This window comes from Nasonia vitripennis, chromosome 4, assembly GCF_009193385.2.
Source record: "Nasonia vitripennis strain AsymCx chromosome 4, Nvit_psr_1.1, whole genome shotgun sequence".
Taxonomy (NCBI): domain Eukaryota; kingdom Metazoa; phylum Arthropoda; class Insecta; order Hymenoptera; family Pteromalidae; genus Nasonia; species Nasonia vitripennis.
Genome location: NC_045760.1, coordinates 24966588 through 25083084, shown reverse-complemented (window position 1 = coordinate 25083084; position 116497 = coordinate 24966588). Strand labels below are relative to the sequence as shown.

Sequence of the window (116497 nt, the reverse complement as noted above, 5' to 3'; positions counted from 1 at the left end):
CTCCCATTCTCGCTACGTGCCCTGCCCATCCCAATCTGCGCGATTTTATTATTCTGTTAATATTTGGTGACGCGTACAAATTGTGTAACTCATCATTGTGTAGTCTCCTCCATTCCCCGGTTTCCTCATCTTTCTTCGGCCCGTATATTTTTTGCAAGACTTTATTTTCAAATACCCTAAAACGGTTGTCCGCCTGCTTAGTGAGAGCCCACGTTTCGCACCCGTACAGAACCACCGGCAGTATTATTGTCCGGTATATTCTTATTTTAACGTTTTTAGACAACAGCCTCGACTTAAGTAAATTACTCACGGCGTAGAAGCAATCATTACCCGAATGGAGTCTCTTATTTATTTAGACATTAATCTCGTTTTTATCATTTATGGTCGTACCCAGATACCTGAATTCGCTAACCTTTTCAAAAGTAAAATTCCCAACTCTGAGATCTTCCTCCCCTCTGCAGATGCCTAGCTTATCCACAATCATGTACTTTGTTTTTGATTCACTCACTTCTAACCCTGTATACTCCACCGCTTTTATGAGGATTTCGGCGTTTCTTGCTACCGTTTCCCTACAATCCCCCAGTATATCCAAATCATCTGCGTAGCCTAGTATCTGCGTTGTTCCATTAAGCGTTGCGCCCAGCTGGCTAACCTGCATTCTTCTAACGGCATACTCTAACGTTAAGTTGAACAGCACCGTAGAGAGCCCATCCCCTTGTTTTAAACCATCGCGTATCATGAAGGGTTCTGATACATTACCGCCTACTCGGACATTTCCCGTACTTCCGTTCAGACATATTTGAATTAATCTCACGAGTTTTTTCGGTACCCCGAGAAGTACTAGAATTTGATACATTTTGCTTCGCTTAATAGAGTCGTACGCTTTTTTAAAATCTATAAATAGTTGGTGTATGGTTTCACAAAATTCCCACTTTTTCTCTAACAACTGTCTTATGGTAAACATTTGATCGCTCGTCGATCTGTTGCGCCGAAATCCGCACTGATAATCTCCTACTATATCTTCCGCGAATGGAGTGACTCTAGCTTGTATTACGTTTGACAGAACTTTGTAGCACGTTGCTAAAAGTGAAATACCCCTATAGTTATTGCAGTCTGTAAAAAGGCTACTAGACAACTAAAATATGACACTGCCACTTCCTATGTTACCAAGAAATATTTAACCTAGATGATTCTGATTTAACTGTTTTCGTTCATATTTTCACATCCAGGCTCATGCGAATTTTTTAATTGAGCAGGTCAAATTTTACTTATAGCCAGTTACGCAGAAACAACTATCTCTAACATTGTATTTATGGTTTCTAGCATATTTTTACATGGAGAAAGTGATAAATGTTTTGGCTTTTTTGTCAAGGTTTTAGGTAATTAGAATTTTGACTTTTAATAGTTGTGAGAAATTTTGAGACCGATACCTGTTTCTCCATTTTTGCATTTTTTCTCATTCGAAAACTAACAGGTCTAGGGAGCTCATATTTTGCATATAGATTTACTACTACTAATACTTCTGATTTCGACTCCGACACTGATGTGAATGCAACATACGACTAAATAATTATCATGGGTGTTGTAGTCGAACACAAAAGTATTTCAGTTAACGTTGATTCAACTTTAAATATCTTTCCACAATTACAAAAGAAATCTATATGCAAAATATGAGCTTTCTAGACCTGTTAGTTTTCGAATGAGAAAAAATGCAAAAATGGAGAAATAGGTATCGGTCTCAAAATCTCTCACAACTGTTAAAAGTCAAAATTCGAATTAATGCCTTAACAAAAAAGCTAAAATACTTATCACTTTCTTCATGTAAAAATACACTGGAAATCAGAAATACAATGTGCTAGAGATGGTAGTTTCTGTGTAACTGTCTACAAGCAAAATTTGATACGCTAAATTAAAAAACTCATATGGACCTCGATGTGAAAATATGAATGACAACAGTTAAATCATAATCATGTAGGTTACATGTTTTCTAGGTAGCATAGTAAGTATCTGTGTACAATTTCAGTTATATAGCTTTTTTATAATGCAAATAAATGACATTTTAATGATAGACAAACCCACTGACTCTTATACTGAACTTTTCTTCAAATTCACTATTCAAACCAATGATGACGACATTGAGCATTATTAATATACTTATTAAAAAATAGTTTTGAAGGATTTAGTAACATGTTACATGCTTATAAAATACTAGCAGACGTTAGTGTCCCGCCCAACACTTATGGTAGATTTTCTACCAGTGTATTAGACAGAGATAGAATCAAGAGCGCGCGAAGCGCGCCTTCATTCCTAGTCATAATAAAATTTGACATGCATATATGTTTTCTGATTCTGAATTCGGGAATATTTTTTTTCGTATAATTCTGACCATTTTATGGCCATATTATAGCTATTTTTCGATTTACAAAATTTTTTTTTTTTATTAAATAATTTATACAATATATTCAACAATAGTTTATCTAAAAGAGCATAAATTGAATTGCTTTTTTCCGCAAGATTTTCCAGTTTGACCGTTCCGTTCAATTTTTATGATAAAAAAGGTCATTTAAAAAAAAAATTTATTATTTCCAAAACTAAATTGTCAAACGTTTTGAAAAAATGTATGACAATAAAAAGCGATAATATCTATTTGCTGTGAAATTTTAAACCATTTCAATGACTAGTTTTCGAGCTAAAAGTCAAAAACTAAAAAGATGGGGTTTCTATGTCGTACGATTACGGGAGTAAAAAGGCTTCAATTAAGTTGAAATTTTGGGAAAATATCGATCTTTTGATTACCTCGTCTAAGTTCTTTATGCAGCTTACAAGACCATTTAGTTTAAAGGATATTAGGATTTAAATTCTTTGTCTCTCACCCTGTATACCCTGTACAACTGAAAATTACTATTTTTGTTGAACCTTATAACTCGCTAACTAAAGCTCAGAATGTTTTGAGAAAATTCATGATTTTATGAGCTTATGAGAACCCTATAGTATTTAAAATATTAAGGTTTGAATTTTTTCATGAAAATTATATGATTTGATATTGTGACCGGTGCTCCTTCGGTAAAATAATTAAAGTTGAAATTATTTTAAAAATCATGAATATACTACATTTGAACTATATTTTATCTACTGGAACTATAAATTTTGTTGGAAGAAGCTACGTGCCAAAGAATTAGCGGCGGCTTTTATTCTTACTTCAACATTTATGTATACAGTTTAACTATTAAAAAAAAAATCATAAACTTTTTATGATATAAGATAAACCATCCAATTATACTAAGCTAACTATTGCTGATCTTACATTTCCATTTCCAACTTTCATTTTGACAAGATAAAGATGAAATGGATAGATTTCGTCCAATTTTTCCTTTCATTTTTGTTTAGTCACGTTCTAAACCTTCATTGGAAAACCACAAGTTTCTAGCCTATTATTAATCAAATTATTGCTATTCCAAAACTTTGATTAATATGCGAAACATATTAGATTTAAGTTAAGCAAAAAGGCATTTTTTCGCCTACAAAACATCAACACATCCATCATACCAACCACACCATCATTGTCGTCCCTTGCTCTCCGAAAAACTAATAAACGCAGCGATAAATCAGCCGAATTAATTACACCACAATAAATCGTGACCGGACATTCAAACAAAGATCTCAAACCCCCAATACGCGCGCAACCAATTTTCCCCCACTTAAGACTTGATCAGCTCGCTGGTCTGACGACACATCGACCGAAAGGATTACGAAAAAGTCGCCTCATCGACTCGCGGCCATTATTAAATGCATAAATAACTCATCTCTTAACCCCGAGGGCGCATTACTTGAAAAGGGCCTTTACACCCCATTCGCCATTATACGTAGTGCTAACGTTTGGATGCGACTACTACTACTGCGGGCGAGTTTACAGTCGCCATAAATTTTGCCCCCAGGCTGCACGCGGAAGCGAGACTAAACTCTCGATTCCCGAAATTATAGCGGCCGCAGAGGGCTGCACGATTGCATTTTTCGAATTGCGCGACGCTCGGTAAACAGCGATTTGTGGTCCAGGATGCGTGATAAAAACGAGATTATATGGCTGGGGATAAATTTTGCGGATCGTTTACGCGCAATGTATGCACTGCTACATCTTGAAGAAAAAATCGAACGAGATTATCGATTCTATTGAAAAGCCTCGATCTATATTTACGACTGCAGGAGCCGGTCGATGAAGCCTAAAAAAGAGTGTTACACACCTGCATCCCCATATGCTTCCGTCAGTCTTTACACGCAGAGAAAACCCGAAACCATCAATTTTTCGACGAGCCCCTGCACAGCCGCAAAAAGTGCGTTCGGTCACGTGCCCCGCGTAAGTACGTGCTCCCGACAATGAGCGCCTTCTGCGCCACTTTGACGCTGCGCAGCTCGGACTATATATGAGTAGAATATGAGACAGACGCTCTGCGGTGGAGTGTATACGTGTATACAATACACACACGCGAGGAGAAGCATACTGTACTTGTACAAGTCGCACGCGTCTGGTGTCGGCTTTCTGCGGATGGTGGAATTTTCTGCATACGCGGTCGGAGTAACGGTTGATATTCCGAACGAATTTTAAAATTGAACAAACAACTTGCCGTCTGAAATACCTTCGTTTATAAGGACATCACATCTCGTGCATTCGCATCAAAACAAACGCAGACTAGCCGCTGTATAAGCCCCAGTTGGCATTCGTAGGTTACACCTCTCGAGTGCTTGTACGTACACAAGAGCGGGCTATTGCCGTAATCCCGGAGTGAGCGCACGCGCGCGTAATGCGCATGTTAATGCAGAGGTGCACAATCCGAGACGCGGTGCGTGTGCAGCTGTGCTCGAGAAATCTTGTCGTCGCTGCGCCGAGGTATACGGCGTAGTAGGCTGGAAATGGATGGAGAGACATTTTGCGGCTGCGATGTCGCGCGAAATTTTAATGGCTCCTCACCGAGCGAGTAGTGTATACGGAATTTCGGATTTAGGGGGTTCCCCCCTTCCAAGGGGAGTGTGCTTCTGGCGGTTTGCTGATCTCTGGTATAGTCGAGATTGATGGGTTTGGATTTAAGGAAGAGAATGAATTTTAGTTAACGTGAGTAGAAATGCTGGGATTGAATGTTGTGTCGAAATTTTATCAAAATTTGATGTTGATACATACCAAGACCAACGCATTTCAGAAAGACCTTATCCAAAAGACAAAATTCGATGCTGTCACATTCACATTTAATCTTAATATATCCAAATTTGATACAATTGATACATCACACCATACAATCTACTCACAACATAAAAATTCTATCGTATCACCAAACGTCAGAATTCGTCGCTAAAATGTCAAAATGTCACACAAGCCCAACCATATTATTCCACCAAACCGAGCGATCTAACTAATTAACTCACCGCAACCCCAAATCCCGCATTCCAAACGCATCAAGCTGCCGAAATCATAGGCTGCAGAGAGCAACAAACCCGTAGCTCTCTCTCTCTCTCTCTCTCTCTCTCTCTCTCTCTCTCTCTCTCTCTCTCTCTCTCTCTCTCTCTCTCCGCTAGATTATAACAACATCCCGAGAGCCATTCCACACATACGTTACGCAGAGCAGCATTATCATCTCGTTCTATACTCTCACCTGCACATATCCGCCCACGCACACAAATCAAATCCTCGCTAACGCCTACACTTACACGCACACACACGTGTATCTATACCACATACCCACTCCGGCGTTGCTGCAGCATCAATCGTCTATTTGCAAACGCGTTATCCCGCCTCCGGTAAATTCTCTTCGCGCCAACGTGGGCACATACGTATATAAGGTGTGTGTGTGTGTGCGCGTAATATACTGCCGTCGCGTGCACCCCTGCGAGCTTGAGTTCATGTACGCACACCTGTGCCACTGTATAATGCTCATGTTTTTCGGGAAGGTGTCTTAGAAAAGTGTCTTGATTCTTGGAACAATGTTATGATGTGCTGAGTATTTATTGCGCTGGTGATTATTTCTGGGAAGGATTGTAAATTGTAATAATGTTTAAAATGCGTAGTGTAAACGAGTTGTTATTATAAATGCTGTTAATGCGATCGACACGTCATGCTGTATACGCAAGTGTTCTAGTCATCGTGTTATAAATAAGTATTCGAATGTAAATTGCCTTGCATTAATGCATTTTACATAATGCTCGTATGCTTTCATTAGAGACGTCTGCAATCGATACTTTATGATTCGTTTTGTAGAATAAACTAATATGCTTAAGCACATTAGGTAAAAGCTCTAATATGTAAAAATTAAAAATTCGTCCCAAAAAATGAAACCACTCGTTAAATAGTCAAATTAAAGCGTTATGACTGTGAAATAGTTTCAATTTTTTTCTCTCTCTCTATATTCCCACCTGAATACCCATAAATAATTACACACCTGAACCCACGCTCCACTTTGAATCCCATTATTCTAATCATCGTGCACGTGAGGTACACCATCGGAAACGAACGTTCAGCTCTCCGCTTCATCAAATTCATTCACCGAATTGTGAGCTTCAATTCACTCCGCTGTTCCCCTCACTCGTATATAACACGGTACACGCACACACACATACGCGTCGGCTCAAAAAATAATCGATTCCACCGAAAACTGAAACGTGCACGCGTACAACACACGCGAGCCAGGAAAAGAGACAGAGAGAAAAAGAGAATTGAGTCACCAGGCCGTAAGTCCGACAGACGTATAACACGGGTCCTGCGTGTGTCGTTTTGAATGCCCGTGCACTCGGGTTATTGAGATTTTACATAAAAAATTATATTCTATAATTAACAGCGAATAACTATCAATGGCTCTTGTCAAATGATAGAAAAAGTGTTGTTTATGGCTGAGACAAGTATGTAAATATTACACCTAATGAGACGTCGCCAATCAATAATTCTATTAATTGGCAACGTCTTCTATATTATATTAATTCTATCAACAGTTTTTAAAACGCCACATTAACGTTTCATGAAAGGCTTAATTGATTATTATAAATCGAAAAGCGGACATTTCCAACGTTTTTAAAACTTTAGAAAAACGTTTTTTAAACCAAAAGTCACAAACGTATCAACGTTTGCGAACTACATGTTTTTAAAACGTTTAAATAAGTTTTGTGCTATCAGGGATATTTCATCGGCCTCAAATCGTCACTATTTCAAAATAAATAATTATTTTCTCTCGCATATTCGCATCTCCAGAACACAAAGATCTCATCCAAAAAAAACACTCATCGCTCCTCCAAGAAAGCCCAGCCTCCAAACAACAGAAAACCCCATAGACATAACAGAGTCCATAACACGACACACAATACAAAGTCCACTCCAAATTCTATACTCTCTCTTACAAGCATACACCTCCATGCACGTATACAGCTTACCCACACGGTATAAAATCTCCGGCGTTCGTTCCGCGCATGCGCGCCCCACTGCGCGCGGCTCGATTCAAACGGCTCGCGTGGGTGCGATAGAGACGGAGATACTCTCTCGCGACTTTCAGCCGGGTCGAGCCGCTCCGCCTCAGTATTCTCGCGAGCGTCGCCGCGGCGCCGTCGCGAGTTTTTTTTGCTCTTCCTCTGATCGACTATACACTCGCTTATATACACACGGCGTATATAGTATATGTATAGACAGACAAGCCGGTACGTGCAATACCAATGTGAATGAATAATCCGCTGTGTCGTACATTGCAGTATCCTGTGCGACTGTTCTCTTGGTGATATATAGATACGATTCTCTCAGGATTGTAACAATTATACTGTGTGCGTCAATTTGAGTTTTGATTTTTTTTATTGTTGAACAACACACACACACACACACGCACACGCACATCGTCGAGGGACGAGTGTGTATACGATTACCCCCGTGCGCTGCCGCTCCATGGCAACGCGGAGGAGCTGCCTCTACGCTGGAATACGACGGTATGAGGGCCACCTCTCTCTCTCTTTTGACTTTGTTGCTCGCGAGGATGCTGCTGCTCGCTCTCTGAGTCACTTTATAGATATACGTCCGGGGCATGATTCTCTCTTCGACAGGAAACGACTGTGGTTAGTTGTAACTTTAAGCGGAATCACACACGACTCATACGACTATGTGCGTTACGTGAAACGCACACGCGGCGAATGAAATTTTCGTAATCGCGACGTTCCACTTGGCTCTTTTTTCTTACGTTATAGCCGTGAACTAGACTCGCTGGCGTTGCGCTTTTACGGAGCGAAACCTCATCCCGAGGAATTCCCGCCGCGCAGACTCTGCATTGTTTTTGCGTATAAGAACGTCGCGTGCGTGCGTGGAAAGTAAAGCTGGAATATTTGTTTATAAACTTTTTTTTTCTAACGGAGAGCAATTAAAAGTCGCGCGAGAGAAAAACTGCAGCCGGAACACGCGTACTCGTGTAAGCAAACAGGCCGAGTTTATTTGAGCGTATAACAGCAGGTGCCAGGCGCGCCGCTGCAGTGGTCCGTTTTTAACTCTTTGACGACTTTTCTCCTGCGCAGCTCTGTGTGTGTGTGTGTGTGTGTGTGTGTGTGTGTGTGTGTGTGTGTGTGTGTGTGTGTGTGTGTGAGTGTCGATGCACCCGAGAAATTCTGGCTTTTCGTCTCTCGAATCAAAATAATGCTTTCCGCGCTGACGGCGATTTTTTCCCTCCGCTTATGTAAGCCAATCGCCGGGGCTGAATTTTAATGACGACGATCGCATTGTCTCTCTTTCTCGTCGAGGTTGGTGGTGTAGCATGTCGTGTAAACACGAGACTTATCGCCGAGAAAACCGTCTTCGCTGCACATTAGTCCGTATTATACATATGCGTGAATTGTAATATTGACATAACTATGCACACATCGAAATATTTCGCAAAGCATAATAGAAAAATCAGCATAAGCGCGGCGATCCGTCTAATCAATAGATATATCCCTCACGGGCACGTGTACTTGTGATTCGTCTCCGACAACAGCAATTTCGCGCGTCATCCTTTGCACGTATTATTCTTTGGGCGAGAGCTGCGAGAGAGAGAGAAAACTTCTCGAGAAAAGAAAGCGGCTGATTTAAAGTTCGGGAACGGAGGAACGCGAACTGGCTGCACATAAATCGCTGCAAAAAAGAAGGGCTGTTCTACGGCGATAGATAGCGGCTTATGCATTCGAAATTGTGCCGCTTCGATCGTGAAATGCCTCCGCGCGGAGTGTGATAAGTGAGCTTGTTACTTCAATCATAGAGCGAAGCTCCGTCACGAGTTTGTTGTTTGTCGAAATTTGAATTGTGTAACGCGTAAGACACGTTTCATTAGTTTAAGAGCCTGCGGCGTGTCTCCAGTCGATTTCACTTCAAATCGAATCGATAATATTTTCGTTTGCTGCAAATGACTCGTATATACAAGCGTAATTGAATCAATGCCGCGCGGCGCTGCAGCGCATGACCATATGCGTAACGAAAGCGTGAAATATCACTTTTCACGAGTTTGGCCATACGTGCCGACGAATCCTATATACACCAGCTCGCACGCGCGAATGCGTTACAACGCGCCATTAAGGAAATTGAAGACACCCGCGCGCGTCGATAAATTCTTGTTTTTTTTTTAATTGAAAATTTTTCAATGTTATATCGTTACTTTATACGGTTTCGTGTAATTATCATTTATCGGCGAGAGCGAGAGATTCGAAAGCAAGGCTGATCAACAAAGTAATCCTCCGTTTGATTACGCGTTTTATATATCATCGCGTGTGACAGTACCGTAAAAGCGCAAAAAACTCCATTTGCGGATTCGCGAATAAGGTTATAACGCGAATAAATAATCTTTATGTGTCCATAATCTGCGCGCCCGCATCGAAAATACATTTCGCGTGTTCGGTGGAATAATAAAATCAGTTTAAGCCGATGATGCGAGTATAAACTTCAATCCGAAAATTTCGACTCAAACATTCGCTCCGCACATGTGTCGCTTGGAAAAAAGGGTTTTAAAAAAATCGTCCTCGACGAGTCCGTGCACGCGCGAATCCCGTTCCAGACCCTCGACCGAAAAAAGCTAAGAAGAAGAGCAGAAGCGCGTTATGTAAAAAATACATACCATTGAAATTCATACCCACGCGCGCGTCGCTGGTTTAACTGTAAAACTGTTCGAGAGTAACAATTATACGCCCGTTGCGCAACGATAATTTTCAGCGTTTTCCTCTTCGGCTTTTATTTTCGCGCGAGATTCTAGCCGCCTCGTGTACTTTCACTGGACTATTTTCCGGAGGTGTACACACACTGACGCCAATTTATGTATAGCGCCTAAACTACCAGTCGCCGATCTGCTGCGAACTTTTAAAAATCGCGCGTTTTACGCGTTCCAGCCGCGCGTCCTTTGATCTAGCGAAGCAAATTAACTGGCTAGTCGCTGGAAATACATCGAGACGTGTGGCGCTTCTGTATAAACGAGTACACAGCGTCAGCAGATTTTCAGCTTCGTCATATTATCCAGAGACAAAAATCGTGCGACGCTGACGTATAGGCGCTAAAAATAGACACCTGCAGTCGGTTAAGTTTATACATTGGTATATATATGCGTTTGGACACTCGACGTTTCTTATCGAGAGAAAGTTTCTCGAGATAGGCTTCGATCACTGTATATTTACACGCAAAAATGTGGGCAGCACAATTTTTTTCACCAAACGTTGCGTGATGCAATGCGTATTTCTATAATTATAATCACGAGAGTCCAATCGAAGCCGACCTTGAGTCTCCGACACCGAAAGTAAATTTAGACGAAATAGATCAGAAAACATCAGTCGCAGAGTTTATTCACCCTTTTACTTTCTCTCTAAAATTCGCCGCGACGTTTGTATAATACTCCGGAGATAAAAAAAAATAACGAGAGGAACGCTCTCGGCTGTTTATCGGTTTCCCTCTACTTGCGCGCCATATGACGTCATATTTTCGAGCCGACTATACATATAGATATACACGCAGAGCGGCCGAGACTGGCGCATTAGTCAGCGGCTTCCGCGTTTCCGCCGCGTATAGAGTCCTCTCCTTCTCTCGATATCGACGACAAAGCCATCGAAATGTGCGTCTCGTCGGTATAATCCAATTTAATTAACTGAATTCGCGAGCGCCGGGCAGTAAGAGATTGCAGCCGTACGACGACTGCACGGATAGAGTTGAGATTTTTCTCTCAGCTACACGCGAGTTTTTTTTTTTTTTTTTGGTCGGATGCGACGATAGCGATTTATTTTATCGTCGAAGCGAGTTTGCGGAGAAATTTAAGTCCTCGCGGGAGAGAAACAATAGAATCAAAGCGTTATCGGTCTGTTTTTCGAGGCTAACTCTGCGCGTAACGCGGTCGAAAACGGAGATTGTATTTCGTCGACCTTTTGGCTTTTTGTTCGCTATCGCCACTAACTGCAGCATGCGAAAGACACTCTCGCGAATATTTCTGTTACTCGTGCTTCTCCTATTGTGCTATTTTTAAAATTTTAAATTCAGATTGCGCAACTCGCCACACGTGCGTGCGCACAATCAAGACATTCACCTATTGCAACAGAAACAATATAACTCTGTTTTTTTAACAATAACGAACAATACGATATTCCCGTATGACAGCGGGCATTTATCATCATTTTCCCGTAACTGCATTCACACTCGAAGAATGACACACGGACAGCAGCGTCGCGCATGTATATAAGACGACATTCAATAAAGCCAGGCCTTAATAAAAGGAAAGTCCCTGCTGCAGCTCCGCACGGAAAAAAGCTCTTGCTCCGAGAATTTATGACTCAGGAGAGCTGCTAGACGCACGACGGTTTTCGTCGTAGCTGCTCTTGATGGAATATTTATCTCCGCGACGCGAAAAATCTGGCGGAAGTGTAGCGGCATTCTTCTTTTTTTCGCTCGACAGCTTCCGGTCAGCCGTTTTTGCGCCGAGAGGTGATGTAATCGCGTTTGGTGAATTAATGCGAGGAGAAAGAGAGAAGCTTCTGCTTGTACGGAGAGGCGGGACGATGATGATGTGGAGCGATTTAACGCTTCCTTCGAGGATCGGTTTTTGTGCTATTTTATTTTTCGAAGGTCGGATTTCGATCGCTCGTTTTCCGCACGTGATTTTCAATGCTTCGATTTGGAGTTACGATGTATTACAGTTCGATTGAAACTCCAGATGAATCTATTGGATATGCCAGAAGCGGCCGTTCGAAAAGCAAGAAAACCGAAGAATTTCACTGCAGCCATCGGCTAAACTTGAAAACGCCTTCCTCGAAGAGCTTTCGCAACTCCTCGCAAAAAGCACTAGCTCGACGCTCGTTAAACGACTCTCCGAATTCGTGGAATGGAATCCCATCGACTGGCAAGTCTCTCTTGCTTGCGTTAAAGGTGAAATACGCGGCTCATTCGCGCAAAGTGTCTCGCGCGCCGCCGCGGGAGGAATCGTAAAAATTGAACGATGCGACGTTTACGGCCCGTATATACACTTACACGTGTGCTGCGACTCTGTCTACAGATATATATATATATATATATATATATATATATATATATTCCCGGCGTGTATGTAGGAGAAGGTAATTGCTGGGCTTCGAAGACCGTTAGAGCGGATTTTACCGAGTTTAGTTGTAAATCGGTTATATTGGGGTTTATGTATCGCGGGAGATTCAGGACAGAACGATGCTAATCTTGGCTTATTGATGATGCGTCTATGTATAATCTGCCGCTGAGTTGTGGATCGCGATTCAAGCTTTATTTTTCTGTTAACGACTGCTGCAGGTGTCGAATTGCCGTCGTGTGCGAATGCGATGGTTATAGAATTCGGATTTTACGAGATGCTCCTGATCAAGTTTTACGGAAATCCGATCTCTCATAGCTTCCAGAATATAACTTTCAATTGTTGTGAAAAAATATCCGACCTTGAAACACGTGTCCAACATCTGATTCCTTATCTAAAATCCGAACCTTCGAGCTTGAAGAATCTCATCTCTCACAGCAACTCGCAGCAATCGCCGAGAAAAAAAGAGAAAACGTGTTCGCGTCCTTCGGCGTCGGAAGAAAGGAACGTTTGCTCGCGCCTCATCGTCCGAGGAAACCATGCATAGAGCGGAGAATACACACACTCAGACACGTGAGTATCTAGTCACGCGATTACAAAAGATCGCGGAAGAGGAAAACGCGGCATTGGACTGCAATCGCGCTGTGTCGTCGTCGATCCATTGACTGAATCATTAGTGAATGGTCGCATAGCAGTTTGCCGTTATGATTATTATTGTGGACACAGTACGGATATCCACGGGTCACGCTTTTGTTGACGGTGGAGAATGTGATTTAGACGATGAATTTTGTGCATGCGATGCTCGTTATTGGGAATTTCGAGGAAACGTGGGCAGAGTTAAGTACGTAACGTCGTTAGCGTAGTTGGTTGGATGAAAATATGCAAATTTAGCTTGTTACATGCAAACGTAACCTCGAATTTTACACTTTCTAATGTTCGGGTAATTTTGCTTTATAATTTTTAACCTATACGCCGTGCCGATTAGGATTAATTTGTATTACATAAAGACTTGACCTCAAAATCGATATAGTCATTACATTCGCTCTCTGATTGGAGTTCGTTTACGCTCTATGTTGAGGTAGAAGGTGCGTAACATAAAAAACATAAATCAATAATATAGTAGATTAGACCAACCAATCACATTTCATAGTTGTATAGCGCGCGAAATTCAAACCTGAAACAAATCCACAACAAGTGTAAGCCCAGCGCAAACAGCGATAATTCCATTCCTTCTACCACATCTCCTCCTCCTTCTCCTCCTCCAAAAAAAGAAGCCTTCCCAAAGTCACAAGAAGACGCGCTAGCGGAGCGCGATCGGCGCGTGTGCGAGAATAGACGCGGAATTCGAGAAATCTAATTTCGCGTCGCATCGCGCAGCTCGCGCGCGGTTCTGAAATAAAACGACGAGCAAGACCGCGTGTTACGCGAACCTTCTCTCTCTCTCCCTTCTATACTTTCTTTTTGCCGGCGCGTACGCTCGCTCGTGCGAAAAGCGCGAGTCGTCCTTTGTTCGCGTTCTCTCAAGAGAGAGAAAGGGACGGCGAGACTTTTTCCTCCTTTTTAATGCACGCGCGCGCGACCTTTTCATGCATAAATTATTTCGGAGAGCAAAGTCGAGGGGAAGGGAAATGCGTGTATCCTCCGAGGAGATTAAATTTTTTGAACGACGTTTCGTAATTCTCCGTTGCGCAATGCTTTGCTTCTTTTTCGTTGTTTCTAATGCCGTCGTGTGTATCATAAGCACGGGAGTAGGAAAAAGGGAGGGATCTCGTTCTCTCTAACAAAAGTAATGCATACTAATGCGTGAAAGTGCGAACGTTGTTTATACGCGCTGCGGCGCGGCTTTCTAAAGCAATATTTTTAATAGTTCGCGTTGTTTTTCCAGCGGACTTTCTCGATCAATTGCGAGGCGTATGTTTCACACTACATGGGCGAATCGAAGCGGTAAACTCGACGGACAATAAAAGTGGAATCGCACTTAATGACGGTAATGACTTAATGACACAAGCTGCTGTGCGTCGGAACGTTACGTGGCACAGGCCAGCAGTTTGGCGCCCAACGAAACGAAAAACACGATAATAGCGCGCTAATTAGGCTCGATTCAAAAGTTTTGACAACCCGAACTCGAGTCGCTTATTAAATAAAAATCACCCTCTTCCCGAAGAAAGCTCCTTTAATTCAATCCTTCCTCTCCACCGCGAAATGCTTGAAGATTCTCTTGAATTAATTCGCGAGACCCTTTTCCTTATATACATATCGAATTTCCCTCTAGTCGTGTATACGGGGTGGATAAAGGCAAATTTGGTTTATCGATTCAATGACCACCCCCTCGAGGCTCACGCACGACTGGAATGAAGTTGATCGCAGAGAGAGCAGCCCTCGTTCATTTCGCGACGCGAGTATGGGGGAGGTGTTTAGGAGGAAATTGACGTGCGGTAGGCTTCGGAACGATAATTTTAAACGCAGATGTTTTTTTTTATTGTTAACTCGAGGACAGAAGCAGATGTATATTTAGAACATATTTGAGTAACCATGTCACGGAAAAGGGAGAGAGAAAAAGCTCGAAAACGAACGGATGAATAAATTATCACGGTCTCGAGTTCGATTTACTCGCCACTTCAAACTTTGTATTTCTGGCGTTCGACGTCCATAAATCACGAGATTTAAAAATGGCAAAGCGATTCATCAGCTAAGAGGTAATCGGTCAACATTAAACCACGACTGTCGTACAAACTCCCACAACCATCGCTTCCAACCTCAATCTTCGCAAGTGACCTTCGCACCGAATTGAAACTAAAAATAAAAAAGAATTGAAAAGCATCCCTCGCTGGGAAAGAGCAGAGAGACGCGCGACACAATTGATTTAGATCGTCGCGCGGTGGCCTTGATCCCAAACTCTCTCGGCGCGAGTCGTCGCTCTGGTCATTAATCCGCGCTGGCTCGCGTTTTGCCGAAAACCACAGCCCGCTAGAGAGAGAGAGAGAGAGAGAGAGAGAGAGAGAGAGAGACAGATAGATAGAGACCGGCCTAGTTGTGGCTTTGTACTATAACACACACGGGCAAGGCGTCGCGCGCCTATTAAGATCGCGAGCGAGTGTTGTTGCGACACGCTGGGCTGAACCGCTTGAGGTTTTTTCGTGTTTCTTGGATTGTTGAATGGTGCCGCGGTGTGTAGTGTGACGGTTCGCTGGCGATGAAGGAAGCGTCGTTGGCTTTTTGTGAGACGAAGTTCGTTGACACTGAAATATTAGGATGAGTTTGCACTGGGTTGTTAATTGTGCGACTAAAATATTGTGTTAATTGAGCTCGATTGGAATTCGAGCGGTGTTAAGTAATTGGTTGTGTATACCTTGTAGTCTTTTGTTGCTTAAACCGCGAGTTACATCTCACAACCATTGTTCATATCGGTTTTGAAGCCAAAATTTTTTTTTCAAGCTGTATCCAAGTTTGATAAAATAACATATACTGAAACTGTGTACGATTATATTTGAATATAAATATTCATTCAATAGAAAGCCATAAAAGATTTTCACAAGCCGCACAATAACGCATCGCGATTCACAATAAAACAATAAAATATGGTACAGAATAAAACTTATTCGACATCTCGGCATTACCCTAACGAAGCTGGGAAATCCGGGTCTCCGCCAATTAAGCCCGCGAACTCAAGCTCTTCACAACTATCTATTCACAATATTTAAAAATATGCAGAGTCGTTCTAACGCATACACATCGCGGTCAGAAAGACGAGGCTTTCAAATGCAAACGTATGCACGCCGAGCGAGCTTGTGAGAAAGATTCCCTCTGCGCAATGTCGCGTCGTCGTCGCGACTGAATTAGGATGACATCGACCCGTTAAAAGCGTCAACAGGCGAAACGATTAATGACTTCGCGAAGTCCCCAATGAAGTCGCTTGAATGAAAGCTTAATGATCGCGCTGACGGAGAGTTTGCATCTGCGATGTCGGAGCCGCGTTCGTCGGCCTCTACGTGGTTTACATGTTGTTTTGAAAAATTACGATGTATATAGTTTTTTGCGAAGGGATATTTTGGTGCAGTGTGTTCGGTGTCTTTTCAAAAAATATTCTCGAACACACTCATCAGATGAAAAAAATGTCATATCACATGCTCTCACCACAATTCTCTCCGCAACTACACATACACATACGAGTCTTATTGATTCTCGCCACATCACACAGCGCGATAAAAACGTGCGCCGTCGTCGTTTCCTTTCTCTCCCTCGTCACTTTCGCGTAATTCCCAGCGGAAGCTACTCCTATTCCAAAATCGTCGCTAAAGCGTCGCTTGAAAAAAGACACTTGCCTCGTGCAAACAAGCAGGGTATAACCACAGAGTAGCTGCACAGCCTAAGCGCTTGGCACGACAATCTCAAATCTGCAAGGCCGAACAATGCACGTACTCTACAGTCTCGCGAAGCTAATTAACTTCGAGGGGAAAGAAGGTCTCGATTATCACGGAAAAAAGTGAGAACATTGCAATTTACATCGAGGATTACGATGATTTCAAGCGAGCTGCCGATCAGACCGAAAATAAAAAAACACGAGATATACAACGTAAAATATGCAATCAAGCCGCGAGCGCAAACAAGCGGCCGACGCTTTTTCCATAATCATTTAGCGGCGCTTTGAGGCGCGAGCGTAAACTTGAATTTCCTGCGAAAAAGAGAACAAAAGAGCAGCAGCAGCAGCTTCGTTGTGCAAAGTGCGTGTGTATCTTGCGACTGATTCGACGCTTCCTCTGTTTCTTTTTCCCCCGTGCAGAGCCGGCCATAGGCGCGGAAAGTAGACGGAGAAGAAGCTGCTGCCGGTAACCGGAGAAGAGGCGAGCCGCGGAGTTGCGGAAGTAAGCAGACAATGTGATAGAATAAAGAGACTGAATCCATTGAAAATTAGCAAGATGCTGGTTTTGAATGAGAGTGAGATTGCGATGAGTTTGTGTTATGTTAAAATCGACGTTATAAAATTATTGATAAAATCCGGCGCGTCTGCGTTTCAATTTCCGAGAGCCATAAAAAAGTGTCCTCCAATCGGCTTATACTTATACACGTCTATATAGATCTGAAGAATTCATCGCAGTCGTGCTTTTACATTCCGCCCCAGCGCCGGCAATCTTTAATGGATTCTTTCTCCCTCTGTATATCTCCAGCAGTCCTCTATACACTTTGCAAAAAAAAACCCGTAGCAGACGACGAAGTGGCTGCCATACTTCTCTTCCCCTCGAGGAACTGCGGAAAATGAGTCTGGCTCGAGTTTCCTCGCGGCAAAGTGCAAAGTGAAGGAATAGAAGATGCTGCCGCCGATGATCAGCAACATAAACAGCGAGATCCTCACGCTGTACACGAGTCCGAACGGGAACGACGCCGGGGCTGGAAATGTGACGAGTAGAGCCAGGGGTAGATACGCCGAGATCGGAGTCAGAAGGTGAGCGTTTGTCTTTCGGATTAATTAATTATATAGTGCACTGTACGTGTTTGCCCGATTGAAAGTGTAAAATATATCCACTGCAGGGCGTAATGTGATTGCATAATCTTCGGTGTATACACACAAAGCTACACTCGAGCCAAGTTATAATCCTCGACGTAAATATTATTCTCTCGATGCTATAGTCGCCCATACTCGGGGCGATCTGTGTGTTTTGTATCGTGTACGATCGGAAAAGTTTTCGTCTACACTGCCCACATAAATAGGCGGCTTTTTAAACTATCCTCCGTGAATCACACGTTTATCTATACCATAAGCGGCTATATTTACGTAATACACTAATGCAACTCCCATCCCGAATAGATAAACTCCATTGTCCCTTATACATTTCCAGCGAAGAGTCGAGGGACGCGATAAGAGCCGTCTCTCCGATAACGATAACTGCGCGTATAATACACACGTCGCTGCACCTGGTCACAAGTGCCCCGCCGGACTGAACCTCTCGGAGTAATGAGAGATAATTGATTTGTTTGCATTCCGCTCGGGGCTGCAACACTTCGGGAGACTCCGCAGCGCTGTGTATCGGCTGGAGATTACTCGACTCGATGGCTGGGAAATTTATAGCGGCGGGAATTTCGGACGCGCTTTGATTGAAACGCGCGAGAGCGTGATGCGAGCCGAATGCGCTATACGTTCTCGCCCCTGGTGGTCGAGGGGAGGAGACGCAAATGTGTTTTTGCTTTTGGGTTTCACGATTTTTTTATGATTTATACGAAGCGTACAATATTCTCGCGGTAAATAATCGATGTTTGAAAAAAAAAGTATAAATAAAAGCACACGGGATGATGGGTTATCTGCATGCTTATAGCGGCCTCGTCTGCACCGCTACACGGCGATAAACCCAGAAAGTAGTCGATAAAAAATGCTATTATAGAACGGAGATAGCCGACGGATCTATTTTTACGACGTCCGAGCTTTTTTCGATAATCATTGCAATGTACATTTAATCGCATACAGGGAGAAAATTCAGAACCACCCGGTGAATAAAATCGAATAAACGAGCTTTAATCATCTTCGCTCAGCTAACGCACACATGGATGTGTACGATAAGAAAGCGGAGACTGACAACACGGAGAGAGAGAGAGAGAGAGAGAGAGAGAGAGAGAGAGAGTGACGCGTTTCGAAGGGGAAGAAGACGCGCGAAGCCACTCAGTCCGATGTGCGGTTATATATATATATATATATATATATATATATATATATATATATATATATATATATTCATCGGAGAGGGCAAAGCCGCTTAGCGCCTACTGCTCTAAGCCTCTTAGCCCACGAATAGAATGAGGATGAAATTCGGCGTTTCCTTTTTCCCTTTTCCGGGCGCTCCTTTTCGCGAGACTTTCTCCCGGCTTTCTTCTGCTGATTTTCTGGGTTTATTAATATTTGAATTATTTTTTTTTTCGTACACTTATATCGAAATGTTCTCATTCGAGTTCGTCCGAGCTAAATTTACACTCCCACGCGAAAAAAAACACAAACCGTATAGTGTTTCCCTCATCTGCGAATGTATTCCAATAGTTTCGCGTTTCATCTCGCGTTAAAAAAAAAAATTCAGTCACAATAAAGTGGGTCGCCAGAGGCGTCTCGAATTGCGCAACGACCACGTGTTTTCCTCTCGAATGATACTACATACGCCTCTCCCTCTCTCTCTCTCTGTCTCTTGATATTCTCGAGCCTCTCCCTTGACCTTTAAGACAGCGTTATATGCGCTCGTGATATGAGAAATCGGACGGTTACAGGCGATTGACGCTTGGCTTAGCGCTCGATAAAACTCGTACGAGAGAATGTGAATTACGGACGTATGGAGGTAGGCTTTTTTTCTTATGGAAGAGATTTCGGGATCTATTGGGTATTCATGAGTATTTCCCGGGAATATGTGTGACGTTCTTTGCACGACGGTCGGGATATGAGGTGGATTTGAATGTTATTGAATTGGTTATTAGATATTGTGTGATGTGTGTGTGATTGAATTTTAGGCCGAGACTTGTTGCCTGTCTCTTTATGCGGGAATTCGAGTATTTTTGTTTTGATCGCTGGTGTTGGCGAGGCTATTATTTATAGGTGATTGCTGATAAGTATATGACCATAGTATTCAATTTTGTAGTTTTAAACGAATTATACTTTCTTGTACAACCTTCTTGCATCACAAATGTGTAGATAGTTTTGTAGATTCTAGATTAGAATGTTTTCATGGATTATTTCATACGTTTACAATTACGTTATAACTATAATTTCAAACATTGCAATCACTTTCTCAATATTCTAAGAATAATAGAATTTCATATCATTATCTATTTGTTCCATCAACGAATATTCTTATTCCATAAAAAACCTCTGCCAATTCTTTGGCACGTAGCTTCCTGCAACATTATACATTGTATAATTGCATAAATTCTTTGTCCATTTTCGTTTGGCAGATAAAATTATTTCTAATCAATTACATATAAACAATCAATTATAATTCTCTCTCTTTCTTCGGGTCTGCTCCATAAAATGACTAAAAATTAAAGTCATTTTATGATGGAGTAATAATGAAACGATAATCGACTTTTTCAACAACTAGTTTAGAATAAACTTTATATATTTATAAAGAAGTATATTATGATTGTCAAAAGAACTTCTAAGGCAAACAATAATTTGAGGTAATTATGTAAACGTTATTGCATAAATGTGCCTATTTATTTTCGATTTGGCTATTGAAGTAAAAGTATACTTTGTCCAGACTTTTATTATATAGTCTATGTTCACTAAACATATTTTGTTTCATTCTATTATTAAATTTATAATAAATTATTTAAGATAAGTTATTTGAAATTCTATTATCAAATATAAATTTATTTAAAATAAAGTCATTATTTTTACAATTTTAAAAATAATAATTACAATTTTAACAATTCCATGCAAATGCATAGGTCCATAATGTCGGTTTCGGGTAGGACTGCTAAATAATTTTGCGAATTAGTTATTTTGAATACGCGTGAGCGGCGTTCTGGCAGGCTAATTCTTTTGTAGCCTCGATGTTGCAATAGTTCTGAGGTCGGAGTTGTAGTGTCTAATGCTATCGTGACACTGTTATTGCTAGTGTCTGGATGAACTTGTTTGGGATTATTGGAAGTTGGAGCAGGTTTTGGGTGCTGTATTTTTTTTACCTTTTTCTTGCGGTTTTTCGAAGATTCTGGTAGCTGTATGTTGCTAAATAAGCAGTCGCTGAGAAAAAGTTTTTGTCCAACCATATTGAAGCAGTTATCAAACGCTATTGCTGATGTTGCTACCTTGTAGACTGCAATCACATTGAGTATACCGTCGCTTTACGGCACCTTTTATATGATAGTTTCATGGGTGGGGTGTCGCTAGACTGCTGGGGTGTCACAAGGACGGATGGGGTGTCATTCGACCAATCAGAGATTAGATGTAGTTTAGTTGGAGGGGTGTTATGCGACCAATCAGATATTAGATGGGAGATGATGTCCATCTTCACTTAATCATTGTTTATCAAAATTAATATTAATAAATTAAATTATTACATGAGACACTGCTGAAATAAATCTTTAATTAAAATATATAGCGGAAATAAATATATAGGTTCAGAATCTATAACTCACTTTTAAAAAAAAAATAAATAAATAAATAACGCATCCAATTCCAAAAATTACTATTACAAGACTTACTTATGAAAAGGAAGCAAAATTAAAATCCCCTACTCTATTGAGTACCAGCAAAACCCTTGAATTTCACAACAACAAAATTCATCGAAAAACCTCAGCGCTAAAGCCTCTCTCTAACCCACTTTTAGCATGCCAATGCCTCGGCATAAACCCATCAAACGTTCCTCCAAGAAAAGCAGTCTCCGCAAAAAAGGATCTCTCTCTCTCTCTCTCTCTCTCTCTCTCTCTCTCTCTCTCTCTCTCCCGGCTTTCTAGGTTAGAGAATCTCCTCTACGCATTTCAATCGGGTGCATCACGCATGTACGCACGCACTCGATGCTCAGCGGCTTTGAGGCGTAGCTCGAGCGAGCGAGTTTTATTAGATTTGCCGCGCGTCGCTTCGAGCCCAGCCCCATCTCGTTCTCTTATTTTCTGCTTCATTCGGAAGCTCGCGAGGGTATGTACCTTGTACCGCACACGCTTCGTATATTTTTTCGAGTGTGAGTGCGGTTTTTTCCTTTGTTTGAACTTTTTCTCTCCTTCTCTCTCTCTCTCTCTCTCTCTCTCTCTCTCTCTCTCTCTCTCTCTCTCTCTCTCTCTCTCTTCGTCGCTGAGAAAAAGGAATAAGTATGTCGTGCGGGGTTGCTGCTCTGGAGCGGAAAATTAGAGGTTGTGAATTTGAATTTACAACTCGCGTGCAGTGTGTAAGGTCTTTTGAAAACTTTTGTGATCGTGTGTGTGAGAAGCACTTAGCGACGCATTGAATTCCGAAAAACGGCTGTCTCACTCCGGCAGAATAGCCCGTCATTTATATTATGAATCTCGAAGTGACTTGCTACACTCGCGTTATTATGAAGTGTGTAAAAATAATAGCTCTTATTCCTACCGGAATCGTAGACTGATTTTACGCATCTTTTATACGCTTCGATTGATTTTGATTCATCGACAATCATTTATTGCGTTGGCAAAGTAACGAGGCGTGATGCATAGCGACGCGTGAACCGATTAACGGGTTTATAATAATCCTCATTCTCCGGTTTGAAATGGGATTTTACAATAACTCCGTGACTGTCGAGCGGTTCCGTTTGATACCTCTCTCGAAGCGTGTTTTATGAATATACAAAATCCCGAGGAATTTTCAATTACTCATTTCTACAGCGTCGAAAGTAGTCCGACAATCTATTTTACTGCTTATTGCTCAAGACTCTATAGTTGCACGCAAATTTTATGCTTCTCTGCATTTCTTAGCAAATGCCATTCAGAATATTCTGAAAACTCAACGAAAAAAACGCCACTCACCGGAAGAAAAAAAATATCCATCTTCCTCCGATTTTCACGCGTTACAATTTTTCTCCCCCTCGGCTTTTTTCTCGCGCGATTCGCTCGAATTACGTGCACTTAGCGCCGAGGCGAACTCTTTCTCGCGGCTCCATTCAAGGGGAATGGGAGAAAGGAGTGCTGCTAAGTGGAAGGACACTTTGTACGTGTACGTGTGTTGGTGTGTGTTTGTGGGATGTAGGCGTACGGGCTGTTTGGTCGCGTGCTGAGTGATTGTGTTGCTTTTGTGCGACACGCCTGCGGTGCAGTTCTTTGAAATGCGCGCGTGTGTCGCGCTTTTGCTGGGACTCGAATGCTCATTATGCTGTCAAGTGATTTGCATGATTTTTTGCGAATCGGTCTCTTTGGAAGAGTAAAACACCGACATCAATCTTGTTTTTTTAATAATTTTTATTCTGAACAATTTTTAATTTGGCTTTTATTATCAGATTAAAAATTCAAAGCCTCTGCAAACACAACCCTAGGCGAGCGTATATATTCCCCGACAAACAAACCATAACCGCAGGAGTCTCAACTCAAACGCAAAACTCTCTCTCTCTCTCTCTCTCTCTCTCTCTCTCTCTCTCTCTCCGCATCGCATACAATCAGCCACCCACACATCAAAGCCGCAAAAAGCTCACACGAGTGTACAGTTCCCAGCGACCTTATATGCATATCTGCGGGCGACGCAAACTTCTCACACACATGCACACGGCCTAATTGACCACTTCATGCAAATGCGTGTATAATCAGAGCCTGACTACGACACGTGTCGAGATTCTCGCTATATTAGTCGTTCCTCTTTCTGCAGAGGCTTTTCGTCGCTTGGAAATTTGACGCGTCAACTCGACGGACCTACGCGTGTGCGTGTAGAGTTTGTGGCGGATCGATGGCACTGACGCTGGAGGCACTTTGTGATGATGACGCTGGGCAGACCAGGTTCGCATGCGACGGATTTTTGAGTGGACCATAGGCTGTGTGTGCAGGGGGTGATTAAAGTGGCTTTGCCTTGTCGAACGCTGATACGATTTATGAGCGGGGAGGCGAAATTGTTATTTTTTCGCCTCTGATTTGGGGAGGATTTATCGTTTGGGAGGCGATTGAAAATTTTCCAGGCACTAAATTCGAATGAAATATTCAAAAATGTACATATTTAATCCAAAGGTCGGAGCGAACCCAAAAGGATACAGTTTGGGCTTCTGCAAAACTCGATACGAGCAAGACCCTCTTTGAATATTAAATTTTCAGGCGGGAATTTTTTCAATTTCCAAAGCACCAAGATGTATACACACACACAACCCATCGAAGCTTTTCTATACGACGAAGAGTAATCGAGTCCAAGTGCATAAAATATCTCAGAGCGACGATGAGTCATGCTGAATTATGGACGAGTGACTTGCGCGTTCTAGCTCACGTTCGTATATGTAACTAATTGATCGCTGCTGGAAAATCTAGAGTACACTCTCCACTTAGCTATCATTTTTCCAGCGAGAAATCCCCTCGTTTTTTCCGAGCATTATTTACAGTGATGCGGTAGTCTCTTTATTACAAAACTTCTCACCTTATCTACTTTTATTATCCCAATTAGTATCAACAAAGCTTCTCGACTCATCATCGAGCAAAAATAACACGACCGCCCGATCGAAACACCAAATTAAAATTCCCATCCATCGATATATAAATCGTTTCATCCTCGATTTATTCGCCTCCACGTACGAGCATCGTGATAATAATAACTCAGGAAGAGAGTAGCCACCCGCGCGACAGACAGAAAAAAGCCTCTCGAGTCCTTTGCTCAGCCATCGGCTGCAAAATTATGCAAAGCCGATGGAAAGCAACTATCGAATCCGGTCGGAATATTTCCCCGGGCGATCCATCAAAAAAAAAGCCGGCCCCGGCGCGAGAAGACGCAAATCGCCGCGGAAATAAAATGCAGACACTGAGAGAGAGCAGAAAATCCGTCGGGAATCTCCCTCGGTCGAAATCAATGCGAGAACTCGAGGATGAGAAGGCGGTGCGGATGGTGAAACAGAGGATAATACAATTATTATTATTATTGCTATCATTCCGTTATTATTGGGGCGAGAGGATTACGCGGCTCTTCCGCGTAACGGCGATGCAAATTGAGCTAATGGCTCTATGATATGGAATTGAATCGCTGCTGAGGAATCCGAGACGGCTGTGGAAATGGAAATACTTATGCTGCAAATTCGAGGATTGATTTTAAATAAAAAAATTCAAGTAGACAAAATAAGGAAAAAACAGACGTATTAGCAGTCAAGCCTCGAACGTGTCTCGACTGCAGATCAGCTCGTGAAAAGTGTCGAAAGACGAGGAGTCTTATTTTACGCCGGTGTGATTCTTACCTCTTGGCACCGGCTGCCTTCGATTTCTATGCCATATACCAGCCAGGGGTTATGACGCCTCGGATTTCGTCCCGGGACGAGACTACTTCTAGTCCTCCGAATTCTCTCCCCCGAGAACGAATCGAGATCTTATTTATCTCCTACTCTTCCTTCGGATGTATAGAGCCTCTGTGCTTTTGTCTTGATGTTTTCGACCAGACACTCTCTCTCGGATTTCGTTGAGTGAATCGCTCCATTCTTTTTTTTTCTGTATGTATCGGAGCTCGAATTTCTTTCGGTAAATTCAAAGGAATTGCGAAATCGAATCAGATACTTACTCTGTGAGGCAAAAGTTTGCCGTGTACAGTCAAACTTTGCCCAGTTCCTGTATAGCTCTGATGATAAAGTCGAGGCTTTTGAAATAATTTCAGTTGACGTTTCCATAGAGCAGCCCGATGGAAAGAGATAAGTCGATCCGCTTTTGCTCCGAGAGAAGTTGCTGCTCGCTGTACGTATAGCGCGCACGGAGCAGGTGATGGAGTGCATTGGAAAATTGATTTTTGCTCCTTTCTGCTCTATACTTTATGCGCACTGGCGTCTTCCGCGCCTCGTGTATGTGGTTCAAGTATATTGGATATTCGGTGATTTTCGTGGCATATTGAATTTTTTTGCTAATTGGAGTTTCACGTTACTTTATTAATTCTTATATTTTTTATAATTCTACTTACTATTAACGTACGATGTTCTAGTTTATCGTACTTTAGTTTTCATTACAAATAGCAAAACAATGCGTATCATTGCGCAAAATTAAAAATTTTTAATTAACTTTTGAGTCCCTTGAGAAAGGCAATTAGGAATTGCCTAGAATTTAATGTATCGATGCAATAAAGTTAAGGAGAAAGAGATTGTCAAGCGATAAATATAAAATTTTTCAGAAAACCCCGCGAGACAGTAAAATAAAAGTCTCCCTAACAACACTTCGGAACAAGAGCACACCAATTCACTCCTTTCCAACCGCCAAATCATAAAAAGACCGTTCCTCGAACGGTCCCTGGGCAGCCATCGAAACGAGGCGGACGATGAGTAAAAAAAGGCAGCAGCCGAGACACAGAAACATATCCGCCTAAAACAAAGAGTAGAAAAGTCTAGCCTCTCGCCACCGTATACGCTCCCGACTGTTTCTACTTATTTCCTACTCTCTCTCTCTCTCTCTCTCTCTCTCTCTCTCTCTCTCTCTCTCTCTCTCTCTCTTTCTCCTTCTCTCTTTTTGCTTCTACACACTCTTCGAAGGACGCCTCGATTGTGTTCGTCGCTCTCGAGCTTCTGTATATGTATAACTATACATCGGAGATCGGAGGAAGAAGCAGAGAGAAGAGGCATTCGATGTAACGGGTGACACCGAGAGAAACGAGTCGGCGAGAGAGCTGATAATGAAAAGATGTAGAGGAAAATGAGGGAGTGGAGTCGACAAAGGCGAGAGGAGCGGAATTAAAAAGTACAGGAGGGAGTGGGACGTGTCGAGTCAGCTCGGCAGAGCTGCTTTGATAGAGGAAGGAATGATGACCTTTTTCTAATTTTCGAGCTGTGCTCGATTTTACCCTGACTGGGGATTTTCACACTTGCGAGGATTTTAATTTCTTTTCTGCGAGGTGCAAAGGCCTTTTGTGTTTTTTTTTTATATTTACTCTTTTTTGTTAGCGCCAGATTATACAGTGCAACAAACATCAATTCATTGACTATTAACCTAACTCTAACTCCTCTCTTCTTGATAATATTGTTTTTCCAAAACTATTAGTAGATTTCTTATTAAAATATAGTTAAGAAATTTAAAGTCAAACATACCAGCATTTTCGCCACTTTCTCACAATATAGGTTAAGAATTTGGGCGCCAAATTCAAACCTAAAACATTGTTGATTTTGAGGTTAAGTCATGCAAAAACTTCCGCAATTCTAAACGAAATTTCAAGAATCCCCAGCACTTACTCCAATTTTTTCTCACCTCCTCTCGAAAGCTCCTTTTAAGTGCGCTCTCGCCAGCGAAACGCGCCATAACTCCATTGGCGCTTACGTCACTCTAAACGCATCTATTAGCGTCTTTTTGCCATCTCTCAGAGCGGCAACGTTGCAGTAACAGCAGTATAGAGAACAGAAGGTAGGCAGAAAGGAAAGCCTGCCTCCGATGTAGCAGCGGCGTCGGGAACAGACCGTGAAGCTACTCAGTGCGTGAAGTGTCGCGTGTTGGTAACCTTAGCCTCAACCGAAACCCAAGACGAGAGCGAAACCTCTCCTACCTGGAGAGCGAGAGTATACGAAGAGGAAACCGGATAAGCGATTCGGCCCAAAAGTCACCCACGCACTTGCCAGAATTTCTCCTCTTCGCCGGCCGGTTCTTTTTGTACTGCATACACATACGTACACATGATGCATATTCATGAAGAGAAAGAGAAACCCGCGCAAGGAGGCTTGTGCGCTCAGTAACGTTAAATACACCGGCATTTTTTCGCGCAACACTTTGCAAGATTCAATTCCTCGGTAAAAACATTGCGAAGCGCGAAAAATAACAAGAGTCGTCTCTCGGTAACAGCTCGCAGTAGTACACAAAGCAGAAGGTCCATAAATCTGCGCTCGGGCGCAAACGATAAATTTCAGCGGTTTCATCCGTCAAAAAGCCCATTATTTTTATTAACCTCCAAGCAGAGAGAGCCCGGCAACACTGTGTGCAAAACTCGAAAAGGAAACCTATTTACCTACGCACTCTCTCCCTGGCCGACCGGCGCTGAATTATTTCGTGTACCTCCTTATACACAAGCCTGTATACCTATGTACATCGCAGACGGGTACAAGAGCAAGGTCCCTCTCTTATTCCATCCATTCACTCGCGCACACGTGCTGCTGCTGCTGCTCTCGAGAGTCGACTGCAGCAGGGCTACAAATGAACTTGTGAACTTTTTCATACTCTATTACCCAGAGGACTATTATCCCGCTGCTTTTTCTGCTTCTTCTTCTTTTCTCGAAGCTTTCTTCCAAGTCGCGGGAAACGAAGAAGAGAGTCGGGCTAATTACGCACGGTGGCTGAAGCTATATGAAAAAGACGCGTTTGAAGCCTGGCGAGATTAATTAGCGTTGGAGAAACTCGAGCTTTGTCTCGAAGAGTTCAGAAACGTTGCCAGTGGATACAGCCAAGGTGGTGGGACGAACTTAACTTGTGTTCCCATGCTGGTAGATAATACGTGCGCTCGAAGAAGAGCTTCCATGTACTTATGCTCTTGGTAACATAAGACTCGACGCAACTCGTCCTCTGCTGATTGCCCGAGATTGGCTGTAATTGATTGCGTCGCGATCGGACACAAAGCGAGAACGTCAAGAGTCGCATCGGCCGAGCGATGCAAAAACCAAAGTGACCGGGACAACAAAGACTTGCTGCGCGTGTACTTATGTTGCTCTCTGCGATGCTTTCTCATGCAAGGAGAGAGAGAGAGAGAGAGAGAGAGAGAGAGAGAGAGAGGATGTGGTCGTTGTGCTCTTTTTTTTAAATTGGCTCTTGTGGATCATGGGAGTTTTATGATTGTAATTAGTTTTCGTAGAAGCTGACCTTGATATATTGTTGAGATCGTGTTTATTAATTCGGGGTTTATCTTTTCTGTTGCAGGTAAGAAGCATAAGCTGGCATGTTGATTTTGAGAAACGCACTTGTACGTGAGTACGAACGATTTTCGATCTGATGGAAATCAGTGACATCAGTGTTAAAAATAGCTTCCAATAGTTGTTTTGCTCGCTCTCGAGTTCAGCCCGTACTATGTGCACACTTTAAGTCTGAAGGAAAACAAAATTAAACCATACTTTAAATTTATCGCGAAAATACTCTGGTTGAAGCTTTAGTTTATTGATACTGGAAACATTTTCCTATTCTTTTTCTTCTATACTAGGTGCATTTAAGCAGACTCTGCGCGCTATATTTAAAGGTTAGGATTTTCAAAATATTTAGCGCTATTAAAACAAACACTCATTGTAATAGTTTTTGGATATTAGCTACAGCGCTGCTATTATAACCAATCACATTTCGTTTGCTGTGACATAACCTATAAAAATTGTAAAACAAAAAGGCTTGCTTACAATAAATTTAAAAAAATTGCCAATAGATTCTTAACTGATATTTAAAGGTATAGTTTACAAAGAGATTAGATTTGCTTTTTGAATCCACGCTGCATAATATAACTCAAAAAAGAATATCGATCGAGTAATTTCAAAAGTAATAGCAAGAAATTGAACCGACTAACCGTTGTATATTTATAATAGCTCTAAATTTGCAAATTCTAACTTTAAAAAATAGAACGCGTGGAGCACGCATAAAATAAATAAATATACAATTCAACTCGCACATCTATTTTCCTCCGTTCAAAGTCCTCAGTATCCTGAACGATTTTCGAATGTTTCAAATGATTTCTGCCAAGAAACGCATAAAAAACTCGCGCACAAAAGCGTCTCTCGGCACATGCAAACTACAAAAAGCTCGTAAACCTTCAAGGCCCTTGAAGCAGCGTCCGTCAGTCGCAAGAGAGAACGAGAGAGAACCTCTCGACATGTGCTGCAGTAGCCTCGAGTAAATTAGATCTCTCAACTCTGCCGTCCACATAATACTCCCGACGTCCATTAACAGTGAGCGCGAGAGAGTTCCCCCTTATCAACGCGCCGAGGAGAAGTCAGTCTCCTCGCGCGCTTTCTGAAAACCAGTTTCTGCGTTGCAAGTATACGGGAAGCGCAAGAGCGTCCGCACACGTACTCAGAGGTTTTCAAACGAATTCACATCAAATCCAGAGCCAAAACACACAGCAAAAGGTCAAACTATAACCCCCATATTCAGTCAACACCATCAACTCTTTCCAAACTTCCTCCATACATCTCCCCCCTATACAAACATCTTGTTGGTTATTCAGATCGCAGTATAGCTCTCTGCGCACAATGGCCGAAAGTCAAAATCCAATTCCGGGAGGAAAACGATTAAGGGACGACGCGACGCGATGCGAGCATACGCGTTCGAATAAATCTCGGCGCAAGTATAACAAGCAAACTTGCCGGAGAAGTTCGAAGGGACGAGAACTTATTAGCCGAGCAGCGGCAGCAGCAGTTACGATAATGGAGACGACGTCGTCACGTCTTGATGGAGCTGGCCCGCATTGACGAACTATCCCGAAGCCCAAGTATTTCAATTTGCTGGGAAGCCTCGCATAGCTGCTTCATCGAGTACTGCCAGTGTAGAGGGGCTTTGCGCATGGAAATTAAATTTCCTGCTGAATGATGAATCGAAGCAACGTTATATTCATACAGCCCCCCACGGCGGAGCAATTGATTTTTCGGATGACGGCGAATTAAATAATTGTGAAGAGATATTTTGAAAAATGGAATCAGTTCCCGGCGAATAATCGCATTCATGACAACTCGCCGGAAAAGCGATTTTGCTCAGTCAAAGGCCGGCTAATTTAACGGGCGATTTACTTGCGTCTGTGCGTACGCGATAGGAACTACTACCCCTTTGTGCACGCGAAACTTGAAATGCCCCGACGATTGCCAATCTCGAATGGGGAATCCTATCAAATATTGACTGATAGTAATATTCGAATATTTGAATTTGGCGCGAAATTCAAAATGTGAATCATATTCTACTACAAAAAAGGATTCCATTCGCGAAAATACACTTTGATCTTCCGATGATCCAAATACTATCATAGTCTATTATACTCCTATAATAGTAGACCCCAGCCATTGTACGAAAAATTAGATTTGCCCGTCGTAACACGATATAAAATAACCGTAAAGATATCCTCGATCCCCAGGGCAGATCCTTATCCCGCGCAGGAAAGATTATTAAAAATAATCCCGCGCGAAAGGAGCCAAGCCTGGGAGAGTAACTTCAGAGATGCGGGCAAGAAAATCGAAGTACAAGGGGTGAGCATCTCGCTCGCTGGGGGCAAGTAGATTGCGTCGGCCGGAAACGCCGCGCTCGACGACTATAAGCGACAAGGAGGAAACCGGATATTGGAAGCCATTTATCCGAGAGGATCGGACGATTAATTAAACCCGAGCGACTCGATCCTGTTTATTCCTCCGGCGAGTTTTGGGCCTTTGTCGCGCGAGTCGAGTCTCGGTAGAAAAGTAATCAAGTGTACGCATACGGAAATGGTAACCGAAGTAGATTGTCGAGATGAAGCAATAAAAGGGAAGGATTACATCGATCGCTTAATTTTCTCGATTGCGAGAATCCAGCCTAGCGTAACGATGCCTATGCTAATCTTCGCTGCTAATTTCAGTCGCCTGTGGACTTTGACCTATTTTCGATATTTTTGAAAATTATTGCCTTATACCTTGTATTCAACGTAAACAATCTCGCGAGAGAGTATATGAAGCCTATCTAAAAGTCTCGGTATAGTCGCTGTCGCGCAAACGGCATTCCATTTGCAAATTAAGTCTGCGCTCTCGTCACGACGACGGGTCCATTTGACTCGGCTTCTAAGTAATAAGCCCGGGAAGCCGTCAATTGCCGGGCCTGATGCTCGTTCCTTTTAAGGAGCTTCGATCCCCGTCGTATAACTTTCGACGATGCCATGGAGGCTTCTCGACTCGTGTCACCTATACACGACGTTATATAGCTTCGTGAAAAACTGCCTACTGCGACAAACGACTTTTCCAAGTGCGTTGCTGCTTTTATTACTTTCTTATTTAACTTTCGGCTCGGTTTAACTGGCTGTTGACGGGGAATTTTTTTACGGCACGGGCTGAAGGAAGAGTGATTATTTTACGGCTTCGCGTTTCATATTAAAAGATTTTTTTATGGAGGCGGCGTATGTATAGTGACTGGTAGTTTGTGGCGCCAAATTCAAATTCACATTCAAATAAGACATTGTACAGGTTTCACTTACACTCGTATTAAATTCAGAACACAAAGCACCGCATCATCATCAAATTAGCGTTCCATGCGTGCATAAGCCGATAATCCAGGCATTTCGCAACGACTTTGCATAATACGCAACTCGTTAGGCTCATACACACAACACAGGCGGTCGCGCACGCCTCCATCCGAGAAAAAAGAGAAGCCGGCGTCGTTCCTTTTTTCCGCCATTGTCTCGTGCGGCTGAATCATCGTCGGCAACGCACAGTCAATTACCTCGCGTGATGCTCGCCCACGCTCCGCTAATTGTTCTACTCGAGACGCGGACACTCGAATAAATTTGCACAAGAGAGACCCCGATGCTCGCTCACGCATCGGTTGCAGCTCCTGCAACGCAAGTTTCTAGGTGAAAATTTCTGGACTCACGCACACACTGCTCGAGCGATTCAAGTGGGTTAGTGTGACGATGAAGCGCGCGTTTTTTGAATTGGAATTACATGCACGGCTATAGCGGACACTGTACGGTTGTTGCAGGATAAGGCGATGATTTTACGAGCAGATAGGTTTATGGACTTCCCGCGGATATCGTATGTATGGAGGCTGCTGAAGTTCTCGAATATTTATTATTCAAAGAACTGGCGCTAGATCCGGATAGCTCCGTATAACGATTCTAGAACAGAATCAAACAAGTAAATAATCATCTTGTTAGCGGGTGCGACAACTTTGAAACGAGGACTATAAATAAATCCCGCCCTCAGCGCTCTCGACTATACTGAAAATTCGCGAAACGCCAAAACAGGAAGGGCGACGGAGAGAGAGAGAGAGAGAGAGAGAGAGAGAGAGAGAGAGAGAGAGAGAGACAAATAACTCTAGACTCTCTCTCTCTCTCTCTCTCTCTCTCTCCCAACTAAAACCAAAGTCCAACTTGGATATTCAATTTCCGCGTCCGACGCTCGAGGGAGAAAGAAGAAGGCCGAAGGCGACGCCGGCGCGCGAGAGAGAAAAAGTGCGAAAGTTGCCGAGAGAAATGGGCAAAGTCGCGTCGATGTTCTCACACTCTCCGCGGGATCGATCGCAGCCGTCCTAATTGTAATCGTGTCATCGCTCTACCCGAGATGGAGAGACGAGCAACACATGTGCTTGTTTCCTTTTTCGGCTGATGGTGATTTTTGTCGAGCGAGAGACGTTTGTTGAAATTGCTTCGCTGCGAGGTGATTTGTTAAACGCGTGTAATACGAGGCTTGTAAATACCGAAAGACATGTTTTGGCACGAAATTCAATTTTTTTCAAGCCGAAGCTATCCGTAGACAGTCTATTTTTACACCACAGCTTTGTCCTCGAGCCAATCGACCGTTCGCTGCATCTCAATAACCCAATCACTATACACATCCAGCCCTGTCCATGACTTCCACTCACGGTCAAACCAGCCATGCCCGATCCTCCGGTTCACCTGACTCAATACATTCAATATTTCATATTCCAGCCGTCGAGAGCATAGACAGTGCACACACACGGCCCCCCATCCCCTCTATGGAAATCACTACACAGCGCTTCTTTGAAGCTCACGGCTTTTTTCCCCCTCCGATCGAAACTCCCGCGCGCACTCGCGAGCTCACACGTATACACACACAAACAACCCTTGCCTTCCGATTCTTCGTCGAGGCCCGGAGGGCTCGTTAATACGTAAAACGCCCCAGCGCTAGTTCACGGTTCACGGGTATCAATCCGTTGCCGCTACCGGGCTCTCTATACTGCACGTATACATCAGGGGTGTCTTCTTCTTCCGCCTTGTTCTCCCGTGAAGCTCCAGGCGCACCCTGATGTGATTCTCTTTTTTAGCGTCTTTGAGCGAGCCGGGACTATTTTTAATTCGGGCAGTGTGTGAAAAATGCTGTAGCTTTATAAAATGATTCTATTAATTAAAAGGACAACTGGTATATAGTCTGTTGATACACCGTGGGAGTGAACATGTGCACCTCAAGCATGACCAGTCGGATAAGAATGTGAATAGTCACCGCGAAGTACAGCGTAATTAAGGGAGCTCGTAAGCAGAGCAGCCCTTGAGACGGCAAATACGCGCCTAATTAAAACACTTTCGAGCGGCATGATTAACGCGTCTATCTTGATCTCGACATTTTTGCAAGGAATAATTACTTCGAAGCTTTCTATTTAAAAAAAAAAGCCAATGTTTATACGTCCCCCTTTTGACGCTGCGGATCTCGTTTGCTCCTTTCATCATATTATTTGCTCTCGTCCTTTCGGCCGCTTGGAAAAGCCTTTCAGCGTTTACTCCCGGCGTTTTTCAGGCTTGATTTGCTCGCTTTGATACTCACTCCTCCTGTTCGGAAAAATCGATCACAAAGCGTCGTCGCACTTAATTACCCGCGAGTCTCTGTATCTCTATGGAAGTGGACACACGAATGTCGCTTTAATTAAGATAATCGAGTAACGACGTATACAGCTGTATACAATTTTCAAAATGGAAGGTATACACCCACTGCAGAACGTTTGGCCTTTGATGCGCGCGTGCATCCAAAGTGCAGACGAGCGACGAGCGTTTCACATATGGGCAGCACGTTTGGCTAATTTATGCGAACTCGCATATCTCTATGTATTCGAGTCTGATGCCACTGCGCGTATTCCCATATAAATTAATGGCTACGTGTCGCTCATATAAAACACGTTTTCAGGCAGAGAGATGCTAATTCCTTTTTTTCTGCAGGCCGTTGCTCGTTATGCTAAATCTGCAGAGAAAGCCGGTTGTCGAATATAAATGCACCGGTGCGAATAGGCTCGTATTTGGTGTATAGTGATTACGAAAACAAATAAGCTCGTTAATCAGGAGAAGAAAAAAAAACAACTGATATCGGAAAATCAATGTAATAAAGAACCCACTTCCGTACACGCGTGTGTCGAGCTCGGGGATAAGGATATTTCATGTAAAAAATGGAAGAAAGAAAGACGTGCACTCTGGGCGAGTGAGAAAAAAAGCTGGATATTCTCTCTCGGTCTATAATCATATTTCTGTCAAGCCAGCGATATTTCCGAGCGAATAAATCCCGGGGAGATTTACAAGTGACACGGCTAAGCTGACACATGGAGAAAGTGAAAAAACTAAGGAACAAGGGATGCGCAAGCGCGAGAGGGAAAAGAGACCAGTATTCGTGGCGCCTTTTGGATCACCTACTGCTTTATCCGTTATAAGTCCTAGTGAATTTCTGGTGAATTATCGTTTTCACCAAATTTCCTCGATACTCGCTCCATCTGCAGTATATAGGAGAATTTGAAATTCTTCTCCGCAGGCTGACCGCAGCTCTCTCTGAATAATTCCACCTCTCTCCGAGGCACATCCAATTTTACAGTCCACCACAAAAGAGCCTCTCTGCAATTCAGCCCGGACAAAAACCCCTTTCGCCCGTTGCATACACCTCGGCACGTGCAGCGCACAGCTCCTTATACCCGCACAGTCCATGCAAATTTAAACGCGCAGTGCAGGTCCAATCGGTCCAAGAATCCCCGGCCAGTGGAAAACCGGCGGCGTCGTCGTCGTCCTGCGAGCGCAGACAGACATATAGCTCGTGCGCGGGGGACGATAGGAACAAGAGAGACGGGAAGATAACCGCTGCTACTGCACAGCCCACCACGTGTTGAGAGAATGAACGCCGGAGGCCCGACTATACCGGTTGCCATGGCAACACCCGCGACGTGAAACGCGGAAACGAACGACTACACCGAGAGATGAGAGGAGGATGGGATATGCTCGGAGAGAGTGAGAGAGGAGAGAGGAGAGAGAGAGAGAGTGTGCTGGGATGGATTATGGATGGGTGTGCTTTTTTGATGGGCCAAGGTGCTGATTTTTGCCGGGCAGTTTTGATTGCTGATACGCCGACGGTCATTAGGGGATTTAACGGTGCGAGTAGCGTCAAGTTGGTATAGGACGATGTAGGACATTTTGATGTACACATACATTAGTAGACATAGCGGGCCAAGCAAATGAACTTCCAGCTCCCAGTGGGAAAAGAACTTTCTGTGCCTCGGCTTCTCTTCAAATAGAATGCAAAAAAGCCCCAGAGAGACGAGAGCTACAAACTGTTGTATCAAACTTGTAATCTTCTTTTGGCCCTGTGTATAATACATAATATAGTATTTTCGCTTCGAACACAAAAACGGTTTGGAGAAAAATCGGTAATTAAGACATACATCAAGCTGCTGCTGCGCGCAATGTATACACGTCGGTGCGCAATGAATTACGCGACAATGAATCTTACTCCGATGTGGCGATAGCTATATAACTGCACAGCGACGCGGAAACTCGTGTTCTAACGTATAGCGGCTATTGGTCAACTCGGACGTCTTGGATTGGTGATACTCGTGATTAATAACCGATCTGTTGTAATTTTCACTCTCTAATAAAAATCGATACTTCCCTCGCCGCTAAACTGTCTTCCGCACGACCTCCCGTCAACAATCGCGTCCCGCACCTGTTCTCCCTAAAAAGGCACCAGACAGCAAGAAAAGGCCGCCTATATACACGCCGTCGCCGGTGTCCGCGACAGCCCCCCTAGCTCGCCTACACCCTCACACAGACATATATCTATGGCGTCGGCTGTTCACGTCGTTATCGGCTATAAACGGCTCGGAATGTCAACTGTCAAACGCACGTAGGACAATGCTTCTTGTGCGGAGGTGGTCGCGAGTCACACTGGTGTTAATTTATTGGCCAGACAGACTGAATTTTACATGCTCTCCGCTCGATGCACCACACGCGGATCGAACCATTATTGGCTGTATTATATAGCTCTCTCGGTGTTTGGTTTATGGTAATTCGAGTTTCGCGTCGTGTTCGGCAAGGCGTTATTACCGTCGTCGTCGTCGAGAGTCAAAGTGTTTCGGTGAAATGTCACGACCGTCCCTTTTTTTAGGCAGATTGATGTGATACCCGCTTTTACGCGGCTGAAACGTTAAGCCGAACGTCGGCGGTGTGTATACGATGTTTTACGACGATATTCTCGCGTAAACGGGAATCTTCTCTCCGAAAAGTCGTTATCAGCAGAGTTTCAATTTTTTTCAAGGACCCTGGATACGAGCTTTCCTTTTACACGCTATACTTTGTGGATTCTCGTAAAGATGTTATTCCGCTGAAAATAGCCCGATGTCGTTCGGCTATTTACCAGCTCGTTATATCCTATATATAGGCTGCAGCGTTTATCGATCACCTCTCGATACAATGTGCCCCCGACGAGTATACTAATTAGCATAAATTCGATGCAGCTCACGGTTTCCATGACACCCATACCAAGAGGCCTCTGATCCAAAATTTCACGTAGATATCGACAGTCAAACTGAAAAAAATAGCCTCCGCAAATTCATCAGCGGGAATCATAAATCCACCCCTCGAACAACCACCACCCGCTCGGCTAGACGGATTCCCGCGAGACAGCCAAGAAATTGCTATCGCGCGTCGAATTAATTCCGCGAGGCACTTGTTCCCTCTCGTCCTCGGCTTTTTTCTCTCTCTCTCTCTCTCTCTCTCTCTCTCTCTCTCTCTCTCTCTCTCTCTCTCTCTCTCTCTCTCTCTCTCTCTCTCTCTCTCTCTCTCTCTCTCTCTCTCTCTCTCTCTCTCTCTCTCTCTCTCTCTCTCGACTCGTGCGTTTAAGAGGGCTTTTATGCAAATCGCGTAGGCAACGCGCCGGTTCTTCTTTCATCGGGACACGAATGAAATAGCGATGCTGCGTATACGTGCTTTATGCGTATTGTATAACGCGGAGAGATGGCCCGAGGCGTGCATAACGCGGGTGATGATGCGCCGGCAAATATTGTTGTTTTACTCGGTGTGTATTTTTCGGAGGTTCGCGTGGTTTTACGTGCTTTGATTACTTTTTTATTTATGTTATGGAACGACTGCATCCCCATGGTAGAAAGTTACCGGTAAAAATTTGCTATCACGTTGAAGTGCTTTTGCTAATTCTCAGCTGATTCTCAGATGAAACTAAGATGAAATTCAGCTGAGAATCTGCTTTAAAGCAGTTAATACTCACATAAGAGTGGCAACCTAACCTCGCATAATCCTGCACATATAATTTTACGTAATAAAACAAGTATTTTGATCAACGATTATGAGTCTTATAATAATAAACTGTATAATATGTAACCATAATGTTGGATAGTGCCTATATGTTTGACTCGAATACTGACTTGAAGATAGCTATCAAGATTATCACATCCTGACTTCATTGTTGGTAATATTTGTTGAAGATTTTTTCTCATGTTTTACTACCCATATATAATAGAATATTTATTCCAGAATAGTTTGTCAGTGAGTGTTGAAAGTGGTCATGTACAGATTTATACAATTATGCAGGATTATGACAATTTCTAACCATCAACAAAATTATTAGCTAATTTTAGCTGAAACGTCATGCATAATAAGCCCTTATTAAGGTAAACGGCATTTCAGCTAAATTGTGAAAAGTAAACCAGGTGACTTGTTTAAATAAGCCGATATTCGGCTGAAATACCGTTCACATTTCTACCAGGGAATATCAAAATTTGACACTTTCACACCCAACCTCCTTGAAAATAATATTCAGACACCCCTCCCCCACAACGCAAAAAAGTCATTCCACCTCCGCCCAATACACAAAAGCCTTTACCCTCTATCTCTCTTACGGTGCCCAGCGAAGTACATTAAAAAAAGCGCTTTCGTTAAAACGCACCTCCCGGTGCATTAGCGCCACCCTCTCCTGGTAATAGCTCTCGGGACGGGCTATAGAGCTCGCGTGCACGCAAAGTATTGCGCAACAATCGCTCGTTGTCGTTATTATATACCGGCGCGAGCGACGTCGTACTCACCGGAAATCCAATCCGCGCCGCGGGCGAGCTGCGAAAAGGCGAGCTGTGCGCGGAAGAGAGATGCGTATACGGTTCTGTCTAGTTCCTCGTTATTTTTCCTCTTTGCGATGTGTGGATTTTTTTCTTTACTTGGTATATATCTGCGGAGACTGGACGAGATTTAGATGAGTTTTGCATTTTTTTTATAGAAGCTTTGTAATAGTAAAATTTTTAGTTTTGATAAAACTTCATAATAACGTTTTTGAAGGTGTTAAAAGTTCGAATCATGCGTTTTTAGAAAATGTCCGTGCGGATGGCTGAGTGTGCGTGTGTAATACAGTCGTAATTCTAGAACTACGCGACCGATCGTAATCACTTTATGGCCATTTTTCGATTTTTGAAAAAACATTTTTCCTTTTTTTATAATTTAACCGCCTGATTTAATCACATTTTGACAATTTTTTTTACTTCTAATATACGCGATGGTGAGAGATTATAGAAATGGAAATATGTTTATCCGACTTTTTAGTGGTATAAAAGTGCTCTTTACGACTCTGTTGGAGTCGATGAACGAATAACATGCGCGCAGACCTTTGTCTAAATAATGTGCGTCGAGATAAAGAATAACGCCGTTGATTGAAGCTACCGCGATAAGCCGGTGCGGTATACTGTTTTTATCAGTACAGCCTACTGCAATAAGCTTGCATTTTGTAAGCCTCCGAGAGCGGAAATACATAACCATACTAAAGTTTATCGCAATTTGGCTTAAGAGATAAAGTTTGCGGAGTGTATACGATCGTCGTGCGCTTCATCGAAAAATCGAAAAGCGGTGCATCTTCAGGCTCGAAAAGTCCCTTGAAAGGGAGAACAGCGAAGCGGATGAAAAAAAGTATGTAGGCTTTCGGGGCGATTGTCGAAAGGGTAGGGATGCCGGTATTTCTTGCACGGGCCGTTTAACGCCGAGCGAGCGACTCCCGGATAGGTGGATTTAGCGTCTACGTTTAAGCTGTCGCGGCTCGACTCCGACTCTTCCGCGTCTCTCTCGTTCGCTCTGTGTTCATTCGGCTCGGCGGAGATAAGGGAAAATGAACTGGTGCGCGTACGTTGCAACGCGTTTTAGGATTTACGAGGGTGGGAATCTGCTGAGTTTGAGCCTTGGGGACGGTTTTTTATGCAGCTGTTGGTTGGGGCTGACGTTGAATTTTTTGTGTGGACGTCGTGGTTTACCGGATTTTAATATGACGTTGAGTTTAAAAATGATGACAAGTGCAAGCAAATCAAGTTTATAGTAGTTTATTTGTCTTTGTCAAATTTTGATAAAACTTAAACTTGTCGATTAATAAAAGTTCCGTCAATAGCAATAAACTTCATTCTAATTTAAACAAAACTTCTCAATTGTTACTGTGTTAATAACACACACATGATCAAAAACGGACAATACACTTGCCACGATCAAATAAACTCCGACTAAATTCAGTCGCAAAGGCCGAGCTGAAATTCTCCCTATTCAAACACTGCACCGACACAATACCCCCATCCACCGAACTTTCCAACTTTTATCGCGATTTCACTCGTGAACTCATGCAGAGAACACTCGACTCGGCGGCCGATGGTCCGCTCGCGGGTATACCTATACCTATATATACATGTATATACGATATTATACACAATATAATACAAGACTCGCCCGCCTCTGAGCATAAGCGGAAACGCCGCTGATAGAACCAGATTTCAGAGACTGTGGGTGTGCGCTCACTGATTTATATGTGTGTTTTTTTCGTATATAGAAATATAGAGGTGGGGAAGCCGTAGGTGGACGTGTAGTTGAATAATTATCGGGGATGAGTCGGATTGTAAATTGTGCGTTATGTTAATCGCTTGCATAACGTATTGGAAGATGCGTTGAATTATGTAGTATTAAGCACCGAGAAAAATATATAGTAACTATTGCCAGAATTTTACCATAAACTCTATAGCACTATGGAAACACTACAATATTTGATTAATTATTACTGATAAATTTATAGGAAAAATTAGGGCGAAACTCGATGATTTAGTTTAAAAAACGATGATTTTTTACTATATCCGAATAGTATAAAGAGATTCTATTACAACCTGACGAATTAGTGTGCCAACAAATTTTACTAAAAAAGTATATTAACAATTACAAAGTTATTGTTACATACACTATAAATTTTGTAATCACTAACAATTTTAAATTACTATAGTGTATAGCAATCTCTAAATTGTCGATTTTTCTCAGTGAAGTGTCGTTATAATATTTGATTACTTTCTCTGCCAAAAAAGATTGCGATACACGGTGATTCAGAAACTAGAATAATATACTCTATTTTGATTTTCCCGTGCGTATAACCAGTGAATCATATCCTCGACGTATACGAACGATTAGTCATCATTCATAATTTCATTTATCAAGTAATTAAAACACGACGACTTCGATCTCATCTTGAGCGAGCAAAGCAACCAATTAGTGCGTGAACATAAAAATTAGAAAGGTATCACGCGCTATAACGATACACCGGCGAGTTTCAAACTATGAATGATACATTCGCAGATCATGTCTGGCCTATCGAGCGTATAAATCAAAAACTACACTCCCCCGTACAGCCTCCGATACACGTATACACACCCTCGATCACACCCGTGGCGAAACTTCGTTAATCAATACCATCCCGAAATTGCCCACTGCACGCACTATCCTCGCATTCAAACGGCCCATTATGCAAAGCCAGACCCGAGACGACACATCGTCCTCTTCGAACTAAAACTAAAGCCTCCGCCTCTATCGATTATGCTTCCAGGAGCGACGTCTTTCTCGAGCCGTATCTCCAGCAGAGCCAACATCAGGCACCGCAACAGCAGCAGCAGCAGAGTAACCCGGCCGGCAATTCCCCGAGCAGTCCACCGCCGGATCCTCGCCACCATCACCAGCTCCATCATGTGCAGGTGGGTCACGTCGCGCCCCAATGGCTAATGAGCCTCCCGGCATGTCTCTTTCCCCTTCGATCGTCCGCCACCTCCTCTGTCTCATATGTATGTGTAATGTATGTACGTGTGAGCGTGTCTCTGTAGGGGGTAGAGGACCTTACAATGCAGCCGAACGCAAATACAGGGAGAGCCGCTGACGCGGAGCAAAAACACATGCACCGATGCACCGCGTGTCCAAACACACGTTGCTGCAGCACGTATACAGCGAGCCTGTCTTTCGCTGTTGTCTTTCGTATGCAGCGCGGAGGGCAATTTCCGCGCAGCGACGGGTAAATATAGAGAGGAGAGATACTGACTGCTAGGATGTGTCCCGGGGAAAATTGAATTTTGACCTTTCCGCGGGGCTGGCAGCGATTACTTTTGATTAAGGTTGACGGATATTTTTTCGGATTTGAATTTTTCGCCAAAAGCCAGTGACGCTTATACGCATTACCGTAAAGAATCAAAACGCCGTATGGTTCTTACGATAACACGTCGACACCGGCCGGTAATCGTGCCGATAACGACGAGCCCACGCAGCCGGTGCGGTGTTATATCAGCGAACAATGCCTTCGTAATTCCGCGCGCCTTGTTCCCCGATACTTCGACACAATACACGCACAGCAATCGCGTCGTCAAAATCAACGCCGACGAGCAGTACACATATTCCGCGGCCCCCCTTTTTTTCATCGGTTGTACCTTTCGCGCACGGCGACACTGCGCAGAGGGGCGTAATTTAATTTGAAATGCAGACTGACACACGCCGGCAGTTTAGACGACTAAGGGGATTAAACGCAAACGTGCGAGGCGTACCGAACGAGACTACGATGGTCACTAATTGCAAATGTCCCTAATTGCTTGTCACGAAAACTTTGCAGCGGTATACGCGACGGTATAGTGTAGTGTACCCATGCACTGGTCCGTGACGATGGCGAGGTTGGGATTTTTTGGGATTTTTCGGTCGCCCGCCTGTGCAGGGAGAGGTTTGCGGTGAGAGAGAGTTTTCGGGAATGCTTTGCATATTGATTACGATTGGAGGGGAGGATGGTAATGAGCTGATGCTGTGATTGCGATTGTGCGGCTGACGGCGTGATTGTACTGAGACAATGATTAGCGGGAGATTTATTCGTTTACTCGGTTCTTCGTATAATTTAAAATGTAATTGAAAAGAAAATTTAAATTGGCGCCAAATTCAAATATGATTGTAAAATTTTCTTTGTGAAAGCGTTCTTTTAGATTCAAAACAGTGCCGTCATTCGGTTAAAAACGTCGCAACGTAATTTCCACTAATCAACCCTAATCTACGAAATAATAGCGTCACTCTCCTCAAAAAAAGCTGTCGATCAATTCGCAGAACGGCGTTAGCGCGCATCTTCGCACACAAGGCATAAAATCGCGCAAACATGCCACTAGTCGATCGATCTCAATCAATCAGCCATTATATGTCGGAGGACGTATGGCATGAGTCTCTCGCAACGACCACGACGACAAAAGCGCCGCCGACGTAGCGTTGAATTGCCTTCGCGCTCGCGTCGCGGAATCGATTCACGAGTATTTTCAGCCTTGGATTTTTGCGACGGCTGATGCCGACGCTCTTTGTGCTTCGAGTATACAGCGAGCTGCCGAGCGCGCCGCCTATTCATAGTTAAAGTGGCTATTTCGCGAATTCAGATCCGCGAGAGAGAGCTTGCGGAAGTTTGAGCTGTACTACTGCTACTGCTGCTGTGTGGTGAGCTTCGAGGCTTTTTGCGATGAATTCGGGAATCGTTGGGGGTGGGTTTGGGACTGGAAAGTTTAGAAACGTGTAATAGTTGTGTTTGAGGTTGTTTGTGCGCTGGGGAATTGAGAGAATTTGCTGTAAATTTTAAGCAGTTTATTAGAATGTTTTATGTACTTTTATAAAAAAATAAAATCGAAACGGCAATACTTCATCAATCAATTCAGTAGCAAGAACTTGCAGTGTATAGCGTAAAAAAGAAGACATAAAAATTTCTATCAAATCATTTAATCAAAATTTTGTCGACTTATTTCTAGTATTCATCAAGAAAGACCGTTATTTCTATAGACACTGCAATACAATTACGAAAACCCAAACACCCAAGTATATACCAAACATCGAAAATCCAAAATCAACACCCCAGTGTACCCCTCCCTCGTTCTCTACTTTAAAATCCCCAAAGCCCTCACCAGCCCGCAAATCCTCCCTCGCCCTAAAAACGATCCGACACCACCGGCAGATACCACCCAAAGATTCAATCGGAAGCCCGGCATCACCGAAATCGCGGCCGACTTCCGTCCTCAAGATTAATCGCTCGGCTCTCGGCCAAAGCATGAAAATCGAAGCTCCACGACAATACACATACACATACACATTCCCCCGAGGCATCGTCCCCACGGGGCTATCTCAATTTGCAGTCGAGGCGAGAAAAGTGTATTATATGCAGCTTCGCTGGAGATGTATTATTATGGTTTAGGGGAGAGAAATCCGAGGGACGGCTTATCGCGTTTCCTTGCGCTAGTGCATAATCTTCTGGCAAATGGGATGGAAATTTCAGTCGCTACCCGATTTTTACGTTTACATCGGAGCTGATACATACATAATTCCGCGGAGTTTATTAGCGACAAGATAAACGCGTTAGGGTCTAACGGTATAGAACTTGATTACGAATTCGATATTGCGAAAATATTGTCAACGGTTCGCGATACATGCAAATTTGCATTCGATCAAGCCAAAAACAAATCCACGTCAAACTCGACAGAACATCTGGCCATTAACGAGCGCCGCACCGGCTGCAGTAAACCTCAATAAAAGCCGCGCGATAAATCGTTCCCGCGAAAATCGTCGGAACGCATCGAATCTTAACGAAGAAAAGTGTCTCCGGGGACAAAAAATCTCGGCGCTGCAATAGCACCCAACGACGCTCAATTGGATCGTTGCTACTCGGCTGCTGCAGCAGCGGCACGAGAGAGATGATGATGGTTATGGTAACGGCAGCAGAAGACGCCGTTGATGTGCTGGGAGGGGGGGGGGGCAGGCTGCGCGGGAATTTTCCATGGTTTGCTGAAAATGACTATTGTTATTAGCATTAGGCGTGCAGAGTTCTTTTATTCTTTTCAAAAATCATGAATAAACTGTTAATAAAGTGCGCGTGTGTAACTCAAGATTTCTCTAATAGCCGCTTGATTTTTCCGTTGAGAGATTAACCTACATATCACACCTACACGCACGCTTAAAAGGCCATAAACAAAGCCTCGTACTGTGGATCTCTATCTCGGATAGAAAGTCGAGTCTGAAATAATCGGCTCTGCACACATTTATCAAATTTTAAAAAACGCCGTATCAGAGGTTTTCAATTATTTCAGGAGAGCCGCCGTTAAAACAAATTGAAAAATCCCCAGCGAACGGTAAATGCCGGACAAACAAAGGTCGGGTGAAAATATACGACAGTAGTGCTGAAAAACACGCCGACGTCGCTGATTCTCTCTGTCACGGTGGTACTACACAGCGGAGCAAATATTTGCTTCGTCGAAGCTCCGAAATAATAAAAATATCGGGAAATATTTCCCGATAAAAGTCTGATCCGAACTCGCGCGCAGAAAAAAATAACAATATCGGACTGCAGACACAAAGGCTCTTATACACACCAAAAAAAAATGATACAGCTATAGAACAATGCTTCCTCCCGTGTCCCGAAACACCTGTCGCAATAATCGTTCCGGCGCTTATCGCCCCCCATCGAGACTATAAGACTCGTCGTCTAGACACTCGAGAGAGAAGAAAGGCCGCTTCTTCTTCCTTTTTTTCTAATCCAAAGCGCTCTCGTATTTTCCACTTCCGAGAGCGGAAATCGCGTCCCTCTGATAATAGCTGGACATTATCAGGCGCGCTGTTGCGGGCTCTCTTTCTTTAATTAGGGGCCTCGTAAACAAGGACCGAGAGAGAGAGAGAGAGAGAGAGAGAGAGAGAGAGAGAGAGAGAGAGAGGGAGAGAGAGAGGCGAAAGTTGCCCGCGCGCGCGAGCGTTGATTGTACTTTATGGAATATGAATGGCAGGGCTATTCTTTCGAGATTGCTTTCGAGAGAAAAGCTGCGGGGAGGAGGAGAGGTAATTTGATACTTTCGCTGCTGTTGGGTGCGAGAGTTGCCGAGGATTAATAAGCATTTCAAGTGCATAGCGCGCGCGAGGTTGCGGCGAAGATGATTCTCTGGATATACGCGGTATCTGGGAGTTTAATTTTAGTGTTTTATTAGGTTTTGATGAGTCCTTGTGTATTGTTTAATTCTGCGATGATATTGTTCAGTATAAATCTGTTGTAGTTGGTCGTTGACTGATTGACTCGTTTGAACTGTCATGGCTATGTAGAACGACTTAATTAGGAATGTTAACATGGAAGCTCGGCCTAGAGGGCGTCTTGGTTCCTAGCCCCAAACCCGTGTTAAATGTATATCTATATATATGCTCACGGACACGCTCTTGCATGTGTGCGTTAGTTCACGTGATACATACACACAAGAGCCTGTCCGTGAGCATATATATAGATATACATTTAACACGGGTTTGGGGCTGGGAACCAAGACGCCCTCTAGGCCAAGCTTACATGTTAACATTCCTAATAGTTTGGTTTGGAGAATTAAGGCGAGAAATTTGAATCTTCTTATGGATTATATTTTGCATGCGTTTTAACAATGCTTTTTTATGCTATTATCGCTAAAACTATTATTTATTTTTCTTGTCATAGAACTGCTTGTAATTTGTATTTTTGTAATTTGTATCTGTGTTTTTGTACATACTTATTTTGTAAAGCAATAAACTATACTATCAAGGAATATGTAGTGTTAGGTTATGACCCGATATGAATTATACATAATTTGTCACATGACGGTCACAACCTAACACTAGGTATACGAATGGCATCAAAATTCAAGCGCCAAATTCAAACGTCATGAAACACAGATTTCAAAGTCCCTCATTCCCAATATCATATTTCACATTCAAGTCCTTCCACAAATCAACAAAAAGAATTCAATCCAAACTAACGCTGATATAATCCCTTTTCATTGCAGAGCGAATGCTCGCTGTCATCGGAGGGCTCAGGCCTGTCGGCGGGCGGCTCCTCGGGCTCGACAACGGAGGACGAGTCCGGCGGCGAGGTCGCCTGCAGCATCACCCTAATCGAGCGGCTCATTCGCTCGCATCCGATCTGGTTCCTGCCGGGCATTCAGCGCGCCGGCGCCTTTCACCTGCTCCAGGGCAAGGAGGAGGGGGTAAGTGCACCTATCGCTAACTGGCCGCAAGGAACTACTATAGGTGCGATGAACCTTCCGCGCGCGCGGCTCGCGATGAAATTCCGCGAGTAGACTGCGCGCGGAGAGATCATTGTCGTTCTTGCATAACAGGTGAATCCCCGAGGGTCGTGGGAATCGCACGTTTGTTCAATTGAGAGAGAGTTAAGGAGAGATTTTGTAAAATTAAATTTTATGCATAGAGGATAGGCCAGGTGGGTTCAGTCAACCCGGGCGCGAAATGTGTGTCTGCGAAAACGTGGTAAAAATAACGCCGAGTTATCGATTCGCGCCGGCGAGCGACGCAAATATAACTCTGTGACGACGGAACTCGTTTGACGGCGTGTGCGTACTCCAATTTTTTTCTGTGTAATAATATAATAATTTTTATAAATTGAGTCATTGAACGAACAAAACACGAATCGGATCAATCAAAATTACTCGTCTTCGCTCGAGCAACGCACACACCGACCACAATATAGACTGCATATAGTTACGTATCTCCGAAAGGAAACGACGAATCCGCTGTATATCTCCGCCGCTTCCAGCGTGAAAAGTGTGTCAATGCCTGCGCTGTGTCCAGAGCAAGAAAACATTCTATCCGAGCAGCGTATGTGCGGTAGCAGTGTGTCCATAGTACAGCACGTGCGCTGCGCGAACACAATGGATCGAATTGATGCAGCCGTTCATTAATAAATCGTCCGTGCCACCTACGCGAGTTCAGGGATATTGTTTATTGCTCTTGACTGATTTATGGGATCTATCAACGATCTATTTCTATCGTTTCTACTTATCCCTACGCGTTAAAAGCTAGGAGAATAGCGAAGAGGAAAAATTTGTAAACTGCAATCGATGAAATCCGAAATTCTCTATCCTCTATGCACTCGAAACGAAAACAAAAAACTGCCCATCACGCATCGTCAAGCTCTCTTCCGCGTCCGCGCGCATTTCAGCACGAACGTAGCTATGCACACTCCTACAGAGCGTAATCAGGCCGCATCAGCGTATTGTTCGGCGCATTGTTTTCCGGCATTGTCGATGCCGCGCCGAAAAACAATGCGCGCGACGAGAGAGAGAGTCGTTGCAATTACTTCGCCTCCCCCGAGAGCAAAAAGACTTGTCGTCGAGGGAGGCTCTTTGATACGGCGGACGAGTTTTTACGTTTCGAGGGATTTTGTGCTGCGGGAAGAGATGAGAATGGAAAGCTATATAGATAAAATTTTCATATTTTATAAAAGCAACTATAGTCATTATCTCGATTGACGTAAACGTGGTATTAAACAGGTCAACGCTTCGTCTAAATATCGCCGGCGGTGTTTACTATTTTTATAAATAAAGCCGCATCGATTAGCGCTTCGTCTATTATTAAAAATAACAACAGCGCCGGCATATGTGCCTTCGAACTGTGTGAAGGTTGTGTAAGCAGACTGTGAAAAAAAATGGCCTGTTTGAACAGTAATCGCGAAAGAAGCTCCGAACGGCTCATTGATCTCTATAGAACGCATCTAACAAGCCCACGCTCGTGTAGTGCACAAGTATTACGTGTAAGTTAATCTTAATATGATTTAATTGCAGAATTTCGTGGTGAGACAATCGAGTCAGAGCGACACGATGGCGTTGTCGGTGCGGCTGCCGGCCGGCAAAGGACCTTACATCGAGCATTACCTTATCCAGGCGAACAAAGGAAAGTTGAGCTTGGAGACGAGCGAAAATAGGTTCGACAACATCCCCTCCCTCATCGCCCATTACTCGCAGTGTTGGTGAGTGGAAATTTTTATATGAAATACGTCTTCGCGTCGCTTCATTCACCGCGAACAATCAATCTTACAAATCAATCTTACAGTAACCTGGTTACCAAGAATCAACCCCACATCACTTGCGCGCCCATAAATAACCAGCGCGCAAAGTAAGCAGCAAAGAAAGCTCGAGCGCAGCTCTATACCCTAGTCTAAAAGTACCTTCAGCCAGAAAGTCCGCAAAAAAGACCTCACACGTACACAACGAATGCCCCGATGACACATCGGGCCTCGGCCTCATTAACCGCATCCTCGGCTCTTTCCGCGCTATATATCCGCGACCATTCTCTAGCTCGCCTGTTTTTTTTTTTTTCTATTCTTCCACGCGGCAGAGCTATATTCTATATATACGTATACATGTGTGTCTACTATTTTCTGATGCGAATTTTCCCATCCGTACAGCGACGAGCTGCCGGTGCAGCTGACACTGCCGAGGGCGATGCGCGAGGCTAAGAATAGGCAGCAGCTCTCGTCGCTCGCACTGCTCGGCCAAGAGTTCTGGAGGTATCCGATGGCGAATCCAAAGCCGCCTGAAAGCGGCGGCAGCAGCAACACCTCCAGCCTCAGCAGCTTTCATGCCGGTAATGATGGATATGTCACTCCCTTACTGTATTTATGTTTTTAGACTCTTTTATATAATCGCGGATTCAGTATAGGGTTTTGAAAATAGATTTCACACGAAATTTTTAATTGCGTAACAATGATTCGCAGGCAACAACAACAATAACAACATCAACAGCCTTGGCACGCCGACGACTGAGAGCATCATCCTGAATCTCACGCCAATCTCCGCAAAAGACTCTCGTAAGTATGCGTAGAATTGTTGAACTAAAGCTTGGTACACGAACGTTTACTGATATCGATTTCATCGTTACAGCAACCACGTCGCCAACGAACACGCTGACGACGTCGACCTTCACCACCTCGATGCCCCGTCAACCGAGACCGACACCACCAAATACTCTGAACCTCACCACCTTCAACGAACCTCTGGACTCGAAGGCCAACAACAAGCTCTCTCCAAACGACAAGCTCTCTCAGCGTCTCGTATCGCCGAATCTCGTGCAGAATCTCGTGAGGTCGCCTTCGCCGATCGTCCACAACGTGGAGGCCAACGTCCTGAGCCCGGCGATGAGCGATACCAAGTCGTCCTCCTGCGAATTCGTCAGAGGCAGTCAGTTCACCTCTAGCAACTGCTCCATGACCTCGAATTTTCATCGGAACATTGCTGGATTCAACGAATTGGCGATCAAATCGGCATCGCCAGATGTGGTTCAGACGCCGGGGCATTTGAAAAGCCCGCCACCGCCGCCGCCCAGGTGGGCCAAACCTGGACCGCCGGTTGGACAGAACAACTTTACGGTTACGACTACCGTGACGTTTAATGTTAACCAGGGTGGTGGCAGTACTGTCCAGGTGCGCTAAGTCTTTGTTTCATAATTTTCATCAAAGCATAGTTGAACAGTGAATAACGGATGATATTTTTGTTGCAGTCAACACCATCGGACTCGAACACACCGTCACTTCTAAGTCCCCAGAGCGCTTCCTCGAAATCCCTAGGCTCAAATCCCTCGTCAAACTCAAAATCCTCGTCGACCCACTCGTCCTCGGCTGCCCTGTCCCCAGCAACTCCCATCCTCTCGCCTACCTCGAAACTCGTCTCTAACGGCACCAGGACACCTCAGGTCCTCTCCCCGACAACCCCATCCGGTACAGGAAAGTCCTCCCGACGACGAAGGGATCGGGACAACAGGAAGAACTCCCAGCACTATCAGGAGTCCGACATCATGGAGTCTTACTACCGAAGCTCTCCCGCTGACAAGATCTCGGACTACGAAGACATCTGGAACACCACTGACCAATCCAACCCGTCAACCTGGTCTCCGAAAGAGAGTCTACTCGCCAGAGTGACGAACAACGAAGACGTGAGAAAGGAGAGGATATTGAGTCCCGTAGAGAAGCTCAACAGGCTGGAACAACACGTTCAGGTTGGCAGTGTGAATGACAAGCTCATCATTAGGAACGACAAGACAAGTGTCAGCGAGAAGATGAGCTACAAGGAGGTGACCAGTCCGGAGTTCACCAGTTTCAAGCCACTCCAGGACCCGAAGAGTCCTGAGAGCACACCCTCGCCGGACGAGATGGCACTGGGGAAGCGGCCTGACCTTCTGTCGAGAGTTTGTGAGTTATCCTACATCATAAGATTTTTATATTTAAAATAGTTTAATTAAAAGAATTTTTACTGATCAATTTTTTTTTAACAGGTAGCGCAAATTCACTCAACAGTCCAAACTCCATCACACCTCCCCGCAACAAGCTCGGACTGATCCTGACACAATCCGAGAGCAACAGTCCCATGACTCCAGAATCCAAACAAGGTAGTCCTTTCTACGCCGAACCGGCTGATGCTCTACCTCGAGCAAATCTGGCCCTCGTAGCTCGTCGAAGACCACGACCCATCAACACAGTGGCCAGCAAGTTCAGACACAGTGAGCCCGGTTGGCTCCAGGCACAGCTCAACGGAGGCTGTCATCTTGGTGGCAATGTCTTGCATCCGATCGACTGGGATGATTCTGAGGAGACTGAGGATAAGACACCGTTGATTTCGTCGTCGGTGGACAATCTGGCGAAGAGGCTGAGTGGTAAAGAACAGAAAAAGTGTCTGCCCTGTGCCGCCAAACCCGTGCAGCCACCCAAGATCAAACCGAAGATCTTCAGTGATACCTCGTGGGCTGTTGACTCGAGCTGGGAATTCATAGGTGCGTTGAATTGTAAAATAAGTAGATTTATCAAAAGCGTCTTACAAATTTGTAGTGTAAAAAATTGAAGGAAAACTACTGTCATGTTTGATCAATTTGGAAAAATAATTATGCAACAAGCAAAATACAAATTTCATTCGCGTTCGCTTCTTAAAAGCGATTTTTTTATACATTCTATTCTCACAAGAATACCTTTTGTAGCTCAAGCCTTGAAAGTATATGTTCACCGCAAATCTTATTAACCATTGTGATGTTAATAGGTAACGATGCGGACGATTGCGAACCCGATTATGACTGTGATGCAGATTACGATGTAGGTCGAAAGTTCCCCGACGAAGAACATGACAAGTACATTGTACGCAATACCTTGACGGCTCAAAGTATCATATTACAGAGGTAAGTCGATGGTATTATAAAAAAGAAAGTTTTATTGCTCTACATAGACCTTGAAACCACAGTAAACAAATATCGAGTCTGTTTCTCGTTTTCCTTTCTCAATGTAAAATCTTTATTTGTGCAAAATATCCTTCGTGAATTACATTGAAATATTTGCAACGCAAATAAAAATTCCATTTCTCCTTATATTGATTTTTACATTAATTTATCGATTGCATCATCAACGAAGACAATGATGATTCTTCGCTGTCAGATGACAAGCTTCGTTATCATCGAATTATTGCGATGAATTATGAAATAAAAGACTCGATCGATAAAAGCTAATTTTTCTCAAAGATATCCATCGCAGATACTGCAGGAGACAATAATCGATCGAAATACATGCACACACAATGCAAGACAATGATTTTTTCATTCAGCCAAATTACTCCAAACGCATAAAATTACACGAGTAATTTTCTTCCCCAGATATCCCGAGCTGCTGAAGCCTCCGGACACGACCGAGAGCCTCTACAGCGACCGCAACTCCTCTTACGACAATGTGGAGAGGCGGCATCTTCACAACCAGACCAACATGACGACGACGACAACTCAGAGCTCGACCAGCACAATGACGACGACTCTGACCATGGATCCGCATAATCACAGGCACAGCTACGAGCCATCCGAGTCCGAAACGATACTTGACAGCGACGACAGCGACGTCGAGCGCGTCAAGCGCAACCGGAGCTTCAAGGAACGCTTCGATCCGCTTTTATGTGAGTTTCTGCTTTTCTTTATCATCTCTTCGCTTACGAAAAGTTTCCGGGCTACGATTACTGCAGGGACTTGAGCCGCAGCCAAAACAAGAACATTAGTCTTGGAAGATTCGATGGGGTGGGGCTTCGTCGATCAGGAAATCAGGAAGAAAGGATTGAAGTTGTGTTTGTTGATGAGCTTGGAGTTATTTAGTGGTATGGTCTTTCTTGGAGGGTAGTTTACTCGTCTCTTTTAGAAACTTTGCTACGCGAAAAGTATTTGGAATTGATGGCATGTGCGCTTCGAATCGATCGATGCATCGTATATTGGAAACTATGCTGATATTGGATAGTGTATCGTCGATCACATTGCGCAAGTTGATATGCAATACAACACGTGCCCTTAGCGATAAGGAATAGCTACAGTCGACACTTGGAAAAATTGTGCAAGAGAGAAACGCTGCCGGCGATCATTTTTGAAAATATGCGCAGACGCAGTGAATGAACTTTGTTTGTGCATCGACCGAAACGTACTTATATGCAGATTATTCGTTAAGCCCATATGCACAAGGTGTACACGAGAATATTGAACTTAGTCTTTCAAGTATACTTATTAAACTTTTATGTCCCGTTGTAATTAATCGATACAAGCGACCCCGACGAATAATAAAGATGATACTCGAACGAGTCAACAATGCATTTCGACGATGCGATCCAGATAAAATTTTATTACCGATAAATCAAGAGCACATTATATTCAATTTACGATGCTGAATTACGTAAAACGACGCAGTTTATACTCCCACCGCATCCTGGTTCAACGAAAACCGAAGAGGAAAGAGTGTGCGCAGACACTTTTACAACGAATTATCATCGGCAACGATGATTTATTAAAAAAAGGCCGCATTAATCTCCTGCTCTAAAGAAACAAAAGTGCAATTCTGCCAATTCATCTCGGTGCACAGTATGTGCACGACGAAAAATCGATCGGCATCGAGACATGTACGAGCGCAGTGGTGTTTATTTTTATTCGGTAAAAAGCGGTTCTTATCTAACTCGGCGATGTATACTTGCAAATAAACAAAGATAAAATCGTGCCATCTTTTGTCGCGGATGATGCAAAAAATGATTGTACTCTGCAGCGATGGGACAATAATAGAAAGTTTGCGGTTGGGGTGACGACAAGATGAGACTACGAAAAATTGCTGCCTATCGGTGTTATACGAGGATAAGTAATCGATCGAGACATAGTCGCTCGCTGAAGAAATAATTGTAACTAATCTGAAGAATAGTATAATTATATGATCAAAATTGTAATTCAGAAAATTAATCGTCGACATTTACAGTATCAAAAAAAAAAAAAAACTCAAGCCCCATCGTGACCAGGAAAAGATCATTGCCCCGCAAAAATCCAGGTCTCCGAACAAAAAAAAAGAATCTTCTCGTCGCCTCCTTAAGTGTACACTGTGTTCCACATAGCCACGCGCTCGTCACGCCGCGTGTCTGCCACTCAATTGCTCCGATAAAGTAAACCGTCAGATAACAACCCTCTACACTTGTTTGCCTTGTGTGGCTCGCGGGAGATCGACAGTAATTAGCGATAAGTAGCTGTACAGGAGGGGAATCGCCGTAGACGGAATTTTCGGCCGCGCGCCGAGCTCAGATTAGAATGACTCGCGATTTTTAGAAGGCGACTCACTCGAGGGGTGTCAATTAAGGCTGGTTAGTTACGCTTCTTGGAAGAGCTAATCGGGATCGATTGATCCGGTGTGACGATGATCGGAGATAGTGTGCGTAGTTTCGGCTAGTAATCAGATACGATTTGTGACATTGAGGTGTACAGTTGTTTGGTAGTAAAATTCTATTATCAATTTTAAAAGCAAGCCGAGCTTTTTCCTAATCTATAAGTACACGTGCCCGGTTAATACCTTCATTCAACAATAGAGCTGCATCACTATCGCGCGCTTCGCGATAACCATCGATCGCACACTCGATCTCTTCCTTCGTATAATATTGAAAAAGAGGCAAATAAATAGATCTCTCGGCGATTCGCGAGCTGCTTTATTTAACTTAGATGCAAGAAGCGCAAATATCAAAATTAAAGTGCATCTAACCCGATAAGCTTATCTGTCTTTCCGCCAATGATTCTCGGTTTAATTATAGCAAACAAAAAAAAAGAAGATGACACATGAATGTAATGTGGACATGATTCTGATGAAGCATGTGTGTATCCAAAATCGTTTGATCAGCGATGAGCTCATACCGATCTACATACCGATTCCCTTAAGTAATCACAACATCTACAACGTGGAATATTGCCGAAAATTCAAATCATCGTCAACAACGCTGTACGTGAAAATATTTACTCGATCGAATCGATTGCTATACGTAAAAACAATCTATGATAAAAAAATTTCCTTTCGCTTCAGATATCTGAATGAACCCATTGCACTCTGGAATATCGAGACAGTAGAAATCCTGCAGAAAATATACAGCTATAAGCTAATTTAGCTAACCCCAGATAAGACACGCGCTAATACCCGCATATCCGATCGTATATACAGCGCTCGATAACGGCACCCCTTTTTTCATGCCTAAAGTGTGCGCGGCTCTCCGGAAAATATCGAGGCGGCCTAATCCACTTTTCTCTCGAGCCACTCGAGCCTATACTCACGTACTCACCTTTGAGATATTGCTGTGTATATAGAAAGAGAGAATTTCGCGAGATGGTGTTTTTTCGTTTTCATGAAGATTTAGAGTCGATCGAACCGTGTATGTACCGTAATGCGTGAGGGTATATAAAAATAACGAAGAATTATTACGAGTTTATTCTCGTAATCGGCGTAAACAAACGGATCACAAAACTGCGATCGAGAGTTGCACTATATGCCAATCAGTGCATTATTATTGTTACAATATTTACTACGAAATTGAAAAATTGTCAAGCGCCGATAATCAATTAATTTCAGTTATGCGTTTGATAAGAGATTAGAGTGCAGTTCAAAGGTTGAAGAATAATGTCTGTACAATACACGGCTGACCTTCCGCAAAGCTTAAGTCCCATCGAGACGATCTTGCGGGAATTTCGCGTGTCTAACTTTGAACTAATTTATCAAGAATATTCTCGTTCAAGTGGAGATACTGATATTGATTTTATCGATCGTAGCAATTGTGCTTTGATTTTTGTTACGGCAATTTTCTTCAAAACACGTAATAAAAATTAAAAAAATAAAATTAAAAATTCGTACACAGAGTTTTTGCGCAGTAGAAACATTCGCTCTATTTGCCAACAAAGCGCACAAGGCATAACAAAGTATAATCGTCAAAACAGAGAGTCTCCCACAGCACTGATGTATCGTGCATCATCATCAAAGTGAATCACGATGACGCTGACCCTGACCGACGTTTTTGTTGCCTAAAAGAACGAGGTCAACAGCAGCTTTTATTAAATATTACACCTGATATACTGATCAACTTTCTCGTTCAGATTAACTAAAGATAGTACCGACTATTTGAAAGACTGAAAAAATCAAAACGCATTATAATTCCGTATAAATAAACGGTGTTTACTAATTTTCAGTCATATGCGCGGAGAACGATCGAAGAAAAGCGAGATTAATTGCTCATGTAATCATGCGCGAGCGTACAAATTGAACTCTGAAGATAATATAACAAACTCCTCAAAAATTCTCGGCGAAGATGACGTTAAACGCGGCGTTGTTGCATTATATAATTTGGATGTTAAAATCGCACTGGCCTGTTAACGATAACTTCTTAATTAAGTATATATTTATATTCCATATACACACACATGGCCGTCAGATAATTAATTCTCGATCAAAAATTGGGACAATACACAGGGATAAAAATAGAGCTCGATCGACTTTGTCTTCCTGAAAAGGCCTGTTCGAGTGAGTAACTTGGTTTAAATTATAAACTAGGATTTTCGTTTGCCGTATCCCTGGTAGCAGCGTTCCCGAGAAAGTACCTGGAAACTACCGAGAGGTTTCAAATCTAGCAGGTTTCCAGGGTAGAATCTAGATGAAAACCCCGATAAATCAGACATGATTTCTGGAAGAAATCTCGGTAGAATTTTTTCTCCACTATGATTTGTTCATATAACCTTACTTTTCACACCAATGATCCTGCTCTTTATTGACATTGTTTGAAAATATTCATGAATTGATGAATATATATATACCCTATAAATTCATCTACAATGTCTTTTAAAGGGGAAACATGATTTTTAAGGTGCACATTAATAGTGGAAACCTAACCCTACACATGCATGCTCTCATACATGACAGTATGTACAGCAGCATTGTATAATGACTGACTTTGTATTATTCAAGTGCAATTACTGTGTGAAAAGTGTCATCGATGCTCAAATTCACCAATGATGAGGTTGGCATAGGTATTTCAATCTCATCAGTATGCGAGCGCAGTCACTGTCAACCACCAAATCTCTCATAATCATGCTAAATCCATAATATTGAAACTTGATGTCTGTTCTTTTGCATTAAGACTTGTTAAATTATTTAGAAACAGCCTGCCATCTTAGTTTTCACTTAACAGTCTTAGTTTGGCTATGCACCCTGAACCCTATGGCTTCGGCGTCAAAAAAATGCAGGTGGATCTATACATGAAAGTCGAATTCATATCAGCTAGAATGAATTCAACTCAATATATTGTTACAACATGCCAACACAAATTAAGTTGCAAAATTTCAGCCCTCTAGGTATGATAGTTTTCAAGTGAGAGCCAAAATAAAATAGTGAAAAAAAGTAATCAAAATCAATAAAATTTGATTTTGTTCTCACTTGAAAACTATCATACCTAGAGGGTTGAAATTTTGCAACTTAATTTGTGTTGGCATGTTGTAACAATATATTGAGTTGAATACATTCTAGCTGATATGAATTCGACTTTCATGTATAGACCCACCTGCATTTTTTTGACGCCGAAGCCATAGGGTTCAGGGTGCATAGCCAAACTAAGACTGTTAAGTGAAAAATAAGATGGATTATGAGAGATTTGATGGTTGACAGTGACTGCGCTCGCATACTGATGAGATTAAAATACCTGTGCGAACCTCATCATTAGTGACTTTGAGCATCGATGACACTTTTCACACAGTAATTGCACTTGAATAATACGAAGTCAGTCAGTATACAATGCTGTACATACTGTCACGTATGAGAGCATGCATGTGTAGGGTTAGGTTTTCACTATTGGTGTGCACCTTAAAAATCATGTTTCCCCTTTAAAAGACATTGTAGATGAATTTATAGGCTAAATATTCATCATTCAACATTGACTGAAACTGTGAAAACTGTAGTTCTGTTTGCTATGCTATTCTGCTGTATAATATAGCAGACAGCCTCTACAATACGCGTCGTATACTTCTAGTATGCCTGTGCCTGGCCTGAACCGTACGCGCATGCGCACAAAATTAAGAGAACTTTTGCTACTTGGGTTTCAGCGTAGAAACTACTCGTATTTCTCGACGGATTCTGGGTTTCATTTCTACCGAGTCGCTAAGGAACGGGCCAGAACTTATCGGCCATTTGCTACCAGGGATGGTAAAATATTTTGCTATGCATATAGTTTTCCTCACTTCGTAAACGAACATTAAGCAAACGATTTATTAGCCCATGAAGGTAAGATCCTTCGAATTTTCGATACAATAAAATCTCTGGAATAAGCAGTGCGCACGACGAAAACGACGAAATAATTAGCGCGGATTTCGTCCCCTCGACAGTCAGGGAAATACTGCACATTAAAAGTTCATACCAGGCCTACAGCTATTTAGAAAAGGTCGAGGGGACCGCCTAATCCCCCGTAAAGCCCTTAACCTGCGACGCAGTATAACGATGTAGTTTACTGTTTTGACCTGCTGAAATGCGGGGGGTCTAAATTGCACTGGATTTCCGAATTTTCGATGCGTTTCAAATTGCTTCGGTCGTATTGCTCGGATCTTTCGAGGATAGATACTCAATGGCTTCAGAGAAGGAAATCTTAAATTAAAAAAATTTAGTATTGCCGATAGTTTGTTATATTTTGACACTGAAATAGAGATCGAAAACTAGTACTGAAGTCATGGCCAGTAGTAGTAAGTGCGAGAACCCTTTGTTTTGATGCTGCCATTGTACTAATTCTGATTCACAAATTAATCACTGATTCGCTTTTATTAATTGTATTTCGACGACCGAGGAGTGATTCATTTTCGAGTTTTCTATTTTGTCGTGAACTAATTTTCCAATAAGAGCTCGTTTAATAAATTGGAATAAAAATCTTAATCGCGTCGCGACAGGATTTTCAATTAAATGTAGATTAATAAATAACGCCGGAAAAGTAATTGCGAAAAATGGCATTTTCTCACGATCGCTAAAGTATAAAGTATCAATTTATTGGCAAAGGCGACGAAGTAATTTCAATAACAGCATCATAAATCTCAACGGAATTGTATCCGTATCGGGAATGATGCAAAACCAAATGCAGTTTACATTTATTTCTCGGAACAATCGATAAATTAGGAAATTTCTCCGAAGAAAATCAAAACAATCCTTCGTCAATCAAATCTCGCCATATTCTCATCGGCTATACGTTATATCCTCAAACACAAGCGTATCGTTGTTTTCGCCTCAGCGAAATATTTTCGCGCTATATTTTACCAAAACAAATAAGAAACGGAAAAAAACTCGTGCTTAGGGCGAGAAACTCAGCCGAGAAGACGATGATGCAAACGACGGCGAGAATTACGTCGTCAACGCACAATCAGTGAAAATGCACTTCCTACGGGAATTTCGTAATGCGTAATCGTGTAGGCGTCACAGATCCAAACACACACACATACATATCAGTTGTCCAAACAGTCCGTCATAGAGCTTTTGAAATTTAGTCTGCGATCGAAGCTCATGCATAACAAACGATATAGGATCTTCTCGTTGACTCAAGATCATCCGATTGTGCACATGCGCTCTAAAACTATTGTATTTTCAAGAGGATTAGCCGCGAGAGATTATTTTTTCATTCTTCATACGCGAGAGAGATTACTTTTCTATTGTATGTCGAAGGTGATCTTACGTAAGGAATAGATAGCCGTACGAGATAAGAACGAGTTTTAAAACTATATCGAGATTAAAAAGCTCGAATTTTTAATCGCGAAGAAATTAATTTGACGTTAGATATAGGCGACACTTTTTTCCCCGTATCTCGAAGCCTTAAATCAATTAGAATCGACACGTCCCTGGTAGAAAATTAACGGTTCGAATTTGCTAAGACCTTTAGACTTAGGTAACTGTTTTAACAGTTGCCAAGCTAAAATTTAACAAAAAATGTGGCTTAGGAACCGCTAAGTTTCCAAGATGTCTGACGGAGGCTAATTTGAGGTTACGAGGTTAGGATAACCACCAGCTAAATGAATCAATTTAATTTTATTAATATTTCAATTTTTTACATTTAATATAGTCCTATTCTACTATCTGAACAAGGTTTGTATGATACGCATGCACTGCACTTCATTTCACTTGACCGTACCAAGTCATGAACTGTTATTTCATAATGTCATGCTGTCTGATCAAATAAAATAAATATAAATTGTTTGTATTAGCAAACTAAATAGTGCAAAATGCCTTATTCAACAAGACTAAACTAAAAAAGAACCCATTCAAATATTCATTGTGGTTTCGAGTACATAAGATAAGAATTTCACAAAATCAGTCAATTAAAGTAATAACACAATAAATATTATTGATGTGCACTCTTTTTGAAAATTCCAAGTGCTGATTAATAAGTTCAAGCAATCTTTATTGTATTATTACTTTAATTGACTATTTTGAGATTTTGGTCAAAAATCACAGATGCCAAGAAAAATGTGAAATTCTTACCTTATGTACTCGAAACCACAATGAATATTTGAATGGGTTCTTTTTTAATTTAGTCTTGTTGAACAAGGCATTTTGCACTATTTAGTTTGCTAATACAAACAATATCTATTTATTTTATTTGATCAGACAGCATGACATTATGAAATAACAGTTCATGACTTGGTACGGTCAAGTGAAATGAAGTGCAGTGCATGCGTATCATACAAACCTTGTTCAGATAGTAGAATAGGACTATATTAAATGTAAAAAATTGAAATATTAATAAAATTAAATTGATTCATTTAGCTGGTGGTTATCCTAACCTCTTAACCTATCTAGATACAACTTAAATATATTATCTAAAAATTGTTACATGTCCTTTGCATATCCTAACCTTTTTTCAATTATACTCAACCATATAGGTAAATTTATATTTATTAATAAAAGTTTTAACCTGACAATTGTATACGTATGGCTAGTAAACTGAATTTAAACAAATTAACTGCAAGGAGCTGTGCATAAGCTTCTATTACAGTAAGCGGTTATTTAGCGGTTTTCTAAGCGGTTCATTGACGTTATTGGTTAAATAAGCCATTGCTAAGCCATTGAACCGTTGACATTTCTACCAGGGGTCCACGTCCTAAATTTCAAGTTGAACAAACTCAAGTTGCTACTGAAAAATCTCACAGATACCTATCTTTCACGCGACTCTTGTCGATAGTCAAACCGATTCAACGTGAATCGACGTGCAGTACACATAGGGAAAAAATATCGAAGCTCATTTACGTCGATAAGTGCAACTGCACAAGCCCCCAACGATCCGAAAGGCAGAGCCGATCAATGCGACGATAGCATACGCATCCGGTCTCGAAACAAGCGTTCGATAAGATATACACAAGCATCAGGTAGACGATGCATGCAGCCAATGACACGCGAGTTTTCTGCAACGAGCCCCGCTTTTTCTTCTTCTCTTGAGTTCGTTGGCGCGCGTCTAGATACGAATTTGAATTTCCCGCTCGAACGCTCAGACGATCGATCAACGAGCGAAGTGCTCGCATTGTTTTTATTTATAAGGATTTTCTCCTTACATTAACTGACACATTCGATATTACGATAAAGCGCATCAGCTTCAACTCATACACGCATAGCGACAGACAATGTTTGCGGATCTACTACAAGCGTCTTCTTTTTTCACGGATCGTCGGCGTGTCTCGCGTCTTTGTCCGGTTCGCTTTTTGTATTGGCTGAGCTGCACAGATTAGATTGGAATTCCTCGCGATCGATGGACGAATCGTCCGTGAGCTCGCCTGTACGTGTAAGCGTGCGAGATATGGATGTGTGCGTTCGCTGGCGTTTAAAAGTGCAGTTGATCGATCTATGATGAATCGGTCGCGCGCGCGCGCTCTTTTATGTTTGCTCTTTTAAGCCGATGCGTAAATCTGTATGCGTAGGAGAGAAAGATAGAGAGAGAGAGAGAGAGAGAGGAGAGAGAGAGAGAGAGAGAGAGAGAGAGAGAGAGAGAGTAGCCTGAAGAGATAAGGACTTTTGCGCTCTGGGTTCTCGGAATCGGATGTTAATTGTTGGACGGATTATGGGATTTTGAGAATTTTCGCTTCGAGTAAAAAGTCGATAGAGAGTAAAGACTGGAAGAAAATTAAATCAAAATGATAGATTATTTTAACATCGAAAAGTTATTATTGGCAGCACATCGAGTTACGTTGAGATTAGATCGGTATCGGACTTTCGTTCGAAAATTTAATGTCGAGTCCTCGCGCTCGAACAGACGCGATCCGATCAAATCTTCTTTCTAATAGTTCTTTTGGGTTATGGAATGACAGATTTCCTGTTTCCTCTGAAAAACAAATCACAGAATTGTTATTTAGAGTACAAACTTTACCTGGAAATAAACCGCTATCTATTTCGACTCATAACGATGGAAATACCTGCTCGGAGCAAGTGCTGTTGATTCATCTTACCCATAATCCCATAATTACAAAATTTCGAAAAATAAGTACACGAGTAAAATAGTATAATTACCGATCTAAAATTACTATTTCATCGAGAGAGGCACTTCAATGCCAGTCGTAAAAATGTACCCGTTGAAAAATAAGTGGCCCATATCTGATGACCCGATCGTCTCTATAAAACTGGATCGCGATCTTAACGCGATTTTTCCTCGAAAACTCTAGAGCAGCGTTTAACACGCACTGATAATCGCGTTTAGCCAAATAGACCAGCGGATGTGCCGCTCAGTCTCCCTCTCGATGGTATAGTCATTCACGCGTGAATTGTACTTACAAAATTGTAATTGAATTACGTATTTTAATCAATATTTTTCTATTGGGCTACTGCGTTTTAAGCTATTTATCGAAAGTATAGACAGACAATAAAAAAATACACATAATCGTAATCTACTAGCTATCGTAGTTTCAATCTAAAAAAAATTACATGAACGTATAGTTATTAAATTCAAAATGGATTCCCCCGATAAATAAGAGACAATAAAAGAATACACACTTATCGATCAGAATTATTTTCTTCGAACTATAAAAAGCGTCATTTATTTTATTTTATTTTATGTATTATTATCATAATGCAACGCTACAACATCAAATTTGTAACAATTCGACACTCCAAAAGTAGTCTCGATTTTGACCAGGATAAACCGTTGGATGATTATCGAATCACACGCACACACATCGTAGATCTCACGATCGCAGATTATTTCGTCTTAGGTCAAGAATAGTTATCTCAACATCTCGTCAGCCTCAAAATGCAAAATTAAAAAAACCACGACGGTGAAGAAATCAACGAGCAAAAAGTACGCAGGGCTGAAAATAACGGAAACCGAAAAATCCTCGCAAGTACAGCCCACAGCCACCCCACCCCCCCCCCCCCCCCACCACTGCACAAAAGTCCGACACGAGCCGCCGAGTAAGTACCTCACAGACACTCAGGCATCGTAATCTCTCCGCTGTAGGCGTAACCCACACTCTCTCATCCGCACCGACGCGTACTTAGCGGCGTCGTTCGTCCGACGAGCGATCAGTTCGTATTCGCCTCTCCAGAGCGACGCATCTGGTAAATACACCGGCTTGTATACACCCAGTATACAAATTCAGTTGCGCGCAGTGTGTTATTATCCGCGTATCCCAGAGTTCGACTCTCGCAAAGGACGAACGTTATCGTAGATTTATCCAACGACAACGCAGATCTCAACAGGACGATTAATAATTCCGATTATTAAGACAGTCGATAGTGCGAGAAGTTATTATTGCCTGAGCAATAATATCGAAGCTGTACGACAGTGCGACGAGGAATCGACAAGCGCAGATCGGCTGCAAAAGAGAAAAAACGAGAGAGACAGCACCGGGAAATCGGCAGCTTTTGCATCCAAATCTCGCCACTTATGAAGGATCCTCGCTCTCTGGTCCAGGTAGCTGCGGAGCTGGCCGTAAAGCTGGCTAGACGCGACCTGTTGGGCACAGGAGCAGCCGGAATCATCAGGAGACCGGTACCGTCGATGGACCGAGCGCTCACCCACCAGCTGCAGAGGTTGTACGCGGCAGCCGCGCGATTCGTCCACTGCCTCCCTTAAACTCCGGACGTCGCTGTGCAAAAGGACATAGTACAGCCTATACTATCCTTTGGCCTACATCTGGTGTCGAGATTCGAGAGTGCTAGTGAAGGACCGACACGAGGAGAGAGATTCAAAGAAGACACAAAGAGACACATCGACGACCCTGTCGTTAGTTTTTTTTTTTTTTTCGGCGTCGAGGAAATTAAATTTTCGTACACTTACATCGACGCATAGCTTAGTATAATAGTAGTTGACAAGTTAGAGGGACGATTTCTCAACGGATGGATATCGAGCCGAGAGAGTTGGAGGCCAGCGTGATCATGATCACCAGCGGCAAAACTCTCAGCTGCTCGTGCGCCAACGAGTTCAGTGTCGAGCGCAAGAAGTTCTCCATCAAGACCCGCAGGATATTCCAGAAGATCAGCAAGTGGTTCCAGGAACTCTGCCAGAAGTTCCACAGGAAATGTAAGGAAAATTTCAACGACGAAAATTCATCGCAGCGATAGAGCGATAGTAGCGATGCGATAGAGTTTGCGATTTTATAATATTTGATAGGTTTTGAATTTTTTTTCTCGAACTCGTAACTAGCTTCGAATCCCTCATAATTTCGCAATTTTTTAACACAAAGCATGAATAATCAAACGCCTGATTTCGATTTCAGCACCACCTCGGCTGCAGGCACTGAGGAACCGCGAGAACGCGGGCAACTGCTCCGGTGCCGCCGGCGCGGCGATTCGCGCCTATGCGCTGCAACTCGCCGCCGACAAGACGACCACCTTCTCGCAGAACATCGAGAACTTCATCCAGTGCACCAAGGAGGGCAAGGAGGCCTCGCCTCACGTTGTCATGCGCAACATGCGCCAGTTCATGTCCGGCATGAAGAACTACTTGGTGAGTGCATGACTCCGTTAAAAAAAAAAATTATACAGGATCTCGTGTTGAAACAAGATCGATTTTCTGATTAAATTTCTCTCCGTTCCAAAGGTCAAGCACGGCGAGCGCGAGTTCGAGAAGGAAGTGGAGAAGGAACGACTGAAGCTCAAGGCCAACGAGTTTCTTAACCTCGACGCGATACTCGAGGGCGTGATGATGTGCCTGGTGGTGAGGCCACTCCGCGAACACGTCTACAGACTCTTTGTCGAGCACTACGCAGCCAACGGCTCCATCCAGACACTCGCCGACAGTATCCAGCTTGCCCAGCCCAAACACATTCAGGATCTCGGCGTTCGAGTAAGTTATCTTGTCGGCTCCATCGCGCATATTCAGTCGTGCAGATGTACCGTTCGATAGACGCACGTAGAACGATAAGCGAGCGCTTATAGGCGATGACATAAGAAGGACAAATTCCTCGTATGATAAGTCTGTAACGTAGCTAATGGTTTAATGTCTCTCCCTCTCTCTCTCTCTCTTGCAGCCAAAAATCATTCCACCGACGGACGCGAGCTTGGACCGCATCCTAAAGTACATCGAGCGACTGCAGAAGGCCGACTCGCCACTCGAGAAGCTGGAGAACCTCCTGGCTGCTATCTCTGCCATTTTCAATTCGGTGAGTCCATCCCCCTCGATCGCTGTCGGCTTATCGGAAATCTTTTCGCCCGCTCGTAAATCACCGCGAGCACGCGTAGGAAACAACAAAATGTCTGTTATTTACAATTATCTTATCGAAGCATCGGATGGAGAAAGCCAGTTGTTTTAATTCTGCTCGAATTCCTCGTTGAGTATATAAGCGACTTTGTGGGAAAATAAAATAACGATGTTTCACTTGCAGGTAAAGCATGCGAATTCAGGCAGACCAGTGACCTTGGGAGCTGACGATCTGCTGCCGCTTCTCGTCTGGGTCTTGGTACGAGGCAAAGTCGTCGACGCGGAAATCGAGGCCGAGTACATGTGGGGCCTGTTGCACCCCTCGCTGCTCACTGGCGAGGGTGGCTACTACCTCACGACCTTGTCCAGCGCCGTGCACGTCTTGAAGACTTTCAAGTCTAGTCAAGGGACCATGTCAACCGTGAACGTCAGTATCTCCGTGACAATAATATAAACTATACGTGTGGACTATATAAACTAATTTTTTCTTCGCCATTCCAGCAGGGATGCGGAACGCCGGACTGCTCGTCGGTCCTTCGCGTCCTGGTACCGGACGAGCTGCATGGTTCCCTCAATACCAGAACACTGCCAGTCCGACCGAACATGAATACCCGCGACGTTTGTCGGATTCTCGCGCACAAAATACGATGCACCAACCCGCAGGACTACGGCCTCTTCAAGCTGGTCCAGGGAGAAGGTAAGCGAGCGTTTCTCTCTCTCCTCTGCTTCGATGACGATTTTAGTTTTGCTGTACTAACGACGCAATTTTTGCTTTCCAGAAACGCTTCTCGGAGACCACGAGTGTCCTCAGGAGCTGTCGCACTGCCTGTTCGCGTTCAAGCGGATCGACGCGAAAATCGCTTGGCCCAAGACCACCGGCAGCTCGAACGCCGGCAGCAGCGCAACGAGCAACAACATCGGCGCCTCCTGATCGGCCGTTCTTCCGCGGCGCGCCGCGAAGATCCTGTCTATAAATCTGTATTAATTATATAGAGACTAAGATGGAGGTGGACACGTGGAAAAGTTATTGATAAGATGCGCGAGAATCCGTCGGCAGTGGGTATGAAGAATGTCGCTCCCCTGCCGTACTGATATTATGTTATAATTATTATATATAAATATATTAGACGATATAAACCAAACAAAAGTATATAAAATTAAAAAAAACAAAGGCCTTTCTTACTTCCTCCGACTTCATTTCTCCAGAACCGAGAACGGCTTTGTGTATTGAACGGGAGGCTCGCGGTGAATTTTATTGTTTCGAATAAAGTATGACTTATACTGTACCGGTCTGATTTTGATTGATTTTGTAGAATTATTATGAAAATTAAAATCCTCAAATATGTGATTTTTAAGCTGATATTTTCAATACATAAAATTGACTTGTCATCGTTACCTTATGTACTCAATATTAATGAAAGAAATCTCGAATTTCTTTTTTCATGTGTTTCAAGTCTAAAAATGTATAACTATCGAGAAGTAACTGTTCAATTTCGTACATGTGAATTATATCCTACCTTCAAAGAATTAAACTTTTTAAGGACGCAAATTGATCAAGTATTAGACGTGTGATAATGCGAGAACATATTGGTGTTCAATTAATAAGCCTCAACCTGTGTCTTTTCAAGACTTGCCTAAAGCTTTTTCTATGTCGTTTTATCGCGACAAATTTTAACAAAAAACACGAGGAGAATCACGATAATCACTTTCACGCGCATACAATTAGATAAAGATGAAATAAACCGATTTTTATATGGGAATAATCCCGTCGCGTGGACTTGCGAATGTGTTTCGGGAGATATTATTTTGAAAAAAGTCCTATACTAGCAATAAACGGTATTTTCGCAAGATAAAATTATAATGACGGCAGTTATGACTTTTATTTTACATCTCATCATTTTAGTCGCTAAGGTTTAGTAATCGCATTGTTCGTTTTTCAATAAAATATATTTCTGTATAAAATACGTAAAAATAATGTATACAGATTTCGTAAAATCATTAAAAATTATCAATTGTAGCAAAAGAAATCCCATATTTTAAGCTACTTACACTAAGTCGTAATAAATAAGGAAAACATAATCAAGTAATATTCTTCGATGTTTGTACTACCGATTTTCTAATATACTGTACTTCAAATATTTGTTCGGTATACTTTTGTTTAATACAAAATTTATACCAAAAACGTAATGCTTTCTTTCGAAAATTCTTCGCGCGCATTGATTTTTCAATAACAATAACAAACATTTCAGCGATTCTAATATGCAGTGTTGTCTGACAATCATTTAACCCATAGTAAATCGTTAGAGTATAAAATATGGCAGTTTCTGATTCTACTGCAAAACAATTGATTCTCACACGAGTAGAGAATCATCTTTCGTACGAGTGTCGAACATAATTTTTCAACGTTACGAGCATAAGGTCTGATTTTGTGTTCACTTTGGTGTGCGTAAAACTAGTACTTTAAGCAAAAATTGTTGAAAAGATTATGTAATGTCTAGTTTATACAGTATGTAAAATACAAAAAAAATCAATGATAACATTAAAATTATATGGACATTAAGATTTTAATTTGTGCATCATCATTTACAACAGTAGAATCATTTAAAGGAATCTCTTGTGTAGATTTATCATTGACTTTCTTGTAGAAAATTTTTTAACATAATTAAAAATATTTTATCCAAAAATTAAGCACTGTGTGGAAATTGTACGACGATGGTGTGCGTTTAAAAGTTGTTAAAAAATGGCGTTGTTAATTAACGGCGGTTTTTAACGCCATGCCATAAAGAACAACTTATGACACGCGTATCGAACATTATTCTATATCATTGACTAGCATAAATCCGCTTCCACACTGACACGTGGTATTCGATAGCTGTTCAATACTTATGACATGGATAGGCGTGACATAAATGCGGATTTATACCACGCAGTGCTATATAAATTATTACACAAGTATATGATTGAACAACTAACGAAATTTGACAGGCAATTGTATGCAGTGATCATTTGCTGTTTTCCTTTTAACATTTACATTTCTATTGCTGCATAAAATCTTTGTAATATCCTAGTCAAGTGGTAAATACAGCAATATCTACTACATTGTGAAATACTTTCTGTAATGCAATAAAAACGTAATTTAATTATTGTAACAGTGTATTATTTTCATCGTCAAATTATTCGTGTAATGTCATTGATATTTTTGTTTGAAAAAACTTGCATGTAAGAAAATATTTAATAATAAAAATTTTTGTACAATCTCTAATATATTACTTTAAATATCCTGTTGTATTCCTAATCTTCCTCAATTATTATTTCTCTTAAATTTTATTTTCATAACTAAAACTTTGCGATAGATTTTGTTTCGAATGAAAGATTTTTTCAATATATATCTTAAAAACTTTATAGGTTACACGTGATCTTTTAACGTTTAATCAAGGTTTATTCAAAACATATTATCGGCTAAAACTTAAAATAATATTGCCACAAAATTCGATGAAATAATTCAGAATGTTTGGAGATTTTAATATAGCACCAAATAACTGATTCAAAATAATATCGATCTGTATAAAAGATAATGATAAAAAATAATTTTGAGAAGATTTTCTACCTTTGCTTAGTTAAGAGAACTCAACTATTTTAAACAAATTTCGATGATAGAAAACTATTGATAAAAGGCAGTGTCTGAGTTGCTAAATTTTTCTTAACTAACAGCTTTAAACTAGAAAAAAATTTCCATCAATAATGTTAGAAACACTTGGCACTTATTTAAATAAAATGTTTACACTTTTAATTACAACTTTAAAATCAATATTTTGATAAACTATGAATGCCTTGAAAATAGCGTAAACACAAAGGATAACTGTACAAAATATTGTGAATGCGCATGGAACTTCTGATATTTAAAGTATTTTGATTGAAATTTTACAAACATTGTGATATCAAGCATCTAATGGTCAAATTAGTTAAAAATTTACAATAATCTTTGATTATTAATGAGGTTTAGAATATAAAAAGTTCTTGAATTTCCAGAATGTCTTAGGAAGAATTATAGATTTAAGTGCTGATAAATAAATAAATTATTCAAAATATTATTTCACGCATTTTATTATCGTACAATACGAAGCTTAAAATTATAAAACAATACAAATGTAACAATGAATAAAAACTTAACACTTATACACATACAAAATAGAAAGATAGTATAATTATCTCAGGGGATTTTCAAATGTTGACAGTACTATTTACATATAACTAAATATTACCTAAATCTAGCCTTATTCTAACATAAAATCCTTAAAAAATATATTTATAAACATAACACATAATTACAGCTGTCGGAAATATAAGTAATAAATTAAAAATCACATCTTATTAACTAATCCTAGATATTTTATAGTAAAAAGATGGATATCTCAGGTGATTTTCAAACATTGATATATCAGAATGCATTTTAACATAAAAAACAAGATATTCATCTTATCGTTTTTACAAAAATCTCTTCCCTAAATCACATATAAATGAGAAGACGAGAATACCGGTTATTTTAAATATTGGCAACTGCAATATACTACATTTATAAATTTTGGAGATACAATAAACCGAAACAATATAACTATAGGTAAATTGTAAACGTTGAGACGATACAAGCTGTCTTGACTTCTGATTCTGCTTGTGCCAGCTGCTATCCGGAATCTTCATCAATTATAATCTATAAAATAAAAAAAAACAATCAATATCTCAATGTATGCACATGTTAGTACAAATTAATGTCATAATGTATCAAATGTAAAAACTTATAATTTTTTGCCAGAATCGATCCATCGACATTAAAAATTAATTTTAGCTACTTGATAATAAATATGTAAGAGAATATCCTTTGTGTAATTTAAATTTTCTTGTTGAATATTTTACATGAAAGAAACCAACTTCATAAACTAATAACATGTTTCTGCTATTACCCTTTACATATGTATCGAACATCTATATATTTTGATTAAATTTTGTTTAAAACCTTAGATTGAATTATATTAGTAGTTAGCTTAAGATTATGTTAAAGTTATCAATAACTTTATCAATAGTTGAAAATCCCCTGAGACCATTATACTATCTCTTTATTATGCTCAATTTTAATATAATATTAAATAAAATATTACATTATTAACTTATTATTGTGTATAGGCATATTATTTTTATAAATAAATTATTAATAGTAATCAAATTTGATAAACTATTAAAAGCAGACAGCACATCTGTACATAGAGTACTGTACAAAACAGTTAAGGTTTAATTAAATTAATTTTTTTTTTTAATTTAATGGCTAATTAATTCAATATAATTTAATTTTGTTAGTTAATTTAGTTTGATTATTCCAGCAACGCCGGAAACGAAGAAAGTTGTAAAAGTTGAAACGCAAGATGCCGAACACGAAGAACATTCGAGAATAAAAAAGAAGCTAAAGAAAATTATAAAGTAAAAGAGAAGATTGAAATTCAAGTAGATGAAATGGAGAAGAAAGAATTTGCTATACCGGTGTTTGATAAAGAGGATTACAGCATGCAGAAGAAGAAAATTACGATGTTCTTAAAATTAAAAAGGGTCATGAACTGATAACTAGACAAAAAGTCGCAACGAAAGATAAAGAGCCAACTGAGGGAAAGTTAACCCCTTGGTCAACTCTCTTAATACCCCCAAAAGTTTAAATATTGCAATTAAGTACAATTGCTGTAATTTAGTTACAGTTAAGTAAACTTCTTTAAGGAACCTCCCCTGAGATTATTATACTTTCCTTGTAGAAAGTCAGTTAAATTTAAGTAAACTTCTTTTAAGAACCTCCCCTGAGATTGTTATACTATCTTTTACGAAAGTAAGTTAAAATTAAGTAAACTTCTTTGAAGAACCTCCCCTGAGATTTTTATACTTTTTTTTATGAAATTTATTTAAAGTTGAGTAAACTTCTTTTAAGAACCTCCCCTGAGATTTTTATACTTTCTTTTACGAAAGTAAGTTAAAATTAAGTAAACTTCTTTGAAGAACCTCCCCTGAGATTATTATACTTTCTTTTATATAATTGATTTAAAGTTAAGTAAACTTCTTTTAAGAACCTCCCCTGAGATTTTTATACTTTCTTGTACGAAAGTAAGTTAAAATTAAGTAAACTTCTTTGAAGAACCTCCTCTGAGATTATTATACTTTCTTTGTAGAAAGTCAGTTAAAGTTAAGTAAACTTCTTCTAAGAACCTCTCCTGAGATTTTTAAACTTTCTTTTACGAAAGTAAGTTAAAATTAAGTAAACTTCTTTGAAGAACCTCCCCTGAGATTATTATATTTTTTTTTATGAAATTTATTTAAAGTTGATTAAACTTCTTTGAAGAATGTACTATGAGATTATTATACTTTTTCATAGAAAGTCAAAACTTGCTATCCTTAAAATACGTTGATGTGCTTCGTAAATACTTTATAAGATTATAACAAAAATTATTGTTGTAATATTGAGTAAATATTATAATCTCGATTCATGATCAAAATAGCACTTGTCGCGCCATCTATTGATCGACGACGATTTTGTGCAACGAGACGAGCTCACGCAATACAAGAGCGACCACCCCGCGCATGCCTCGCGTCTACGCTCTAAGCGCTGATTATACTGTACACGCTGTTCTCCCTTTCTGCTGTTAGACTCCGATGTGAGCGGACGTATTAACCGAGGCTATTGCCGACACACAATTATTTACCTCAATATATATTATTAGTATTATTAACCTCAGTGTTATTATTTATCCACTATTCCAACAATTATAAATCAAAACATTAATGTTTCTGTAAATGCGCAAAATCTTGACAAGTATTTATTCTAAATCTATCTTCTTTTATTAAACATGAAGCGAAAGGACCTATTTAAACTGCTTTGCATAAGTTACATGTAAACATTTTTTTACAATGATAATCTAAGTATTTATTTGACGTACATTATCTTAATAGTATACATTTTTAAACATTATGAGTAAAAAGTAAAGAACTAAATGCGGTTTAGAATATTTGTAATATACAATTCCAAAGTGATTACTCATACTTTATGCTGTTAATCAATTAGCTTACAGCAATATCTAAATTTCGAAAAACTGTTCCAAATGACTAAATCAAATGTAACATTTGTTCCTATTTTCTATTAATTTAAGGTCCAGAACGTTTTGGTATATTCTAATATGATATTTTATTAATCTAATTTGAAAAATCGACTACAAAAACAATCGTCCAGAATGTAAAAATCTCAGTTGCATAAGAATACTCTAAACATTGCAATTCATAAAAGCTGTTATTTAGATTCATTAATTTTTGTTATTGAGTATGTGAAAGTTGGAACATAACTGCTTAGTTGGTTATCTTTGAGAGATTGCTTGTTACATTTTCTAACTATCCACAATCCTCAATTCGAAAGCTTCTTCATGAGCAGCGCAATAATAGATTATACATCTGCGAATACTTGCGGCTTATTTCTGGGAACATACGTATATGATAACAGAATACGATGCCCAATTTTATGATTTGGTAAAAATAAAATATCCTCTAGCAAGACAGATAAATGTCGAGCATTGTTCGGGAATAAACAACTTGCGTTCACAAACATTATTCCCAAAATATTTATATGAGTCGACGTGTGCATCTGTATTGGTTCTCAATATTAATATCTTGATTCAACTTGGTTGAAGATCTTTTAGTATAGCCAGCAAAACTTGCATATACTTATGAGTTGTCTGAAATATAATAGCTGATAGATGATCTATTACAATAAATGCATGTCTTGTAATCAGCATCTTGCCTTATTGCTGTTGACGCCGTAATTTCCATGACAAATTCCAGGCAGGGTGCAGTTATTTCAATTACTATTCATTTTCAAAAAAAAATTTAATGAATTAAACCCAATAGTTTTTATGAACTGCTTGAATTTAATGTAATGAATGAATATGTTGAATTAATCAAGAGTTTAACATTATGGACAATTGTATATCTTATAACAAATTTGCTTTTTCGCTTATATACAGATTTTAGATCTTAAATAAATATATACACTAAAATGTTTGATTGAATATTTTAACTTAAGCTGTCCTAACAAAACTTATCATACTTCATATAATATATCAACCGTTCATTTTAATCTTAACTCAATGGTCACTTTACTAATATTTTACGAAATTCAAATCGTAAAACTTACTCCTTTCTTAATTTTTTCTTTGATTTTTTTTAATTATATTCTTTTTATAGTTTATGTACTGTTTCACTATTCGTTTCTTTTTGTCTTATTTTGAAGGTCATTTTTTTAGAAATATTTTCATTTTTTATTACACTTCAAATTTTTGTAGGAGTAAAATCATAATACGACGCGTTAACATTTGACAATTATATCAAAGTATTTCTTCACTTTCACTTTATATAAAAAAGAAAGATTTATAAAGTAACAAAAAAATTGTTTTTAACGTGTGAATAATACCACTAAAAATGACTTAAATACTTTGATTTACATAGTATGAAGTTTACATATTCTGCATAGGCATAAATACGAATTTTGATCGTATTATTTTCACAGATTGAAATTCGATTGTGTGAATTTAACATAAATAGACATTAAACAATACATACTTTAACATAATCGATAAACGGTATTAATGTAACTTTTGCAAATAATAAAATAAATAGGTGAACTATTATTTGATTGAACTCTATTAAATTCAATAATAACGTATAAAAATAACTCTTTTTTATTATTTTAACGCATTTAATAGCAGCAGTTAATGTCGATAGTTTAATATAGGTTTGCAATACTGATTTACTAAACTTCGAGCAACCAACGTATTTTATAGGTTATGTTGAACCAATTTTAACCTGTTCTTTTGTCGCTAATTTAACGCATTTACGAGCTTTTTAGAATTTTATTTTAAAATCCAAGTCAACGATTTATATTAAAGGGTAATAGCGTCCACAATATTTTTTATAATTATAATAGTAATTCAAGTTACTTATCTGGCATTTAGTCTGGAGCTCTTAGAAGTCAGCAGCGAAAAATTACTTGCAGCATTTCCACTTCAAGTAAGTTCAACCATTTAGAAGTATACGAAGAAACACACTGCTTTCGCAATTTCCGAACGGACGACTGGACCATTGTGAAATTTCTATATAAAAAAATTGAACTAATTCACTTTGCCTTGTTAAAAAAGATGTTTTACATGACAAAAAAATTTTAAATTAACTTCTTACCTCTTATGAACTGTTGTTTGTTCACGTTGAATTATTGATGCCAGGAAGTTAAATTTTGAAGTGGATTCAGAAGCGTGCTGACCACGAGGACGGCTGGTGGTAGAGTAATGGCGACGGTTGTTGTGCGTCTTTGCTGCGTAGCTTTCTTCTCTCGCGCATACAGCCCAACCGTCGAATTCCCCTCTCCATCTGCACGACGATCTCGGGTTTGAATATTATCCCTACCTCCACGCTCTATACTTGACGGCGTCCCATAAGTTCTTTCTTTCTCCCTTCTCCTCCTTCGGGCTTCCCGCCAATTCAACACCAAAGTAACCGTCAAATTTTGAGCAAAACATGCCATGGGAAAATTCCAGATTGAATCGTGCAATGGCTGAAACAAAAATATTATTATTTTTTAATAAATTAGAAATCATAAATGATTATGATAAATATTTACGTTTTAACGGATACAAATATATATATATATATATATATATATATATATATATATATATATATATATATATATATATATATATATATATATATATATATATATGTATATAACAATAATATAAAGCAGAAAACAAAAAATAAAATATTCGCTATAATCACTTATGCAATATTTCTAATGCTCAATGAGAATTGCGGTGAGAATTGCTGATTGACGGATTGGTTCTTACAGATAGTCAGCGAAGTTTCGCATCACAGCACGGAAATCGATTATGCGTTTTGCTTTATAAAGCAATCTTTAATTTATAGGTATAATTGATTAGTTTATATCTAATTGTAATAAAGAAGCAACATTGATAAAAATATTTTTTTATTAATTATTCAATCAATATTTCTTCAAAGGCATTATAAATGTTTGTTAAATAGAGAGGAAACAGCAAACACGAATTCCAGATCTTCGGAAACGTATTTGATGTGACCTTGCTCAAACGCCCACCCACCCAAAAGTTTTAGAATTTCTTCGCAAAGACCGTTCAGATGGTCGGATAATACAATATAATAGAAAGTAGCATCTGCCAGGATTGTAGGCAGAAAGGAGCTTATGGCGAAAATCAGAGTTTAGTCCAGGTAGATACGCAGCAGTTTGGTTTGGTTCTATACGTGTATCCTAATTATTTATTGCAAGTTTTGGAAAATTCATAAAACTTTTCCGTTGTCTTTTTACTAATTAACGTGTTAATATGATAAACATGTGTAGCTTTTAGAGACTGCTACGATAGCAAGAAAAAAATTAATTTTATTTTGAACCATTTCACTCAATAAAATTCGCTATTGTCAAATGTAAATATCCTGCACTTAATTTATAGTTACTTACACTTCATAATTTAAGCACAGTCCAAGCGACGTACTCTCAATAAAAATGAACGTGTCGACTGGACAACGGCAATCACCCCCCTGTCACCCGAATATCCACGAAGCGTTACTTTCTCTCCCCATCCCTCTCTCTTTCGCCCAAGTTCAAAGTCGATGCTTACATACCTGACATCCTATCCATAGCTATTGCACATAAAAGAAGACGACTACCAAGCCTCTAGAGAAAGAAGAAGCGGCGGCAACTCGTTTCGCCCCTAGTGGTGGGGAAATCCCGGATCGTCTCTCGTTCTCCCTGCAGGGAAAAGGAGAGAGGGAGAGAGCGCGCGTGTAACATGGTGGAATTTGGTTGGAGTCCGAGCATGACTTAGCGATGAATAGCCATGCAGTTCGTTGTGCGTGAGCGACCCATAAACACTATCGGCCCTCCGGATGCTTCTGAGAGCAGCAAATTTTTGCGCAGTGTGCTCTAGACTTTGCTCAGTTTTTCGCTTTGATTTCTGGCTGTGACAACTGTGCATCAAAACGCGAGTGCATCATTCAGTTTTGAAAAACGTTAAGGATTGTTATTGTTGTTGTTTATACAAAGATGAAGATGAAGCGAACGAGTACTATAGTGTTCCTCGGCGTCGCGTGCTGCTGCCTTGCGCGCATTCAATTTGGTACGTTACACTTAAAATTTTACAATTATTTACAAACAACGGTGATCTTTAAAGAATGAAAATAAATTTAAAGAATTTAAAAATTGAAAGACGCACGTGTGTCTATGTTTGTATAGCATAGAAGTGACTTTAAAACGAGATATTCCAAAAACGATAAGACTCGGATAATATTACTTTTTTGGCGCGGTTTGAAAACGAAATTTTATTCACACCCCGAGAGATTCACGAATCGCGGCGCGAGAGCACGAAAATAACCGTTGCTTCCCCTTTTTTCCAGCGTCGTGCGACGAGAGCCCCGTTATAACCCACATTTCGAAGGAGAAAATCCAAGAGATCGGTGACGAGGTCGAATTTAACTGCACAGTGCAGAATCTCCAGGACTATCCTCTGCTCTGGATCAAGCTTCACAAAGACCGGCAAGACCGCTCGCCTCTGTCCAGCAACACAGCTCTTATTATCAGGGACAGCAGGTTTTCCGTGCACGTTGACAACGAGACTTCCACGAATTCGCTGAGGGTATGTATTTTTTATCGGCGGGTATTTCGCTGAGGATTTTATTCGAGGAATGCGTTTGCGTGATCTTATCGATTTTTTTTCAAACGTTATACACAACGCGATTCTTGTGCGACGCTATCAAGCAGCGCACTGAACCAATTCTTTATTCTTTGAAAGCAGAAACAATTACGTTACATCGACAATAACTGTTATTATCTGCCGTAAGATATTACCTAACGGTAGTTTCCAAACCCACGAACAATCTACGTACTTAAAAAAAAACATAACGACCGCAGCAAAACGAGGGTTTAATTTTTTTTCTCTTTGTTTCATTCGCTCACGAAGATCAAAGACCTGCAGGAGGCCGACACAGGCTTCTACCAGTGCCAGATCCTCATCTCGGTGGACAACAAAGTGACCGCCGAAGTGGAACTACAAATACGCCGACCACCGACCATCAGCTCGAACACGACGCGCTCGGTGAACGTGACCGAGGGCAAGCCGGTCGAGCTGCACTGCAACGCCGATGGCTTTCCTGTGCCACGCATATCCTGGAAAAGGGAAAATGACATTCTACTTCCGTCCGGTGGAGCCATTTACCAGTAAGTTTAACAATGAGATACGCCGCTTTTTTACTCTTTTGTTCGATCACCTTTCACCTTTCGATTGCTCACAAAAGGAATAGCGGTTATTCGTTAAATCGTGAACGCTAAGAACGCGTTATTTTTAAAGAAAAAAATTTTAATCAAATAACTAACTCCCGAATCTCTCTTACAGCGGCAGCGTGTTGAAGATCGAAAACATCCACCGGGACGACCGCGGCTTGTACCTGTGCATCGCGGAGAACGGAGTGGGCGAGGAAGCTCGTGCTAACGCCACGGTGCACGTGGCCTTTGCGCCGGTCGTAACGGCCATTCGACCAAGAGTCGGTCAAGCCCAGGGTTACACAGCCACGCTCGAATGCAAGGTCGAGGCTCACCCGAAGCCAGTTGTAAGTTGGCACAAAGCAGGCGCTGAGCTTAAGAAAGAAACAGCTAAAACCGACGACGACGATTTCGTAGACTCACTGCTGCGCTATTCTATTGGCGCCGCTGATTTCGGAGAGTATATTTGCCGAGCAGAGAATCAGTACGGAATTGCGGAGACTAAAGTCGAGCTGTTTGGTAAGTTATTGTTCTTGTTCTGCTTTATAGTGTTTTCGGTGAATCGGCTGGAAAGACGGTGTACAAGATCTGGGGCATTTATCCTTGAAGAAAGAATTCTAACCTATCTTTTGCGTGCAGCTTATATTATGTGATAAAAAAAAGTTCCAGTTTAAGGAGAGATGCTCTTATATTTTTTTCTAAAGATTTTTATTTTTTATATACTGTTTATTACGCATAAATATTTTAATGATTTTATAGAGTAAAGTTACCTCGATATGTGAATGTGCAATTTGTTTGATGTAGTGTTAAACGTTCAGAGATACATAAATAATACGCGTAGACCGTCGTCTAATTCGCTGAGGCATATATAAATGTAGAGTAAGATTGCGCTGTCTTGTAGTTCGAAAATTGATTGAATAATAAATAAAGATGCGCATTATATTTTACAGAAAAAGACCTCTTAGTACTTTTTAATTTAGTTTGAGCAATATCGATCTGTACCATCCATACCCGATTCATCGTACTTAAATTTTAAAGACCAAAGTCAACCGATTAAAACTCCGCTAATAATCGCCTTCTTTTTGCTTTCAGAAACTATCATACCAGTATGCGTGAATACCTGTGGTTAAAGAAGCTATTGTGCAACTGTAAATATACTCCATCTATAACGATACTCATAAGAACAGCGTCATTTCATCCATATTTTTACACTTCAACATCTAGACAGTAACTACTATAGTTGAAAAAATGCAATCCAACCATCTCAGAACGTCACTTTAAAGAATACAAAAATAAAATAAAATCAAAGACCAAACAAACTCATAAATTAATTACTCAGCCTTCTCTCTCCCTCTCCTTTATAGCTTTAACGAAACAGTCCGGCGGCAAGTGGCTCCGGCAATTGGCAGAGCAAGTATTTTTCTCCGCGTCAATTAACTTCTCTCGAGATCGCCGTGTCCCGCGGCTTCTCATGCACATATGAGAAACCCTGTGTATATACTGTAGTGTGTATACTTATATATACATAACATAAATGAGCGTTTAGCTGTAGCCCCCGGAATTCCATTCAAAGAGCGCGCCTCGGGAATATTATTTCTCTTTGGCGCGTCGGCGAATTACGCGTAATCGAGCGCGCGATCAACAGCTGCAAACCATTTGCTGAATGAAAGCGTCTTCTTATCCCACGCCGCGAGATGCGACTTTTACAATTTTCCTTCGTCATTCCAAATTGAACGCTTTGAGATACGGGCGAGGCCTGATTAGAGGATAGCGTTAAGAAATTTTGTTTTTCAAGTTAATTATCATGAGAATATTCGTGAACAAGTAAAACGTGTAGAGTTTAATTACAATATGTCATAGATGCTCCGTTTTAAAAACTTCTGTGCTTTAGTATGTATTGCGATATTATAATTGCGACGTCATCTAACACGCAAAAGCGCTATTGCATGATTTCTGGAAGTTGAAAATGCTTTTTTTTAAGTTTTAATCGCATATTGGCGTTTCTCCCTAGGAATTCAATTTCAGGTTACAGAGAGAATCACAAACAATTTTATAATCAAAAGGTAACTAGCTAGAGCCCAGATACAAATTATCAGAGCAGTATATCTATCCTAAAGCTACACTAATATTTCGAAATGACTTATGTGTACTTTACTCTCATATGAAATTCTATACCTCAAGAGGAACGATGAAAAAATAAAATTTGTTAATTAATTCTTTAAACCTTATATAAATGTTGAATAGTAGTCAAAACCAGAGTCATTGATAAAAATAAAATCTTTTCTTATGAGTTTTGATATTAATAATATGTTTGAATTATGATTGTCTAATACGCTTCTTTTTACTGCTTTGCTCTTCTCGAACAGAAAGAAAACAGTGACTTATCACAGATGTGGATGTATAACTATCAAAGTTTCTTTAGTTCTTTATATTATATCATTCTAACGATGATTGAAAAAAGTTTAACGTATGAAAACGGAATGCAGCCTAATTTAGTCGTGACATTACTTATATATTCACGAAAAGTAGGCTTTGTTTAACGACAAGTATTAAATGTTCGGAGGAAAAAACAAAAAATGCATGATGCAAAGCTCGAAGTACGAGTAATAAAATTCAATTAAAAAAAAAATTAAATAGATGTTTGGTTTAAAAATTGTCTGCGCTTAAAAAAACTAATATTAAAAAATCACGCTTGAACACTAGCGATTTTTTAAATTTCATCCACATTAATCTAAATTTTAAGACTTCGTATTTTTTTTTTTTTACATGGCATTTGGAACTCGAAAGTTCATCGCCTCATCTACGCAAGCCTTCCACGCTGCCCTATCATGTGTCAACCCCACCCAAGATGCACCTCTCCGATCGACACCCACCCGTCCTATTTCTACTAGATCCGCTTTTACGTTGTCCTCCCATCTACGTCTAGGTCTACCTAGAGGTCGCGTTACCATAGGCCTGCCCTTCATGACACGCGCTGCCGTACGGTCGTCTCCCATTCTCGCTACGTGCCCTGCCCATCCCAATCTGCGCGATTTTATTATTCTGTTAATATTTGGTGACGCGTACAGATTGTGTAACTCATCATTGTGTAGTCTCCTCCATTCCCCGGTTTCCTCATCTTTCTTCGGCCCGTATATTTTTCACAAGACTTTATTTTCAAACACCCGTACAGTACCACCGGCAGTATTATTGTCCTGTATATTCTTATTTTAACGTTTTTAGACAACAGCCTCGACTTAAGTAAATTACTCACGGCGTAGAAGCAAGCATTACCCGAATGGAGTCTCTTATTTATTTCGACATTAATCTCGTTTTTATCATTTATGGTCGTACCCAGATACCTGAATTCGCTAACCTTTTCAAAAGTAAAATTCCCAACTCTGAGATCTTCCTCCCCTCTGCAGATGCCTAGCTTATCCACAATCATGTACTTTGTTTTTGATTCACTTCACCGTGCAGTTAGCGCCCGAGGGTAGCGAGGGCTATCAGCACGGTGCAATAATGGACTATTTATGCCACGGATAGGCGTGACATAGATGCGGATTTATGCCACCCAGTGCTATAAACAAAATATTGGCATCATCATTTGATTATTATTAATCCTTCATATTTCTTAAGTTAAAATTTTTATAAAACCATTGTTCAATTTGCGAAGTACTAGAATTCAAACTGCTTGGACATTGCTTTAATTTTTATTGACATTTTAAACGCATACGCGCATACGATGTGAACACTTGAATCACATAACGTCTATTTTTGCTTCACATTATCCTGACTTTTATAAAGAGAGAAAAACAGTAGAAGTGCATTCGCACTAACCGTCTCTACTTCCTTCAGACGAACAATACGACCCGTAGCAGAGTTCGGCAAGACGCTCGACGTATTTAACGCAAATTACATTCAAAAGTCATCTTACGTAAAGCTGTCATTACACACGATGAAGTAGCGCCTAGAGTGCAATCACTCTATAATGCGTAATCTAAACTTCATTTTTTTACTTTACATAATCTTCCGCAACATCCTCTCCGATTCCTTGACAGTGAAAAAATGAACTCGAAAGATTAACCTTTAGTGCAAATACAGATCGAAAGAAACTGTGTTTTGCATATGGTTTTCATTAATTATTTTAGCAAAATCATTTTGTCAGCTGAGGCTTTTCTTTCAGGGAAAAGCGCGTGCAGACGCGCTCGAAAAGTCTGCGACGCAGTTTCGCTGTAAGCCAAGTCATTAGGGACAGGCGAGAAACCATATCTGGAAAATGCGACTCACCCAAAGATGTACAGATAGGCTCTAATCCCGGAGGACCTTTTGTAAGCATTGCCGCTTGAGAGCTGTATAGCGTATTTCGAGTTTTTATACCTCCCATTGTTTGCTAAATTCTCAAGGAAGAAGAATTTTCGGTAATGACCCCCTGTAAACCCAACTCCGGACGGCCATACAATCCGGGACTGCAGCTGTAAACATATCCCGTATACTGCGCACTTCGCTCGAAGGTCGGGTATTAAGAAAACGAACCATCTGTGAATATTGCCGCTCATAAATACGTTCGTGTACCGGGACGATTTTGAGGTTCAAATATTTTCGAATGTTTGTTTTTCTATATTGTTTAATTTCTTATAAATTCAAACCATTTTACTAGCGCTGATTTCCAAAAGAAATGAAGGCATAGCGATGTACTGTATCGATAAATTCGAGGTTAATTTATTTAACATTTTTTTTATCTTTAATATATTAAGGCAACTATTCTGAATAGAATAAATAAAGATATTTTATCATAATTATTTTTGTTCGGTAGTTGCGTCCAACTGAAATTGTATCACTATGACCAAATACGTCGTTATAGAGCCAAACACCTAATCAACAAACTAAATAAGTGATATATTATATAAGTTCATTGCCTCATAAAATAATAGTATATTGTGTACCAAGGGCGTAAAGTGGGCTTTTTTAGGACGAATGTGGATTTTGCAGTACGAGTCAAGGCGAGTTAGCCCGAGCCGAAGGCGAGGACGTTTACGAGCCGCAGACGAGTCTGCGTCCATGCTGTCTGCGGGCAATAATGGCCTTTATTGCCCGCAAAATTTCTTTTTGTAATTTAAAAAAAAAAGTTTATTTCGATAAATTTGAATTATTTATTTATTTTATATAATGTTTGAACAAGACAAGAGCACGGTTGCCGTGTCAAAAAATAGTCACATCAGTCCCTCTTAACACGTACGAAAAAATGCGAAAATACGTCCGAGCGTTACATAAAATATGGTGTGCACCAAGGGCTAAGTGGGCTTTTTGGTCTCGTGGATTTTGCAGTACTCGTCTGCGGCTCGTAAACGCCCTCGCCTTCGGCTCGGGCTAATTCGCCTTGACTCGTGCTGCAAAATCCACACTCGGCCTAAAAAAGCCCACTTTACGCCCTTGGTACACAATATACTATTACGCCCGCTACTCAATTCATTGGCGAATCTTCTAAACTCCGTGAAATTCAACAAGTGCAGTTTGAAACGTGAAAATCAGTAAATGCATTACAAAAAATATGGTGTGCACCAAGGGCTAAGCAGGCTTTTTGACCTCGGGTAGTTGCAGCACTCGCCTTCGGCTCGGGCTAACTCGCCTTGACTCGTACTGCAAACTCCACACTCGGCCAAAATAGGCCCACTTTACGTCCTTGGTACACAATATACTATTATAATTCTTAATATACTCACAGATTGCACTAAAGTGCAGTCCAAAGAAAATAAACCAGACGACGTAAATTGTACGTGAACGTGAGATAAATACGAGGAAAAATTATTCAACTAAAATCAATCCAAAATCAATAAATTAAATTCTTGTTAACACACGATACTTTAGTAAATAAGGTTTCGCACTTCTCTCAAAATGGCATTGTTCAATGAGTTCCTAATCAATTTATGTACTACAAGCCCAGGTTTATCAATCTGCAAAACAAGTGAGGCCACGAGTTGCATGTAGGTATATATAAATGATGATAATTAAGCAATATATTTTTTTTTTAAACAAACTTCGTTCATAGTCTTCGTAACGTATCTTGATAAGACAATAAAAGCAGACGAGAAGCATACGAGCCAATTAATCAAATGCACGTATTCTATGACGGTAAAACTTACTTTTCTTTCAATAACGAGAGCGACTAAGAAATACGAAAAAAACAGCAAACATATAAATATGTACGCGATACTAGCCAAAATGATCAGTTCGTAAAACTGGATAACATCCTGGCAAACTTCGACCAAGAACTGATGTAAATCGCGGGCTGACGATAACAACTCCAGTTTTTTCATGTGTACGTATAACTTAGTTATGTTCTTTGGATACACCCGATCCAAAAATATCGTTTTGGTCAGATATCTTACAGATCGATTAATTTTTTCGAACATGCGGTGCAATACCTTGACTACGAAGGAGTATTGCAAAAATAAGAAGGTAATTACGAAATTTCTCAATGCACCCGAAACTAATAAATGGAATTTATTGTACGCGATCAAAGTTGTTGATGCAAATCCGACTAAACTTAAGTGAAATAGTAAAAATGACGCGAAAAAAGAGTAGGACCGGTTTTTTTCTTCGCAATGACAGTTGAGTTGATCGATTATCGTGTAGAGTTTATAAATTTTCCTGGCCAAATTTAACGACTCTTCCTGGTAAAAATAATAAAATGCTAGAATTAGAATCGCAACGATTGTTCCAGCACCGATCTCAAAATAATCGATAATATGTAGCAAGCTCAGTGTCGTATACTCTTTCGTCAATAATGCAATAGCGTAGACGTTCATAATACCAATAAATGTGATAATTAGCAAATTATGAATCACACCGATTCGAGAACTCACGAATTCCAAGTTTATAGTATCACTGTTTATTTTTTTTAATTTACAATAAAATGTCGATACACCGAAAATAATGAAAATATACAATAATACTTTTATATATCTTAAGTTATTGAAGTCGCATACAGCCATTTTTTAACAATATAACAGTAACGTTTGATGTTACGGTATAAAAATTAAATGCGCATACTTTAGACTTGAGTAATACTAAAGTTTATTCATTTATCACATATGGTAATATCGACTAGAAAATTATTGCATCAGAGCAGTGACAAAAGATAAGCAGATCGAAACCACTTTGGAAATGAATTCGCATATAGTTTATCCGTAATTTCATAAAACACTCATTCATGTATATCTTTTGTAATTTTAAGTTTTTAATTAAGCTGTTTTTGCTTTTGACATTACATTTTGACGCAAGCCTAACGTGGCTATTCGGTAATTGAGCAAAGAAGATTGAAAAATGTATGACTATCAGTTATCAATAGTTAAATCAATAGTTAAATCGATTAAAATCTGTGGTGCCATACTTGTAATTACTATTTATAGTATATTTATAAAATGATTCGATCAAACGTATGCTGTCACCAAAAATATAGATTCGAAAAGTTACCAATAAAACTATTAGAAAATGAAAATATTTTAATTAAATAAATATTTTAATTAAATAATTGTTTTATAGAACTCTATGATTATTCGAATTGAAAAATTTAATCAATATCAAAACTTTGAAATGTTCAAACCGAATGTTTATTATGATGAACTAAAAAATCGCTTTATCAACCGCTTCAAAGTATCTGGTCATCCTTTTTTGAGAGAAAAAAACTAGCGACTTTATTTTCTGAATTTTCTTTATAGCACTGGATAGAATAAATCTGCGCTTATACTATACCTGTTCATAGTATAAGGCGCTAACTGCTTTGTGATAAAATGAGCTGCTAATGTCACGAATAGGCGTTACAAAATGTTTATACAAGTCAGTGCTATAAAATAGCGTATGATACTCGTATCATAAATAGTCTTTTGTGATACAGCGTATCACAAAGGTCCATTTACGTAGCTTGCATCTTAATACACTTTTTTTCATTAAAACTAGTTGTGTTTTTTTGAAGGTATAGTTTTCATAAGGCACTGAATAAGACAGATTACTTTTAAGCTAAAGTAGGAACATCATGAAAAAGTATTTGGAATTTCGTGATTTGCACGTAGAAATCTGTGGTTTAAAAACAAAGTACGTATACGTTACTTTGTATAAAAGCAAAAGCAGAAATTCCTTATCAAGTTTTTTTCTTTAATACGTTGGGTAGTCAAGTTATTTTATCAGCATCTTTTGTTCAAATTTAAAAAGGTATATCAAGATCTTTATTATCGTATAGTAGTATCCAACTGAAATTGTATTAGTATAACTAAATACATCGTTATAGAGCCAAAAATATACGCGACAATAAAACAGTAATAAAAATTTTCTTAATATTGTCGTATACTCACAGATTGTACTAAACTACAGTCCAAATTGAAAAATCCATACAACGTAAATTTCACGTGAACATGAGATAAATACGAGGAAAAATTTTTTAGCTAAAATTAATTGAAAATTGAGTTTTTGCTATTAATGACGACGAAACTCAAGTTACACTTATAATTTCCAACTATCTTGTAAAATAACAACATCTAACCACATCATGAATTAACAATAGTCGAAAATCATTTTTATTGTTAGAACATTTTAGTTCATATGTCTAATGAGATTCAGCATCCAATAATAAAAGTATAACTCGAGTTGTACCGTTAGTAGAAGCATCCTCCAGTTAATACATAAAATTACTCTTTATTACTATTTAGTAAACTGAAAGTTTCGCACCTCTTTCAATATGTCATTGTTTAATGAGTTCCTCATCAATTGATGTACTATCGATCCAGTCTTATCAATCTACAATGCAGATAATTTTAAGTAATAATAAAAATTGCATAAAGAAGTTGGAATGGATAATAGAAATTGAAACAAACTTCATCCATAGTTTTCGTAACGTACCTTGATAACGTAATGAAGGCGGACGAGAAGCATACAAGCCAATTAATCAAATGCACGTATTCTATAACGGTAAATACTAATTTTCTCTTAATAACGAGATCGAGTAAATAATTCGAAAAAACCACTAAACACACAAATATGTAGGCAATGTTAGCTAAAATTATCAGTTCGTAAAACTTGACAACCTCTTGTCAAACTTCGATTAAAGAGTAATGTAAGTCACGGGCTGATGATAACAAATGCATTTTTTTCGTATGCATATATCCTTAGTTATATTCTTTAGATACACCCGATCCAAAAATATATTTTCGGTCAGATTTCTTAAGGCTTCATTTGTTCGAAATACAGTGCAATACTTTTACTAGAAAAGAGTATTGCAAATATAACCAGATAATTACACTAACAATATAAATTGATTGTAATATATAATCGACGTGGTTATTAAGAATACAATAAGACTTAAGTGAAATATTAAAATCATTACGAAAAAAGAATAGCGCCATTTCCCCCCTTCTTTGCAGTGATAGTTTAATTGATTTATTAACGTATTAAGTATGTAAATTTTCATAGTCAATTTTAATGATTTTTCCTGATAAATACAATAGAATGTCAAAATTAGAGTAGCAACGATTGTTCCAGCGCTGACCTCAAAATAATCGATAATATGAAACAAGTTCAATAACTTGGCTAACTTGGTTCAATAACTAAGTTGGCTGTATTATTGTTCGTTTTTACCGGTTTTTTCACTTCGAGACATAAAGTTGAAACTCTAAACAAATTGAAAATACACACAAAAATTTTTAAATATATATAATGATTTGAGTCGCCAAAGACCATTTTTAAACAATGTACTTATATTAAAAAGTGGCCAGTAAACAGAGGCGCCGACTAATACTTTAAATACGGTATACATGAATAGTTATTTTTAAAATGACGCTAAACTTAAAAATTCTAACCTTAAAAAATGTTTAAATCCACTAAGCACGCATAAATGCTGTTACAATGCCGCTACCCTAAGCGGGTCTTGGGCGTTGTCGTCCAGATCGGACGGGTGGGTGCCTATCACCACTACACAGCGCGTCCTTAGGTTGCGGATAGAGGAACAGCCCCTGAGAAAGAGGTTAGCTGCGAATAAATTGAATAAGCAGCCGCGGACAGCCGATAGGAACAGGCGTGGGTGTGATGAGCCCACACTGTCGAACGCATTCATCTAGAAACACTACGCAAGCACCACAACAACAAAAACACTTCACATTATCTCTTATCTCTCAATCTATCTCTTTCATCACACATTACAAAAATGGGCAAAAATCCTGCTGCCGAGGAGGATGCGGGAGCGATGACAACTGCCTCGAAAGGGGATGTGTAGAATGATTCGTCACCTGGTCTTACGCGGTAACGATGCCAGCGAAGGCGCGCTGCCTTGCAGGGGGGCGTTAGGATGCGAGAATGAAACCGTAGTGTGTCTGACGACGAGTTGACACTGTCCTCGTCAAAGTCGGAAAGCTCTCATACTTAGTTCTAGAGAGATATGGGGGTTATCACCTCTAGAACGGTGGACTCACCTGCGATCGGAACAGGATCCGAAGCGCGCGGGTTTAACATAATATCACGGCTCAAAAAAATCAAATCCGAACCAAAAGGGACTTAAGGGTCGGAATTTGGAATGTTCGCAGTCTATACAGAGCAGGTGCGTTGAAAGAACTCGTAAAGGAAGCTGATAGGTACAATCTAGATTTGGTAGCAATACGGGAATCGTGGTGGCCAGATGGCGGAGTACTATCATCGGGTAACTTCACGTACCTGTATGTGGCCGGGAGTGGGGGATCTCTAGGCATCGGATTTCTCGTAAGCAAAAGCATCATACATTCGGTTAAAAGTTTCAAATCCGTCAATGATAGGCTCTCGTACATCATTATCGAAGGTGAATGGTATAGATATGTATTTATTAATGTACACTGTCCTACGGAGGACAAAGAAGAAGAAGCTAAGGATCTTTATTACGAAACTTTAGAGCAGGTAATCGACCAGTTCGCGTTTTACGACACAAGAATAGTATTAGGCGATTTCAATGCTAAAATAGGTAGGGAGGAAATGTTTAGGCCTACTATAGGGAAGGAAAGCCTGCACGAAGACAGCAATGATAACTGTATTAGGGTCATAAATTTCGCGGCGGCAAAAGATCTTATAATCAAAACTACGTGTTTTAAGCACAAGGACATACACAAGGCAACGTGGACATCGCCGGACGGGGCCACACAGAACCAAATTGATAATTTCCTCATTGAAAAAAGACGTCATACTAATGTTCTTGACGTAAGGGCTTACAGAGGGGCAGATAGCGACTCGGACCACTTCCTAGTAGTAGCCAAATTAAGAGCTAGACTATAGTAGCGAATCAAAATAGTAAGCGAGCAAACAAGATAGAAAGCTTCGATATTGAGAAGCTACGAGATAGAACAAAGCGAATTAGGTACCAGATAGAAATTAATAACAGGTTTCAGGCACTTGAAGAAGCAAACACATCGCCGGAGGGGAATGACGAACCGAATAGCTTATGGGGGGACATCCAAAAAACGGTAAAAGAGGCCGCGAACAGAGTACTGGGTAAAAAGAAAAAGCCAAAGAGCAAACCATGGTTTGACGAAGAGTGAGAACTCTGGTTTGAAAGGTGCAAAAAGCCTAAATTAGATAGCTTACAAAATAGAAGCAATAGGACCGTAGAAGAGTATTCTAACGTAAGGAAACAGACGAGCTCGATCTACAGAAATAAGAAGCGGGAGTATCAAAAGAATCTTATTAGGAGAATAGAAACTAACAGTAAGGAAAATAACCCCCGCGAAATGTACAGAGGGATTAACGCCATCAGAAAGGGTTTTAGGAGTAGAGCGCAATTGATGAAGGACGAAAACGGGGACCTCGTAACAAATGACAACGAATTACTGTCGCTGTGGAAAAATTATTTCGATAAATTATTAAACGTGCACGAAAATAGCGAAGAATTAGGGGACGAAATTCACACTGCTGAACCCCACATGGAGGAACCGAGCTACCAAGAAGTAGAGGCCGCGATTAAAAAACTAAAAAACAACAAAGCCGCGGGAAATGACTCTATACCAGCTGAGTTACTCAAATATGGGGGCGTCGAGCTCACTTTCAAAATCTATAAACTAGTATGTGCCATCTGGAAAAATGAAACAATACCCGAAAATTTGAAGGAATCTATCATTATACCGATTTTTAAAAAGGGGGATAAGACAGACTGCAATAACTATAGGGGTATTTCACTTTTAGCAACGTGCTACAAAGTTCTGTCAAACGTAATACAAGCTAGACTCACTCCATTCGCGGAAGATATAGTAGGAGATTATCAGTGCGGATTTCGGCGCAACAGATCGACGAGCGATCAAATGTTTACCATAAGACAGTTGTTAGAGAAAAAGTGGGAATTTTGCGAAACCATACACCAACTATTTATAGATTTTAAAAAAGCGTACGACACTATTAAGCGAAGCAAAATGTATCAAATTCTAGTACTTCTCGGTGTACCGAAAAAACTCGTGAGATTAATTCAAATATGTCTGAACGGAAGCACGGGAAAGGTCCGAGTAGGCGGTAATGTATCAGAACCCTTCATGATACGCGATGGTTTAAAACAAGGGGATGGGCTCTCTACGGTGCTGTTTAACTTGACGTTAGAGTATGCCGTTAGAAAAATGCAGGTTAGCCAGCTGGGCGCAACGCTTAATGGAACAACGCAGATACTAGGCTACGCAGATGATTTGGATATACTGGGGGATTGTAGGGAAACGTTAGCAAGAAACGCGGAAATCCTCATAAAAGCGGTGGAGTATACAGGGATAGAAGTGAGTGAATCAAAAACAAAGTACATGATTGTGGATAAGCTAGGCATCTGCAGAGGGGAGGAAGATCTCAGAGTTGGGAATTTTACTTTTGAAAAGGTTAGCGAATTCAGGTATCTGGATACGACCATAAATGATAGAAACGAGATTAATGTCGAAATAAATAAGAGACTCCATTCGGGTAATGCTTGCTTCTACGCCGTGAGTAATTTACTTAAGTCGAGGCTGTTGTCTAAAAACGTTAAAATAAGAATATACAGGACAATAATACTGCCGGTGGTTCTGTACGGGTGCGAAACGTGGGCTCTCACTAAGCAGGCGAACAACCGTTTTAGGGTATTTGAAAATAAAGTCTTGCGAAAAATATACAGGCCGAAGAAAGATGAGGAAACCGGGGAATGGAGGAGACTACACAATGATGAGTTACACAATCTGTACGCGTCACCAAATATTAACAGAATAGTAAAATCGCGCAGATTGGGATGGGCAGGGCACGTAGCGAGAATGGGAGACGACCGTACGGCAGCGCGTGTCATGAAGGGCAGGCCGATGGTAACGCGACCTCTAGGTAGACCTAGACGTAGATGGGAGGACAACGTAAAAGCGGATCTAGTAGAAATAGGACGGGTGGGTGTCGATCGGAGAGGTGCATCTTGGGTGGGATTGACACAAGATAGGGCAGTGTGGAAGGCTTGCGTAGATGAGGCGATGAACTTTCGAGTTCCAAATGCCATGTAAAAAAAAAGCATGCATAAATGCGCAAAGTAAGAAATACGTTTGATTTTTATTTAAACTACAAGTGCTGACTAAGATAAGCATACTTAAGCTGAAGAATAGCAATTTTTTTATCATGAATACTTTCATAGTATTTTTATCAAATATTTCTATCAAATTATTACATAGTAGTAATGACGAACGGTAAGTAAATTGAAACCACTTTAGTAATGAATTAACAATTCTTTGCCTGCAATTTAACATTATACGTGCATTTATTTTTAAATTGGACTTTAATATTTGATTATTGTTGTTTTAGTTACTTATATATGTACAAATAATTACGCATAGGTAATTTTTTGTTGCATATAAATAATTATTAATTTAACACTACTATGTGTAGAAAAACGGCTTTTTCAATCTAATTTCTATATCTGGTAGTAAAATAGTTTTCATTCTGGTACGGGTGTGATTGATGCGTAACAGTTATGTTTATAATTTTTATGAATGCATAATAAAATTTATATTTTTTTAGCTAAAAAGCGCCCATAAAATCAAACATGGAATTTTGTAAATACATTTACAAAAGTAATATTTACAAAGAATCCCCTTATGAACATTCGTTGCTTTGATAAGTCGGATCCATAATTTGATGTACAAGTTTGACTAAATGATACTATTTTCGTTCATTAGCATCTAACTGAAATTGTATCAGTATGACCAAATAGGTTGTAATAGAGCCAAACACTTATACAACAAAAAATTATTGGCAAACATAAATGCAGTCACAAAAAAAAACAATTGTATGATGTTCTTATACTTACAGATTGTATTATAAAGTACCATCCAAATTAAAAAATCCATACGACGTAAATTTCACGTTAACATGTGATAAATATAAGGAAAAATCTCTGAGCTAAAATTATTGCAAATTATTAAATTCAATTTCTAATCATGAGATTTTAGTAACTAAACTTTTGCACCTCTTTGAAATTGTCATTGTTCAATGAATTCCGTATCAATTGGTGTACTATTAGCCCAGTCTTATCTATCAGCAATACAGGCATTGCAAGTGATACTTAAGAGGTTGCATGTGAAAAGTAATAGAATGATTGAAAAAATGGATAATTTTGAACAAACTTCATCCATAATCTTCGTAACATATCTTGATAGGGTAACGAAAGCAGATCAGCCAATGCATTAATTGCACGTATTCTATGACGGTAAATGTAACTTTTCTCTCGATTACAAGATCCAGCAGAAAATATGAAAAGACCACTAAGCACACGAATATGTACGCAATACTTGCCAAAATGATCAATTCGTAGAACTTGACAACGTCTCCGCAAACTTCAAGCAAGGAATAATGTAAATCACGAATTGCTGACAACAAGTGCGGCTTCTTTGCGTGTACATTAGACCTTTTGATATTTTTTAAACACGATTCATCCAGTCATTATTTTTGTCAGATTTTTTGCCACCAACAAAATGAATTGATTGTAATATGCGATAGAAGAGGTTATTGAGAATACGAATAGGCATAAGTTAAATATTATAAGCATCGCGATAAAAGAGAAGGACCAGTCTTCTTCTTGGCAATAAAAATTTACTTGATCAACCATTGCATTGACTTCGTAAATCTTTGTAACTAATTTTAATGACTTTTTTTGATAGATACAGTAGAATATTAAAATCATGATCGCAACTGCCGTTCCAGTAACGTCATCAAAATAATCGATAATATGAAACAAATTTAGTATCTTGTACTTGTCGTTTAGTAATACGATAACATAGACGTTTATATTACAAGTGACTGCAATAGTCAACAAATTGTAAACAATCATAGAGTTATTACAGAGTAGTGACGAAATATGAGCAAATCGATCAAAACCACTTTTGTAATGAACGTTTACTTTCACACATTGAAGACTCGTAATTTAATAAAACGCTCGTTCGTCTGCTTAACTCCAATTTAAAATTTCAATCTAGTTATAATAAATACACTATAAATGATAAATTCTAAGACTTACGCTAGAAAATGGCATATACTTATTTGAATTTTGCGCAGAAACTTAAGTAAAATGAAAAATAACAGTAATTTCGCAGTTTGAAGAAGACAGAATGATAATATCAATGCTCTTCTTAAGCCAATAAATCTCCAGTCTGCGAATTAATTTACCGAGACTGAACGAGGTAATTTAGAAATACTAAGCTCACGATAAAGTAATAAATTCAAAATTTTTTTAATCTGTCTTTTTTATTAGTCCACGATAAAAAACTGATTATAATTTTAGCTAACGAGTAAAGTTTGTGTGCGACTACACCTGAAATTTCACAAAGTAGACGGATAACTCCAATCTTTTTGAAGTGAATGATTAAAATATAGAAATGCATTACTTTTTGCCAGCAATCAATTTATAAAATAGAAAATAGTAATTGCACAATGAATGATATGTAACAAAAATCATGACAGCCACTATTTATTGGGGTCAATCGAAAATTCGAATTTTGGGCCAAAATATAACAGTAGCTTATGCTAACACTAAATTTGCTTACAGTCGATTAAAACAAATTAAATAACTATAAACCGCAACATAGTTTTCTTTCGTTCTAAAAATATTTATCGTTTACTAAATTTCATTAAGTCTTTATATTTAAAATCCTCATGGCGCGATATATTTAAAAATATTCTTGCAAACTTCGTAAAATGATAGATAATAGTAATACGAAGAGCAATTAAGTCGTCGAACGTAATTTGGTTTTCATTACTTACATGAATAAATCAGCTTTTGTTTGAAATATGTATTGCGGCTTAGAATTTTTTAATTAATAAAAAAATCAATTGCATCATGTAAAAATTTGATTATATTTATTTAGACATTAAATAACGTAGTCCTATAGAATTCTAATTAATATGTAAGCGAAGACTGCATTTTGTTCTTTGATATTAGAGTCACATAACGAACTATTATGTGATTTGTTTCCTCATTACTTACGGTAACTCGCGAACATTAATTTGTCTGCATCCTGCGTATAAATGCGAAAAATTATCAAAACGAGCATTTATTCGTAAGACGTATCAGCAGCGAATGCGTCGCGCTTTTTGAATTTCAAGACTTGGAATTCACAAAATACAAAATGAGATTAACATTACAACTGATAACTCTAGTATCTTTAGTAGCCATTTTCAAAACTACCGAATCCGTAAGAAAACGCTTTTCAAAGTTTTTTTCCAATGTATTATATAAAAAACGTTTAAACTAACTAATCAATGACAATATCGTTCATAGAAAATGACCATGGACCAAATCAAAAATACTTTGAAACCATTCAAAAACTCATGTATTAAGAAAATTTCACCAGATGTAGGTGGGTAACATATAGAGATATATTTTTGTATAAGGTAATTTTGCCATACATAAATTGTTCATCATTAATTGTTACAGCAATGGTGGAAGCAACCAAATCTGGACAATTCCCCGAAGACGCGACCTTGATGTGCTTCTTAAAATGTGTTTTGTCAATGATGAAAGTGGTGAGTAACGAGCAACAATCAATATCGATTCACGTTAAAATGTATTTATTGTACATATACGACCGTTTTTTTTTAATTACTACTTTTTATAGATGAAAAATGGCGAAATCCTATTACCATCAATAATGCAACAAATAGATATTATGATGCCTGATGAATACGTCGAAACAATGAAAGAAATCTGTACCAATTGTTACGAGATGTGTAAGTCAATATAACTTTTTATTTTTAGTCAAACAAAAAAACTAAGAATTATTTGAACGTTATTTTGTGTAAATACGCTTGTAGCGCTGAAAGTTGATGATGCGTGTGAAAAGGCCTATGTTTTTGTCAAATGCTACTACAACACTAACAGCGAGGTACAGAATCGAAATACAAATCACGATGCATAACTTTTTAGCATAGAATATTAAAAGAAAATCTTTTTCAGCTGTACTTCTTCCCATAAAATTAATATCACCAGCAGCAGTGCGCGACTCTTTTGGAAAATGCGAAAAACAGTTTAATTGTACAAGTTGATTCCTATGTAAATAAATTAATTTTTATGTAAATTTCTTGTAAATTTTTATGTAAATTTTATGTAGTTTCCATGTTTTTACAATCTATAAATGCTTTATAACAGATTCTGTCACATACATTAATTATTTATTGAAATGAAAAATAGCAATACATGCTTTTTATTTGTGGGATGAATGAGATAGAATTTAAATCTTCAAAATCTGTATTTTTGATCACACAAGTATGATATGAGTAACACTGTATATGAGTTTGACAGGTTATTACAGATATAAAGTTTTATATAGATTATTCTCATCCATTTAAAGTGATTTCGATGGAATGAAAAATATTACACCTCTCTACATTCAGTTAAATACATGATTAAGAGGTCCTAGAGACAATTAGAAATTCAAAAATTTTCGCACTATGCGATATAGTAAACAAAAAAGCAACTTATTTGCTGTTATTTACTTTTAACGAATAATCAGAATCAAATCATGATAAACGATAGCATAGTTACCTGTTGTTATCATCTATCATTTTAATTATTTGTTAGAGTCAAAAAGTTGTTTAATTGTCCACTATATTGTGGCGCGCGAATTAAAATTTTTATTGACTTTCAAAGACCCATAAAATGAAAAAAAAATACAACGCAAAGGTCACAACAACAGGATATAATTTTGTAAATAATAGTTTTTGTCTACGAAAATATATTTGACAATAAACTGTTTTATTTTACCTTCGAGATAAAAAGAATGTTTCAGGGTAATTTTAAAAGGTTCAAAAGTAAAATTGTATCCATATATGTCTAATTTACATAGCTGCAGCTACAGGTATTATTTATAATATCTGCATAATGCTGCTTGACATAATTTGACTAATTTTTTTAAAAAGTCGCTGAACTGGCATAGTTTTTAAATGTTTAGGCAATGTAAATTTATACATCACAAATACATACCTATTTAGAAATAAAAATAAACTGCTTTCTTTTTTGATTTAGAAATAAAATAAATCAGCTTTCAATTCTCTAAACCCACGTCCCTTCGGAATTCCGAAAATTCATCTATAAAACGCATTAGTGTAAATAATGAATGCCACGAGCCAGCGTTTACCCGTGCAAATATTCACTTGTAAAACACACATCACGTCGCTGATCAATAATTAGCGCGCTCGGACTTTAGCTGACTCGCTAAATTTTCGTCGCGATATAAAAGCCTCGGCGGGACTTCGCGGGACCTATGTTTCGACACAAAAACGACGTGGACCATGCGTGATTAACAAAAAAAAGATAAATAAAAGGTATTTGAGATTGTAAGGGCCAGTTATTTCTCAAGGCTTTTTTATCACTGTCAAAATGAGGAGGAGTATTTTGATAACGTCGATTCTGATCATCCTTATTTCGCAGTACAAACTAGTCAAGTGTGTGAGTTGCCAAAAGCGTTAATATTGTTATATTACAAAAATAATAATAATAATCGTAATGTTTAATGCGTCCTCCTGGTTCGCAGAAAAAAATGAATCTGGACGAATTGAGGGATATGTTGCGGCCCATGAGCAAATCGTGCAAAAGCAAAACGGGAGTTTCCGATGGTTAGTATATCGTGTTATGTATATATAAATGCCCTTTATCTTGGCGTAAACACACAAAACTGATAAGAATTTCATTCCGGGAAACAGAAATGGTCGCGGCTACTCATCAAGGAATTTTTCCCAGAGAAAAACCGCTCATGTGTTACTTCAAGTGTCTCTCGGTCATGTTGAAAGTCGTAAGCGTTGTTTTTGAAAATTCGTTATAGGCATTCATGGAATCAAGCAAGTTTACAGAATTAAAAAAAATAATAATACGATCGCATTTTTTCCCAGATGAACAAACAAGGTGAAATTAAGCCGAAAGATGTCGAACGACAAATCGACCTTTTGGTGATTCCCGAGCTTGCGCCGACTCTTAAAAAGATCGGAACCGACTGTTACAATAAAGGTATTAGTAAAACGCGTCGGATTCTGTCTAAAACGGATTTTATATTTCTTATATTATTTAAATTCACAGTCGCACCAACTAATGACGCTTGTGCCTACGCTTTCGAAATTGTAATGTGCGGTTATCAGACGGATCCAAAGGTAAATAAAAATCATTGCTTTTTTGCAACAATAAATCAATATGGGCCAATTATATGGGAGTTAAATACTAACTTTTGTTTCAGTATTACTTTTTACCATAAAATCAAGATGATCATCTACAGCATGAACGAAAATGACAGGGTTCGAAATTTTATAAGAATATGATCGTATGCTCAACATTATCAGCTATACGAAGATTTTTTAAACGCCGTTATTAATATTTATTGTTGTTTTTTCAAATCCATTAATATTTGATTGTAAAATAAATGATTGATTCGTGTGAAGGGTTAGATTTTAAGTTTAACATACTTAAAAAGTCTGAAGCAACAATGTATAGATAGATCATAAGTTTGTATTAATGGAAATAAGAAAAAGCGCGTCTCTTGCAAGAGAAGCGATGCGTTCGCGTTAGTATAATGTCAATTTTTTCCTTATTTTCAAACTCTAACTGTAACCAAAATATCCCCCTCGATGTCATGACATTAAATTTTTTGTAATATACACTGCGTCATTTTTTATTTTCAATATTGCATACATATTTACATAAATATAAGTAAAAAATTACCTCTAGATCCCATTCGAGTTACATGGCAACACGAGCCGTTCTTTATCCGATGATGAACAATAGCGTCTCGGCGCTGTCAGCATGTCTGGACGCGTACACTATAGGTATGGATGAATTCTCACGTGTGTGAACGACATCATGAGAGTAAAGCTGTAAATACAAATGCTTTGTTAGAATTTCATCGAATTGCAGCATCCTTAAAATCACTGATTTTTTTCTTAATTTTAGATTTGAAATGTGAACAATAAAAATATGTTGAGTCATTATTTTATAAAAATTGAAGAGCATGTGAAAAATTTGAGAAAGCAATGCAAATATTGCTATAAAGTAATTGAGAAACTAACGAAAATTTTGAAGATCACAACACGTTCAAACGCACGTAAATAATACATATATTGATTATCATCACGAAGTAAAAATTGGAACGCTGGACGTAATCATCAGTGAACAAAGAAAAACGCGACACGCACGGACACGTGCTTGTGAAAATGTCATGGCTGATAACACAAGTTCATTGAGAACAAAGGGCTGCTGCGATGTAAATCGAAATATTTGCTTACCTATGTAACAAGATTCTTCCCAAATATCGCACAGCTTGTCAACGTATTTTCTCAATAACTTAATGAAAGATAATTAACAATAAGACACTCCGTAGTTGATCAAGCAAAAATGTTAAGGGCAAGCTCTAATTAAGAACACGTGCTCGCGCCGTTGGTCAGGACTAAAGTGATTGTGAACGAGTATTACGAATTCGAAATGAAATCAAGGCGCAAATAACGCAATACACGCGGCGACAGCAGCGCTAGGACCTCTTTACTGCGGCTGTTTTATCGACGCTTGGTACAGCCTGTGAAACAAATTTCGAATATAAGTGAAATGATTTCGTAACAAAATTCATCGTACTAGTAATATCAAATTGTTTTTATTCGTTGCAAAACAAATTAACAACAACGACATTCTAAATATATACATACACGCTATTTTCAAAATTTTCAAAACTTTCCTCACAAAGGTTTGAAAATATTATTTTGCAAAATTTTATTTACATATTGGCAGAAGAAAAATAGAAAGAAATTTTCCTAATTAGCAAGAAATAAAATAGAGTTATTGCGAATAACGCACTTTTGAAAATAAACCTTACTTCAATCTTTTTTCTTTGACAAACAGATCCAATTCGGCGGGATTGTATATTCTTGTGGTAAAAGCAAATCGTGACTCGTGGTATACGGCATGTGCCAATTGGCTTTGTTTTTTTGCGCAGAAATTTCAAAAGCTAGAGGTGGTATAAGTTTAACGAAATGACTCTTGTGCTCCTTAGTGAATTTGTACTGTCGAGAAAGTTGCCATCTCCTAAACATTATCTGAAGATTTACGTCATCAAGCTTGGCTTTGTGTTGTCTCATCAGATCACGAGATACAAAATACGTTTGAGGTCCACTTAGAAGTGTGACATGGAGCAGATAAGGGTCATCCTGAGATCTGTAATAAAAATCATCCATTGATTCCCGACTGGTTGGTTATTTGTAGAGCAATTGTTAATTATGATCAGAGTACTTACATATTTTTTGTTAAAAAGACATCTGCTTTCTCGTGTATAGCTTTCATAGTTTCATTCGACCACCAATTCATGTGTGCTCTACCCATAACTAGAACTCTTTTCCTTCCATTGTAGAAATAGTTAACAACGTTCAATACCTATAAATTAATTTCAGTGAATGATTAACACATATTCAGACATTTTTGGAATAACTTGAGCAATTCTAAGCAACTTACGCTCTGAAGAGAACCAGGTTCATTAGCTTTACGAGCACCATAAGCTACATTTAGTCCATCAATAACAACATCGTAGGGTTTCATTGTTTGAACAAAGAGCAAATATCTTTTTAATTCTTGTGGCGATGATGCACAGAACACGTTCTTTCCTACAATCAAATTACTTAAAACCGAAGTTGACAACAATTTAAAATCACTTTTGCTTAAAGTAGTTGCTTGTAGTACTTGACTGCAATGCGAGCATTCTCCTCTGTAAATTGTAAAACATTCATGTTAGCTCCAAAAGATACGTTCATTAGAAAAGTAACTTTAACGATATTACCTCTTTGAAATTGTAGTTGGTTTTGCAGTGTACCCGAAGGATTCATACAAATTTGTATACTTCATAATGACTTCTTCCGTTGGTTTAATATCATGCTGACCCCAGAAGAGAAACATCTTTTCTATTTCTTCATGTAACTTACTTTTGTCAACTTTATTCAAACAATGAGTCAGATAATCCTTGTAGACACGAGGCTCCAATGGATATCTTTCAGTCACTTCAGTCATTATTGTCCAGCCCATTGGTACCTCTTGGTTTCTAAATGCTGCACTAATGATGGCTGACATTACGGATTGGCCAGGATTGCTAGTAATTTTCATCATTTCTAATAATTCTAGCGTCTCCTTCCATCTTTTAGTGAGTGATAAGGCTAAAATACAGCTGCTGCATGTTTTCGCATCTAAAAGTGGATATTTTTTTCTCAAATTGTCATAAACTCGACAAATCTCTTCCTCTTCCTCAGCAGTAACTGTTTCGTTTCGAGTGTAGAACATCCTAAGATATTCTCCAGCGATGATCAAAGGAATTTTGTAATTGTTACGCTCCAAAAAATGAAAATAATGCATTGCCTCGTCAAGTCTGTTGTAGTACTGACATAGATCGTATATCTTTGAATCAACATTAGTCTCTGTTAAATTATAAGTTTCCAACAAATCTTTACGTGCTGCTGCCCATTGTTCATCTTGCATTATTTCATTGCTTTTCATTTTCTTGATGATGAGTGAATCAGATTCAACGATCGCATTGAAAACGTGTTGGTTGTTGATTCTCCTAGGATTCACTGGGTTTGCTATTACAGAACTCATTGCAACATTAGTGGAGAGCATACGCTTAGCACACTGCAGCATACACGTTGAAGAGCGAATAAAGAGCCCCATCGTTAAACTGTTGGACAGTTCAAAACAAATCTCAGTTACGTATGTACTTATAAAATGAAAAAAATTTAGTTAGTTGATTGAGTGTCTTTGCACAGTACTTACTTGCATTAAAAAACGTGAGCAACGAAACGTGAAAATTTCTTGTGATTGGTATCAAATTGTTGCAGATAATAGAGAGAAAACGATATTATTTGTTGGATGTCCGATTTAAATAAATCATTTTCTCGTAAATTGGTGGTTTCGTTTTCTCTTTTCACCGGATAGATTATAACCTCAATAAAAAGGATTCAAAAAACACACGACCCCGTCAGTACACTGCAGAACCGCGCATGTGTTTTCCTCTCTCGACTATAAGCCTGCAGGTCAGGTTAGTCTCGTATCTGGTGGGCTTTTTACAAACTAAACCTTCGCGTAATCGCGAAATGGCTACAGAAAATAATCGTTTGCATATTTACTCCTAAAAAAAGAGCATGCATAGACCCTGAACAATAATGTATTAAATAACTGGTTAATAAGAAAATAAAACTAACCGCAACGTTCCATTCCTCGCTTTCGAAAATTGAAATATCGTTCCTATCGAAACGTCAAAACGAAATCTGCGATAAAAAATCAACAAACAAATTCTCTTTCTCTTTCTATACAACGAGAAAGATCACACGCACGCGAGTAAGTCGTCGCTCCCTACGAAGAGTAGCACTGTTCAAATTTCCCGTCATAAGTAGCACAACGCATTTGACGCACGCTAAACTAGCACAACTCAAACTTTAAACAACGAATTTCTATAAAAATTTCCCGATTTTTGCGAAAATGTCCCTAACGAACATTTTTAAATGTTCACAATTTACAACTTTTTACCGAATTTAAAATTGTTTTCACAAATACAATAATTTTTTACAAGCATTTTTATAAATTCACTTTTTTTTAAAAAATTCGCGAGTTGTGCTAGTCTTCGCGGGAAATACGTGAGTTATGCTACTCTTGGCGGCATTTCTAAACTGTGCTACTCTTCGCGGCACATATATATCATATATAATAGCGAACGAGCGAAGCTCATGATCTTCTCCGCACGACAGCTGCTCTTATGTGCGCATCAGAGATACGACGTGCGATAAAAATAAAACTCGTCGGAGGCGCAGCTGATAAGCCCAAGTGTATACTTACGGCCGCACACTTTGCTCTTTCTCTCTTCGCTCGGAGTGCGTCAGTCTCTCGGCGGCATTTATCATGGGGGTCCGCTCCTCTTGACATCCATTGCACTCGTGCTTCGCGGGAGCGTGACTTTCGATCGGGCTTTTTCGAGGTGGTACACACGATTATAGACGTGCGTTTACGGACTATTGGTCGACGAGCAGAGCTGGAACAGCTGTGCGGTATACGTGATCGAGTGCTGGAGAGGACAAATCGAGTGAGTATCAATACAATATACAGAAGCTGGATGTGTACGGATGAATTGAATGGATGGTTCAATGGAGAAAGTTTGGATAGGAGTTTGACAGCTGAGACCTCGTGTGCGGTGATCGCAGCCGAATGGCCGTTTTGAACGAATGTGGAATTTTAGTACGGAATAGTCGAGGCTCGATGGTTTGTGTAATAACTTGACGGATTTTTTCGAAGAATAAATATTTTTGGGCTAGGTCAAAGATAACTGCGTGAGCTGAATGCATAGTGCTTGATAACAACGTGAAAAAATCTGGAATTCGAAATTTGCCGAGCGATATGAAAATGCAAGTTTTGTAATGCTGTAGGTTCAGACTTTCCCTTGACACTGATTTTGTAACTTTTCGCTATCTACTCTGTTCGTCTCTTTTATGTGAGGTCGATGTGAAAGTATTTTTCACGTATATTTCGTGCTGTTGAGTGATACATTTTTGAGTTTTTTCTTTCAATGTGCAAAATATCGCCTAAAAATAGGGACCTTACTACTTACTACACGCATTTACATCTCCAACTGTATCAATACAGACGAGTTTTTCCATCTCAAGAGTACGAACAATTTTTCCCCTATAAAATTACACAGCCGTAAATTATTTCAATTGAAAAAATTCCACACTATACTTCAAGTTGTCTATATTAGGCGTCAACACATTATCACATGTCGATCGTACAAAGAGTTTTGTTATTCCCGCCTTTTTGCAGTATCATTAATGTTTTATCGGTAAAACATGTTTCGCACTTTACATTCATTAATTCATAAAAAAATCGTGAAACATTGCGGCACAACTCGATGAGACGACAATTTTTTCCTCTATATCCGGCGAGAAGACCTTATCTCAACACTCGCTTATGGACACAAAATGAATATTTATTCGGGAAATGAGCTTGTCTCGTCAATTTCTCAGTTGAAATTAACGTTCAATTAGCCGGTATACATCGAACGAAGAGAACATTTTCACTACAGACACTATCGGGCTTCCTTAAGTCGGCACTGATATTATATGTTTATTTATCGATAAAAGTCTATGGAATAATACATCGAGTCGCGGCGTTTCGAAGCGAATTTTTGATAAGTTTCGAGACTGATTTATTTTAATATCTTGTTTACGCCTCGACTGAAGCGTTTTCGAGCTATTTGAGTTTTTTTTATAATCAACGCTAAATTACTAAGATTGGTTCTTTTGTGAACTGTACTGTCGTTTCTATACGATAAGTACTCAGTGCAAAGTGCAATTACCTTAGAAATTTTAATGCTGCGGAATTATACTATTTAGCCAGACGTCTGAGCATTATTAAATTTGCGTCGGCTATCTCTTAATCAGTTGAAAATCCCACAGTGTATTTTTATCTTATCGTATAATTGATTTCATTGTGTCATATTCATTCCAATTTTTTTCTTTATTTAGCTGCTAAAAGATATACGAATGAAAAATTGCTAAAAAACAATATGTATTCTGATACATGGGTATGAAAAACTCGACGATTATAAATTGTAACTAATCGAGCGATTTTTCTTTTTCCTACGTTTAATTATATATAATGCGCTGATTCCAGTGAGAACTTGTTTTGCAATAAGTGCAAACAACAGTGGCTAGTGAAATCTGATGATTAATCCCTGACGATCATCGTTACAAAGCAGTTTCTTTGACTCACCAAGAAAAGATTAAGCCTGTACTGAATAGTGAGTGTCGCAGAGAAAAACGTGCAAACTTCGTACAAACATCAAGGGTCAGTGAGATGCGAAATTCGGTGCGATAAGATAAGGCGGATTGTAGGAGATCAGTATTCAACAGCGTTTGTTCGTTTATTTTAGCAAGTTCTTTCGTTCTGATTTTTTTGTCTCGATTCCGAGGAAATCTGCAAAATCATAGTAGGGAGTATTTCGTTTGTTACACTTATTGACGCGCTAAAATATATACTCTTGATAGACTTTTGCATTCTAGGAACTGTGCGTATTGTGAATATTAGAAAGGCATTTTTGCTTCAACATTCAATAATTATTAATGTTTGGTTTGACGTGCTACAGCAATAAATCTTTCCCGCCAGATAAATATCAAGTGGCGCGGTAGCGCCACGAAGGCGAGTTTGAGAAGCAGACGAAGCCGCGGCGCCCGTGACACTATTCTATATTCTATATAAAAAAATGCTTATCGTTACTGTTCGTGAGTTTTTTTGGCTTGTCGGTATGTTTTCTGAGCTAAACTATGATGTCCAACAAAAATATTTGTAGAAGAGCCGTTTCGTTTCATAATAAGCGAGTTTATATATCACGAAAGCTCAAGTAGCAGCAGCAGTAGTAGTACTACTTGAGCATTCGTGATATATATATATACACACACACACACACACACACACACACACACACACACTAGTATTTCTACCTTTTTCTCCAGTGTGGTACGACCGTGAAGTTGTCCGCACAAGCTATTATGTGTAATACACTTGGGTATCGCTTTCCCACAGATTTCTATAAGCTGCGCAAAGTAAATGTGTTTATGCTTGAATTTAAGGTTATGTTTTTGAACAGCTGCTGCACTGTCACTGCACAAACTTTCTGAGTGTTCGGGGTCACTGATTACGGGGCCCAGGAAGTGAATTTCGTGACTTTCCGTGCATACATGCAAATATCGTTTCGCGGTAGCCGATCACGCTCGGTGTCTATAGGTGCCAAGGGTCTTCGATGACGAGGCTGTCGAAATATATTGCGCGCTGTAGACTTTAGTATCCACTTATCAATATCTGCCATGAATATGGTCTAGGGTGACCGATAACAAAGTCATGCAGTGCGCACCGTACTTCTAGTGCAAAAATGTTCAAATCAGTTATGTTTACTGCCCAGGTATATGCGGTCGACAATGTCGCGATCGAGGTAGGGCTCTCCGTAGCTTTCATTGTCTAAGTGTAAAAACTGATTCTAGATACCAAAAGCTATGGAGCGTATCACCAAGACCCTGTCATCGGCGACCTCATGCACCTGGATACAATACACGAGAGATATCGATATTCCCGTAAGAAAAATCCCAGTATCCTCGTAGGAAATTGAGGCTAATATGGCCACGATATGTCAAATTTTATGCCCAGTATAGCCAGATTCTGGGGCATATCGTGGCCATATGTCCCTGTTAACAGGCGACTGTAAGTGGGCATAATATGCCATACAATCATGGCAACCTAACCTTGCACATATTTATGCATATGTACATACAAACATGACCACGCTCAACGCTCACACTGAAATGTACACTTTTTATGTGAGTTTAGATATTAGAAACATTAAGTAAAATTTGTGTGTTCAAGATTATCAACGATGAAGTGTAAAAGTGATGATCCTGACAGATATTCTCTCCCCTGTTAAAAATAAATACATATTTTTTGTGTGTATCTTTCGTACGTACTAAAAACATGTAATTTGCCTGGTAATACGTATTAAAAATATGTACTGATTTGGGACTGACTATTTAAAATATATTAAATATAAATATAAGTATTTGATGTGGCCATAAATGGAAGTACCATAAGGATAATAACACCATTTATGGCCACATTAAATACTTATATTTATATTTAATATATTTTAAATAGTCAGTCCCAAATCAGCACATATTTTTAATACGTATTACCAGGCAAATTACATGTTTTTAGTACGTACTAAAGATACATATAAAAAATATGTATTTATTTTTAACAGGGTCAATTCAGTGTACGAGTCAGTCGCAGACAGCATCTATCATTATATTGCCTTATATGCAGTGTATTCATGCAAGATATTTAATTTGTGAGATTATCACTTTTACACTTCATCATTGATAAAATCTTGAACACACAAATTTGCCACGATATGCCACAGAATCTGGCTACTGGGCATAAAATTTGGTGGAGAGATCATGCTAGCATGTATCCGTGTCTCTCAAAAATGGAGAGGGATGTATTAAGCTTGCTTGCAACTTCTGTGCCAGTCGAGCGCCTTTTTTCTGAGGACGCTCTTGTGATGACAAATAGAAGGGCATGTTTAAAAGAGGACGCAATGCAAGCTTTAATATGCCTGAACTCATGGATGAGATGTTCTCTTCAGAAAGAGATTTGCGAGATTGATTTTTGAGTTCTACAATTGAGTTTTAGTTTAAGATATTCTAAAGTTTATAGAAAATTAAGTTATTTATTTTGATATTGTAATAAGTAATTAAGATTATAATGAATAATAAGAAAAGTTATAATACAATTAGTGCATATAACAATATAAAGCTTGTGTTATTTACTTTTAATATTTTAATAATAATAAAAAGACAAGACAAGATCAAGAATAGTCTTGAGATCTTGTGAAGTACTAGCACTACCTGAACCCTATCATTATGTATTTTATTTTTAGAACAAGTTTTAGGTATTTTAATAAGATCGCTCAAAAAGACATGAAATCTCTAAACTAAAAAAACTTGACCAAAGTAAAAAGGTTAGGCGCGTTTGATGTTTTGCGTATCATTGGCATGTCAATAATTTTGTTTATAGTGAAATTACATATTAAAAAAACAACTGAGATCAATTATAAAAAGTCAAGTTTACAATCATATTATTTTATTTATAATACGGAAAACAAAAAATCATTATGTTTAATTGAGGTCTGAGTCGAATGATTGGTAATTTAAACTTAAGTAATATATTGATCAATTACAAATAACTCAAAAGATATTTACTACGTAACTTGCCATGCCCCTCACATTTTGTTCATGGTACATACTTGTTCACGGAGTGGTCTTATTGTAAGTGTACCTTTCTGCATATTTTATTTGTGTATATAAATATAAAATTCTTATTTTAATAAAAGGAAATATTTTAAGTGTACAAGTATGTACCATGAACAAAATGTGAGGGGCATGGCAAGTTACGTAGTAAATATCTTTTGAGTTATTTGTAATTGATCAATATATTACTTAAGTTTAAATTACCAATCATTCGACTCAGACCTCAATTAAACATAATGATTTTTTGTTTTCCGTATTATAAATAAAATAATATGATTGTAAACTTGACTTTTTATAATTGATCTCAGTTGTTTTTTAATATGTAATTTCACTGTGAACAAAATTATTGAAATGCACGATAATACGCAAAAAATCAAATACGCCTAACCTTTTTACTTTGGCTAAGTTTTTTTTTTAGAGATTCTATATTCTCGATTTATCTTCTATATTCAACACGTATCTCATTGTGCTGACTCGAAAGATAAATACCGGTTAGCACCGGAGGAGCTCATTGAATTTATCACTGAAATCTTGATGTTTTGATTTGTTGATTTTTTTCTTTTCCGTACGCGATAAATTATGAAAGGAGTAGGTCTAAGAGCTTAAACACGTGCTTCATTACCTTCGTATTTCTTAGAGAGAAAAAACAACATTACGGAACGAATATACTCTCATAACGTTTTTGCTGCGTTCCTAAAAAATTCTCAACAAATTTACAATTATTTTCAGCTTTTTGCGAGATTCTCCGACAAAAATGGAAAGCTACACCTCGGATTCGAGTGACTCGGACTCCAGCGCCAAGACCCTGGACTTGTCCTATCTGATGCTGGACTCTCAGGTCCTTCACGAGCACTTCATGTGTACCCCAGCACCGGAGAACGTGGAAACCCTTTTGCTCCACCAGAATCGCGTGAGTCATCTGCCTGACAGTGTCATCCGTTTCACGAACCTGGCAACCCTCGATCTGTCCAACTGTGGCCTACAAAGGCTGCCGGATTTTCTGTCCCAACTCGGACAGCTGGTCAGTCTCTCGGCGAAGAACAACGGACTGACTAACGATGCCCTGCCCAAGAGTCTTGAAGGTCTGCCGGATTTGAGAGAGATCAATCTCAGCGGGAATAGGCTGACGGAGTTTCCTGAGCAGGTGCTGGATCTGCCTGGACTCAGGTACCTCTATCTCGGCGGTAATCAAATCAGCGAAATTACGAAGGATGTTTGGAAGATTCAGCGGTAAGCTTTTCATTCTTGCTGCTCAAACGTATTTTTTCTATTGAAAGTAGTTAAATTTCGTTGCTAAGAAAACATAAAATTTCAGAAAATATAAGCTATAGAGTTCTACAAAATTCCTTGTAGCAATATAATCCCAAGCTTTGCACTCATGTTTGGTAAAAAAAAAATAGAAAGGTTCAAATTTTAGTGCAATTTTTGTAGTAAATTAGTCAAAGTATTGAAAATTAATAATTTTAGAAGGTGATTAAACTTTTGCTAGTAAGTAAGCTTACTTTTAACTATTACATTATAAAAATTGTTCAAAATTACGATTTTTTTTACCAGAGTGCAATTTTGGGAAAATATTACAATGACATAATAGTATATTGTGCAACAGGGGAGGGAGAGATATTTCTAACGAGGGTGTGATTTGAGCACAAGTTGGAGTCGAGGGCGCCGAAGGCGCCCAAAACGAAGAGCACTGCTCAAATCTCACCCTAGGTAGAAATTGCCCTGTCCCCTTTGTTATACACTATATTTTTTTTTGACAAGTGCCTGTAAAGACCCGTTTTTATGCATATAGAGTGAATGGTAAGTTGCGCATTTTGAGACACGAATATTTTTGACACCGATATTTTATTATTTTACTACACTGAAAAACTCCACACAATCACAAATCTATTGTTAAATAATTTTTACAACAATAGGTTTTGTGATTGTGTAGAGTTTTGCAGTGTAGTATACTATATTATGACACTGTTGTGGGAGATGGTTTTCTACCTTGCTCGAGGTTTTTCGCATGAGCTTAGCTCGTGCGAAAATCGAGCAAGGTAGAAAAACACCTCCTACAACAGTCTCATACGATATTTCATAGCACGACCACCTCAAAATCGACAATAAATTTAGCATTTTGATGTTAGCGCGCTATAAAAATAATAAACAATAGGTGTAGAGAATACCTGTGTAGAATTTTTTCGTATAGAAAATAGTATATTACGATACGTGTGACTTAACGCCTATCTGTGACTAAAGAAGTCCTTTTTTGCACCGTGTTTATCACACCTCACGGTGCAAATAAGGACTACGTTAGTCACGAATAGGCGAGACTTGCGGACTTTAGCAGTCTGTGCTATAAAATTGTATACGATACTCGCTACGCACGGGTGCTAACTGCGCCGTGTAAAAAAGAACCATTTAAGTCACACGTATCGTAATGTACTATTATTATAGCACTGCGTGACCTAAGTCCGCGTTTATGTCAACCGGGCGCTAACCTCACAGTGCAGTACAGGACTGCTTATGTCACGGGTAGTTGTGACATAGCGGACTTAGGGCAGGCAGATGCTATAGAATAGTTATACGATGCTACAAAATTATGTTATTTACCAAAAACTTCAACCCAAAAACAGTTTTTTAGATTCTTTCTATGATTCTAATTCGAAAATGTTCCTACAAGATTTTCTGAAAAAGGCTTTGTTTTCGAGTAAAAGAGTACTAATATCCAATTCTCAATTTTATCAAACTTGATCAATTTTTTAATTAAAAAACAAAGCTTTTTTCAGAAAGTCTCATGAGAACATTTTCGATTTAGAATCATGTAAAGAATCTAAAAAAATGTTTTCTGGGTTGAAATAACATAATTTTGTTGAATATTAACAATTAATTTGTTAATAACAAATTACCTGACCACTTTTTGGCAATCCACCCTCGAAATTCGTGTTCAGGAGGCAAAAATACATAGAAATAACCTTGGTGATCTACGGGCCATTTAAGTCCGACGAAAGCGCTCAGCGCCTAGACTATACGTCACACGCATCGTAATGTACTATTGTGCAGGGTATTTATGTGTACAGTTTGTTCGGTATCCGAAACTGACGCCAAACAAACTGTAGACATAAAAACCCTACATTGATTTTTCACTATTTTACTACACTGTAAAATTCTACACAAGCGTATAACCTATTGTTGTAACAATTGTTTTGTTTTGAATACTTTTATGTGTTTTTATGTATACAGTTTGTTCAGTGTCACAAAAATAACCCTACACACTACACCAAATCATTCTACACATATATTTGTTACACAGATATGTACTACACACAAATATCCTACACGTATTTTTTACTACTCCGCAAAACTCTACACAAGCGTATAACCTATTGTTGTAAAAATGATCTAACAATAGTCAATAGGTCATGTTATTGTGTAGAGTTTTACGGTGTAATAAATTCTTCGAAAATGCGTGTAAGATATTTGTGTATAGTACATATCTGTGTAAAAATTTTCTGTGTAGCATTTTTATGTTTAGACTAATTTGGTGTATCGTGTATAGGGGTTATTTTTGTGTAGAGTTTGCTCAGGTCCTTGCAAGTTGCAATACAGGCAAAACATTCGGCCCTGATTTAACCCGTAAGGTTTGATTTTTATCGGAATGGAGCTCTTCTTATTTCTAGGAAGATTTTTTATTTTTGGAGTTAATTATCGGCCCAACTTTCGTCAGGCACACAAAAAATTAGTCGTTAGACTCATCAAGTGTTCCCCTCCACGGAAATCTTTAGTAAAAGGCGAAAGATTTATGCGTGTAATGAAGGGAAACCAGAGTGACGATACACTGGGTGCCACTCTATTATATGCCTTCCAAAACGCTATTTCTCTTGTGGGTATCAAAGACTGTCAGCCACCTAGTGGCCCAGTTATGGAACTAAGTGCATTTTGGCGCGACCGCGCGCGCATGATGGCGCGAAATTCAAATGTGTGGTTTTACAAGAGTTCAACTCACTACATTACATTGTTAATAACTTGAAATATAACGAACAATTTGTTTAAAACAATTTCGATAGATTATCCATTTAATTATATTATGCTTGTTAATAGTGTGTGTGTATGTATATATATATATATATATATATATATATATATATATATATATATATATATATATATATATATATATATATATATATATATATATATATATATATATATATATATATATATATATATATATATATATATAACTTGAAATATAACGAACAATTTGTTTATTGCAAAATATCGAATCAGCTGTAACTTTTTTTATCTAGCTTACAGGTCCTGTCAATGGGAGGCAACAGGTTGGCGGAGGTTCCGTCGACGCTAGGACAACTTACCGCTCTACAAGCCTTAATACTCTGTGATAACATGCTCGAGAGTCTTCCGAGTTCCATAGCTAACTTGAAGAACCTGAAATCCTTACTTTTACACAAAAACAGACTTCGAACACTGCCTACCGAAATCATAACTCTCAAGTGTCTGACTGAGGTATGTGCAACTTATATATGTGCATACTTATATAAACGAGACATTTTAATTTTACGTCAAACATAACTTGCAATAACTGTATTTTCAAATACGCAGCTGTCGTTGAGGGACAATCCTCTTGTTGTGAGATTCGTTTCGGACATGGCGCACAATACACCGAGTCTTTTGGAATTAGCCGCCCGAGTCGTCAAAACCAACGAGATCCCGTACAGAGAAGAAGACTTACCTAGAAACTTAATTGATTACCTCAACAGCGGTCATCGATGCGTCAACAATCGATGCAAAGGTAAAAAAAATGTTTTTGTTCAAAAATAAAATTGTCGGTCGATTTATCACGACACTTTATTAAGATAATCCAACGCGAGCATATGCAAGCTCACGTGACGAGACGTAGCTTGTTATTAGAGCAATTAGATAAGCCATAATATAAGTTGTTGAAAAATTCGCTTTATCTAGGCTATTATTGAAACGTATGGAAATCAAACCAACATACGCGAGCTCAAGTGTTACAAATAGCGAGATAATAAGCTCGCAATGGGACTAGTGGACGAAAGAATCGCCATAATATGTGCCAGTTAGCAATACACTTAATTTTCTTTCTTTTCCAGGCGTTTTCTTCGACAACAGAGTGGAGCACGTGAAATTCGTCGACTTCTGTGGCAAGTACAGACTGCCTCTGCTCCAGTACCTCTGCAGCAGCAAATGCATCGGTACTCGCGAGGGTGAGGAGGAGGCCGTCAGCGGAGCCATGATCCGCAAAGTCCTACTTGGTTGAACAAGCCAAGATACAGTCGCCAAGACTCAGTGATACTATTTATGTAACATTTGTCCGAAATTATTTCTTTTTTTTTCCAAGTGCAAATGAGATAACATTGCACCGATGTGTCGTTGTGGATCGAAAGTCCAACAGTATGTGACTCGATGCTGGAAGATACGTGTACCGAATAATTATTGTAAAATTTACATGCGACTCTTTGCGCTACAGACGAGTTTGCGTCGGATGATCTCAAGGGTTGTTTTTTAATGATTATTTAAGCACGAATAATAAAATGCTGCGTCGAAAAATCGACTACTGACTTTTCTTTCCGTCATTCCTGCTGATATAATTCAACGAAAATCTATAGGATTAAATGAAGCAACGCTCTTTCGTAATTAACGTTATTGTTAATATTTTTATTGTTAATTAAACCACAAAAATGTACAGTAATAACAGTGCGCGACATGTGAGACGCGACCGATCCTCGCATTAACACATTTAATAGTATGCTACAAATATGTTGTATCAATATATATATATATATATATATATATATATATATATATATATATATATATATATATAATGCGATCATTGTGTGTTTTGTCATTTTTTCCTTAATTTTTTTTACTGTTTGGTTGCTTGCTTATTTGTTACCATTTCTTCGCCTCTATTTTTATTTGTCGTTACGTCTTTGCCATTTTTTTTTTCTAATAAATTCGTCACTGTTTCTCAATTTTCAGGTAGTTCGCCATTATAATACTTGCCTCCGTAAAATTGAAGGAACTTCGAATAAAAGAAAAGAAAAACAAAACTCTTAGACACTATTATCAGCTCATCTTCAGAAGCTATATGGAAATTTGTCTTTATTTTCTTTTATTTTTTATCGAGTAAAATTGTTGCATGCGCTGTCCTCTCGCTACTTCTTTCGTTACTCTGGCTATCCCTCGTGAATTTTATAAACTATTTATTTGCAGGGTGCCTATCGCGATCATTGATAGCCTTGGTTCCCTCTGACTTTCTACTTTATGTATGCCACACATGTTCTATTTTATATTATGTATAGCTGATGGTAGGATATAGGAAAACATTGGAGCTGTTATTTTGTGTGGTGTTATCTTTTCTGTTTCTGTAATTACGAGAAAGACAGATTTTGAAAATTTATTGCATTTCTTCGTTAGTCTATTTCTATATTATGCACATCATATTAGCTCTTTCGAAAATTGTGTTTCACGATTTAGATGGTTTTAAAATAAAAACCGCGCTTAATTCGATACGTGTCGTTTGTTCTGATGCCTGATTTTATATTCGTTACAGCATTATACATTATGCACAAATTTGCGTATACAGACGATTGATGAGCATTATCAGCTTCGTGCATACGGCTTTAGTTTGATAAAAGCTTGTGTGCTCACGAGTCTATATGTAATTAAAGAGTATAGATCGCTATATATTCCTTTTTTTCAAGGAAGTAGTCGGGCCTAAACAGCATTCAGCATCATATATATTTAAAAGTTTGATAAATCATTTACTGAATTGACGTTTAACTGTTTCATCCTACGAATTCAAATGACAATTTCTCACTTAAAATTATGGTATATATGTACAGTATATAGAGTTATTTTTAAAAAATAACTTCAGATGCTCGGCAATAAAATGTAAGTTTTGAGATGCAGTCTCTCAAAGTTTGCTTCGAAGCGTGATTTTCATAGCCCTTTATTCAATATTCAAAATTTATTTCTCATATTTTTAGTATGAAAATTATCTCGTTTATGCGATAAGCTGCACGAATATAGAAAACAGAGACGAAATTTTTTTTATTCAAACAGTCCTACACAAGTTTTGGAAATTACTAAACATCGATAGCTGCTAGTTAAGATTTGCCTAATTGAGCGCACCGTTTAATAAAAAAAAAAGTTTCTATCCTATAACTTTCGTTTATATAAATGTGCGATTAAAAAAATTAAATATGAATTTTATTAAATGAAAGATTCTCAAGCGAAAATCAGTATCGTATAGGAAAGTGCAATAGTTAGTATACGTGATGTGATGGATAGGTTGCCTTTTTCTTACGACTTTAAAGATGCGAAAGTACAAAAAAGTACACACGATGTAGGTAATGCTAGCGCATTATGCTATAGTTACTATCATTTGTATGTTCTCTAAATATATACTACTGATTTATACCACAAGTCAGATTTCAGTATAGACAAGAAAAGTTTTTGAAATCCTTGAGGATTCGTTTCGAGAATCAAAATTATAGTGAGAATTACTGACCGGTCTTCGAGATCTAAATAAATAGTCAGCGAATTGAGTCTTCACAAAATATTTAATCATCTTAATAATAATATATTATAATACATGTTGTTCTTATATAACGAAAAGTTGTTTACATGAGAGATAAAAATAAAGAACACTTATAAAACAATTTCGATAGATTATCCATTTAATTATATTATGCTTGTTAATAGTGTGTGTGTATGTGTGTGTGTATATATATATATATATATATATATATATATATATATATATATATATATATATATATATATATATATATATATATATATATATATATATATATATATATATATATATAATAGGCATCATTAAAACTCAAAAAGTCGCAATTATACGTTACAAAAAATTAAAAAGGGAGAGACTCGGTCGAACGATATACATTGTAAAGACTCGGACACTCGACTGTTCATTCGAAGCAAGAGAACAGTTTTTTTTAAACCTTCTTACTTTTTTGTCTCATATAATCAGTGCAGTATTCGCTAAATTTTTGCATGCGGTGCACTAAACAATAAAATTGTCGCCGTCGTTTACATTTATCTACAAGTATATGCACCCATTTAACAAGCTTCACTTTCTTTCATTTCAATCCGTCATCAAGTTCTTCCCACACACTCACAAATTAAATTATACACATACGCAATATCGTCGTCGCTATTTTTTATCGTTATTGTAAATCGTTACTCGATAATTATACCCATATTGTAAACAATTATTACACTTATCGCCTTTCTTCACTGTCTCTAGGTGTGTGAGTGTATGCGCGCGTGTGGTTTGTGTGTGTTTGTGTGTGTTTGTATCGAAATATATGAAAGCAGAGCTTGAACATACGTAAACGGTTTTGAAAAATACAACTTCGATTCGTTCGCTGCTAAGTATACTCAGCTTGTGTATCAACTACGAATTCGACCTATGTCGTGCAAGGTTTTTGCCATTCAATAAGCTCTTGAACAATTGTGCCACTTTTTTTATTTACAAAAAAATTACTTCGTTATACTCAATTCAATTGCACAAATATAATCGTTCCCATTTACATTCTGTGTATAAACATTTGAATTGTTCCTCATTAAACACTTTATACATGCATACAGTACCACGAAATGGAACAATGTAAAACCAATGCTTCAGAAATCAAGAACATTCATGGAAAAACCGATATTATTGTAAAAGATATTATTGTAAAAGATATTATTGTATGTAAGCGAATGGAAGACGCAC

At 39.3% G+C, this 116497-nt stretch overlaps 6 protein-coding genes, 1 non-coding gene and 2 pseudogenes across 15 annotated transcripts; 6 read left to right on the top strand and 3 right to left on the bottom strand.

The window, feature by feature from the left end:
• The first annotated feature begins 7545 nt into the window (after positions 1 to 7545).
• Positions 7546 to 67405, top strand: LOC100119687 (protein sprint). 4 transcript variants are annotated; one of them, XM_016986988.2, is made up of 19 exons: positions 7546 to 7944; positions 17317 to 17398; positions 17738 to 17976; positions 41882 to 42026; positions 47112 to 47312; positions 48906 to 49090; positions 49529 to 49707; positions 49838 to 49930; positions 50004 to 50542; positions 50620 to 51307; positions 51391 to 51885; positions 52146 to 52281; positions 52750 to 53039; positions 65128 to 65357; positions 65451 to 65696; positions 65881 to 66012; positions 66235 to 66477; positions 66555 to 66747; positions 66830 to 67405. In XM_016986988.2, exons 3-19 carry the CDS (start codon positions 17843 to 17845, stop codon positions 66979 to 66981), a joined length of 4281 nt encoding a protein of 1426 aa, XP_016842477.1. In that variant the 5' UTR covers positions 7546 to 7944; positions 17317 to 17398; positions 17738 to 17842; the 3' UTR covers positions 66982 to 67405. The 4 variants fall into 4 exon arrangements, with proteins under 4 accessions (XP_016842477.1, XP_001603418.2, XP_031786143.1 ...); XM_001603368.5 differs by having other exon boundaries at positions 7547 to 7944; positions 66552 to 66747; XM_031930283.1 differs by having other exon boundaries at positions 7547 to 7944; positions 17702 to 17976; positions 66552 to 66747.
• A 9235-nt stretch (positions 67406 to 76640) lies between these two features.
• LOC100118902 (lachesin) lies at positions 76641 to 79724 on the top strand. The gene is made up of 5 exons (XM_001599690.5): positions 76641 to 77266; positions 77544 to 77782; positions 78107 to 78363; positions 78539 to 78924; positions 79498 to 79724. Exons 1-5 carry the CDS (start codon positions 77194 to 77196, stop codon positions 79533 to 79535), a joined length of 993 nt encoding a protein of 330 aa, XP_001599740.1. The 5' UTR covers positions 76641 to 77193; the 3' UTR covers positions 79536 to 79724.
• On the top strand, positions 84282 to 85391 carry Gr17PSE (gustatory receptor 17 pseudogene; annotated as a pseudogene).
• On the bottom strand, positions 92533 to 93700 carry Gr16PSE (gustatory receptor 16 pseudogene; annotated as a pseudogene).
• Positions 94836 to 96014, top strand: LOC100119747 (general odorant-binding protein 72). The gene is made up of 6 exons (XM_001603422.6): positions 94836 to 95060; positions 95147 to 95225; positions 95303 to 95391; positions 95484 to 95595; positions 95680 to 95750; positions 95822 to 96014. The coding sequence occupies exons 1-6, from the start codon at positions 94995 to 94997 to the stop codon at positions 95837 to 95839; spliced, it is 435 nt and encodes a 144-aa protein (XP_001603472.2). The 5' UTR covers positions 94836 to 94994; the 3' UTR covers positions 95840 to 96014.
• A 1098-nt stretch (positions 96015 to 97112) lies between these two features.
• On the top strand, positions 97113 to 98508 carry LOC100119774 (general odorant-binding protein lush). The gene is made up of 6 exons (XM_001603447.6): positions 97113 to 97312; positions 97398 to 97479; positions 97567 to 97655; positions 97753 to 97867; positions 97937 to 98007; positions 98091 to 98508. Exons 1-6 carry the CDS (start codon positions 97244 to 97246, stop codon positions 98106 to 98108), a joined length of 444 nt encoding a protein of 147 aa, XP_001603497.1. The 5' UTR covers positions 97113 to 97243; the 3' UTR covers positions 98109 to 98508.
• A 964-nt stretch (positions 98509 to 99472) lies between these two features.
• LOC100119811 (mitochondrial ribonuclease P catalytic subunit) lies at positions 99473 to 102537 on the bottom strand. Of its 2 annotated transcripts, none has more exons than XM_001603477.6 (6): positions 102076 to 102537; positions 101648 to 102002; positions 100668 to 101552; positions 100346 to 100595; positions 100131 to 100267; positions 99473 to 100051 (listed from the first exon to the last, which is right to left on the bottom strand). In XM_001603477.6, exons 3-6 carry the CDS (start codon positions 101543 to 101545, stop codon positions 99715 to 99717), a joined length of 1602 nt encoding a protein of 533 aa, XP_001603527.1. In that variant the 5' UTR covers positions 101546 to 101552; positions 101648 to 102002; positions 102076 to 102537; the 3' UTR covers positions 99473 to 99714. The 2 variants fall into 2 exon arrangements, with proteins under 2 accessions (XP_001603527.1, XP_032455503.1); XM_032599612.1 differs by having other exon boundaries at positions 101648 to 101971; positions 102076 to 102222.
• On the top strand, positions 99875 to 113293 carry LOC100117768 (leucine-rich repeat-containing protein 58). Of its 5 annotated transcripts, XM_032599613.1 has the most exons (6): positions 105446 to 105818; positions 105898 to 105987; positions 108445 to 108945; positions 112008 to 112224; positions 112321 to 112510; positions 112833 to 113293. In XM_032599613.1, exons 3-6 carry the CDS (start codon positions 108470 to 108472, stop codon positions 112997 to 112999), a joined length of 1050 nt encoding a protein of 349 aa, XP_032455504.1. In that variant the 5' UTR covers positions 105446 to 105818; positions 105898 to 105987; positions 108445 to 108469; the 3' UTR covers positions 113000 to 113293. The 5 variants fall into 5 exon arrangements, with proteins under 5 accessions (XP_032455507.1, XP_031786619.1, XP_032455505.1 ...); XM_032599616.1 differs by lacking the exons at positions 105446 to 105818; positions 105898 to 105987 and adding an exon at positions 99875 to 100084; XM_031930759.2 differs by lacking the exons at positions 105446 to 105818; positions 105898 to 105987 and adding an exon at positions 101847 to 102950.
• On the bottom strand, positions 111408 to 111528 carry LOC116417500. Its single transcript, XR_004227750.1, has one exon. It is a non-coding gene; the product is annotated as a U5 spliceosomal RNA (small nuclear RNA).
• Positions 113294 to 116497: the final 3204 nt, after the last annotated feature.

Coding starts and splice junctions, on each gene's coding strand:
- LOC100119687 (XM_001603368.5), top strand. CDS start 17,843: ATGCTGCCGCCGATGATCAGCAACATAAACAGCGAGATCCTCACGCTG. Junction 17,977..41,881: donor GCCGAGATCGGAGTCAGAAG/GTGAGCGTTTGT, acceptor TTATGCTTCCAG/GAGCGACGTCTTTCTCGAGC. Junction 53,040..65,127: donor ACGCTTCGATCCGCTTTTAT/GTGAGTTTCTGC, acceptor TTTCGATTTCAG/CACCACCTCGGCTGCAGGCA.
- LOC100118902 (XM_001599690.5), top strand. CDS start 77,194: ATGAAGATGAAGCGAACGAGTACTATAGTGTTCCTCGGCGTCGCGTGC. Junction 77,267..77,543: donor CCTTGCGCGCATTCAATTTG/GTACGTTACACT, acceptor CCTTTTTTCCAG/CGTCGTGCGACGAGAGCCCC. Junction 78,925..79,497: donor GACTAAAGTCGAGCTGTTTG/GTAAGTTATTGT, acceptor TTTTGCTTTCAG/AAACTATCATACCAGTATGC.
- LOC100119747 (XM_001603422.6), top strand. CDS start 94,995: ATGAGATTAACATTACAACTGATAACTCTAGTATCTTTAGTAGCCATT. Junction 95,226..95,302: donor GAAAATTTCACCAGATGTAG/GTGGGTAACATA, acceptor TAATTGTTACAG/CAATGGTGGAAGCAACCAAA. Junction 95,392..95,483: donor TTTTGTCAATGATGAAAGTG/GTGAGTAACGAG, acceptor TACTTTTTATAG/ATGAAAAATGGCGAAATCCT.
- LOC100119774 (XM_001603447.6), top strand. CDS start 97,244: ATGAGGAGGAGTATTTTGATAACGTCGATTCTGATCATCCTTATTTCG. Junction 97,313..97,397: donor AGTACAAACTAGTCAAGTGT/GTGAGTTGCCAA, acceptor CCTGGTTCGCAG/AAAAAAATGAATCTGGACGA. Junction 97,656..97,752: donor TCTCGGTCATGTTGAAAGTC/GTAAGCGTTGTT, acceptor ATTTTTTCCCAG/ATGAACAAACAAGGTGAAAT.
- LOC100119811 (XM_001603477.6), bottom strand. CDS start 101,545: ATGGGGCTCTTTATTCGCTCTTCAACGTGTATGCTGCAGTGTGCTAAG. Junction 100,268..100,345: donor AACCTGGTTCTCTTCAGAGC/GTAAGTTGCTTA, acceptor ATTAATTTATAG/GTATTGAACGTTGTTAACTA. Junction 100,052..100,130: donor GTCTTTTTAACAAAAAATAT/GTAAGTACTCTG, acceptor TTTTTATTACAG/ATCTCAGGATGACCCTTATC.
- LOC100117768 (XM_032599616.1), top strand. CDS start 108,470: ATGGAAAGCTACACCTCGGATTCGAGTGACTCGGACTCCAGCGCCAAG. Junction 112,225..112,320: donor CTCTCAAGTGTCTGACTGAG/GTATGTGCAACT, acceptor TCAAATACGCAG/CTGTCGTTGAGGGACAATCC. Junction 112,511..112,832: donor CGTCAACAATCGATGCAAAG/GTAAAAAAAATG, acceptor TTTCTTTTCCAG/GCGTTTTCTTCGACAACAGA.